Source organism: Meles meles, chromosome 16 (genome assembly GCF_922984935.1).
Source record: "Meles meles chromosome 16, mMelMel3.1 paternal haplotype, whole genome shotgun sequence".
Lineage (NCBI taxonomy): Eukaryota > Metazoa > Chordata > Mammalia > Carnivora > Mustelidae > Meles > Meles meles.
The window spans coordinates 51,703,481-51,847,659 of record NC_060081.1 but is presented as its reverse complement, the minus strand read 5'-3'; the positions used below and the strand labels follow the sequence as shown (position 1 = coordinate 51,847,659).

At 42.4% G+C, this 144,179-nt stretch overlaps 1 protein-coding gene across 3 annotated transcripts; it reads right to left on the bottom strand.

Annotated features, from left to right (window-relative positions):
- Nucleotides 1–69,546: 69,546 nt before the first annotated feature.
- GPCPD1 (glycerophosphocholine phosphodiesterase 1) lies at nt 69,547–135,327 on the bottom strand. Of its 3 annotated transcripts, none has more exons than XM_045980403.1 (20): nt 135,211–135,327; nt 119,713–119,789; nt 116,702–116,798; nt 111,780–111,864; nt 105,924–105,999; nt 103,979–104,020; nt 100,804–100,927; nt 96,238–96,469; nt 94,212–94,374; nt 93,759–93,891; nt 92,835–92,889; nt 89,700–89,792; nt 86,949–87,026; nt 86,212–86,251; nt 84,051–84,112; nt 82,115–82,180; nt 80,226–80,362; nt 79,585–79,720; nt 78,929–79,089; nt 69,547–72,968 (listed from the first exon to the last, which is right to left on the bottom strand). In XM_045980403.1, the coding sequence occupies exons 2-20, from the start codon at nt 119,759–119,761 to the stop codon at nt 72,779–72,781; spliced, it is 2,019 nt and encodes a 672-aa protein (XP_045836359.1). In that variant the 5' UTR covers nt 119,762–119,789; nt 135,211–135,327; the 3' UTR covers nt 69,547–72,778. The 3 variants fall into 3 exon arrangements, with proteins under 3 accessions (XP_045836359.1, XP_045836358.1, XP_045836360.1); XM_045980402.1 differs by lacking the exon at nt 135,211–135,327 and adding an exon at nt 125,503–125,694; XM_045980404.1 differs by lacking the exons at nt 69,547–72,968; nt 135,211–135,327 and adding exons at nt 72,978–74,256; nt 125,503–125,695.
- Between the last annotated feature and the right edge of the window lie 8,852 nt (nt 135,328–144,179).

Sequence of the window (144,179 nt, the reverse complement as noted above, 5' to 3'; positions counted from 1 at the left end):
ACAGAAGGGAAGACACAGCTGGTAAAAAGTAACACCAGACTCCACAGCCTTGGTGCTTCCCCAGATGGCCCCGCAGTGTCCCAGAGTTCCTGGGTGCCCTGGTCATACTTGGCAGCCCTCCCCCATCCTTCCACCCCCACCCACACACAGGGATTCTGGCTTTGGGCTATGAGAGGAAACACAATTTACCTGACTTATGAGTTCATTAAATTCTTGATCCATGGCTGCAAATCAACACTTTATAAATGAAACCCTTATTTCCTAGAGGCACGAAGTTATAAGCTGGAGTTCTGTTTCCAGAAATCCATTTATTTCATAAAAATATAAAAATCGATTATGAAAGCAAAACAAAATACACAACACACACACACACACACATGGCAAGAATTTATCAAGCAAAAAAAAAAAAAAAGTAAACAGTAGAACACTAATCTTAGAAAGGTTAAATTGGGTGGACTTTTCTCCAAGGGCTGGATTGGCCAAGTTTTCCTAAAGCATGAGTTATATGAGATTTAGATGGGAGATACCTTCTACGGTTTTGAGCGAAATTTCCCTGGAACAAAAACAGGCATTCTTCTCTGTTCTGAAGGCTTTTGAATTGAGCTCATAATCAGGGGCATCTTTCTTAACACTTCTCATGGCATGAAGGCATCTGAATCTTTGAATAGCATTGTTGCTATTCTGGTCAGCTTTTTTGCTTCGTTAAAAATTGTCAGATGGAGGTGGTTGGTTGGCTCAGGTAGTTAAGCATCTGCCTTCGGCTCAGGTCGTGATCCCAGGGTCCTGCAATCAAGCTCCACATCGGGCTCCCTGCTCAGCAGGATTCTGCTTCTCCCTCTCCCTCTGCGCCTCCCCCATTCATTCTTTCTCACTCTCAAACAAATAAATAAAATCTTAAAAAAGAAGTTGACAGATGATGGCAACGTGAGGTTTGGTCATTACAGTGGGGGTCTTAGGATGAGAAGGAATGTCACGATGGGGCGGGACAGTTCCTGTGGTGGAGAGTCAGGGGTTGATGCGATACTCACAAAGTCTGCAGAGCAGCCCCTCTGCCCTATGCCCTCAAAATCCCCTCTCTGCCTGTCTGCCGAGAATCCGAGAATGCCAAGGGCGCCGAGAATCTCGGGCAGTAAGGTTAGAGGTGACCTAGAGACACACAAGGCTAGGAGCAAAAGTCATGATGGAAAGAGGAAGGTGGTTTCCAGCCAATGGCTCACTTATGCCTATAGTCTGCCCAAAGCAGTCAGAGCTGAAAATCCAGCATCTCCAAAGACTGGCAGCAACCTGGTCCCTTTCTTAATGTGCATTGGAACTCCTTGCTAGAGGGCAGGTTCTGATTTGCCTCCACTGAGAGAGCCTGAGACTCTGCATTTCTAACAAGCTCTCAGGCAACGCAGACGCTGCGGGTCTTATGAAGCAAAGGTTCAGAGATCCGGTGGTCACAGAGCAGTTGCCTATGTCTATGTCTATGTTGCCTATGCAAAACATGTCTCAACCCTAGACAGTAGTTCCCTTAGATCCCTATGCAGACCCACTTAATCTTGGGTCATCAGTACTTTTACTCTTAGTAGTTTTCTATTTGGTCATATTAATGTATTTGGAGCCTTCCGTGAGTCCCAATAGAATACAGCTTTCTGAAGGGGCACTACTGAAATTCTCCGGCTTCTGCAGTAGGACCTTTGCCAGACTCTGCACCCCTCCCCTTTCCCTCCGGAAATCATGCTCTGATCATTTTCATTCTTTGTTCTTTGACTATAGGCTTCTTGTGACTGATAAATCCTTGCTTCCCTTTGCCTCTTCTGCATTGTTAATAAAAATGCAGTCCATGCTGGTGATTTTGTGTCATTGTGAATGCACAGGAAATTTGAAATAAATGAATGCAGTACACAGTGTAACTGAGATGCAGTTCTGGGGCTGGGAAAAAGGCTGATGAAATGTGAATGAGCAAACATGATTTGGGCTGGATAAAGCGTCGGCGGCTTCCTCACGAGCTGGCTGGTGTCTGCAGTGGGACCCCGGAATTAACAAGTCAGACCGGACATGCCTGCTGCTTTGGGAAATGCCCTTTGTGGAGTCTCATCCAGATGCCCACAGGGACAGCTACGAATACCCCTGCTCTCTCCATGTCCCTGGACCACAGGCGCACCTTAGACATCTTTGGGGCTTGGGAAAAGAATACAAGTAGAGATCCTTCAAGTTATAAAGCAAGCTCACAAAGTAAATAAAATGCTCTGTCCTCTGCCATGACACATGTATCCCTGTGACCACCTGGTCAGTGGCCAAATTCTGATTGTCCTTAGATTTCTGAGCTGGAACATAATGCGCCGAGATAACCAACCCCTTGCTTGTGGCTTACCTGACTCCCCTTGCCTTCTGCCCTCAGCTACATTCCACACCAAGAGGGATCTTGCCCCCTTGTGTTTGGGCCCTTCAGCCCGAGGGCCAAGCTCCTTCCACATCCCTCCCAGCAGCAGCCCTACTCAACTGCAGGGGACCACACCCCCACAATGCCACCTACCCCAGAAAGGAGGCCCATAGGACCCACGCAGTTCCCTGAAGGATCAGATTGTATGGAAGGTGAAAGAGAAAATGTCCACGTCTTCAGAATGGATCATTATGGAGTAAAATCTCCAAGGATTCTGGTTGTGAAATTGATTCTCCTGGGACATCCCACAGGCCCTGCTCTGTGTGTTGGGGTCTGCTCTGTGACCAACACCCGATCTCTTAGGCAAAGTCCATGCATGGATTTTCAAGTTTACTCTGTTAAAATTGGCAATTAGGTCTTCAGAGAAATCCGCCTCATTTCCCTGGCATGGATAATAGTGTGGCGGGGGGTGGGGGGGCTTGAAATCTTCCCTGTAATTTGATTCATTTTCTGTTGGAGAGAAAAGCAACCAGAGTGCAGCTTCTGCGGTGGCTGATGGCTTAATTGCCACATGCATCTCGGGGGGAGCACTTAGCTGGCATCCCTATGCTTGACTCCCTGGCACTGGGAGGCAGCTGACACCTGGAGGGAGCCGAAAGTGTTGGTGGCTGCCACCCAACAGTGAAGAAGGAGTTAGAAACATCCCTCCTTTGCTCCCATTTAAATCACCTCTTTGTTTTTAAGGACCATGTGATTTGGTGCCATTTTGACCAGTAGAGATTGTGCCTTCATTGTTCATGGACCCCCTGTACCCGGTGCGGAGCCTGGCACAGGCCAGGGGCTCAGCAGTGTCTGTTGGGTAAGGATACACTGGCACTGGGTTGGCTCTTTTTGAATGGCTTTATAATATTCAAGACACAGAAATGGGGGCCTTCAATCTGTACTCACAGTATCCCAAGTAGGAGGACAAAGATGGCCAATCTACCTGCCACCGCCAAGGAGTTGGAGAGGCTCTTTCAGATTCTAGGACCTGGCAGAGCTTGCTCGAAGGATTGTAGAGAAGAGGCATAGGATGGGTCATCCCATCTTCCGGAATGAGGAAAGAAGAGATTCAGTCCTGCCATTGGCTGGACAGTGCATCAGGTAACGTAGAGGAGACTTGATATCGGAAATATGCCAAGAGCATAGTTTCATTTATTGCTGGTGAGGATTTCTTGTCCATCTTAAAACATTTTTCGACCATACCAAGCCCATCGTATAAAGGTGCTGGCCTCATATGGTTTTTTAACCTACACGTTCAGAGAGGGAGGACAGTGGACCACTGTCCCAGTAGTCAAGAAATTTCCATATGTTAGTTGCCGAAACGCCTCAGACTTGTGCTTTGGAGACACTCAACAGAGGAGGTGTCACAAACTAAAATTCATGGAAACCCTTAGGAAGTCACCATGTTCCATAATTAGAGCTGCACCACATCCGCCAGCAAATAATGAAATGGCCAGTCCCAAACCAGTTATTGAATATTTGCTGAGCACCTTCTCAGTGCCACCAAGTCCGGGGGACGGGACAGTGAACCGGCTCCATTCCTGCTTCACACAGGTGACAGCGCTGCAGGTCCTCATTCTTGTCCCCGAACATCTTCTCCTGCAGCGAAATGCTCCGATGGCAGCTGGAAATAGGTTGTGTCCTAGATCTTCCTGGACTCTCAGCTTTGGGGTATTGGGGGTGGGTGGCTGGATTAACTAGCCCCCAGCCTCTTTCCCACTATTTGTCTACCAGAACATGAAGTCCAATCAGCTCAGTGAGTTAGATTCTGGTATAATGATATTTTTAAAAATGAAAGATAATTACCCAAAGTCATTGCTACCTCCTAAGGAAAACATGGTCATCAGCTGGAGAAAATATTTGAAATAAACATTAAAAGCTACATTTAATATATAAAATGCTAGCTTCTGAAACACTATGAACTCCATCATAGTAAGACCAAAAAAAAACCCCAAAACCAAAAAAACCTTTAAAACCCTGAATACTTTGGTGTCCTACAAGAGTTAATGGCTCTTTTCATGGTGACTCTTCAACTATGTAGACAGAAGAACTCATGGAAAATGTCTGGCCCAATAATGAGAGCACCACAAACTACTTATTTTTTGACTATTAGAAAATAACTCAGATTTGGGACGCCTGGGTGGCTCAGTTGGTTAATTGTCTGCCTTTGGCTCAGGTCATGATCCCAGAATCCTAGGATCAAATCCAGCATGGGGCTTCTTGCTCAGCAGGGAGTCTGCTTCTCCCTCTGTCTGCCGCTCCACCTACTTGTGCTCATTCTCTCTCTGAAAAATAAATAAAATCTTAAAAAAAAATACATAGCTCAGATTCATTTCTATAAACATTCCATCCTGCCCAGGTGGACTTGTCCTAGTATTGACCAAAATAGAACAATTTTGCAAAATGTTTGCAATCAAAGCTAAAAGCCATTTCCAAGAAACAACCACAGGATGCTCCTAAGCATATGTCCCTATCTCTGTTTAGCAAACTATACCTTTCCCCAACACAACACTTTTCATCTATTTAAATTGTGATACATGCAGGGCCTCCGGGTGGCTCAGTGGTTAAACATCTGACTCTTGGTTTCAACTCAGGTCATGATCTCATGGGTTGTGGAATTGAGCCCCGCATCAGGCTCTGAGTTCAGTGCCAGGTCTGCTTGAAGGATTCTCTCCCTCTGCCCCTCCTCCTGCTTTCTCTCTCTCTCAAATAAATAAATCTTTTAAAAAATTGTTTTAAATGTGATACATGCACTCCTATGTTTACAGCAGCATTATTTATAATAGCCAAGACATGGAAGCAGCCCAAGTGTTCATTGATCACAATTTAAATAGATGAAAAGTGGATCCAGTATATATATATATCACTCAGCCATAAAAAAGAATGAAATCTTGCCATTTGCAACAATATGGATGGATCTGGAGGGTAGAATGCTAAATGAAATAAGTCAGAGAAAGACAAATACCATATGATTCACTCAGATGTGGAATTTAAGAAACAAAACAAATGAACAAAGAGAAAAAGAGACAAATCAAAAACCAGACTCTTAACTCTAGAGAACAAACTGGCGGTTGCTAGAGGGGAGGTGGGTGGGAGGATGGGTGAACAGGTGAAGGGGATTAAGAGTACAGAATACAGTATAGGACTGTTGAATCACTTTTATTGCACACCTGAAACTCATATAACATTATATGTTAATTATACTGGGATTTAAAAAAATGAATAAATACAAATTTAAAAATAAAATATCATAGTCATCATTACTTGGTGTTTTATCTGTAGCTGCCTTTGTTTGAAGGTGATTTTTGAATTGAAGATTTAAGCAGATGGCCAAAAAAAAGAGGGGCACGATGAGCACCTATGTAAAAAAATAATAATAATAAAGGAAATTGGGAAATTAGCTTATTAGTTTGGAAAAGATTTCAATTGCTGTCCTAAAGAGCTCTTCAGCAGGATTTATACTGCACCATTTTGGTGAAGGTGAAGATCTGGACCCAATTCATATATCTTATTTCTTCTCTAGTCCTTGTCTAGGAGGGACAGACAGACACTTTGAAAGCTTCCATGCATTCATGATTTAAATATACTATTCTCTGTTTAGTAGTCCCTTTCTTGTGCCCCCCGTGGGAGTCCAGTTCAATAAGAAGGAAAACACGCTGTCTAGAAATTTCAGGAAAATACACCTCCATTACCAAACCCATTTTGTTGATTTCTGCTGATTCTCTTCCAGAACATTTCAGAATTGTTATAATGTGAGATGCTATTTTTAATTAACAATCTCAAAAACTGTTCCACTCTGATTTTTCATCTCCCATAAGGACATTAGCACAAAACCTGTTCCAAAGGCAAGTAATTTCATATTTAAAGTTAGAAATTCACCTTACCAAAATAGACACATTCCATCATGAAAGATGTATTAACTCTTAGGGATTTTTAGTTCCATCTTAACGTACATCTAGCAAAAATGTATTTCACTTAGAAGGCAGTGGTAAAAAAGACAATGTTGTGGTCTATAAATTTCCTGCCTTTATGGCCGAATAATTTTAAAGAGATAGTGGAAATAGCATCTATCTGCCATACACGACAAAGTGGAAAACATTATAAGAACAAAGCTTTGGAAATTGCCAGGCTGAGCCACTTGGCCCCAGTGCTGTCAAGGAGACAGGACAGTGTGTGGTGAGGTTTACTATTCCCACAAGTAGGGGGTGGATATCATGATCAACTTCACACAGAAGATGGAAAACAGATCATTAATCTCTACAAAGTACTTCATTTCAGTTTACCCAAGTATGGAAGAAGACACTCATGTTTCCAAATCTGGCCCATTTTTCACAACCCATTTGGGTTTCCACTAAATTCCTCCAGGTACATTTATTTCTCTCATCTTTAAATTCTTCATAGGTCATGGGTTCCTCAAGCTGGAAGGAACTGAGAAACCACCAACCTTGATAGACCTAGGGCTTCCGAAGGAACAAAGATTTCTCTTTGGTAAGGTAACATTTGCAGGTTCTAGAGATTAGGGCACGGGCATCTTTGGGCAGTACATTAGTCAGGATTCTCCAAAGAAAAAGAATCTATAAGAATTGTCTTACGCAAGTATGGAGTCTGAGAAGTCCCATGAAGTGTTGTCTGCAGGCTGGAGAACCAGGAAATCCAGTAGTGCAATTCAGTCCAAGTCTGAAGGACTGAAAATCACAGGAGTCAAAGGTGTAAGGCACAGTCTAAGTCCAAAGACGTAAGAATCAAGAGCCCAATGGTGTAAAGTCTGGTCCAAGTCTGAGGGCCCAAGATCCAGGAGCACGATCTGAGAGCAGGAGAAGATGGATGGTCCAGCTCAAGCAAAAAGAGAAAATGAGCCCTTCCTCCTCCTTTTTGTTCTATTTAGCCCTCACTGGATTGGGTGATGCCACAATGCAGCCCTACCTACATTGGTGAGGCCAATCTGCTCGGTTTACAGATTCAAATATATCTCTTCTGGAAAAACCTCACAGAAACAACCAGAAATAATGTTTTACCAACCTTCTGGGCATTCCTGAACCCAGTCAAGTTGACACATAAAATTAACCATCACAGAAAGTCATTATTCTCTCTACCATGGTGATGTAAACTCTGATCTTTGTGACTCTGAAGGCATGCTCATCCAAGAGCATGCCCCCTGCTCCTGAGGCCCACACTGGAGCTGAGCCCCTCCACCCCAGAAAATGTGTCTCTGGGAGTCTGCTGAGATACCAAGACCTCTCTGAGCTCCGCCATGCCCACTGGTGAGCACAGCAGCAGCAATGAGGTCAGGCCTTGGCATGGTGGCCCTGAACCCCGTGGGTGCTCTTCAGGGGGAGGATTTTTCTCTCAGGAGAAGGTGTGGTACAACTGGGTCCTGACATCTCCCTCAAAGGGACAATCGTAACCACTTAACTGAACCTGCTTCAAAAAGAAACGCTTTCACAGCACACCAAGGACTTCGCTGTGGGCAATATTTTAAAAGTCATGGTAATGGAAGTGGTGACTAGTAATTTAAAATAAAGCATAATATTAATTATATTTAAAATAAAACAAAATGTTAATATTAATAAAATATTAATTAAAATAAAATAGTAATACAATAGTAATTTAAAATAAAATATTAAAATAAAATACTTAACTAATATTAAAATAAAATAAAAAAGAGAAGAAGAGATTGGGGGCATTTATAGAACTAACTCCTCATCTAGCATTAACAGGAAGCAGATGATGATTAAAGTTAATAAATCATAAAATTATGGCCTAAGCATATTACTTGGAAAAATGCAGGAAGCAACCAGAAAAAAAGATGAAAAGAGCTAAATGTTCAGAAGTTTTTGGGGAGCAGAACTCGGGGATAGGAGATTGTTGTGGGTTTGGGGGGCTTTTTTGTTGTTTTTTTTTTTTTTTAATTACAACCTTTCTGGAGATATTCATTTAAAGCCAGACCTTAAAAAAAAAAAATCCAGATCTATTCTTAGTATAGAACTAGGGAAATGTAATTGTTGGAAATGGGACAGATCATTTAAGAGCTTCTCTAGTACAATTTCAACTCGTTTGTAAAAAGAAAAATACCTTTTGCTGTAATACGTAGAAACTAAAATCATATATAGATAAATACGTATGTCTTTATTTCCCTGGCAATCCGAACTTAGCACAAATAAGCAATTAGGTCAAATTTTAAAGGCAGACAAAATCATATCTACTATGTTTCCACCATCCTTCGAAGCACATTCATATAGACAAAATTAGAAAAAAATCAAGTTAGTCTTTCCATACAGAGAGAGAGAGAGAGAGAGAATGCAAACACAGGCAGATTTATCTTCACTCACTGGAAAAGAGAATGAGACTAACCCTGTTCAGTACCAGGTCTCGTCTCCCAGCAGGGCTGAGACCAGTGTCCTGCCTTTGGTGAAGACTCATTCTAAAGAACACGGCGTTCCTACCTTATGCAAGACAGCAGCCTCTCTATGACTATGTCACATGAGGGGCTACAAATGCTCAGTGCGCTTAGGAAGCCTTCCTTGGAATTAGGACTTGGACTGTAGCCCGCAATCCACGGCGATCTATGGGGGATAGGGCTCCGATCATGTATGTCTTAGCACTGTCTGCAGGAAATGGTGAATAACCCACATTTAACGCCCAACTTGGCTCCAAGTGGGTGGTTTCCACAACCCTCTCCCCAAGTTTGGTCATTTTCTATAATGATTCACAGAACTCAAGGAAAACTTCACCACTACTTCTGGCTTCTTACAAAAGATAATATAAAAGAGACAAACCCTCTCCGAATCCTGTCACTTAGGGTTTGTGGAGAGCTTCCATGAGTAGGCATGAGTAATGAAATCATTGGCCGTGGTGATTCACCCAGTCTCCAGCCCCTCCCCTCTCCTTGAAAATCAGGGGTGGGGCAGAAAGTTCCAGTCCTCTAACCACATCGTCGGTTCCTCAGGCAACTAGCTCCCATCCCCAAAACGGAATGAAATATGAATTCTGGAGTCCAGTTTTATCTGCAAAAGCCACCTGTTCTCAGTTATCTCATAATCCACCTGGCTCTCCCTCTGTTCCCCGAGAAACAGGACATTCACATTTATCTTAAAGTCATTTGGAAAAAACCATTCACGAACATATACCCAATACAAATCCTCTGGGGCTCACAGAATATTGGAAGCCATTTCAGCTGCATTCTACTGAGTGATCTTCTATTTATTTTAAAAAAATGATAATTTTTTAAAAGATTCTGTTTCCAGCATAATTGGAAAGTATTACATTGCTTTCTAAGACCTCCAGCTCGTTCTCAAAATGCCCCTCCTGTCTTTCTTGATTCTCATTTTCGTGACAGAGGAGACAAAGGGGTCATGCTGTTGCACAATCCCTCCGTTGTGAGTGGAAATCCCTCACTTACTGATAGAAAGGGGCCGCATCCTTGGTGGGCCAAGCTGCCTCGCTCAGGAAACCCCCTCTGGCTGCATCTCAGTCAGCCAGCCCACAGTGAAGCCCGCAACTCCCCATTTATTTCTGTCTTCATGGCTCGACCTTTGACACGGGCTTCTTTTAAAAGAATCTGGAGGAAGTATTAGCTATAACCTTATTCTAGAGCTGACTTCACATTTCTTTCACTTACCAAGGGAGAAAAAAAGAATCTTAGGGTATTTTGCACACTTAAATAAATAAATAGATAAGTAAATGAAATATTTTAAAAGCAAAATGATAAGAAATCTAAAAATCGGGCTTTAGAAGCAAGGCGCCGTGAATCTTAGCCATGGGGTGAGAAAAGGCTGTAGAGGAGAGATCAGCTCCGGGCCCAGCGGCTACTCGGGACACAGTGTTTTGCTGACAGAAATCTCCTGGAGATGCTTCACTGAAACAAAACCGTATTAGGAAATCCCGACTCTGCCAACTGCCAAGGCACACACAGAGTCAGTAGACCTCGGAGTTTTGTGTGTTTTTTTTTCTCTGAATCGTCCCCCTCTGCGGTTCAGTTACTGAATATATTATAAAAATTAAGCATTCTCTATCTCAGCTTCCACAGGGACATCTGAATTGAACCCAGAAGAGAGGCGATCTCTAGTTTGCTTGTAGACCTTTCAGGTTTATACGTTCTGAGGAGAGAAGGCTAGGTTGTTAGTAAATAAATAATCTGCCTTCCAGCATCCTGAAGAGAACCAGCCCCCAGTCCCCCACCCCCAGGGTGGGCAGGGGAGCTCCCCCATTTCAAACGGATATGCCCTGAACAAAGGGGCCCCCCACCTCCATCCTGGGACAACCTCAAGAGCATCCAGGTGCTCAAACGGCCAAAGGCCCAGGGCCCGAGAGGGGACTTACATCTGGTGGGGACCCAGCTCCAGGCCATGCCCGACCCCTGGTCCTAGCTGCCCGCCTGTCCCTCACAGCCCGGCCCTCTGTTACAGAGAAGAAAACAGGATGCTTGTTCCACTCCCCACCTGTCACAGCCCGTCGGGTGACACGCAGCCCCTCAGAGAGCACAATCTCCACACAGGGCCATTGGGCAACACATTTTCTTCTGGAAACATCCCAGCCTCCCCTCTAGACTCTGTCCCAGACCTCAGGACTCTCCTTTAATCCCCGTTTTCCTTCCCAAAAAAGAGCCTTCTCCTCATGAGTTCTGGCCTTCGTTTTTTTCTAGACAAATATGCATGCTCTCAGTTATTCAACTGTCCCCTTATCTGGTTGGGGACTAAGAGATGCTATTTTTCCCACTACATCTTGTTATTTCTCTTTTAACTAACATATAATGTATTATTTGTTTCAGGGGTACAGGTCTGTGAATCCTCAGTCTTACACGATTCACAGCACTCACCATAGCACATATCCTCCCCAATGTCCATAACCCAGCCACCCCCTCCCTCCCCCCCCACCCCCAGCAACCCTCAGTTTGTTTCCTGAAATTTAAGAGTCTCTTATGGTTTGTCTCCCTCTCTGGCTTCTTCCCCTTAAGAGATGTTCTTTTGTTTTCAGATTTTTATTTATTTGAAAGAGAGAGACATAGAGAGAGAAGGAACAGAAGCAGGGGGAGTGGGAGAGGGAGAATCAGGCTTCCCACTAAGCAGGGAGGCCAATGTGGGGCTCGATCCCAGGACCCTTGGATCATGACTTGAGCCAAAGGTGGGCACTTAAGGCCTGAGCCACCCAGGTGCCCCAAGAGATGCTATTTGTTAAGTACACAAATGGCCTCGCCTTGGGGCTGGTATTATCATTCTCATCTAATGGATGGAGAACCTGAGGCTGAGAGTCTGCAGGACAGCCCAAAGCACACCTGTCACCTGCCAAGCTGTTCCCAGATTGGCCTTCTGCCACAGCGCCTGCTGCCTGTCTCCTTCTTTTCAGGTGCTGACTTCTTAGACCCTGCGATATTTTAAACTGATTTTCTCTTGACTTGCAAAAGCTTGTTTTTGAGACTGTGGCTGGAGCTTTAACATCGGGACAAGCTCAAAATACGTTCGTGGACTTGGGTCTCAGAGCCAGTCTGTTCCAAAGTGTTCACCCTGCGGCGTGAGGAGAGGGGCTGGAGCTGGGGGTAGATGCGGAGACAATTGGGTTATGAGAGTGGAGCCCTCCATGAATGGGATCTGTGCTCCTCCAAGAGAAGGCCAGAAGAGCCGATTCACTCTTTCTACTGTGTGAGAATACAAGGAGTCTGCAACGTGCAAACTAGAGGAGGCTTCTCACAAGGAACCGACCATGTTGGCACCCTGATCTTGGACTTCCATCCTCCAGGATCTTGAGAAATAAATTTCTGTTGTTTGTAAGCCACCCAGTCTACGGCAGCCAGAATGGACTAAGATGGAGTTAAGTGTGACGTACAGAAGTATTGAGAACTTGGGCTCCAAGCACCATGTCAGGGAGACCCTTTCTTCAAGGCAGCCCAGGGCACTGGCATCATGCCCATCTTACAGATGGGGACAGAGGCTCAGGGAAGTTAAGTAACCAACCAAGACAGAGCCAGGATTTGGACCCACATTCCTAAGCCCAACTTCCACTCTACCACTTCCTCATCTTCCTTCAGGGACCCGAAGAAGACAAGAGCCCCCTGGTCAAGACCACCATCTCAGTTCTTGGGCTGGCCTTCAGTGCTGCCCACAGGTCAAAGGACCAAGCTCTTGGCTAGAATAGAAGGTCCAGAGCTTGGTCCCCGTTCTTGGATCCACACAAAAATGTGCTTGCTCTCCTGCCCAGAGCCTTTAATTCCTTTTGCCAGTGAGTTTGGGTATTCGAGGCTTTGAGAGGGCAGCAGAAAGATCTGCCTTAGATGGAACTGTACCAGGGATTTCTGCCATCCCACAATTATTCTATATCCATGGCACTGACTGAAGGCACAAGCAAAAGCTACTGTCTGTGGGTGCCCGGGTGGCTCAGTCAGTTGGGCATCTGACTCCTGATCTCATCTCAGGTTTTGATATCAGGGTCATAAGTACAGGCCCTGAGTTGGGATCCATGTTGTATAAGGAGCCAACATGAAAAGGAAGAAGGAGGAGAAAAAGAAAGAGAAGAAGAAGGAGGAGGAGGAGGAGGAGGAGGACAGGAAGGCAGCTAGTACATACAAAGTTGAACCATCTATTGGGTGGTTTGCCTGAGCTGTGTCCTGCTGTTGAGAGGAGGCTTTGCTGGAGGCCAGGGAAACACAGTAGGAATTAGACTCATGCCTTCTTTCCTGGGTTCCCAAGATGCCTTTATAACATCATCAAACTCCTGACATTTGCTGACAAAACAGACTTGCGTTTCCCACAATTGTATTTAAAAATATCAGATAAAGGTAGAGGAGGTTGGGGAACTTGGGCAAGGGTCCCTGACAGCTGTGTGGGGAAGAGGCCAGCCCACCCTGTGTGGCCTGTGATTCCCCAATCTCGTGAGCAAAGGCAGGAGAGGGCTGTTATTCCCACTTGTTGGGGCCAAGAGGTGACATGTCTTACTGCAGATGGGAAGAGCCAAGGCTTAGAATGAACTTCCATGAGCCTCTCATTTTCTTTTTTTGGCACTCTTAGTCGAGGATAGGTATAGCGATATACCAGCCTGGAACAAAATAGGTGTCAAGAGAATTACTTCTCTCACCTGGATTGTCATGGTATGCATTAAAATGTTGGGGGCCCAGGCTGTGGACACAGTCATCTCTTCGGCCTTGGTTGCAATGCTACTCCCATCAAGCCTCTCATCCCTACCAGCCTACCCACCACAGAACTACACAGAAAGGTGTGAGGAAAGCCCTCAGCACTCCTGGTGTGGGAAGATGTCATGTGGCCTTATCTTCCATGGTGGTTTCTCTCTTCTGCACCAGGGGTTTAGTGACCTACTATCAACCATGCCCCATTCCAGGTGTCTTCTCATCCTCACCACTGCTACCTACTGTCTGCCCAAAGAAATAAAAAATTTAAAAAATGAACTCCATAGCCTACATCTTCCACCATTCTTCCATAGTGGAAGAAGAAGACTCAAATGAGAGAGAAGAAAGATAATGTTGAGGTCTGATGACATGGTCAAGTTAGGCCCAAGGAAATCTAGCACCAGCCATGCAAAGCCCCCTCCTGTAACCAATGCTGAGGGATCAAAATATGGAGCTCAGAGCTGTAACACAGATTACGCTGGTACAGCTTCAGAAGTAGGGCTCCCGAGTCTTCTATAATTGTAGAATGTAAGGCTCAATTTATTGGGTGTTTTCATCTTCCTCTGGTCTTGCTATTAAGTTCAGAAATTGTTGATGACTTTAAGGAATACATGAGAATTTTAAAATTAAGTTTAAGGTTTTTTAAGACAAAACTTGTTGGTACCATCTTAGGGTGAAAATCACATTCATTTCATAGAAATTATCATTTGTGAGATGGAGTCTTCTGGGTCAAAGACTGTATCTTGGGAGTGTGTGTTAGGATAATCAGCTCTTTTGAAATGTTATTATATACTAATCTGAATTTCACTCATAACATGCTAATAGTAACCAAGGGTGAAAAGTCCATGTCCTCTTGGAAAAAATTACTTTTATCTAATTTTTTTAAATGAGAAGTTGGTGCCTTGAACATAATGTTTCTTCCTCTGAACAATATCTCGTGGTAAGTAAAAATAGTTTTCAGGCAGAAACCCGATGTTCTAAGTTCAATAAACTGTTTCAACACCATGTGAAATTGTAGTATGAAGATAATTTTTTCCTGAGACGGTTGGATTTTTTTGCAAGTTTTATGAGTTTTTTTAAATGCCCATGGGGTATCCAGTAGTTAACAGTCTCTAATATCAAACTTCTGTCAGAAAAATGTCTACAAATCAACTTGTCTAAAACAAAAGTCATATTTTCAGTGGTTAATGTTGGTATGTACACATAGGGTTAACTCTATTCGTACAGGATTCATACTTTCCAAGTTCAAATCTGTGTTTATTACTTACTAACTGTCCAAACTTGGGCAATTCATTAAACCTTAGTAAACCATAATTTCCTCATCTTTAAAATGAGACTATTAATAGCACTTTCCTCATGTGAGAATTACACAAGTTTATAGGTATATCAAGGTCAATGATATTCTTGCTGTGTACTTCTATAGCCTTGGACTTGCATTTGACCTATAGCCCATATCACTTTTTTGATTTTTTAAAAAATAAACTTTTCAATAAGTTCTAGACTTACAGGAAAATTGAGAAGATAGAAGAGAGCTCCCATATGCCTTATATTGCTTCCCCTTATGGCTAACATCTTAAACTACTGTGGTATGTTTGTTACAATTAATGGACACATACTGACACATTATTATTAGCGGAAGTCCATGCTTTATTCAGATTTCCTTATCTTTTACCTAATGTCCTTTTCTGTTTTAGTATCTTATCCAGATATCACATTGCATTTAGTTTTCATGTCCCCTTAAGCTCCTCTTGACTGTGACAGTTTCTCCAACTTTCCTTGTTTTTGATGACCATGACAGTTTCAAGAGTACTGGTCAGGTAATTTGTAGGAAGCATCTCTACTGGAATTCATCTAATGTTTTTCTCATGATTAGACTAGGGTTATGGGCTTAGGGAGGAAAAACGTGGTGGTAAAATGCAATTTTCATCACACTGTAGTGTAAAGGGAGCATACTATCAACATGACCTTTCACTGTTGATGTTGACCTTGATCCCCTGAGGTAGTGTTTGTCAGATTTCTTCACTATAAAGTTACTACTGCTCCCCTCCTACCCTTTTTCCATACTGTACTTTTTGGAAGGAAGTGTCTATGTGTGGCCTACACTTAAGGAGTGAGAATTTATGCTCCCCCCTTCTTGAGAGTAAAGTATCTACATATATTATTTGGAATTCTGCATTGTCTCTTCTCTCCTCTTCATTCACTCATTCATTCATTCAGTAATTTACTTACATGGTTATGAACCCATGGATATTTATGTCACATTTTGGGTTATAATCCAATACTACTTTATTTTCTTACTCACATTGTTCCAGCTTTGCATTGGGTGATCTTCAGTTGGCTCCTGTGTCCCTCTGACATCTTCTTATCAATGTTTTCTTATTGTTATTTTCTTTTGTTTTGTTTAGCACTTCCTTTCAGGCACTATAAGATGCTCCAGACTCATCTTGTATATTTCCTTCCCTAGTCCTAGAATCAGTCATCTCTCCAAGAAGCTCTATTTCCTTTAATGGAGAATGGTAGTTGAAACCAAGATCTGGGAGCTGAGTGTGCTAGTTGTTACTGGGTTTCATTTCTTTTAGGTAGGTTCACCTCATGGGAATACATGTGTATATACTAACCCATGTACATGCACATCTATAAATATTTCAATGTAGTCATCTGTACTAAGTAAATACAAATTCACCTGATGTCTCCTACTCTAATCCATTATGACATGGGTCATTCTATCCTCCTAATCCCCTTGCTTATCTATAATTTTCACTCCACAAATGAGAAATCTGGCTACCACCATTTGCTATCCATTTGCTTAACTATTTGATTCCAATATACGTACATGGCAGTTTCACAATTGCTCACCTGTACTCCCACAGAAAACAGTGTCATCAGCTAGAGTACAGTGTTTGTGTGCAATTTCTTTTACCTTTAGTGCTACAGACACCACTCATTTCCAGAGTTACTTAGGTCATCATCATTTCCCCTTGCCACATCAGTGACATTGGGAATTAGAATTTTTTAAATGTATTTTTAAGATTTTATTTATTTGTTAGAGAGAGATAGAGACAAGTAAGAGATAGAGAGCAAACAGAAAGAGAGAGAGAGACAAGTAAGAGATAGAGAGCAAACAGAGAGAGAGAGAGAGAGAGAGAGAGACAAGCAGACTCTGTACTGCGTATGGAGCCCAGTGCAGGGCTTAGTCTCAGGACCTGACATCATGACCTGAGCCAAAAATCAGGAGTCAGGTGTTTAACTGACTGAGCCACCCAGTCACCCTGGGAACTGTAATTTTTTAGCCACTAAGCAGACACTTAGATACTGTATCAATAATAAAGGAACTTCATATGATTAACTATAAAATATATTTTATTTTTCACTGGCTTGGGAAAAAAGTACAAAGAGATAAAAAGATTAATTTTTATATAAATAAAAGACCTAATACACATTGTCACCAACAAGCTTTCCATAACCCACATATTTTTTTTTTTTACCTATTTTTTTATCAAGCATGTCCAATATTGTTGATGCCCCCTAACACCTGTAGTTCACCTTGGCTCCTGCCATCCAGGAAGATTTTTCACCTTTCTGCTACTGCTTTTAAATCTATAGATTATTTTTAGCTAAGAAATAAACTTTATTACTTTAGTTCCCCTCCTACTCTTTTTCCATACTGTGCTTTTTGGAAGGAAGTCTCTATGTGTAGCCTACACCTAAGGAGTGAGGGGGTCAGCCTTGACCCCAGGCGGAACAAGCCATACTAATTTATTAGGCTGAATCCTTTATTCATATATATACATTGGGGATTCTTTTAATTTACAAATTAAACTGTGTCCCCCACCTTGCCACTTTTATGTCCATGGCTGTCCCTACCTCTATAACGCACACTTACTCCCATCTTACTGAACCCAAGTAGCAAGAGACTACAGTCTAAACCAAAACAAAATTATGTCGAAGGTTTTGGGCATAGATCAAGACAACAGGAAGGTCAAACTTCAGGAATTTTTAGCTCCTAACAGTGAAAGCAAAGAGATAAATATGTCGACTGTAAAATGTCATCCCTCTGGTTTCCTTGCCTCGCTGGCATTTTTCCTGAATCACACAGGAAATTTAAGGTTAAATAAAGGTATATTTGGAAATAACTCCGGCGTTTCTAAAATGCAAACGAGGCAGGACAGACAGGGACTGACAGCTACCTGCATCATTTAAAAGGGAATTTCTGAGCTGGTTTTAATGAAGTGGCAATTCTGCAGACAATGTAGAATTCAAAAACACTAAGGAGATGTTAGGCACCAACACACCACGCATATAAAACAGCATCTGGCCGTTTCCCTTTGGAAGATTCCTGTGCCAGCAGCATTTCACTTAGATAAGAAAAAAAAAAGCCTTTTTTCAGCAATCTTCCTAAATGCTTTAATTTGACACTATCTGAAAGTGATACTTAACTTGTGGTAAATCACATTTAATTGCAGCAGTCTGCTTGCTATTATTTCACTATTGCTTCTTTTCTCTCTAAGCTCTCAAAGACCCCATGGCAAATAAAATCTCCCTTAATTGAAATGCTTCCCTGCTTAATGACTTTTGCCCATCTAGGTCAATTATTTTGACATATGCTAAAGCAGGAGCAGTCCTACTAGAAGGTCAGGGAAAGCTAAAAATTACAACCCAGCTCAGATAACTTGGCATTTGCCCCCTTTTTATCTCCCTTCCTCGAATAGAACTTCCTTGAGAGTGTAGATCTGGTCTGACCCTGAGTCAACAGTACCATCTCTCTACCTTGGTAATGTCTGAGTAATGAGTCTGTGGAGCGTCTGTTAGTCCTGAGACTCTGGGCTGGAGCCCCGGGGATACTGACAGAGAAGACCCGGACCCTGCCCTCCAGGAGGCTAAAAGGAAGGAGGACATGTGAATCAGCGATCACAAGACAGGGTGGCCAGCCCATGGAAGATTCTGGGTACTGAAGGACTTTGTGTTGGAGAGTGGCTTATCCTTTATATTCATTATTGCTCTCTCCCACAGCAGTTCCAATGATGAAGGGAGAGAGGAAGAGACTAGGGTCCAGAGGAATTAGCGAATTTGCTCAGGTTTTCACAGCCAGTTGGCCGTCAAGTTGGGATTCAAACCTGGGTCTCTCCAGACCATGACAGGGGTTGCCATGGAGGTGTGGAGAAGAAGGGATTGAAAATCACTGTGAATGGAGATAGGAGGGGGCTGGGAGTTGGGGGTTGGTAAGGCAGAGTCGGCATCCCAGAAATGGTGAGAAATCAAAAGATCTTATTTATAATGAATAATCCTGGAAAGGAACCTTCAGTATGGGGACCAACTTCCTTAACTCGAGAGACTGGCAGACCATCACTGAGACCCTGCTCAAATATTCCCAGGGACAAGGAGTTTATCCCCTCACAGAGCTGGGAGCAAATTCTGACCACATCATCTGCTCCACTGGGGAATCACTAATCAAAATTACTTTATAAAGAGGAAGCAGGAAGCTTCTATTGGTCAGAGTATATAAATGTATAAAACTCTGAACAAAGGCACAGAGAAATAAGATAGGCTAGATGCCACCTAACCCAAAATGCTATGCTATGATGATGAGCTGGCAGGGTCAGAAGAAAGACCTCATATGGATGTCTGCCCAGGAAAAGCAGTGGATGTTGAAACTGAGTTCAAGAAAGAAAAACAGAGGATACCTGGAATGGTGTCAAATTGAACCTTTCGGGGCGCCTGGGTGGCTCAGTGGGTTAAAGCCTCTGCCTTTCACTCAGGTCATGATCCCAGGGTCCTGGGATCGAGGCCCGCATCGGGCTCTCTGCTTGGCAGAGAGCCTGCTTCCTCCTCTCTCTCTCTCTGCCTGCCTCTCTCCCTACTTGTGATCTCTATCTGTCAAATAAATAAATAAAATCTTTAAAAAAAAAAATTGAACCTTTCAGTTTGGGTGGGCCAAGTTTAGCTTGTTGAGAGAGAAGTGTCAGGTGGTCTATGAAATTCAGGGTATCGGTATCCTGAGAGCAAGACAGAAATCGGATGTGACCACGCCCACCAGGACAGAGCCGTACACAGCGTGGGTCAACAGGCTAGGACTCACTCTCTCAACCTTCTGGCTTTTATTTTCCTCATCTGTACCATGAGGGATTTGCCACAGATCCTGCTAATATCCTAGAGTGGGTTTTAATTTTATTTTACATTATTCCATGCAAAAAAAAAAAAATTACCTTTTTTGCCCCCTCTAGATCTGATATAGCTGTCCCAAGTCTTCACCTTCCGGGATGGAGAAACATTTTCCTTTAGTCATGTTTTCTAGGAATCTCTGGGTCTCGTGCAGTCTGGAACATTCAGCTATGTATCTTCCAGACACCTCTGTCCCTTTCATGGGTCCGTGGTTTGGGCCACGTCCAAGAAGCAACTTCACTGGGCACCTGGGTGGCTCAGTGGGTTAAAGCCTCTGCCTTCAGCTCAGGTCATGATCTCAGGGTCCTGGGATTGAGCCCCACATCGGGCTCTCTGCTCAGCGGGGAGCCCGCTTCACCCCCTTTCTCTGCCTGCCTCTCTGCCTACTTGTGATCTCTCTGCCAAATACATAAAGAAAACCTTTTTTAAAAAAGAAAAAGGAAAAAGAAACAATTTCACCACTCTCCAGCGAAGACATGGAATTTGTAGAGAAATGAAAATCTGTGCTGTAGGAGCCTCTGGATACTGAGGTCCTGCTACCCTCTGAAGAACACCGAGAAGAAGGGTTTGCTCTCTGTTATTTCCAGAGCTGGCTTCCAGAAGCAATGGGAGCCACTTTCCTCTTTCATTAGTCCCATTTGCACCCCTTCCAGCCTTTGTTTTCTCCCTCGCCACCACACACGAAACCCATTGCCATCCCATTGCTTAACTTTTCCATCTCCAAAACTTCCAGGGTAAAGAATGGCTTCTGGGTGCCTAAAAAATTCTGCGTTTGACCATCTCAGTTTGTCTTTGTTTTTGTGTCAGACATGGTATTTGTAAACTATTTTTTGAAATAATTTGAGGCCAAGGATAATGTTTCCTTCTTCTGAAGAGGATTTGATTTGCCTTTGCAAAGGACCTTGGGGAACTGGCTACCTAAGATCACATTAATTTGAGTCCAAGGCTCTTTACAAAGCAGCCTAGAAATAGTTCTATATTTTAACAATACAGCTGCACGGTTGTCTCCCAAACGAGTATCAGCCTGAACCTCCCCCACTACTTGGAAAGGTTAAGTTCTTGTTCCTATGGCTTTGTAACACCTTGCCCCCAGATTTAGAATTTTTAAAAATTTTATTTCTTTATTTGACAGACAGAGATCACAAGCAGGCAGAGAGGCAGGCAGAGAAAGAGGGGGAAGCAGGCTCCCCGCTGAGCAGAGAGCCCGATGCGGGACTTGATCCCAGGACCCTGAGATCATGACGTGAGCCGAAGGCAGAGGCTTTAACCCACTGAGCCACCCAGGTGCCCCCCAAGTTTAGAATTTAAAATAACAACCACCACCATTGATTATCTCTCAGGGTTTCGGTGAGTTAGGAGTTCAGACGCAGCTCAGCAGAGGGGCTCAAAGTCAAGGTCCCTCGAGACTCTGCAGTTCGATGTCAGCTGAGACTGAAAGTCCCACTTCCAAGAAGATTCACTTAAAAGGATCCCCCTAGAGAACGACGTGAGTGTCCTCACACAGTGATAGCTGGCTTCCCCAGAGAGACGGATCCAAGAGGTCAAGGCAGAAGCTATAATGCTTTTTGTGACCCAACTTCAACATTCATATGCTGCCACATCCCCCGTACTCTCTTGGTCACTCAGGTTCAGTCACCCTTGGTCACCCTGATTCAGTCTTGGGGTGGGAGGAACTGGCAAGGGCAGGGATACCAGGAGACAGATCACTGTGGGCTGTGGTGGAGAAGACTGCCGCACGTGGAGATTAGGACTCACATCCAGGTCTGTCCGATGGCAAAACCCTTGGCCTCGCTGTGCTTCTGTCGTCAAGCATTCTCTCTGAATGTGGTCCTTCCGAAAGGGATATCACCTTAGGCCTGCAAGAGCAGGGAGCAGATACATCAATTATATTAGGAATGTCGTGAGAGCATCAGAGAAGCCTGGATCCTTTGGTCTGACCTAAGAGGAGAGAAATGGGGGATGCTGAACACAAGACAGGCCCAGAAAGCAGAGTTAGGCAGGGCGCGTAATCGGCCACCCACGGTGCAATTTGCCTTTGCTGACCCCAACATCAGCCATCAGAAAGTCTCTGCAGGTGTATCTCCCAGCACTCTTTTACACCATTAACAATCTTCCTGCAAAGCTTCCATCTGATGGGCTTGGATTTCTTAGTGCCAGGTTTCTAGAAGACACACTGACTTGTTTCTGCCCCACCCCCCACCGCTGGAAGTCTGCAGCCTAAGGGGTTAACCTGGGCCTCAGGAAACTCCGCAGTCCGTGTCCCTCTCCCAGGGTCTGCAGAGCAGAATCTCAGCTGGAAACAAGGCAGCAAGCTTGATGTTTTTCTCTTTTCCTTCCAGTTTATTCTATATTGATACTTAATAAGTGCTGCTTTGGTGGTATCTGTAGGCCCATTATTTAAACTCTGGAAATTGAAGCCCTGTGGCTTTCGTAGGAAATAACCATTGACTCACTGTGGTGAGATATATAAACGTTGTTCTAAGTTCTAATCGCAATGACCACTGGGATCATTTTTCACAGAGTATAATTTTCATTATTTTCAGAGACCGGCCTCAAGTCAGGATCCAGAAAGAAGAGCTATTTCCTTGGAGGTTTCAGCTTTCATCACGAGGTTTTTCCTCTTCATATTTCCCTCCCCCCAAACCCCTTACAACCATAAAACCTGCCTTCATTTCTTCCTGTTGTTACTGCTAATGTTACTAATGAGACCTTGGGACTCATAGCTTGACAAGTAAATAAACACTATATACCTGCCTCTATTATTATTTTCAAGCAGGTCTTTTTTTTTTTTTTTTTTTTTACAAAGAGCTCATTTAATGCAAGTCCTAACTCAGTAGAGAAGATAAACATCATCCCATTTTACAGATGAGGAAAACAAAACCCCATAGATCTGAGTCACTAAAGGGCTACTTGGATCCAGAGCAGGGGCTGGTCCCTCCCCCACAGCGTGTCACCCTCCCTTAGAATTATCCTGCCCCACCTGGGCCTGGGAAACCCAAGACCCTTTATGAACACATGTTTTCAGCTATGGAAAGTTCTGTTACAGGGAAAAACAAACAAAAACCTGTTTTAGGTCAAGTTTCATTTTGAGGTGTTCTGAGGAGCTGGTGGGCTCTGTTCCCTTAAAAATTACTGTAAATCATGTTTTCTTTTCAGTCCAAAGAATGGATCAAACACAGAATTACATAAAACAATGTAAGAACCAACTACATTAAAAAAAAAAAAGAAGAAGAACCAACCAGATTTTGCTACAGATTCGTGAAGTCTGCCCTTCTGCCTGTTTAGTCTAAAATAAAAGGCTACAGAAACCGTCCCTTCCCTCCCTCCTCATCGTTGTCTCCCTTCCAATGTTCCCCCGCACCCTGCATTTACGTGTCTCTCTACTGTTACACACAAGAATGAGTCCTTTGTCATAGGCCGTCATCATCTCTGTGTTTTGGAAGAATTTGCATGAATAGTTTCCTTCTGCATACCCCCATTTGAGGCTCACTTCCGAAGGATGCCCTGGGAGGCTTCTGCTTCTCCAAATGTTTCACTCCTCGGGGTGTATATGGTCAGCTCAGGAAGAATATGGGGAATGTCCAGGACCTTATTGGTTCCTACCAATAACGGGGCTTCAGGCTTGCATGGTGGCCATGACTGTGAGTCCCCAAGAGGAGCAGAAAGCAGGGACTAAACTCGTGTGTGGACTAAACTGCATGCACGCCTACGGCCCAGGAGGGTTGTGGGAACTGACATCCCCGTACAGGCTGGAACTTGAGCCCGGCCATTCCACAGGCCCAGAGAAGAGAATGATTTTCTTAAGGTCACACTTCTAGAAGTCGGTAAAGCAGGAAGCAGACAGCTGGGGGCTCATGACCCCTTTGCGCGAACCGCCTTGCCTTTTTTTCCCAATCCCGCTCTTTATCCAGCAAACAGGCGATCGTCAATTTGGTGATTTTCTTGCCTCTGCAATTCCAGGGGAAATGCCAGCAAACTGCAAACGCCCATGCCTTGAGACGCTGGCCACCACCTGCATGGGACTCAGGAAATATCCTTCCTCTCTTCGCGTCTCTGAGAGACAGCAGTGATTTCCAGAGTTTGGGGACAGTTTGAGTTAAAGGGCTGAAGAATGGCCTCGGGAGCTTTTGGTCGGAGCGCCCTCTGGCGGCCGACTGGATAGCAACACTAATTCCCGATCTGAGCTGCAAAGTGCTTGTAGCTTCAACGTGCCGTTCAAGGCCCCTGAGTTATGAATGCTCTTGGGGGCACGCTCTGTACAGGACACATTCACTTCCTGCTGACTCCCAGCCAACAGCCTCTTGGTATGTCAGTCGCACTGTGACTGGAGCTGCTGGAACCCCAGAGAAGAACGCATGGCTCTGGCCCTAAAGGAATTTAAGTTAATTTATTGAGTGAGAGAGGCAGCAGAGCCAGACTGGCCAGTATGGACCCAGAAAGGCATGGGGGCTACAGAGAAAGCAGGAGGGCCATCAGCCACAGAGATCTGGGAGGCCCCTCAGGAGAAGCCAGTGTCTCGGTCCTTAAGGAAAAAAGAACTTCTCATGTGGGAGGGGACAGAGCCTGGCTTCCCTGCCAGTTTCCCCTTCTGCAGGACCTTGCTTTCCTTCCCTTCCTCCTTACTCATCCACTGCCCCATTTGCTCTCCCGATCACCACTAGGCAAAATGTCCGCTTTGCAGAGAGTGGGGCCTCTTCCAATGGACCGCCCCCTCTGCTCCCTTCCGTGCCTTCCTTGTTACATCACACCCTCCAGCCTAGACCCCTGACACCCACGTTGGCCTGTGTGCTTCAGGGGATTAGAAAATAAATCTAAGGCAGCTTGACCGATGAGTCCTGTTGGGGAGGGAGGGGGGCAGTGGACAAAAAAGGGCCTGTCCAGAGGTGGGTTCCATTCATCCAAAGTGTTGGGGGTGGTGATGGGGGTGGGGAGCTTGGGAGAAGGCTGAAGCAGAGTGTGTTTGGTAAGGAATACCTCTGTCTCTCCTTCAGGATTCATTTGCTTGAATCCGTCAGTTATCGGCAATTGGCCTCTAGTTTCTATGCAAAAGGGAGGCACAAGGTAGCAGAATTGTCTCTGAAGCCAACAGCCTTGAATCTCATCTTGGCTCTAGTCGTCCCTAGCTGGATCATCTTAGACAAATACGTTGCTTCTCGGAGGCTCAGTTTCCTCATCTGTTAAATGGGTTCGCCACTTCCTAGGGTGATTGTGAAGATCAGGAAGGTCCTTATTAAATACCTAACACAGAGGTCCCTCCTTTGCAGGAGAGCTTTTATTAGTAGATGCTCCCAGAGTATTTGAAACACTTTAAGTCTATTTGGATCCATTACTGAAATCCACAATATCTGATTAAAACTAATTGGTATCTCAACTAGAGCCGAATGCCACAGTGCATACGTGGGGGAAAATTCACATCCCTCATTTGTAGAATACACAGGCTGCTCTAAGAAAATACCATACACTGAATGGCTTAAACAATAGAAATTTATGTTTCACAGTTCTGGGGCTAGAAAGTCCCGGATCAAGGTCCAGGAGGGTTTGTTTCTGGTGTGGGATTTCTTCCTGGCTCGCAGAAGGCAGACTCTTCACTCTATCCTCACATGAGGGATACAGAGGGAGAGAGGAGCTCTCTGTTGTTTCTTCTTTTAAGGGAACTAATTGGGTCAAGAGAACTTCCCCTTCACACTTCACCTAAAATGAACTCCCAAAGGCTCCAGCTCCAAAAACTATCAAACTGGGATCTGGGGCTATAACACATGAATTGGGGGGAGGCAATTTATTGTCACCTCTGGCCCAAGCCTCGCTATCCCCTGAGGTACCCCATGCCACCTTGGGCTTCTGGGAACAGGGAAATGGAACTTGACGAGTGTTATTCTGATACTTTCCTGACCTTCCTGAGCCTCTCTGGGAGAGGTAGCCCCTAACACCTTTTAGGTCTAAGATGGTCTATCTCAACGCAAGGTGAACATATTTTCAGGGACACGGACTCATAAACCTCACAACAAGACTTCTTGAAGCGGCCCCAATCACAGCAGGGTCCCACAGAGGAGAGCCAGATAGGGCCCTGGCTCCAGAAAGTCAGCCCCTAGGCATTCCCAACCAGCCTCACCTCTCTCCTGTCCCACCGTCATCCGGCAGGAGCTGGTGACCAGTTGGACAGCTGGGCCATCCCGCTCAGCCAATCAGCATCGTCCAGCAGTTGGTTCCACGGAGATGGAATCAGTTAAACCGACAGAGCCTCCCTCAGACTCCTCTGCACGTTAGGACTGTTCGTTGGTCTAGGATCAGCCGGGAGGGCAGTTACTGGAATGTTCGGGGTCGGTGGGGAGCACCCACAGTCAGCAGGGTCAGGCCATGCAGGGACACAGTGTGTACAGCCGCCCTGGACCTGGGGAAACTCTGACACCTGCTGCTTGTGGTGGGCAGAGGAGGAGGTGAGGATGGGGGAGTCTCCATGTGGCCGTGAGAGGGGACAGTGCTCAGCAGGGCTGGGCAGAAGGAGAGCCCTCTGGGCTCAGAACAACTTCCAGGGGCTGGACTCCTGCCTGTAACCTGAGGTCAGGCCTCACTGAGAGCACACTGCGCACAGACTGGGACCTGGGAGGGGGCGGGAGTGGGAGCTTGGACACAGGGACTAGGGCAGGTCCTGGGATCTGACCTTTGGGGGTGAGAACAGCACCCACCATGCTTGGTGTGGGAGAGGATGGTGTGAACCCTGATTTTTACCTCTACTAAATTCATTCCCGTGGGTCCAGGGGAGGGTGGCATGGGAGCCATGGCCTGGATGGGGAGGACCCCCGTGCTGAGCTCAAGTTCAGCTTGCAGTACCCCACTGGTCTGTCTGCCAGAATGTGGCCATCGGAGGGTTGGCTGAGGGGCCTCGGTACCCCAGGCCACATGCCCATTGTGACGCAACGACACCTACCTGGGCAGCTGACAAGGACCCTTTTGGGGCCTCTGGCTCCCTGTGTTGATGCGAGGAGCAGGTCCTCCATCGGGGGTCAAGGACGTAAGGACCGCACCCTGCTGAGCCGCTGAGCCCCCTCTTCCTGGAGGGGCTGTCCCTGGGGGATGGCCCCCATCTCCCCGCTGGTCCGTTGGGGGGGTCCCAGGGCTGGCGTGGTGCCCAGCACAACGCTGCCTCTTCCCTGACAGCCCACGTCACAGGCCCGTGCAGGTGTCCAGTGAGGCCACGGGGCTCGGACAGCTTCCCCAGAGCTTCCTCCCCGTTCTCCTCCGGCCTCAGTCAGAGCCTGTTCCCTTTGGCCTTGGAGCTACCAGAGGAAGATGGGGGCTCAGAAAACACGCTCACTGTGATGGGTTCTTCCAGCTGCCAGAAACCGACCCAGCGGTGACTGTGGGTGGGGAAAGGCCTCCCTCCAGCTCTGGGAACTCCCATCATCAGACAGGCCCAACATGGAAGCTCTGGGCTGAGCATGGGGTCTGGGGGTGCACTGAGGCTTGTGCGGGTGGGAGGGCGATGAACAGGAGGACGCAGGCAGAGGTCTCCATTCTGGATGCTTCCATCAGGCCCTCGTCCCAGCTGCCAGGTTGATCTGAGGTGAAGACATGACCTGGACGAGCTCTCCCCACTCCTGCAGTGGCTCCGAGAGTCCACAAAGAAGGGAAGAGTTGGGGAGAGTCCACTCAGGGCCAGACTGCTGGGTTCCAACAGCAGCTCCTGCGTGGAGGCACCCTGTGGCCTTGAGCATTTTCTCTGCTTCTCTGTGCTTCCACGTCGTCCTTGGCAAAGCGGGCATGGTGAGAGCATCCCTGGGTGGGAGGAAGTCATGAGCCTGCAGTTACTGTCCTGGGCTCTGAGCAGGGACAGGCATCCAGGAAGCACCCACACAGGACAGCGGGTGGTGGGAAGGGGTTCAGAGCACAGAGGGTCCCGCGGGCAGGGCAGACACCTGCTGGTCACTGGTGACCTGGGAATCCTCCAGGCCACAGAGAATTGGGGCTCTGTCCCGTGGGCAGGGAGATCCCTTTGATATGTCTTTGGGCAGAGTGGGAGGGGGAAGGGGGCAAAAGCACCACCAGGATGGCCGGGGACCCTGTGTGCAGCGGGGCATGGTGGGCCCAGAGCCGGGGCCATAAACTTAGAGGACACAAAGAGTTTCCTGGGCTGAGCCGAAGAATCATCTGGGCACTCAGCTCAGGGGGTGTGTTTGCTAAACATGACCCCCCCCACACACACAAGTATACGAGCACACGGATAACAGACCCACTGGGATGTGCCCACATTCAGACACAACTCTGCTCTCCTCCCCGCAGCCCAACAGCACACTGAGGCCACTGGAGAGGCTGACAGGCTGACAGGCTCCTTGGGGACCAGGACAGGGAACCAGCCCCCTTCCCCAACACCCCTGTGCTCCAAATGGACAAGAACAGACAGACAGCTCCTTGAGGGCCCATGGCCACAAGAGCCAGCCACACCCACCCCTGAAGCTGGGGCAGAGAGGTTCAGAGGAGGTGAAGGGACTGAAGGACCCGCTCACCAGTCTCCGCACCCTCCCAGGGCCCCGCGGGTCCCCAGCACCTTCCTCCAGGGCCTCCTGCGCTGCCTGCTCCTCTGAAGGTCTTCAGTGACAGGTGAGGCCTGAAGCACGGCCCAGGGCTACTCTGAGGGCCAGATTGGCACCCGCTTGGGCTCTAGAGGCTGCTTCTCCTGCATCCAGTACCTGGTCTCCCCCCTCCCCCACCTCCCAGGCTTTGCCCTAGAACCCCCAGGCTCCCCACCAGCCCACCTGGGCCCTGGCCCTGCAGTTTCAACAGGCTTAAGCTCACCAGCTTTCCTGACCCCTAGGGAACCAGACTCATGGCAACTTCCATGTGCAAGTGATTGATACACTTGCCAAAACGGACTCGAAGCACACTGGGGGGGGAAGTGCACACACCCCGGGCAGCAGAGAGTCCTCAGAGCTGGGCCTGTGCTACTTGCTGACTCTGCCCAGCGGGTGCTTGCCTGTGCTGTGGGCAGCAAGTGGTCAGACTCGCAGAGGGACTGTCAGGTGTAGAAATCCCAGAGGCCAGACCCAGGGGACACTGCCCAAGTATCTGGCACTGGCCATTCTGCCTGGGGAGAAGAGGAAACACAGGGCTGGCCCTGAGATCTGCTCCCCACGCCCTACCCCCGCCGCTCCTCGCCCTCGCCCTGTCCATCTTAGCCTCCCATTTGGAGCAGGAAGTGGGGAGCACAGAGCAACACCCAGAGACCCCACAGAGAGGCAGTAGGGAGGATGGAAACGCTCAGGCCTTTCACTGTGTCCTTTTGCTAATCCACAGGTGTGGGTCCCGTTTGGATGCTGGTGGAGTGGAAGGAGGCGGCCCTATGGTGGCTTCCGCCCCCCACAAGATGCCCCGCCCCCTCCTGTGGGCTCAGCTTCAGTTTTCCAGGCTGAAGGAGGCCTCAAGGGCCCAGATGCCTCCTCCCTGTCCCACGGGGGGACAGGACAGGACTTGGCGGCCCCTGGAGAGAGTCTGACTTCTGGCTTCCCCTGGAAACGTGTGCCTGGCAGGCCTCCCTTGTGCTGCGCTCCTGGTCTCAGTCCTCCCTTCTGCCAGGAAAGGACTGGGGCTGGAAGGGGAAGCCTGGACCCTGCCTGCGGCCCCTGCTGACCCAGCTGGGGCCACTTCCTAAACTCCCGGGGCCTCGGCCTTCTCCTCCTCCTCCTCCCGCGGGAGACCCTGGGACAACCTGTGAGCAGGGCAGACAGCTGGGAGGGGGGCTTCCAAGGGTCCAGGGCTGACCAGGTGATGCCCCTCAGATGCCTGCGTTCAAGGCCTGTGGCGCCACCTGCTGGCCGTGTGCTGTGGGCACGGGTTCGTGCCTTTGCTGTCCTCCCAAGGTGGTGGTAATGAGAGAACCGCCTCAGCTCGCGTCTGCACAGAGACCTAGGGCGCAGGTGGGCTTCTGGGCGAGGGTCACCCCTCATTCCGGTTCGCTGCGAGGAGAGCCTCAGAGCAGCATGAGCTTTCCGAGCTCGGCCATCCGTGTCCACGTCAGGCCCGAGTCCGGAGGCTGGTGGGAGGTAAAGGTCAGAGCGTCCTTCAGCAGCCTCCCAGGGAGCCAGGTGTCCTTCCCTCTGCACTCTCCAAGGCTCTTGTACCCTACTTTTGTCATTGAGAGAATTGACTCATCAAGTTTTTCATTTGATTGGAACGTTCACATTTTTTTTTAATGTGCTTTGCGCATTCACTTTTCTTGTGAGTTTTCTTTCACATTTATTTGGTTTTTCTGTTCTTTTATTTGTAATGTTGATTAAATCTTGAGCTTCTTTTTAATAACTCATGTCTTCCACCTTTTTAGGAATTCGTGTTAGGGATGGTCCAAGGTTATGCCCCACAATCTTAAGACATTCTCTTATTTGTTTCCTGCATGTAGTTATTGTTCCCCCAATTTAAATAAAGTGAAAGATTATGAAAGGTTATATAAAGTGTATATGTACTGTATAGAGGGTGTCAGTGAATACCAGTACACCCATCTGTCAGCTTCAGGAATGCAAGACTACCTCACTTTTTGAAGTCTTCCATGTACTTCTCAATAATCCCATCTCCTCCTTCACCCTTAGGGCAAGCACTATCCTGGATTTTATTGACCACCTGCTTTTATATATATTTTATATATACACACACATATATAATATATATATTTTTTGAGAGCGCGTACAAGCAGGGGGAGAGGGAGGCAGAGGGAGAAGCACACTCCCCACTGAGCAAGGAGCCCGATGTGGGACAAGATCCCAGGACCCTGGGATCATGACCTGAGCCAAAGGCAGATGCTTAACTGACATTCAGTTTCATTCATTCATTCATTCATTCATCCATTGAAACCCTCTATATAGTACATATACACTTTATACAACCTCTCACAATCTTTCATTTAACACTCAGGCGTCCCACTTGTTTTTCTTTATAGTATTTTTTTACAAGCCCCTGTATGCTCAAAGAATTAAGTAGCTTTACATGTTCTTGAAGAAATATTTTTACACCATGTGTCTTTCTGAGTCCACGGCTGTCCAATAGTGTGTAACAATCGCAAAATTCAGTAGCACGCAATGACGTGCTATTTCTCAGACATGCGTCTAGGGGTTTGTTGGGTTTGACTGGGGTAGGTTCAGCTGGTTTGTGTTTCAGATCTAGGCCTGCTCCATGTAGATCTCCTTCTCCTGGGGCGCTTGTCTGTCCTAGGCATTCTCTTCACATGGCCAAAGGCAGGTGCCCAAGAAAGAAAAACCCAAGCAAGCAAAAGCACAATTTTAGCCTCCACTGTGTCATACTCCACAACATCCCCGGGGCCAACGTGAGTCCTATGGCTTAGCCTGAAATCCAGAGGTGATGAATTCTTTGCCCACCATGAGGCCTGGGGAGGAGTGTTGATCTGTCCTTTCACAGCAGGAAGTCACAACTGGTGTTTGTCACTCAGTCTACCAGAATGCACGATATGATTCCATCTAGGAACTATGTCGTTCTAGTTCTCGATTGCAACTGCTGGGTAGTACTAGGCTGTAAGGACTATTTTATGTTTCTATGATTCTGTGGACACTTGAGCTTTGCTAGTATAACACTGTTTGGAAAAACGCTTGTACCTGTCTCCAAGGCAGGTGTCTGGAGAATTGCTCAAGATTACATTACTGTAGACCAAAATAACCCAAAACTTGGAAATAAAGCAAAAAGATGATGGCACAACGTTCAAATAGAATTGTAAGAGCATTTTCATCAAGCTTCCTGAAGATCATCTAACTCAGGAATGTAACTTATTAATGGTTAGTTTCATAATGAGGTTTTATAGATGAGGTGATTTTGGGGGGGGGGGCGAGCACACGAGCAAGGGTGGGGAGAGCTGTGGCAGGAGAGGGAGAGAATCTCAGGCCGGTTCCGCACTCAGCTGGACGCAGGGCTCAGTCTGACAATGCCGAGATCATGACCTCAGCCAAGATCAAGGGTCAGACGCGGAACCGATAGATGAACTTTTACAACTCGGCACAGGCAGAGGCTTGTGGAAAACCGGTAAGTTGTGATTTTTGTATTTGGTGAAGACGATAAACCCTGAAACTTGCTTTGTTGTCCTTTGGCACAATAACGTTTTGTATTATGTTCAGCAATTTTTCCTCTGATTGCATAAATCCTCGTTTGTCATCTCATTAAATTAGTTTTGTCATTCTGCTGCTGCTTTCGGTAAGGAACTTTAAACACCACCTGTTTGTAGGAGAATCCTGTTTCTAACAACCTGAGAAGGCCCCTTTTCAGTGCCTGTGCCCGACACTGCCGCCTCGCGTACTCCATTGGAGAGAAAATCATTGCTTGTCATTAGGCTCTGGTAGAACCTAAAAGGCTACAAAGGTAATGTATCCAGGGATGAGTCAGAAAGAACACGGACCGAGTGGCTGTTGCCCAACCAGCCTCCTTTACTAGAGGAGATGGTACGTTCCGGAAAGGGAACCAGCATTCATGACGTCTTATCGCAGATGCAAATCGTCCATTCACCCGCCAAATACGGCTTCTCAGCTGCAGGGTCTGTGCCAGCACTCTGGGCTTCTCGGGGGCCTCAGCACACCGAGGTTCCTGAGGACATCTGACCCTGGCTCACCAATGGTCAGCTAAGTTACCGGCTGACAGGCTCCGCCCCAAAGAAAACTCAAAACTGCACGGAAAAGGACCCTCTGCTCGATGCAGGGTGATGCAGACGGTGATGCTTGCCCCAGAAACATCCCCCAAATTGCGCCTGGTTACATTTTCGCTGACCTGTGGGCAATTGCCACGTGGAGGACGAAAATAAAAGGCAGAAGGATGATGGAGGACTTGGCCCCTTCGGGCATGGAATTTGGGGGTCACTCCACTAAGACTAATTGAGAATATCTCCAGACACAAAAAGAAAGCTGTATTTTGTCTGGTGGAAATAGAGATGTTGCATTGTTTTATGTACGTTCTAATATGTTTTGAAGGGTGCATATGGAAACTTTGAAGTCAAAAGGTCTTTTTCCCTCCTCCTGGTAGGGGAATGTGCTTTGAAGGGGCAGAGGCTGTTTTAGACTCTCTTAATCCTATGAAGGATTGACAAATACGTTCACCGCTTTGAGTCATGAGGTATTCCTACCATCCACAAGCAAATGAAGGATTCAGAAATGCAAGTTTTCATCAATTGTCTCAGGGCCATAGGAGTTGGGCGGGTGGGAGGAACAGGAGGCTCAGAGGAGGCAGAGAAAGGGGGCTGAGTCAGAAGGGGCAGAGGCAGCAACCACGGTGTTTTCGGAAGTGGGATGTTTTGAGTGCCATGATTTGGGGTGTCACTGCGCTGAGCAAGGAGAAGAGGTTGAGAAGGGAATGACTGCTCACTGAGGGAACCATGAGCGCCTGAAGGAGCTCTTACCTTTGTCATCTTCAATATCTGGCACATAGAAAGCGACACACAGAAGACAGGTCAGTGTGTGTATGTTTCGCTCATGAGTGACTACAAGGTACAGAAAGGGCACAGGTGGCATCTGACTGCACCTGTGCAGAGCTCTTCTTGCGGACTCCCCCGGGGGGGAACCACTGATGGACATGAAGTTCTCCGGGTGGAAGCAGGCCATAAACCTGCCGGTCTGGAGGCCGGAGCGGGAGCCCTACCGCTGAAAGTCAACCACAGGAAGAATGGTCAGTTACCGGGCGCCTGGGTGGCTCAGTGGGTGAAGCCTCTGCCTTTGGCTCAGGTCATGATCTCAGGGTCCAGGGACCAAGCCTCACATCAAGCTCTCCGCTCAGTGGGGAGCCTGTTTCCCTCTCTCTGCCTGCCTCTCTGCCTACTTGTGATCTCTCTCTGTGTCAAATAAAATCTTCAAAAAAAAAAAAAAAAGAATGGTCAATTACAAACCCCAACAGAATGATCATCAAGAAAGAACCATCAATTACAGGGCCCAACGGGAAAAGATGCACGCAGAATGTTCTGTAAGAAGCCCCTGCAACTCAGCCAGCAAGAAACCGTCATCACCCTGAACTGCTTTTCTCCAAAGGACTTTCATTCAGAGCACCCCCTCCCAACTTCCTCCTTTTCTGTAAAATAATTTTTCTCTACTTTGTTTGTTGAACTTGCCTGTGGTTTTGCCATAGCTCACATGTCCTGAATCGCAATTCTCTGCTACACCTGAACAAACCTATTTTTGCTGGTGAAATAACTTTCAAAGATAACAGGGGCCATGCCTGTGTGAAAAGAACTAGGAACGGCTCAGGGATCTCAATTCCCTAAACTGTAGTTCAGGCAGAGCCCTGCGGGGAGTCTTTGAAACAAAATCAACGAAAGGCTGGGAGTCTCAGCAGGCATCGAGTCATTGGAGGGAAGCTGGCCTTGGTGGTGGACATGGAGCCCAGCAGCCAGGCAGTCAATTACGACCCGGTAGCAGGGTCTCAAATGTAGAGACTGGGGACCGCAGAAGGAAGCGTGACTGAGGGAGCCCAGAGGTTCCTCTGTCCTTGGTGTGCAAAGCTAGGGCCAGCCTAGGGAATACCCACCAGTGTTCTAGGAAGCACTAGGAGACTTTCTCGCTGGTGGGATCGACCTAGAAGCTGGGGCAGGCAGGTGGGGTCTGAGCCCCAGGGGCACGGGCATTTACAATAGGAAAGCAGCTTTTTTTTTTTTTTTTTAACTCAAAGGTACACATTCACATAGAACTAATGAATGAACCGTCAAATCACACTTAAAAGGCCTTATTTGAGGAAATCGCAACCCTGTCTGTGCCTCTTTCCCCATTGACTGCCTCCTCAGAAAGCCTTTTTCTCTTTGAGCTGGGACACAGAGATCTTTCGTGCTCCCTCTCACGGGGTGCTGGCGACCTCTTCTGTTCCGTGAGCACTTAGATCTGTGCATGATCCCTGCACTGGTAACTTGTTGCAAAAATTTCGCGGCCGCAATTTGACACTTAACCCAGTTTTACAGCTCATAGTAGGCTAAATGAGATTGCCAATTTTCTTGGGGATATTCCTTCTGTTAGAACCCTGGTGGATCTCAGCCTTTTGGAAAATCGCAATGGTTGACTGGCTTTACTTTATTGATGAAGTATGAAATTCTTCCTTTAGAACACACACAAAAGGATCAGATGGGAGCAGCATCGCAAGAGAAAAGAGCGTCTCTTGATGGCTCTGGTGGTGGCCAGACTGAGTCCCCTCTAAGAGCCCCGCCCTACAGAGTTCTCTTTACATCTTATCATTTTATCATAGCTTAACTATTCTTTATATTGGAATTCCTTATTTCAATCACTGTGTGGTTTGTTTCCTGATTGGAATCCAGACTGATATATTTATTACATGCTTAGCCCTTTTGTAAGCATGTTACATTTTTGTGTCCCTATAATCCTATGATGCGTAGGTGGTTCTGAGGGTCCCATGACAACGGATAATCTGGAAAGTGTGTGATGCTCATTAGACAACCAAGTGGAGATCTCAAGTAGGCAGGTGGCTGCATAAATCTAGGCCCAGGAGATTAATCGGGGCTGGAGATAGAAAGCTGAGAGTCATCTGTGCAGAGGCAAGAATCCTGGCCTACCATCATAGCATTAATCTGATCTTTTATGTTACTATTAAGCAGCCAAGATGGAAGAAGCCCCCACTTCAGATTCTTGATGTTTTAAAAAATATATCTTCCTAAAAATATTTGGGTAAGCTTAATATTACTGTGCAAACTGGAACACGATACCAGCTCTAAGAGAAGAATGGATGGATGGATGGATGGATGGATGGATGGATGGATGAATGGATGTTGGCTGAATGATCAAAATCCAAGTCCTACATTTTCAACCAGGAAAGGATGAGAATTACTTCTGAAGGATTCTCCTTAGCTCCTTCCTCCCAAAATGCCAGTTCCATTTTCGGCTCAGGTCCGTGTCAGAGCCTATTCAGTGCTCCGAGACCCAGTATGGCCATGTGAGTGAGAGGGGACTGTGAGCAGAAGGCTAGGTGAGCAGATGGGAGACTGGGAGTCATGATCATTTTTAACTCCTGATGTCAAGTCTTCTTTGCCACCAGCAAGAACTGTAGGGGTGGCTTATACTCTACAGGCAGATGAGACTTGCATGGGGTTTGAGCCCAGCTGGAGGGAAGGCTGGATATGGGAGTGCGTTGGAGACCCAGAATGGGGAAGGAGGGCTGCACCACCTCTGGGGACTGGGAGGTTGCCGAGCAAGGACAGGACTCAAAGCTCACTCATCTCTGGAATGCAGATGATGCCCTGCTGACATGTGTTGGATAGAATAGAATAGAATGAGAAAGAACGGGATGAGACAAAACGGGATAGCCGCGAACTAAGAATCTAAGGAAGAGGACAGGACACAGGAACGGAGAGGGGGCACAGCATGAGGTAAGTGGGTTTGGGGATTCGAGGCAGAAAGGACAGGAGTGAGTCCAAAGCCTCTTCCATCCCACCCACGGCCCCCCAACAACGGCCAGCCCATAGGTATGACTGTGCCTTTGTCCCTGAAGATAGCAGCCCAAGGCTCTGACCCGCTGACCCATCTATTTTCACACAGTCCACGAAACTGAATCCCAAACAAACAACAGACTAAGTGGAAGAAGGACTGAGCCTGTAGAGACTGAGAAGATGCTCAAGGATGCAGAATGCAGGAGGCTCGTGAAACGCGCCCCTCGAAGAGAGAGGCGTCCTGAGTTGCAAAACCAAACCCCTTCCTTGCAAGATGGGAAATGAGGAACACAGGTCCAGAAGGGAGAGGAGCCCAGTGAAGCTGCAGAGGCAGCCACATTCACAGGAAGGGTTTGATGAATGCAAAAGGGACAGCTTATTCTTAGAACCAGACCTATAGCTGCCACGGTGCAAGGTGGGTTATTCTTGAACTGGGAGCGGGGAGGTGGGATTTGGGGTCTGGATCCAGTCACCTTGGAAAATGGTTTGATCTTACTGAAATTAAACGTGATCTCTCCTATGAACCAGCAATTCTCCTCCTAGATATATAAACATATCCTTCTCAAATTGCTAAAAACAATCCTCATACAAATGGCAAGCATATGCCAAGATTTTCCTCAACTCATTAATAAAGAATGCAGCATAATGCAAAACTAATTCAGAGAGGACATGAGTATTTCTTATATAACCTATGGGGAAAATGCCGAGATATAAATTGCTAAGTTAGATATAAACTGACTGTTGCCTCACACTGTGAAACTACTCTAACTTTTGATGCCACCTCCTTTTCTGACTAATTTTGGGATCGACACACCTAACCAGTTTTCTCCGAGTTAACCTTTAACATTAGGGAGTTAGAAAACATTAGCCCCAATCAACTCCAAGAGCCATCAATGAAGTTTCATTCCAGGGGAATCAGGTGACCTTTAAATGGACTTAATAAAATGTGACATCTTCTTTTCACCTTACCTCAAAATTTTGGGTAACTTCGCTAACTAGTTACATAATCCATAGCCATTCTCACGTGTCGGCTGTCGGACACATTTGCAAGATTGTCCACAATAGAATTCTCTTCATTAGTGATATCTGGAAATCACTCAAATATTTATTATGAGAACAATGGAAAAATAGTCTTTATAATAAAATATGACACATCAATAAAAACACACTACAGCTGCATGTTCTACCAGGGAACAACTCCACAATATAATTTTGACACTTGACTTTGGACTAAGCCATAGGTCTGGCTTGGGTCAATGTGATTAGTGGATGTGACATGAACTAAAAGTTCAAACAAGCTTGCATGCTTGGTCTTGTTCCCTTGTGCTCCTGTCTTTTGCAGCCCAAAGAGCATACCTCAGGGAACCAGAAGGTCATACAGTTTGGAAACATGAGGACTAGATCTGGAAGAAGCCTAGACCCAGCGCCCAAGCCCAGCTGAGTTCCACTGCCCCCCCACCAGGCACACAGCAGTGAAATAGATGTTTATTGGGACATCTCACTGAGCTTTGGGGTGATTTGTTTTGTGGTATTGTTGACCAATAGCGACCTAAGGCAGACATCCAGACAAAAAATTATTTATATACAATGTTCTAGGGCATGTAGTTAATGACTTTTGTGAATATGCCAAAAATGTAAAATTATAAAGAAATGCAAGTGACTAATAAAACAAAATTCAGGACAATGGTTACCTTGGGTATGAGAGAGGGAGACGCAATATTTGGGGACACACAGAGGCCATCAGGTAATGGTGGCTTATTTCTTAAGCTGAGAGTGGACACATAGTTTATTAGTACTCACTATAGCTTACTATACATATTACAAGACCTCACATAGATACTACGTTTTTCGTTCTCCTTTGGATGAGTGAAAACAACCACACACAAAAGCTTGAGACACAATAAAGTATATTGGAGTATATTTGGGACACAGCCCACACGAAACTTTTACAAAAATTTAGTACAAGTAAATTCAACTCATTCACATATGTGTTATCTTAAAAAGATGAGCACAGATTGAATAAAAGATGAGAAGAAGGACAGGAAAAGCATCCCCCAAAAATGTTGCCACAGGTAAATGAAAAGTATGACCAAACATTTTCAATCACATTAATAAAGCAGTTTATAAGGTTAATAAAGCAGTCATCTTTAAAACCAAGAGGCAAATGTAGAGATACAAGAGACTAAAAGAAATATCGGGGGTAGAGGAGGAGATGAAGAGAGCTGAAGGAGGTTTTTTAAAAATATCAAATGACAACACTTCATTCTGAGATCAGATAGTAGGGAGAGGAAGACGTTCTTTGTGCCCCTTGAAGAGCTATCTGCCTCTTAAAATGGGAATTCGTCATCGGGATTTTTGAAAATGTATACAAATCACCCTTTCTTGCCCCTCCCCCATGTCAGAGTCCCCTTCACACTGTCCCTGCTGCAGTGTTTGGGCTTCCAGGGCCCGGGAGAGCCCACGTTGGTCCGCATGTCTGCCCTGTTCTCAGACAACCTTCTAGCACCCAGGCTTCGATCCAAGCAGTCCCAGCTCTGTGTGCTGGGACCACATAAACATCGTTCAAACTATGTCTATAATCTTGTTGCCCAGTATAAACTTGGTCCCCAATTCCCCGTTCCCCTGGGCACTACTACTCTTCCCCCAAGGTTAGAAGGCCCTGAACTCAGAGCTTCTGAGCCTCCATGCCTCCAGACTGCAATGCTGCCATTTCCGGGGTCTGGCCCCTCACCTTCAGGCTCCATTCCCCAATTATGTTGATAACATTTGGACATTTATCAAGGAATAGCATGAGAGGAGACATGGCAGCAATGGAAGAGGCAACAGGTAAAATTTATTTACCATCACCAAGGATACCCCAGGCCAGGTACACTGGGTGGGGCTTTGGAGGTGGCAGGCTCGGACAACCCACCTTGGGACCCTTGTCTGTCCTCTCTCATCAGGACTCTTGGACATCAGGAATCCCGTGGAGGCTGCCCAGTATTACCAAGCCCTGGAGTTGAGGTCTTACCTCACTGCCAACTCCATGTGAACTTGTGAAGACCACTCTTTCTGAGCCCAGTTGTTTTTTTTTTAACCTCTAGAGCATAGGACATTTTCTGATCTATAGGAAACAGTGGACAGGTAGGATGGAGTGGGAGACAGGCCAAGCTGGAGGAAGACACAGAATGTTGTCAGGATGGTTCCCTCGGCAGCAAAGGGACTCAGAGAGCAAGCGGGTCCAAGGAGATGTCCGTGGTTGAGTCCCAGAGGGAGGGAATGGGTGAATGTAAATGTCCCATTGAGATTCAGTTAGAATAGGAGCTGGCTGTTGGCTGGGTAATCACTTGTCCCCTGGGGACAAGGTGTAGAGAAGTCTGGGCACATAGAGGCTCTCCAGCCCCTGCACTTCTTCTGACACATTCCTTCCTAACACCCTACAAACTCAACTCTTATTGACGAGTCCATCTGGGACCACTGGGGCGCTGGGACAGAACCAGTGTGGCGGGATGGTTCCTTCAGGAAGATGAGATGCCATGGGGCTGAGGAAGGTGGGGGGGGTCATTGCCTCAAGTAAAGCCCAAGAAATCAGGTACAAACCCTCTTGAGGGGAGGGTCATATCTCAGAGGCCAATCCTTGGACCTTGGAGGACAGCTACTTAGTGACACTCCCTAATCAGCAAGACATAAGAAAGGAATTGAAACAATAGAGAGTGAAATAAACAAAGTCCATGACTCCTGGAGAAATAGGAAGGACATGAGAAAATGAGTGTTCTAATGGAAGTACCTAGGCCAGTTCTGACTTGTCTGATCCATTGGAGCCAAAACACTGAAGTAACCCCATAATCTTAGACGAACCCTTAATATCTAAAGCTACAGATGGGGAGGGCAAGATTGGGTTGGTGCTGGCTACCCCACCCAGGTTTACAGGCTTAGGTCAGGTTGTTCGGAAGTCTCGGGGTGAGCCCATAATGACCATATTTTTCTTCTGGTACACTTCATAGACCAATCAAGGGATCAACGATGGATTTAGCAAAAGCTCCAAAAAAGTCACCACAAAAAAGCAACAAGGGATTAAAAGATTATCAGCTTCTGAAAAAAAAAAAAGAAAAGAAAAAAAAAAAAGACAAGCCAGCAAGGAACCTTTTGAAAACACCAGCAGAGCTCCTCCAAGGAAGCAGATTCCAGAAAGAACTTGAGGAGGCCAGCATGAACTCTCTGGGGATGGGATTCACTGGAAGAGAGTTACTCTGTAAGATTCTGCGAACAACCAGCAAATGAGCCCCAAAGATAACAGAATGGAAAAGAGAATAAATGAGAAGAAAGTCCCAGCAAGAGATACATGTTGAAGCCCAAAGCCTGTGCTGCCATGTCCAGGATGATCTGGTCATGAAACCCTTCCAGAGAGAGGTCCTCAACCCAAATTCACAGCCTGGGCCACGCAGTGACACTGTGAAGTCCATGGTCCCTCAATCGTGTTCCACCTGCAATGACCTTCTTCCCTTTTCATGGGAGAGATGGACTTAGCATTGAACTTGGACTTTCACTTCCTCTTTGGGTGATTAAAACTTGGTTACAACTTGAGGGTGCATGAAAAACAATCACATACTCTTGTTTTCCGTCATGAGAAACAAAGCCAAAGAGAACACCAGTCACCTCACCTGCTGAGTCCTTCTTGGGAAATGGACTCACTGGCCAGGCCAACAGGACCCTGCCTTGGAGAGTGCAGAGGGAAGGACACCTGGCTCCCTGGGAGGATGCTGAAGGACGCTCTGACCTTTACCTACCACCGGCCTCCGGACTCGGGCCTGATGTGGACCCAAACGGGACCCACACCTGTGGATTAGCAAAAGGACACAGTGAAAGGCCTGAGAGTTTCCATCCTCCCTACTGCCTCTCTGTGGGGTCTCTGGGTGTTGCTCTGTGCTCCCCACTTCCTGCTCCAAATGGAAGGCTAAGATGCACAGGGCGAGGGCGAGGAGCGGCGGGGGTAGGGCGTGGGGAGCAGATCTCAGGGCCAGCCCTGTGTTTCCTCTTCTCCCCAGGCAGAATGGCCAGTGCCAGATACTTGGGCAGTGTCCCCTGGGTCTGGCCTCTGGGATTTCTACACCTGACAGTCCCTCTGCGAGTCTGACCACTTGCTGCCCACAGCACAGGCAAGCACCCGCTGGGCAGAGTCAGCAAGTAGCACAGGCCCAGCTCTGAGGACTCTCTGCTGCCCGGGGTGTGTGCACTTCCCCCCCCAGTGTGCTTCGAGTCCGTTTTGGCAAGTGTATCAATCACTTGCACATGGAAGTTGCCATGAGTCTGGTTCCCTAGGGGTCAGGAAAGCTGGTGAGCTTAAGCCTGTTGAAACTGCAGGGCCAGGGCCCAGGTGGGCTGGTGGGGAGCCTGGGGGTTCTAGGGCAAAGCCTGGGAGGTGGGGGAGGGGGGAGACCAGGTACTGGATGCAGGAGAAGCAGCCTCTAGAGCCCAAGCGGGTGCCAATCTGGCCCTCAGAGTAGCCCTGGGCCGTGCTTCAGGCCTCACCTGTCACTGAAGACCTTCAGAGGAGCAGGCAGCGCAGGAGGCCCTGGAGGAAGGTGCTGGGGACCCGCGGGGCCCTGGGAGGGTGCGGAGACTGGTGAGCGGGTCCTTCAGTCCCTTCACTTCCTCTGAGCCTCTCTGCCCCAGCTGCAGGGGCGGGTGTGGCTGGCTCTTGTGGCCATGGGCCCTCAAGGAGCTGTCTGTCTGTTCTTGTCCCTGCGGAGCACAGGGGTGTTGGGGAGGGGGCTGGTCCCCTGTCCTGGTCCCCAAGGAGCCTGTCAGCCTGTCAGCCTCTCCAGTGGCCTCAGTGTGCTGTTGGGCTGCGGGGAGGAGAGCAGAGTTGTGTCTGAATGTGGGCACGTCCCATTGGGTCTGTTATCCGTGTGCTCGTATACTTGTGTGTGTGTGGGGCGGGGGTCGTGCTTAGCAAACACACCCCCTGAGCTGAGTGCCCAGATGATTCTTCGGCTCAGCCCAGCAAACTGTCTTTGTGTGCCCCCTAAGTTTGTGGCCCTGATGCTGGGCCCACCATGCCCCTCTGCACACAGGGTCCCCGGCCATCCTGGTGGTGCTTTTGCCCCCTTCCCCCTCCCACTCTGCCCAAAGACATTTCAAAAGGATCTCCCTGCCCACGGGACAGAGCCCCAATTCTCTGTGGCCTGGAGGACTCCCAGGTCACCAGTGACCAGCAGGTATCTGCCCTGCCCGCGGGACCCTCTGTTCTCTGAACCCCTTCCCACCACCCGCTGTCCTGTGTGGGTGCTTCCTGGATGCCTGTCCCTGCTCGGAGCCCAGGACAGTAACTGCAGGCTCATGACTCCCTCCCACCCAGGGATGCTCTCACCATGCCTGCTTTGCCGAGGACGACGTGGAAGCAGAGAAAATGCTCAAGGCCACGGGGTGCCTCCACGCAGGAGCTGCTGTTGGAACCCAGCAGTCTGGCCCCGAGTGGATTCTCCCCAACCCTTCCCTTCTTTGTGGACTCTTGGAGCCACTGCAGGAGTGGGGAGAGCTCATGCAGGTCATGTCTTCACCTCAGATCAACCTGGCAGCTGGGACGAGGGCCTGATGGAAGCATCCAGAATGGAGACCTCTGCCTGCGTCCTCCTGTTCATCGCCCTCCCACCTGCACGAGCCTCAGTGCACCCCCAGACCCCATGCTCAGCCCAGAGCTTCCATGTTGGGCCTGTCTGATGACGGGAGTTCCCAGAGCTGGAGGGAGGCCTTTCCCCACCCACAGTCCCCGCTGGGTCGGTTTCTGGCAGCTGGAAGAACCCATCACAGTGAGCGTGTTTTCTGAGCCCCCATCTTCCTCTGGTAGCTCCAAGGCCAAAGGGAACAGGCTCTGACTGAGGCCGGAGGAGAACGGGGAGGAAGCTCTGGGGAAGCTGTCCGAGCCCCGTGGCCTCACTGGACACCTGCACGGGCCTGTGACGCGGGCTGTCAGGGAAGAGGCAGCGTTGTGCTGGGCACCATGCCAGCCCTGGGACCCTCCCCAACGGACCAGCGGGGAGATGGGGGCCATCCCCCAGGGACAGCCCCTCCAGGAAGAGGGGGCTCAGCGGCTCAGCAGGGTGCGGTCCTTACGTCCGTGACCCCCGATGGAGGACCTGCTCCTCGCATCAACACAGGGAGCCAGAGGCCCCGAGAGGGTCCTTGTCAGCTGCCCAGGCAGGTGTCGTTGCGTCACAATGGGCATGTGGCCTGGGGTACCGAGGCCCCTCAGCCAACCCTCCGATGGCCACATTCTGGCAGACAGACCAGTGGGGTACTGCAAGCTGAACTTGAGCTCAGCACGGGGGTCCTCCCCATCCAGGCCATGGCTCCCATGCCACCCGCCCCTGGACCCACAGGAATGAATTTAGTAGAGGTAAAATCAGGGTTCACACCATCCTCTCCCACACCAAGCATGGTGGGTGCTGTTCTCACCCCCAAAGGTCAGATCTCAGGACCTGCCCTAATCCCTGTGTCTGAGCTCCCGCTCCCGCCCCCTCCCAGGTCCCAGTCTGTGCGCAGTGTGCTCTCAGTGAGGCCTGACCTCAGGTCACAGGCAGGAGTCCAGCCCCTGGAAGTGGTTCTGAGCCCAGAGGGCTCTCCTCCTGCCCAGTCCTGCTGCGCACTGTCCCCTCTCACGGCCACATGGAGACTCCCCCATCCTCACCTCCTCCTCTGCCCACTACAAGCAGCAGGTGTCAGAGCTTCCCCAGGCCCAGGGCGGCTGTACACACTGTGTCCCTGCATGGCCTGACCCTGCTGACTGTGGATCACCGCTCCTGACCCCGAACATTTCAGTAACTGCCCTCCCGGCTGATCCTAGACCAACGAACAGTCCTGACCCACGGAGGAGTCTGAGGAAGGCTCTGTCGGTTTAACTGATTCCATCTCTGTGGAACCAACTGCCGGACGATGCTGATTGGCTGAGCAGCATGGCCCAGCTGGCCAGCTGGTCACCAACTCCTAGCGGAGGGACAGACCCTGGGAGCCTGGAGGGCCTGAGAGATGGCGGTGGGCAGGAGAGAGGGGAGGCTGGACGGGAATGCCTGGGGCTGACCACAGGCTCTTTGAGTCATTTTCTTACTGATTTCCCTTTTTTGTTTGTTCACAGACTTATCAAGATATATTTCACATACCATACCATTCACTCATTTTAAATGTACACTGGTTTTTAGTATATTCAGAGTCCTATATCTATCGCCACAAGTTAATCTTAGGACATTTTTATCATCCCAAAGAGAAACTGTACTCGTTAGCAGTCCCCTCTATTCACCACCATCCCCCAGTCCTAGACAACTACTAACCTACTTTTCTCTAGAGATTTGCCAGTTTGGACATTGCATGTAAACGGGATGATACAATATGTGTTTTTTTTGCAACTAACTTCTTTCACTTAGTATGTTTTCAAAGTCCGTCCGTATTAAATCATGTATCAAAACTGAATTCCAGGGGCACCTGAGAGGCTCCATCGATTAAGGGTCAGACTCAGGACCTGATCTCAGGGTCATGAGATGGAGCCTCGAATGGGGCTCGTGCTGGGCATGGAGCCTGCTTGAGAGTCTCTCCCTCCCTCTCCCTCTGCCCCGCCCCCCTGCTTGCAAGCACTGTCACACACTTTCAAAAACAAGAACAAATTCATTCCTTTATTGCTGAAACATAGTCTATTGTACATAGAAACCACAATGTCCTCACCCATTCATAAGCAGTTTCATGCATAAGAGGCAAAAAGTGGAAATAATTCAAATTCTCATTCATTTATGAATTTTAACTGGCTTTTGTCTTTTTATTGAGTTGTAAGTGTCCCTTGTGTATCCTAGATAAAAGTCTTTTATCAGAAAAAAGTCTCTTATCAGATATATAATTTGCAAATATTTGCCTCCTTCTGTGAGCTGTCTTTTCACTTTCTTGGTGGTGTCTCTGAAGTACAAAATTTTAAATTTTGATGAAATCCAATTTATTTTCTCCTTAGTCACTTGTGCTTTAGGCATCAAATCATTGCCTAACCCAACGTCACAAAGATTTCCTTCTATGTTTCCTTCTAGAAGTTTAACAGTGTAGCCCTTACATTTAAGTCTGTGATCCATTTTGAACTACTGCTTGTATATGGTGTGAGATAGGGATCCAGGTTTATTATTTTGCCTGTGGCTAGCCCGTTGTTCCAGCACCGTTTGCTGAAAAGAGTATCCTTTTCCCATTGAATTGCTTTGGCATCTTTCCCAAAAAGCAATTCACCATAAATATAAGGGTTTCTTTCTAAATTTTTGATTCTATTCCATTGATCTACACATCTATCCTTAATGCTAATGCTACGCTGTCTTCATTACTGTAGCTTCGTGATAAGTTTTGCAACCAGAAAGTGTGAATCCTCCAACTTGGCTCTTCTTTCACCAGATTGTTTTGGCAATTCCGGGTCCCCTGATTTTCTGCATGAATTTTAGGATCAGCTTGTCAACTTCTGTAAGGAGACCAGCTGCAGTTCTGGTAGGCATTGTGCTGAATCTGTAGGTCAACCTGGGAAGTTATGTTTGTCAGGGTTCACGAGACAAACAGAATAAGGTTTATATATATGTGTGTGTGTGCACAGGCAGGTGGGGGCACAGAGGCATCCATGCCACTCCGTGTCTCTGGATGTCCACATGCACGACATAGCCGACACCACTATGTGTCCCTGGGACATGAGTCCCAGTGACCTGTTCATCACTGAGAGCCGCACACTGAGGTGGAACCTTAGACCGTCACCAACCTCCTTGCTGAGAGCTCCACTGGGCTCTGTCTGGCACCCTGCGGTGATCAATAACGTGCCAGGAAAGGCAGGTGCCAGGCACCATAAGGAGCAGGTCCTCTGAAACCACAGCCCCCCCCCGAAGATCCTCACAAGGCCATAAGATGGGGACCCCACATGAGTATCCTCCCCCACTGGCTGCTGGTACTGCTGGAGGGGCGTCTCCTAGGGTCTCTTGCCTGGAACATAAGGTTAGGGCCCTGCTATAACCATGCTGTCATCCTCGTCGCCCATGAACCCCACCTGGGAGCCTTCCCCCCATTCTCGCCCCTAGAATCTCACCTCCCTAGCCCCCAAGACAAGTGTTGGGTGGTGCTGAGTGAATGTCAGGGGTTGCAAACCTCCTCCAGACTAATGCAATGAGCAGCCAAGGTTGAAACCCTCTGCTCCAACCCTTCATCCTTCTAGCAAGTACCCCTCATTTTCACGTGGGACCTTCTTCATCAAAACACCTATTGCCTGGTTGCCTGGGTGGCTCAGTGGGTTAAGCCTCTGCCTTTGGCTCAGGTCATGATCCCAGGGTCCTGGGATCAAGCCCCACATCGGGATCTCTGCTCATTGGGGAGCGTGCTTTCTCTTTTCTCTCTGCCTGCCTCTCTGCCTACTTGTGATCTCTCTCTCTCTCTCTCTGTCAAGTAAATAAACAAAAATCTTTTTTAAAAGGCAAAAAAAAAAAAAAACCATTGCCACCATAGTGACCAACTGTCCTGGTGTGCCCAGATACAGAAGCCCCAGGTCCCAGGGACTATGGGGGCATGGCCTAGTGACTCACCCCACCCACCTGCTCTGTAGGGTCACCCTTGAACCTCCTTGCTGCCTGGTGGCAGGAATGCCAGTCACCTCCCTAGAGGCTGGCAGCAAAGGCTTGCCCCCGGTGAGAGGGACAAAAGTGCCAGTCCCTGGTTGAAAGAACAGATAGCACAGTGCAATTCACACTCTACCACATGCAGGATTAGATGGAGGTTCAGTTTCACTGCACCCAACAGTGCAATAGCCCTGGTCCCTCCCTCAGTTCCTCCTGGGACCAGACTCCAAGAAGTCACGTGCTCATAAGTCCTGTACACAGGCTCTGCTTATAGGATCCCACATAGGACACTGGGGGGTGGGGGGAGACAATGAAGGAAAGCTACTATGTTAAGCCAGAGCTATGGGAAGGTGGTGGTGTCATCAAGGCTCAGGGAAAGAAGGGTCAAGGAGAACAGAGAGGTCCACCCAGGGCACCCTGTCCAGGGGTGGGGGTCAAATGAGGATGGGAGACACAGTAACTGGGGAGAAGGGTTGGGACGGAGTGGTAGGTTCTGAGATCAGGTGGGATTGGGCTGAAACTGTTCAGAATTTGTGTCTGTTGTCTCAAGAAATTTGCCTGTGAACAGAAGAGGGACTGGGAAGTGGGTAGAGAAGGATAACGGCCAGAAATAAGTTCCTATACAGAGAACAAAACCAGAGAGAGAGAGAGAGAGAGAGGGAAATCCAACACTTCCCAGGCAATTCTGCAGATTCCTTTTGGACTCTGGGTCTCTTCCTAAGTGTTTATGTGATTTTAAGGTTGTGTGTGTTTGAATGTTTTTACTGCAATAATTCTGATTTAGTTTGTGTTTTTATTCAATCACTTAGCAGGTGTTTGTTGAGAACCTACTGTGTGCCTTACACATTTCTGAACCCCAAACAACGGCTTTGAAGAGGCAGATGAAATCCCTGCCCCCTGGAACTTACATATGGAGAAGGCAAGTGTGGGGGGAGGAGGAGCAGCAACAAATAAACACAGAGAGTGATATGGGGGGGGCATTGCTGAGATTGAAAACACTTTGATGGAGGAGGAAGGGGAGACTCCTCGTTAGCAGCCTTAAAACCACCTGCCACTGTCAGCTGGCTGAAAAGGGAGGGGTCAATGGGAACGCAAAAATGAATATTTGCAGGGAAGGAGAATGCGAGGAACTCATTGACACTGGGTTTGGTACAACCACTTTGGAAGAGAGTTTGGCCTCATCCAGTGACGTTGAGCGTGTAACTTTGACTTGCAATCCCACCACTAGATAAAACTTTGCACCTCTGTCCCAGAGGACAGGTAACTCTTGTACAAAGGAATGAAACGAAGAACAATAACTAAGAACAATCCAACTGTACACAAACGGAAGAATGGAGAACGGTGAAATAAATCGTGGTAGAGCCACCGCCATGGAACCCTTCACAGAGGTAAACACGCGCAAACAAGCTCTCTACACTTCACTATGCATACAATAAGGAAGCCAAGGAATCCAGAAAACAACACTAGGGAAAGAGACACACAAAATACTCCAGGGCATTCTTTGCAAATGTAGCTCAGTGGGTTAAGCCTCTGCCTTCAGCTCAGGTCATAGTCTCAGGGTCCTGGGATCCAGCCCCGCACTGGGCTCTCCGCTCAGTGGGGAGCCTGCTTCCCCCTCTCTCTCTGCCTTTCTCTCTGCCTACTTGTGATCTCTCTTTCTTGGTTAAATAAATAAATAAAATATATTTTTAAAAATGTACAAAGAACTGTCATTCATCTACAAAGAAAGGCAATCGATTGAGAACCATGATTCTGGGTACTGATTTCCAAGGACGTGGCTGGTGGCGAGCGCCCAGGGGCCAGTTTCCAGAGCCGAGGGACAGTCACACCGAGGGACAGTCACACAAAGGAGATTCTGTGATTTGTTCTCCTTCTGCCTCATGTATGCAATTTGTGTTCTTTCCAGTTTGGCGACTGCATTTCATTTTTAAACATGGAGTAAAAGACCTACACACAGAAACCTTCATTTCAATAAAATTTATGAGTCTGGGCCACAGTGTTCAATCCTCCTCTGGACAGACTCCCTGCTAACAACTGATTTGGGAAAAGCTTCCTCTACTCAAGAACACGTAAGAGAAGAGCTGGACGGAAGGGCGACAGTAATAACAACAACGACAACGACAAACTGTGAAAGAATTGGGAAGGAAAGAAAAGCCAAACAAGGCCTACTGAGAACATGCCCCAGAATGTTAGCGCAAAGACAACTATGACCCAGATTGTTGCCACCAATTACCATGCAGCCCTGGTGAGATCTAACAGCTCCCGGAACAGAAGGGGAGACAGCAGGGCGCCGCGAACCGGAGCTGGCAGAGCTGGGGGCATGGGGAGAGGGAGGGAATAGGACAGAAGATCTTTGCAGCTCAGCTCAAAGAGGAGAAAATGGCTTTCTGGAGGGGGGCAGGCAATGGGGACAGGTCAGGGGAGGAGGTTTCCTGAAATAAAACCTCTTTGAAGTTTTTCATTCGATCTACGTGAATAAATAAGTTTGATTTTTTAAAAAAAGGAAATAATAGAAAGCCCCTTTCTTGGCCCTCAGCCAGTGCTGACCCAGAGACCCTGTGCCCTGCGGGAGTCTCAGGCCTCTGCTGGCAAAGTGCCAGGTCCCTTCCTTGACAATCGCACCAGCATCAAGTTCTTCCATAAACAGAGCCTCTCCTACATGCCGTAGTATGTCCTTCTCAGACTGATCCTACTGCTGGCCGCCAAGGACCTGGAAACATCTGGGTGCCCTCAGCCAAACCTCTACCCATATTCCCCAAATTAAGCTGTGGAGACACTGTTTCCTGTGCTCCCTGTTGCTGTCATCCTGATCCCCAGGTCTGGACCCTCAGGCCGTAGCGCCTCCCCTGTCTTTTTTTGAGTCTCTTTGCAAAGCCTGATCACTCACCTGGGGGTTCTGTTCCTCTGTGTTCCTGTTCATGGCATCTGAACACCTGGGCTAGCAACCTGTAGCTGCTCTCCTGGAACCTCAGGATTTTTTTTTTTCTCACGCAAACCTGGGGTGTATCATTGACTTTACTGTGGACAGATGGGGGTGAAGTGAGGAGAGAGAGAACCAGGAGCTAGAAGTGGGGAAGAGCCGTCACTGGGGGGCCCCTCTGAGACTGGGTGTTGGGCTGGGGCAAGCAGAGAGGCAATTCCCAGAGTCAGCTACCTCCAAGGGGGGCAGGGAGGTCATGAGGGTCCCTTGGTGGCCCCTATCTTCCTACCAGGAGGGGAGGGAGGATTGGTACAGGAAGGCACAGAAAGTTACAGAAGGGAATAAAAGGCTAGTTGCCCAACAACCAAACTAGAAATTCATAACGGAAAGATAATGAGAGACTCTCCAAAACACTTGAGAACTAAACCACACATTCTGAATAATCTAGGCATCAAAAAGGAACTCTCAGGGGAAATTTCAAAAATAGAGGAAAATGACTAAAAATGTCTTGCCATCTCTTCTCCTACAGTAGAATAACTTTGAATAACTTCATGAGCAAAGTGACCCACTTCGTGAAAGCCATTTCTTGTGTACGCAGTTGATGTAACACATGTACTTAGGAGTGTATGTAATCCTCATAATGGATAAAATTCACCAAGTAACCAAAATGCAGCAGAGACATGTTCCCCTAACTACCACAAGATGGCAGCACATGCACACAGCATTTAAAGAGCTTTCCCCTGCGCCTTACTTTGCAATTAAACGGTCCAGCAACACCCCCGCCCTCTGGAAAACCCTACACTTAAAAGTTTACAACGGAGCCTATTTTAATGATAATGTGCTGAAAATGCATGAAGAATTCTTTTAGGTAGATAAGGATGACCATAGATCCTGTAGTTAGACTTCTTCACCTTTTGGTAAAGAATATGTATCTTGCACCTGAAGCCAGAAATGAACAATATTTGATAAAAGGATTTCTTAAGCACAGGTTTCCTCTTTGGGTTCATGGCTTGAGACTGGCTGTGCTGGACAACTTCCCGGCATCTCATCTGTTGAGAATTTAGTCAGATGCTGGGCAAATTGCCAATACTCTACATGCATTATGCTTTAAACTGTACCGCAGCTGTTTCAAGTGGCGGTTGCTGATGGCCTAGTTTTACAGGTGGGCAAAAGAAGGACTGGACCGGTTAGGAACTTTGGTAACAATGCAGAGCTATAGCAAAGCTCGAGTTGGCTCTAAACCCAGCCAGACTGACTCCAGGGGCTCCCAGTACACGAGAGCTCCTCTAGGTGGCGCTCATATCTGAGCTTTTACTGATTGATGATTCCCTGAAGCCTAAGCCCAGCACTCTAACAAAAGGGGTCTTTCTCCTTTCAACAAGAATATTTTGTATTGATACCGATTGGGGATAACTCTTAGTTTGGAAAAGCAAGAATAGGAACCAGTCATTTATTGTAAAAAAAAAGTTTCATGGGACACCTGGGTGGTTCAGTGGGTTAAGCGTCTGTCTCGATCTCAGCTCAGGTCTTGGTTTCAAGGGTCCTGAGCTCATGTCGCACGTTGAGCATGAAGCCTATTTAAAAAAAAAAAAAAAAGCTTCATAACATTACATGGGCACCTGATGGGTTATTTTCCACTTCCGTAATTGTAGGACTAAAATTACATCAAGACCCAAAGCGCCATCGGTTGGCAAAAAAAACTCACAGGAGTGGCAGATCTCAGGTAAGCATAGACAGCTGATTTCACATAGCCCACATCCAGACTCATGGCTCCTTTGGTCTTGGGCAGGGACCAGTGAGGGGGCTGGACATCAATGCTTAGACCTTTTCTGGAAACTCTGGCAAGTTGGCCTTTCTCAATTCCCATTTATGACCATGGGTGGAGGGGATCAAGATCATCAACAATGGGTAGTACTTACGTCATCGGATGGTGAATGCATGAAAAGACAGGCAGGCAGGCATTTGGGATTCAGTCAACGGGAAATCACAAGTCCCTGTCTTTTTACTATTATTATTGAAAATGCCAAATCCATCTAATGCTCAGCACTGTGATTATGGCTAACAAACCATGTTATATACTTGAATGTTGCTAAGAAACTAGATCTTTATTGTTCTTACCATAAGAAAGAAATATAATTATGGGACATGACAGAAGTGATAATTAGCACTATGCTGGTAATCATTTGGGGATATATAAGTATATCCCATCAGCATGTGGTCTACCTAAAACTCACACAGTGCTGGATGTCAATTATATCTCAATTTTTTTAAAAAAAGAAAAATGCCAGATCCTATCAGAACATATTTGGCCTAGGGGTTTCCTAGAACTAATGTCTCTGGTTTTTGATATGCATGCTTTTGGAATATGTGACTTACACAAGTTATGTAAAGCCTTCATGTTAACCCCATAGTTTGGGCATTATGTCTTTCTTCAAATCAGGAAAATGTGGCAGCGGGTAACTTTCCTCAGTAGTCTATCTGGGGGAGAAAATTAATTTAGCTAAGTGGAAGTCTTTTGTACCTTTTGAAGGAGAGCAAACTACCGTCTGGGAGAATCAGGGATGAAGTGCAGAGAGAGCTGTTGGATTTGGGTCCAGCCCTGCACACCCATTGAGGGTGGCCGGGGTGACTATGGTGGCAGCCAGGCAGACGTGCCCTGCTCCAGCACGTGCAGTTGTGTGGGTGCAGGTGTAGACTTGGAGGTGAGGGGGACAGAATCAGAGGGGTGTGCTGAAGCAAGCCAGTGCAGGGCCTTGAAGGCACAGTTGAGGAAAGGACTCCAACTATGGACCATCTCTATAAAGCTGGGCAAGACAGGAGGGGGGCTGCAGTTGAAGACGAATCAATGCACAGGTGGTCTGGTTGTGCAGAAGGCACACATAGGCGTGAGCCATGATAGGAGAGGAGGATGCCTGATATCTCGAGTTCTGAGGGCGTGTCGACAGTGGACAGACCAGGTCTAGGGTCTGACCTTGGGAACGAATGGCTAAGCAGACAAGACCATTGGTGGGGAACTGAAAGCCCTTCTGTTGGAAATAGTATTTAGAGATATTTCCAAGGATCATGACTGGAGAGTGTTAAAGAAAGTGACAGTGAGCTAGGAAGTGAGGTCTTTGAGGAAAAGAGGCATCTACCCAGGCTTTGTGGTATTTCCAGGGAGAATGTCCCAGCAAAGCAGTGTTGAGTGTCGAGGAAGACACCCATCCACCTTCGGGCTCACAGATACACAAAAAGTCTAGAAAAGACCCAGCTCTTGAGAGCAGCAGGAAAAGTGAGGTTTCCCTTAGATGGACAAAGTCCAATATGGCAGCCGCCAGCCACTCCTGGCTAGAGAGCACTTTGAAATGAGGAACTGAATATTTAATTGCACTTCATTCCAATTAGGCTAAAGATTGAAACGCTGTAAATTTTTCTGTTAAACATAGCATTCATGTTTTGGTAGGACTACATGACACTTTAACCATCAAAAAAACCAAAGCAAAATATACCCTAAGTGTAAAATGCACACCGGATTTCAGATACAAAGTACCTCATTAATATTTTTATGCTTTTTGCTTATTGGAATATATTGGGCTACATAAAATATGTTTTTGTATATCTGTTGTGTTTAATGAAATATATCATAAAAAATAATTTTACCTGCCTTTTTTATGATAAAAGTATACTCGACATACAATGTTATATTAGTTTTTTTAAATTTCTGGGTTTTTTTCTGTTTATTTTAATGTGACAACTGGAAAATTGAGAATTACATATGTGGCTCACATTACAATTCTCTTGGGCAGTGCTGGCTTAGAGAACCATGATGAAGGGGACAGCTAGAGAAGAGGTAGAAGACGCAGTGCACTTAGCTGACCCCTGACCAAACGTTCCAGAAGACATGGTGGGTCCGGGTTGGAAAGGCTGCCAGAAAGAGTCAGAAAGGCCAATGCGTAGGTCACATGAGGACGAATGTCTCAGGACTCTCCAGGGAGTCCTGAGATGCTTGTGGTGCCAGAAGAAAGTAGACACCAAAGTCAAAAGAGGTAAGTCCTAATTTTCTCAATGTCAATATGGATGGTGAAGTCATGACCTTGGAGGTGAAGGGGGTGATCCAGTTCTAGTCAGGGACTCCCATTCACTCTGTCAAAGGAGGCAGGGAGAACAGAAATATTTTGAAGGAAGCATCCAACAGGATTTGCTGATGGATTGGATATGGGGCACAGAATTGGAAGAGATATCAAGGGTGACTCTAAGATTTGACCTGAGCAACTGAAAGAATAGAGTTGCCTTCAATTGAAAAGAGGAGACTGCAGGTCGGTTATTAGGGGTGGTCGTGGACATCATGACTTCACATGGGGGTATGGGAGGTTCAAGGACCCTGTTGGACCCTCAAGTAGAAATCTTGAAGGAGAAATTTGTTATAGAGGTCTGCAGTTCACAGGAGAGATAACGCTAGAGATATCCTGAGATCAAAGAATTCTAGAGCAATCCAGTCATCTTCCCATAGCTTGCTGAATAACCACAATATAAATAACTCCCAGTTCATTTTGTAAGGTGACTTTTTTTTTTACAGATGTTACTTTCTTTGACATTTGGCCCAATCCAGTATTACCTCGAACACAGTTCAGCTGATAGAAAGTACAAGGTCCAGAAGCTAGATTTGTATTTCTACATTTTATAACATATAGAATCTAGAGCTTCTCATCAAGAACTTTCTACCCTCTGCTTGCTCTGCTCACAAGTTGCTCCCATCTCCTTGCAAACTCTCCCTACACACTTGGAATTTTGCTACAAAAAAAATAAAATATTGGGTAAGAATTTGGGGGTTTGAACCAGCCACATCACCTGAGCTGAAGAAAGCCATTCCCTCTGGGTTAGGCCAACTGGTAAACAAGAAGTCCTCTTGTCCCAACCCTCAGCATCAAGGTTCCCATAGAGAAATTAACCAACAGCATACACTGAAAAACAAAAACACAGTTTAGAAACAAGAAAGTTGCGTCAGACAAATCTGTCTTCCCTTTTGCAGTTCCTTGTCTACCTAAAACAAACAACGATCAACCCTTGTTTATCACCATTTAACCACGAGTTGGTTCCGCATTCCCCTTCCTTCTCTCAGAGCCCCCCAGCCCCCACTTCCCATGCAACCAATACTACAGATGACTCTTCACATGGACATAACCAGAAAGGCATTTAAAATTGGCTCCCCGGGCGCTTGGGTGGCTCAGTCATTAAGTGTCTGCCCTCGGCTCAGGTCATGATCCCAGCCTCTTGGGATCAAGCCTGCATCAGGCTCCCTGCTCAGCTGGAAGCCTGCTTCTCTCTTTCCCACTCCCCCTGCTATTATTGTTCCCTCTCTCGCTGTGTCTCTCTCTGTCAAATAAATAAATAAATAAAAATCTTGGTGGGGGGGAAGCTGTGCCCAAACCAAAGAGAGGGTAAAGAACCCCAGAAGTCAGGAGCTAGAAGCTGGTTATTTCAATGAACTGATCTCACCTGTAAGGAAACCAAAGCCCAGAAAGGTGAACTGACTTGCTCAAGTTGAGAACTGGTCAGTTTCTCAAAATAGAGGATCATAGGGGAAGGGAGGGAAAAATAAACCAAGATGAAATCAGCGAGGGAGACAAACCATAAGAGACTCTTAATCAAAGGAAACAAACTGAGGGTTGCTGAAGAGGAGGGGTGTGGGGGGATGGGGTAATTGGGTGATGGACGTTAAGGAGGGCATGTGATGTAATGAGTTCTGTAGGACTGATGAATCACTGCACTCTACCTCTGAAACTAATAAGACACTACACGTTAATTAATTTAAATTAAAAAAAACTGGTCAGTTTCTGCATTCTCTTAACTTTTTGTTACAGAAAATTTCAAGTGTATACAAAAGTAGACAGAATAGTATAATGAAGGACGTGTGGGTGGCTCAGTGGGTTAAGCATCTGCCTTCAGCTCAGGTCATGATCCCAAGGTCCTGGGATTGAGCCCCACATCTGGCTCCCCACTCAGCAGGGAGCCTGCTTCTCCCTTTGCCCCTCCCCCTGACTCGTGCTCTCCCTCTCTCTGACAAATAAAAAAATAATAATATTATAATGAACTCACAGATACTCATCACTCAGCTACAGTTATCAGCATTTTGTCAGTGTTATCTATCCCCCTTCTGTTTGTACTGTATTGTCTCAAAGCAATTGCAAGAAACATCATTTTTCTTGTGCACTTTAGCTTGCTTCTCCAACTCATGTAAGAATATTAAAAAAATAAAAATAAAACCTGGGCACCTGGGTAGCTCAGTTGGTTGAGCGACTGATTCTTAATTTCAGGTTGGATCATGATCTCTGGGTTGTGGGATTGAGCCACACATTGGGCTCTGCCCTTAGTGCAGTCTCATTGAGAATCTCTCTCCCTGCCCCTCTGCCCCTCCCCTGTCTCATGCTCTTTCTCAGATAAATAAATAAATAAAATCTTAAAAAAAAACCTAAAAACCCCATGCCATTAAACTTTCATAAAATTAATGATGATTCCTTTAATATTACCTAACATCTGTCCATATTCATTTCCCCATTTATCTCAAAGGTGTCTTAAAAGTTGGGTTGTTTGAATCAGGATTAAAAGGGTTCACACGGGGCTCCTGGGTGGCTCAGTGGTTTAAGTCGCTGCCTTCGGCTCAGGTCATGATCTCAGGGTCCTGGGATCGAGTCCCGCATCGGGCTCTCTGCTCCGCGGGGAGCCTGCTTCCCTCTCCCTCTCTCTGCCTGCCTCTCTGCCTACTTGTGATCTCTCTCTGTCAGATAAATAAATAAAATCTTAAAAAAAAAAGGGGGTTCACCCATTGCATCTGGTTGTATGCCTCTTAAGTACCTTTTGGTCTACAGCAGTCTTCTCTCTCTTTTGGCTTTAATCCCACTGATTTCTTAGAGTGGCGCATTCTAGAATGTTCTGTGTTCTGGGTTTGATTTTTTTTTTTTTTAATTTCCTGGGGTGTCCTCCACATCCCATGGTGCTCTCCATTACCTGTATGTCCTGTGCACTGGACGTGGGTTATCAGTGAGGCCTGCCATGGGGATGTGTGTGTTGCCATCAGACCGTCTAGAAAACATCTGGCCCCAGACTGGTAACTTCCTTTCTCCCTCCCTCCGACTGCCTTCCTATAGCCCTCACCCACCTTCAGAGGGAAGCCCAGAACTTGTTGTGACACCATGGCTGAGGCTGGCTAGATGATGGGGTCAGAACAAGCCAATGAGTGTTTGCAACAAACGTGCATTAAATTTTAATATTAGTAGTAACAGTCATCTCATTGAGGAGGGTCCTTGGTGACCATCCCATCTTACGATGAGCCAGGGAGCCCTCACCACCCCTAACGCAGCTCAACTTTAAACGTATTTGATGGTGAAGGCCTCTTAAAATACAAATGAAATGTAGGGGCGCCTGGGTGGCTCAGTTAGTTGAGAGTCTGCTTTTGGCTCAGGTCATGATCCTGGTCCTGGGATCGAGTTCCGCACTGGGCTCCCTGCTCAGCAGAGCCTGCTTCTTCTCCCTTTGCTGCTCCCCCTGCTTGTGCACGCGCGCTCTCTCTCTCTGTCAAATAAATAAATAAATACATAAAATCTTTTAAAAATATACAGATGACATGTGTTTACTCTGTGATGCCTGTTGTTGTAGGAAATCAGTGAAGGTTTATACAATAACTGGATGAGCAATGTCTCCTCTTGGGAGAAGCAGTTACTGGCAACAGTCCTCCTGATACCAGGACGGTGTCCCTGGACCCACCTCCCCATCTCCCCTTCTGTGTTTTAGGAAAGCCCAAACAGCACTGCTCCCCCCACCCACATGGCTTCCAAGTGCCTGCAACCTAGTCTCAGGGGTTCAGACACAAGGGACACAGAGAAATGGGCTGTCCCCTCCCTTCCCTTGTTGCCCTCCCCAGAGCTTGCTCCTGGCTTTCACACCATGGGGTGATATCACCACTCCAGTGGAGATCTGTCCTGATGCCCAGAGCCATCCTCCCTGCTCCCAGGAGGGGAAGCCACTCCTTCCAGTTTTCAGAGCCCGGAGTGGCCTAGAGGGTCCCAGGCTGATGCTGACTCTATTCTCTCTCAGGGATTCTTGTGGCCTTTATTTTATTTTTTTAGTCTGTTAAACGAATTGAAAAGAAACTTCTCTTTGACGGACTTTCACACCCTCCTCTATTCTGTGTTTCCCTGGGCTCTTGTTCCCCACACCGTCTTGCACACCTGTATTCTGGAAGGCAGGACAAGGCCCAGATATCCTGTGCCCCAAAAGACTCCGCCTGCCCTCCTTGCTGATGAGAACATTCCCCAGCACCTGCAGCTGGAAACTGACCCACACTCAGGTATAGGACTGATTGGAGGCAAACCTTTCTATAGCTGTGTTTCCAAAAAGACTGTACAGAGAAGTGGTTTTTTAAGTTAACTATGTTTCTGTATTCCTGATTCCTTTATTCCTTTATTATTTATTCCTTGATTGCTGATTTCTAGATTACTCAGTCCCCAGAATTTCTGATAGGCCATTGGTCAGAATTTCTGCAGGAGGAGAGTAGGAATGTCTCCCTAAGCTTTCACCTGCAGAACCCTGTGTAACGCATCCAACATCCTACCATTGGCTTCAGAATGCCATCGTACACACTATGGAAACGTTGTCCTGAAGTTTTTGCATTTTTGAAACAGGCCTATGACTCTAATAAACTGCTAAGTGTTGGAATTTCTGACTGTAACAAAATGCAAAGGAACTTTCCCGGCTCACACGAGTGTGTGTGTGTGTGCGCGCGAGAGAGAGACATCGTGGCAGGCAGATCTCCATGGTAATGACTCTGATCTTTTCCTGGTCAGCCTGCTCAGTTCCAGACCAATATACCCGGCAGCCAATGTGACCGTCCCCTTGGGCGTTCCGAGACACTGCAGACCAGCCAGACCCACGGGGAAGTCACTACATGCCATCCAGCAGCACATGGCCATGGCATCCGGCCACTCGGAGTTGGTGTCACCACCCCTTCCCTCCCACAGTGCCCCCACACCAAGTCCTGCAGCTCCCGCAGCTCCGTGGCTTCCCCCCACCCCACACCCCTCCTGCCATGCTGGTGTCAACTTCAAGGACTGCGTGACTTCCCTCCGGACTGACCAGCCATTTCATCTTCTCTGGGCAATGTCAGTAATAACAGTACCCGCCTCGCTGGGTGGTTATGAAGAGTAAAAACTTATAAACGTAAAGCAATGCTCTCCTCTCTCCTCGATGAAATAGCCGCCCATTTGAAAGTATTTGTTTTGTGCGTGCGTCATCATTTCTGGGCACTGCTTGGTCCTCAAGCCGCAGATGGAGTAGATAGTTCCTGGGCACTCAAAGGGTCGATGGTCTAACAAAAGCTAATGGAGGTGAGTGTCCTGGGCACAGAGGCAGAGGCCCAACCCACTGAGCCTTATTCTTTTAAATAAGTGTTTGTTTTGTGGTGAGAAGCTGTTTCAGTGTATCTAATTTGCCACATTGCTGGAAATGGATGATCCCCCTGAGAAATCAATCAATCAATCAATCAATCAACAAAACCAAACCAAACCTTGATCTTGGTCTTTCAGCCTCCAGAACAGCAAAATTAAATCTGTTGTTTAAGGCCCCTGCTCTGTGGGGCTTTGCTGGGATAGTGTTAGCAGATGGATACAGCACCCACCGATCGACTTCAGCAATGAGGAACATTCTGCCGTTCTTGTCTCATATTCCCGGGATCCCAAATCCACGTTTTATTTTTGGCCAGATTATTATTTTAAAGCACATCCATGGCAAAGTATCATTTTTGCCTACAATAACATCATTATCTGTTTCGAACAGGCAAGGAGTTCTTAGACACAGCCCTGGTGTTCAAGTGGCTTTTGATTTAGGATTCCACTCCTAGGAACTGGCCCTAGTACGCTTGCACGTGTGCTCTGCGGGGCCGCTGGGGAGGGAATGGCTTCTGAGTGGTAGGTAGCTTGCTGACAACGTCCCCCCACCACTAAAGCCCCCGACCCCATTTCTGTGCAGCAGGGGGTCTCTGGTGTTCTACAATCTCCCTACTTCTCTGGGGGCTTGTTCAGTAACAGCCTCAAGGGGAGGAAATGGGACACAGGATCCTGGCTTCTCACCTACTCCTGCTCCCTTCCCCAACCCTTCCCTCTGCTTTCTCCCGCCCTTGCCTAAGATGATTCGTGAGGCAAAGAAAAAATACCCACCCTTATAATTGCAAACTCTTTTCCTAGTACCAATTTTGTACACTTGAGTTTTCTGTAGTATGTGAATATTGCTTTTGTCCCCAAAAAATATTCAGAAAAAAAATTTGGATAAAACACAAACCTTAGAATTCACTCTAATTTCATGTTCTATAGAAAAATTCTATACTACCTATATACTTCTAGCAAATTAATACACACTTCTTTTGGCCTGGAGTGATTTGTTTTTATTATTAGTTATTATTCTGTGTGGGTGAACCTGGTTTGCCGAAACACGATTATTTTTCAAGACTGCGGAAAGGGACATTTGTGGCATCAGGCATTTCTGACATCAGACCAGACCACTTCTTCCCAAGGCCGGGGCTCAGAGCAGTCCACACCTGGCTGTGTAAGGACCCTGTGCTGTGCACAACCCAGTGTGTGTCCTGAGCAGGGGCTGGCTTATCCTCAGCCTGACACGGGCTCTGATGAGCCACCCTGCAGGGTAAATGTTTCCGGAGCTCTGGTGAAACACAGTCAGTTCTTCCCTTCCCCGCAGAAGACAGTGGTAGCTGCTAAGCCAGACAGAATCCCCTTTCTCTGGAATCAGCTTTCGAACAGAGCGCCAAGGGCAGCAGGCTGTTTGGGGGGTGGCAACGGCATTGCCATTCTGGGCGAGACACAGTGGCTACTCTGCAAAGGCAGCAGAGGGCACCTCAGCTCAGAGATCTGGGTCCCCCCAGAAGAAGCAGGTTTGACTCAGTGACAGCTGACCAGCTACGACATATGCCATTAACTCAATGAATGAGGAGGTGGTCAAGGACTAAGAGATAGGAGAGGGACAGAAGACGGACATTTCCCTCCTTATCTTAGAATTACTAGTGTTTTGTAACTGACATCAGCAAAGACGGAAATAGAATGCATTCCAGGGTGGAAGGAGGCCATCGGAATTTTTGTCCTTTCCTGATCATTCACCATTTTCAAGAACAGGACCCCATGAACAGTGTGGCATCGACTCGGAAGAGAAATAAGTGACTTCAGTTACTGTTCTTTTTTTCAGACAGTATCTGTCTGTGGAGCTGGCCACATGCCCTTTAAAATTCATGTGTGCACATTTATAATCACTTTCATTTTTTAGGTCCCCAGTGCTTATAGTTTCAATTTATTCATTCGATTAACTTGGGCATGGTTTATCGTTCAACCTGCGTGTATCATTATATATCATCATATATATATTTCCCCATGGAGTGCTCCCCTGTGACAAAGCAGCCTCATTACCGCTGGGCACTACTGAGAACCCTGATTCTCCTGGCTCTCTTCTGCCTCCATCCCAGAAGGGAAGGAGAGAGGGGTCTCATTATTGTAAGTGGAGGTGGAGGACAGGTTCCCACTAGGCCTTCTCTGACACCATCTTGGCAGGAGGTTGGGGTGTCAGTTTCAGCCTTGCAGGGGTGAAGTCTAGGCTCTCCACTCGGTCTTTACTGGCTGGGGGTGGGAGGAATATAGGACTGCAGGCTTTCCCATGGCATTTGATCGGAATAGAGCAGTTAATGCTTGAAAGATTTGTCTTGCTAGCCTGCCCTTTTCCCTGGTTCTTGGGTTGGAGAGTAGGCTTTGTTGTTTTCTCTTTTTTCTATATTTGTTGGTGTTTCCTGGTTGCCAGCTTCTCCGGTATTATCTGGGACAGATGAGGCAAAAAGAAAACCTGAGGACCTCGCCACCATGGAGTTCCTTGAGTCCTTAGGTCCCCAATTAATCTGTCTTCTCTCTGGCTTTGGGTCTTCTTATGTTTTACAGAATGTTCAGGATTTTCGACAAGCAGCAAGAATATGGAAGGCTGTCTATTCCATCTTTGTGGAAGGAGTCCAATTTCTCACTATATATTAAGTCAAAAAATGAGAAAAAAGATCCACAATTTTACTAAAAATAAAATTTACTATTATACCAAATTATACTAATGGTAACATTCAGGTAGTAGGCTTGTGGATATTTGTGTCTTTTGTTTACATCTATTTTCCATTTTTAAATAAATCGCTTTGGAAATTTAAAAAAAATTGTTTTCCTACAAGTCAGTTTCAACTGGTATCCTCCCTTAATGTGAAACCACCAGGTTACGTTCACTTTTGCTACGTGAGTATGGGTTCCAAACACCTGAAGCCCAAGTATTTGGGTCCTTATTTTAGTATGCTTTTTAAAACTCCCAAGCAAGCTGGCGCTTTGCAGAATCACATCCCCATCACTACTTTCCAGGAAAAGGTCCTCTGGGTTCTTTTCTGCCCAAGGGAATCACCGAAGCCAGAGGGGAGAAAAAAGCTGGTTATCTTGGGCAAAGGCCCTCTGTGATTGCCGCCCCTTGTAAGCCAGCGGGCCGACCCAGACAAACCTGAGCAACACCACCTCCTGCGTGAACGTGATGGATGCTCTTGAGAGTCAAGGTATACTTTGCCACCTTATAGCAACACCGTGATCTAGAATCCGTTCTAACAACCTTTCTTGGGAGATCCAGCTTATCTTCCAAACACCACCAGTTTTATTTAGATGGAGCTAGGATACAAAGAATAATTTTTTTTTAAGACAAGCACTTTCAATCAATATACTGAACATATCACCCAAATTTCCCCAAGTCTTTGGATAACCCATTCCTCCCTCCCCACTTCACCCACTTCACCATTCCTTTGCCATCACTGATTTGCTGTTTTCATATTCTAGAATTTTATGTAAGTGGATTTATATGGTATGGACTTTTTGCCTTGCTTCTTCTACTCAGTAAAATTGTTTTTGCAATTCATCTATGTTGTATTAATAGTTTGTTCTTTTGTATTGGTGGAGAGTGTTCTATTGAGTGGATATACCACAATTTTTATATCCATTCGCTTATTAACGGACACATAGGTTGTTTCCATTTTGGGACTCTCACAGCTATGCTATGATACACATTCAAGGCTTTATGTGGATGCAGGCTTTCATTTCTTGTGATAAACAGTTAGGAGGGAATGGCTGGCTGTATGCTAAGTACATATTAAAGAAACCATGAAAATGGCTCAAATATGAGGTCACAGGAAAATCCAGTCATTGCTTTTTTTTTTTTAAAAATTCGACAGAGAGAAATCACAACTAGGCAGAGAGGCAGGTAGAGAGAGAGAGAGGAGGAAGCAGGCTCCCTGCGGAGCAGAGAGCCTGATGTGGGGCTCAATCCCAGGACCCTGGGATCATGACCTGAGCTGAAGGCAGAGGCTTTAACCCACTGAGCCACCCAGGTGCCCCATTGCTCATTCTCTTGTTTTACAGGTCGTACAAGATTTTAATGTTCCAGCTCCCTAGCCCACTAATTAACAAAGTGCCACCTGTTCATGTTTAATAACTCTCAGTAGGAAACCCTTCCTTACTGACAATATAAACCCTGTCCCAATGCTTTACATCTTTTCTTCTTGGTTGTCTTTGGCAGGAAGCAGCCATTTACCATTCTCATCTTCAGAATATTAGTAATTTTTTGCAGACACAATATATTCAGCTCAGTTCACTTCCTATGGATATTAACTAGCATTAGTACAAAATGATTTCACCTGCTAGAAAAATATTAAATATTTAAATATTACTGTATTACTGGGCCCCTGGCCATTTGAGATTTTCAAGAGACCGTTATGACCTCTGATTGATGTTAAGCTGATTTTGGCTTTTCTTAGTTCTCAGAAATTAAAAGTATCTGAGTCTGCCTGCTACCAAAACAAGAATTTCATTAATGAAGTTCTTCATGTATGCTATAAACAAGGCGGCTAAATCTGTCATCAGAATCCCAGGCTCCTGTCCTTGAGGACATGCAGGACCTTGGTCTCTCCAATTCACAACTCATAAGAAAGTTTCTGACAGCTTCTTAAGAACTAGAACGAGCTAGGGAAAAAAGGGACTTCAGAAGGTTTTTTTGAGGGAAAAATGGAGTCAAATCTTTTTTGGGGAGTGGGGGGAAGGTGGTTTCTTCTTTACCTTTGGTGTTGGGTAATGAAATATATCTCCTGCATGAGTATGGGATCTGCTCACTTAATGGATGAAATGGTGTGAACATAATGCTGTGATGGGCACTCACAGGACGGAAGGCAAGTGTGCGTGTATCAGGCACAGCGATAAGCCTCTCTGACATGCCATCAAACAGCGCCGAGGTGTTCTTTATATCCTGGACTCAGACCCACAAGTGACAAGACAAGCAACTGTTAAGTGAGCAGCTGTTGGCTGTTCTGGGAATTTAGGGCAGGGGGTGGGGGAAGGCACTGCACTGTAGCTCGGGAGTTCAGAAAAGGCTTCAGGCCATTGAGCTGGTCTTGCAAGAAGAAGCAAAATAATAATAATAATAATAACAACAACAACAACAACAGTAAAAGCAGATACCACAAAGAGCGTTTAAGTGCCTTCTGAGTCACCAAGTAGAGAGGTGTGACAGGAGATGAGCACTGGATGGCCAGAGACAAGGCTGGGAGGTGACAGGGGAAGCAGGGCACCCATGGGGATAGAGAAGTTCACTCTGGCCACAACAGCACAGGCAGCAACAGCACAGGCTGGGGTGCTGATCCACCAAGACTAACTGGCTAACTGAGATGAGGCCTACCCCATTGTTCATCTATCCACATGCCAAGTACACGGAGTGTCTGCCCTGCCTGAAGAAAACGCGAACTGCCATCCTGAAAAGCAGACTACGTAAAAATTATATCTGAGCACTTACACACACATCTGTAAGGCTACATGGTCCACTGGTCAAGCTTCCCTGGGTGTTAAAGAACAAAATTTGCCTCTAATATTAGAAGAAAGGAATTTACCAGAGGGAGGTACGTGATCTCACAGAATTGAAGGGGAAGGCTAGAGCACAGGTCCAAAGGAGCAAGAAGGAAGATCCTATGGGCTTCACTGCAGAAACTAAAGTTGTCTAGAAGGGAAACAGTCTAAGTACTTATTCTATCCTTCGGCTGTTCTGATTAATATACAGTGATCCAGGACAGTCCAGGGTCCAGTTGGCCTGGCTCTGTTCATGCACCTAGTCCTTGGCTGGGGGAAAGGACGATGTTTTATTTTACAGGTCCCCAAAGACTGTACCCAACAGGGGAGAGAGAACATTCACCACCCTCACCAAAATACTGTTCCCCAAGTAGGAGTTGGGCACTGGGCAGCTAGACAATCCTAATCCTCCACCACACACATTAACTCTGGCACCCTCTGGGGAGGAGGAACCTATACCACAATGCTCTGGGATGGTGGAAATTTTTAACACTGTATGATGATCTGGTGAGTTTGTGCCAAAACAAAACAAAACAAAACACCAAACAAATCTTTGCTCCAAATACACAGGGGAAATGGGCAAACCACAAAAAGAGGAAACAAAAATAAATTAAATACCAAAAGCTCCTTGCACCAGAAATCAAAATGATGCTACCAGGTGGCTCTGGGATGGGGTACAAAGGTTCCCACTCTTCTTTGGGTATTAATTACCAGGTATGATCATATACCTGGATTTAGACCGAGATCCTGGAGCTCCTAAGGGAGGGAACCACCAGACCACCAGAGACGATGGAAGAAGGAAACAAACAAACCCCATGAGTTTGCACACCAAAACTCCAAACACACAACTGAATGCTAAGAAAGACAGCCAACAAAATTAGAGCAAGCATTCCAGAAAAGCCTGAAAAGTGTAAGGAAAAATGAAATAGCTTGAGAACATTTAAAGGGATAAATGGATGTTACACTTCTATTAAAGAAAAAAGAACCACAAAGTATTTAATATTTAAAATTCAATAAAAAGAGTAAGCTAGATGCAGTGAAAGTGAACAAGTGACCTGGAAGACAACATTGAGGAAATCAACATGTCCTCCTCACCACCTCCAACACCGTCCCCAACCCCCTACAGGTCTGACAGGCATTTCAAATGTTTGTTGTTTTTTTTTTTTTTTAATATTTTATTTGACAGAGAGAAATCACAAGTAGGCAGAGAGGCAGGCAGAGAGAGAGGAGGAAGCAGGCTCCCTGCGGAGCAGAGAGCCCGATGTGGGGCTCAATCCCAGGACCCTGGGATCATGACCTGAGCCGAAGGCAGAGGCTTTAACCCACTGAGCCACCCAGGTGCCCCTACCTTCAAATCACATCTCAATTAGGAGAACCAAAACAAGTCAAAGCAGAGCCATTTGGCTTAAGTGGAAGTGGTAGGACTTATCTGTCATTAAATGAGCTAATATCAGGCTAAAGCTTAGTTACTTTCCTTCTGTTGCTCTTTTGGACAACCATTATACAACCTTGCCTTTTTTTTTTTTTAAATAAAGATTTTATTTATTTGTCTAAGAGAGAGAGCACAAGCAGTGGGGAGCGGCAGGCAGAGGGAGAGGGAGAAGCAGTTTCCCCGCTAAGCAAGGAGCCCCATGTGGGGCTCAATTCCCAGGTCCCTGGGATCATGATCTGAACTGAAGGCAGCCACGTAACTGAGTGAGCCACCCAGGTGCCCCCAATCTTGCATTTTTTAAAACATGTAATACCTGAACTAAAATAAGCACGTTGAAGACAGAAGCTGCTTTATTCTCCTAACCAAGCCCTTGGCAAATATTTGGTCATGGTTCTCCCTTAAAGAACTACAACATAAGGGAATTCTGTTCAATCAGACTAGCTAAAAACTAAAAAATAAGGTTCATATTTTACATGGTGCATACTTCCATTATTATAGAAAAATAGCTCCTTCTACAGACTTTTTTTCTTTTTTCAAAAAGTAGTTCTTGTTCCCCTTCTACTAAAACAGTATTTTTCCAAGGTCAAGTCTATTATTCTGTTGTTAAAGAACCAGAACTGTTTTTTAGTATTGCGATAGATTCAACTCAAGGAGCAAGAAAAGGTAAAAAATAAATCCAAATTAGGTAGAATTTTACACACTAAATTTAAGAGCAGTAATTAATGAAATAGAGAAAACATTGCTCAATACTACTAAGCCTAGTTTAAAAAAAAAAAGATCTTTGGCAATCTAATCAAGGGTAACTTCCTACTTCATGTAAAGGAAAATATTAAAAACAAACAAGTGATTGTATCTCAGAAGATTTCAGATCTATATGATATACAGTATTTGTATGCGTGTATATGTATTACATGTTATATAACATATATGCCACACTAATACAAACTACATACAGCACACAGTTGTATGTAGACAAGTAATTTTTTTAAAATCTAGGAAAACTGCCTGCTTTCCCCCCCAAATATAAATTTAATAAAAAAGTAAAGAACACAAACAGGCTATGACTAAAGAAGAAACTGTGAGGGCAGAAAAGAAACACTGAAAATTTATAGCAGTGCTTATCAAACTGTCAACAGAGGATACTGACATTGCTCCACATGACAGAAAAACCTGAAAGGCTAACTCAAGTGACTTTATAAAGCAATCCTGATGGTCTCTAAAACTAGACATAAATAGCAGAAGAAAACTAAGTCAATCTCATTTGTGAATATAGATAACAAATCCTAAATGAATCAGCCAATCACTGTCAAAAGAACAATAGGTTTTATACCAATTATTGAAGGGTAATGCAACATTAGAAAACATATCAGCATCATTCACTTCATGAAAAATTAACAGATTAAGTGAAAAACTATGATTGTTTTCTAACTCCTCAAACCTCACTGAATAAATGCCACACCTACCCCTTGCGGGTGGAGAGGGGTTTGGGGGGCAAAGAAGAGATTCTTTAGCAAATCAAGAAGAAATTTCCTTAATTTGATAGAAACCCCAGAAGTCATCATACTATTTCCCATTACAATCAGTAAAGAAACAAGGATGCCTACAATTGTTTTTAGTTACTGAAATAAGACAAGATAAAGAAAAAGCTGTCATTTTAAAAATTAGAAAAATGTACTTGCAGGTATGATTAACTAGAAAATCCCAGGTACTTAAATAACAAAATATTTTGACTGAATGCAGCAGAGTAGCTACAGATGAAATCAATAAACAAAAATTAACTGCTTATTGAAGAAGATATGTAAGGAAAATGGGAATTAAAAAAAACTCACCAGTTCTTTTAAAGAAGAAAAAGTATACAACACGTAAATGAAAAAAAAACTCGTTTTATTAGAAGATGTAAAAATTCTGAAAAAAATGGAGGCTCACTCTGTGTTCTGGAAAGACCCTATTTTTAAAACATTAATTCATCCCACACATTAATCTAGAAAATCAATCCAACACTGTTCAAAAATCCCAAGGGCACTTTTCTGGCACGAAAGATGATTCTATGCTATTAAGCTGAAGAATACATGGAAGATTTCCTTTTTAATTGAAAAGAAACAAACAGGCAACTGACCTATCTCATGTCATAATAAAAAGCTCCATGAGTTCTCTCTTATTGGTAACTTGTGATTAGTGTAATACTCCTGAGTATCACTGACTGTGACATAGATCACTGGAGGAGGTGGGATGGGAACAGTTTTACAGGAAGGAAGAAGAGCATTTTGGCGGTACGTACATGTGAGGTGCCCATTACACCTCCAAAGGAAGATATGGACACAGAGCTAGATGTGTGAATCTGAGCTTAACAGGAGAAATCTAGGCTGCAGAGAGACACACTTGAAACCATGGGACGGACTTTTGCTATACACTTTTAAGTTTTCTTCCTGTGACATTACATTAGTTTAGCTTTGCACATATGCAAGTTAAGTTTCAGAAACTCACTTCTCCCATCTGCATTTCTGTTTTTGGTCTGAGCAGGTAAGATGAAAGCTTGGACCAATTTAGTAGATTAGACAAATTAATCTTTGTATTTCTTTTATTATTCCTGTACTAATACTACTTTCCTCATTATTTTAAAGTACATTTCTCTGGGTGTGGTGCAGAAACGATGAATTTGGAACACTGAAAAATATTTTTAAAAATTAAAAAAAATAAAGTACATTTCCCTCATTTTCCTTTAAAATCCATTAAAAAAAATCCTCTCCATTATCGGGATGGTTCCTTCATTCTCTCAACACACAACTACTACCCTGGCCTCTGAGTTTACAAAGGCCGTACCCCAGAGGCTTCACAACTACCCTGACTTCTATCCACCCCATTCTGCAAGGATTCAAGAGCCTTGCTTTAATCTATTATCTCTTCCTCTTATCTCCAACACACAGAAAATATAAAATGCTCTTAATCACATGCTGTCTTGCATTTTAAACATTTCAAATCCATTTCTCAAACTATACAGACTCACAGATTATATTTGAATAGACTTCCACTCAGGAACAACAAAATAATCAATGTTCTTCATATGTACGTTTTGCTTCCTACTCCCAAAATACACAATCCAAACCTAACATGCAAAGGAGTGAGTTATATCCAAATCTAAATTAACAGGCCTCCACGGCCAACCTAGAGTACCAAATGTGAAACAGAATGTGGGCAGCTGTGAAGAGGAAGCACCGAGGCACAAAGGGCAGTGACGCCCCACCAGGGCTAATGAGACAGCTGGCCCACAGGTCACCCGAGTCCTACCCGAGGCAGCACATCCCGCACTCCCAGACCACCAGCTGTGGGATTTCGGTTTATCAGCCCAGGGAGGGCCAGCCAGGCCTGTGGGAGAAACTAGACCTCACCTTCCACTGGGTCCCACAGTTGTTCTCATTCAGCACGGAGCAGAAACCTGGTTTACGGTAACCCGTCTGTGACCTTGAACAACTGGGGCAGAGTAAGAACTCCACGAGTGTACATGCAGACACACATGCACACGCATGCACACGAGCGCACACACTCCAGACGACAGAGCCAAGCAGGCCATACAAAACTGGATGTGGACTGTGAAACAATCTGAGTGAGGAAACTAGGATCGTTGCCACCGCCATTTATTTGTCTAGTTCACACCTACGGAGAACATGATAGCAGTGCTAGAAATGCAAAGAAGTCCCTGCCCTTAAGGGGCTTACAATCTTAGGGAAATAGAACAGGCACATAAAAAGACCGTAAGAAAGCACATGCTAACAAATGCCACAAGAATTCAGAAGGCAGCGTAGTTTAAGAACACGGGGTTAGGAATCACAAAACCCAGTTCTAGTCCCAACCTGGTAAGTCAGTTAACTTCCCTGGGTTTAGTGGCCCAGCTGCAAAATGAAGTCGTGAGATTGAGAGGCTGTAAGCATTGGTTTGCATCATGATTCTGATCAAAAGCTGAGCCAAGTTTTATGGAGGAGGTGGCACCTGAGCTGGACACAGAGGGAAGACAGAGAAGGCATTTCGGACAAGGAAAGCGGTACTGAGGTAGGCGTAAGCGTGGGGTTTGGAGGGGCAAAAACACAAGGTCGATGGGAGTGAGGTAATGGGTGGCTGTGGTAGCCCTTAGGCACTACCGACACAGGAATGAACTGTATTCTCACATTTACATCCAGTCAGTTACAGTACATAATTCCAGAGAGTAGAAAACACCAGAGAACAACGGTGGCATTTTATCAAACATTGCACTCGATTTCCAGAAAATATAAAATGATTTTAACATTATACCTCTACATTTAAAATTGACATCAACAAACTGTTCCAACTGTCAAAATGTAAACCAAAGTTTACATTCTTAGTAAACATAATTAAATCTCTTAATTCAAGAGGACATTTGATACAAATTATATTATCTCAACAATTCCAACATTTATTTTCTACCATGTTACATGCACTGTGGAAATAGAGAGTAAGACGAGTTCCCTGCCCTTGAAAGAGCCCGCAGCCTGGTAGGTGAGACAAACAACTACGCCTACTTAGAATGTGCTAGGACGCAAGGCATGATCAAGGTATGAGCATACGGCTATGGAGTAAGAGATGGATTCATACCCTTCTGCAGAAGTTGCAGCAAGAACTCGAGAGAGGCTGATGGCTCAGGAGAAAGGAGTGTGGCAGGAAGAGAGTGTCTATGGGGAGGAGAGGGCTTCCAGGCAGAGGGCATATGGCTACAGACAGGGTATAGTGTAGAAGCATGGCATGGCCAGGGTCTACCATGGGTATAATGTGACCGGAGCAGAGTGTACAGGGCAACAGTTAGTGATAAGGAAGCCTAGACTCAGTCCTATAGCAATGGGGAGCTACTGCTATGCTTTAAATGTCTGCTAACCCTGGTTTGCAAGGTTGGGAAGGGATAGGAAAGAAAGGGAGCAGTGAAGTTCTGTCTGGGGCGTAAGCAGTCCTTGTAAGCTCTTTGCAGCAAATTACACTGTTCGGGAAACTACCCCCTCTCCCCATCACCTCTCCTTTCCTTTAATGATCTGTGAGTCTTCAACATGGAGCTGCATTGCCACTGGATGGAAAGGCAGAGGGGAGGAGAGCAAATGAACAAGATCAGATATGCACACCTATGGCTAATCAAGTTACCATAAGGCAATGGTCACTGTATTGTACAAAGATCTATAGACGAAGAAAATGAATTCCTTTTTAGGAGTTTTCTAAAACTGCCTAAATCACACCAAAGCATGGGAAAATCTCATTCAATGTGGGAAAAGTATACAGAACGCTTGCAGAAGACTGCATTTCCTGAACTCTTTTCCATTAAATATTTGGTGTTGCAGTCCAACACCACAGGAGTTCAAAGCCTGTCTTCACACAATTAAGACTAAACCACAATTGCATTGTTTGGCTTAAAAAAATAAAAAGATACAACGTGTAATTCCAAGTCTTAGGTTCTCAGCTAGTACTAAAATAGGTCAATGCATGAATAAGTTGCCTAGTGAAGAACATGCAGTAAAAAGTAGATGCAAATAAACCATCACTTTAGGGTAGGACTCCAATTCTTAAATTCCAATTTCTCATAATAATATTATAGAACCAATTCTATAAAAGTAATACTTTCTTGAAATTTTGTCTTATAAGGAAGAAAATAAATCTGTATATTTTATTTAACATTCATTCTTAAGTTACAGTTATGCCAAAACAATCAGCATCTAATGAAAGAAACCTTAGTATAATCCTAAAAACACGCATATACATTTAGAAGGCTCTTCTACATTTCTAAATAAATTACATGCCTCATACACATTAACCAATAAAGAATACCAATATGAGAATTCAGGACATTTATTTTTCTGCATGGAGATTTAACTACTGTACAACACACACACAACAAACCCACAAAGCAACGGTGTGTAATAGGTAGTGAGAGACACTTAAAATAAGCATACTGAAAATGCCTACAAACAGGCTTTTTTTTTTTTTTTTAAGCAACAAAATATTTTCAGTCCTTGACACCTTCTCACACTCACCTAGCACCACAGATGCAAGGACTTAAGAGTAAACGTGTACAATCTCATGCTTAAAACCTAAAGCATGCACTGAATAGGATTTATACATTATGATCTACTCTATTAACTATGTAGACATACTTCTAGTATTTTATACATTAAATTACCCTGCAACATTTTAACATTTATGCAAAACAATTTTTGAAAGATTTATGAAACAAGTTTTCAAGGATCACCTCCAGGCTGTTTACACAGGCATTGGTTTGGTTAAGTGGTAGAATGGCAGCAGCCTCAAGGTTCATACTGAATGGAAATGTTGTCTGTGCATGTCAGTCCATGTAAAAAATACATATATACATAGATGGCACAAAGATTTGTGCAGTTGGAATCACCAGTGCAAATGCATGCATTTGAGGTACTTATTTTTTCCATGGTCAGGTATAATTATGCATAGTCATGTTCCCCAAGTGCTAGATGTTTCAGACCTGATCAAAAGAAAGCTGTAAGAACTGTAAATATAAGATATTTATATAGTTAATTTCAAAGCACTATGCTTTTGATGAACATCTGTTTAACATTCTATGTTTATATATTTCATTTAGTATGTTTGCTAACCAATAAATTTTCTCATTGGAAAGAGACTGACTGGTAATTATACCTGGCCAAGTGATTTAAATAGCATACTTGAAATTTGAGCAAGAATTGTAGTGAAAGAGTAAAATACTTCATTATTGCTTCATTGGACTGAGAAACCTAGAAGGCAGAGATAAGACGATGCTCGACGATGAAAAGGGAATACCCAGAACAGTGGTGCACGCCCGCAAATGGACTCTGCCCAATAAGAACTAAGCACTCTCAACGTTATCGATGCCGTTGGCATCCACATGGATATCAGGCTCCCCACACAGAGATGAGGGAACAAAGCGGCTAACAGTGGGACACAAACAGCTCTTAAGCTCTGGCAATTCTTGCTTCAGGCGTTCCAACTGCTCCACTTGGAATATATTTGGCTGTTCAGGCATCCAATCATATATCCTATGATGAAACAAACACAAAACACAGAAAATAGTGTAATTTTATGGTTTACTTAAGACCTGTCTGCCTTAACCTTTTCAGGGCAATCTGATCATAGAATGCCTGGAAATACACAGTACAAGAGCCCCCTTCCCTTTTAAAAGATGTAAGTTCTAAAAATACTTCTCTTCCATCTTTCCAACAACACAGAATAGCAGCATTTCCTTTTGTGCCCATAATGAAAAAGAACGGATTACAAAGCAACTGAATCAGAAAATGAAATAAACCTGTAGTTTACTAGTGATTGATTCGTCAGGTATCTTCTCTCCAAGCCAAGCAACTGGCAATGTCGCATTTTACCGATGGGAAGCTATTATGAGGCAGAGTTGGAATTCATACCCAATGTGCGACTTCAAAGCACTGAAGATCTGCGCTGTGAGAACTGTCCTAAAGTTGTGCAGCCTAGGCCAAGGTACCTCTAGTTGAAAGGCCAGAAAAAGTCCCATGTGACAATGGCAGCACTGCAGTGCCCATCAGCAGAGAGAGGATGGCCTTTCAGGCCTAAATGTGAGGGCCAGGCAACTCATGCTACAACAGAGGTCGTTGTGACATCATAGTAGGAAAGTATTTCTAAGAGAGTGAGAAGTGACCTCTGGATCAAGATATCAGACCAAAATCAGAAACAACTATAAGTTCTCTGTATATCCCATTAAAAAGAAAATAAAGGAATTAAAAAAGAATCCATGCGTATGGGGAAAAAAAAAAAGAAAGAGACACAGCAACAAAATTTTGGAAGCTGGAAAACAGATGCATAAGTAATAACAAAGTGTTTCAGTTAGCAGAACAGAAAAGGCCAAATCACAAGCCAGTAGTGGAAAACATGAAAAGGCTGAGTTAAAAGCAGCACCAGATTCCCCTAGAACTGGGGAAGGAGGGGGGCGGCAGCTAAAACAGGGAGGATGAGTAAAGGCTCTGAGCAGCATTAGGCATCTCCCTTCCTTCTAACTTCCTGCCATGAAGGCTGCCCGGCACCCCACTCCCGCACTTAGGTTCATTTGATTTCTTAACTTAACAGAACTTAACAGAAAACCTCTTGGAAGGGAGGACTAGAAGACCAGGTGACGGTTTGGGCGTTTTACAAAAGCCACCAGCACCAGGGGAATTAGAGACAGTCCATACATATAACACATGCAAAATTCAGAGACATGCCCTCCCTTCCCCAGCTCTCTTCCCTTACCTGAATCCCAAGAACCCTGGGAGCCAGATCTGGGTCCTCTAGGTAGTTTATATAGACTCTTCTGTGAGGAATCTGGTCAGCCAAAAAGTAAAGTTCTAAATCTACTGACATCAGAACTATGACCAAACAGGCCACCCAGATCACCCCGCAGTGAAATCCAAGTTAACAAGCCCCATTCACACATTCAGGAGCCTCCAACAAGCATTTAGATCCTAGTTTCTTACCATGAGAAGCAGCCAAGGATTTCCCAACAACTGAGGAAAGCTTCTAACATCTAAGATAGTGAGTAAAAGAAAAAAATTCCAAAGACATAAAAAAAGTCCTTGGGGCCTTCACAGAAATAGTTCACTGAACCAAAACAGGATGTTATACGTAGAATAGAAAAGAGCATTCAGAGAAAAAAGACAGTTCTTAAAATTAAAGACAGATAAAACTCAATAGAATGGTGGATGATAAGGTTGGCGAAATCTTTCTGAGTAGAGTAAAAAGACAAAGACAGGAAATAGGAGAAAACATAAGAATTAGAAGTCTGGTCTAAGAGTGAATAGTATGTAAACTAAAGGATTTCTATAATGGCAGGAGGGGGGAGAACCCAGAAAAACAGAAGAGACAAAAATCAAAGGATAATTCACAAAATCTCTGCGTCTTCAAGGACACCTATCAACAGAATAAATGGGCTGCTGTGTGCTCAGCACAAGGGATGGAACGAGACCCACACCAAGATCCATCTCTATGAAATTTTATAACACCAGTGACAAAAAGAAGACTCTGTAAGCTTCCAGACAGGAAACAAAGAAATCACACGTGCAGGAACAAGAATCAACATGGCTTCACACTCCTCAAATTAACACCGAAACTGTGAATGTGACAGAGAAATGCTTTTAAAATTCTAAAAGAAAATTATTCCTAACATGAAATTTTATGCCCAGCCACAATACTTCCAGGCATGCAAGACCAAACATTTACTTCCATGTCTTCCTTTCTCAAGAAGATACCAAAGAATGTTATCCATAAAAATGACAGGAAAGGGGAAAGATCCGGACTACAGGAGATGGGAGCTCCGACACAGGAACAGTCAGGGAGCAGTCTTCACTCAGGATGACAGCAGTACCCAAAGAAGTCAGTGAGTCTAGGAGCAGTCTGAGTAAAAAGGAAGGCGTGTGGGGAATTACCATCACTCCAAGAGGGCCAGTGCCACTGGACCCGCATTGTACCCTAAGGACAGAGTGCCCCAGCAGGCCTGATTCAGAATCCTACTTATACGCGGCTTAACCATGTGTTGATGATAATAAACTGTCAGGTAGACAGTTTGTTATGCACTGGCCTCCTCCTGAGAACTGGCAGCAGGCTACAATGGGTACAGAACCAAGGAATATAGAACCATCCACTCCACAGGACCATAATCCTTACATACTCTTCCAATACATGACCCACAGATGCCTTACAATGGGTTGCAAAACAAATTTGGAAAGTTAAGACTAGCATTTAAAAATGTGAAGGCCAGTGGCAAAATGGACTAGCATTTCAAAAGTACACATACAAACAGAAAATGTCCGAGGGCCATTATTTTTAAAATTCTGTTTTAGGTACTTACTTGTAGATATACGTATCAATGTGTGCACCTGGTAATAATGTAGAATGCATTTCTAACTGGGTTGGGTCAAGAAGGTTTGAAAGTCATTGGCCTAGAGAAACTTTACACATGTATTCTAGAAGGCCTGGTTCAACAATGTTTACAGCAAACACTGCAAAAGCAAAAACCTGGTAACTACCTAAATGTTCTCATACAGAATAAACTGTAATAGAGACATAGCCATGAGTATTATATAGTCACAAAGATGAACAAATTATAGGTATATACAACAAATAGATTAATTTTAAGAACATTATCACAAGTGAGAAAAAAGTACAAATAAAGTTTAAAGATATTATATTATTTAGTGATAGAAACAGAATTTAAAATTTTTACAAAGAGAATAATAATTTGATAAGCAGTTATATCTGAGGGAGGAGATAAGGGAATTGGATTAGGGAGAGGTGTATGGGAGACCTCAAATCTTTTTTTTTTTTTTAAAGATTTTATTTATTTATTTGACAGACAGATCACAAGTAGGCAGAGAGGCAGGCAGAGAGAGAGGAGGAAGCAGGCTCCCCGCTGAGCAGAGAGCCCGATTCGAGGCTCGATTCCAGGACCCTGGGATCATGACCAGAGCTGAAGGCAGAGGCTTTAACCCACTGAGCCACCCAGGCACCCCGGGGAGAACTCAAATCTAATGGTAACATTCTTTACTTTAAACCTGGGTGTTTGTTACTGGATTTATTTTTTAATCATTTGAGCACAGTAATTTTTTAAATAAAAAGAGGAAACTGCCTAATTATTGAGGCAGTATTTTCCCCCTACCAAAATGAGACAACAACCAGTTGAGAAAGGTAAATTTAAAGGTCATCTTACTCTTTATCACAAATGCAAAAATTCCAAATATCAGCAAATCAAACCTAGCTCTTTATATGAGATAATGTACCATAAAACCATGATTAAATGTAAAATCTATAATACGTTACTGCCTTTGGAAAGAAGAGAAAAAAATCAGTTTTGATCAACTAAAACTCCCATTTTCATCAACAATTCCAACGTAAAAGAGATCAAAGGCTCCAAAATCATGAACTGTTCAAAACCTTCCCTCTTATGTCTAGATTTGACAGTAAGAAAAATAATAGCATAACCACATTATGTGCCAAAAGAAACAGCTAAAAACCTTAGGGTGGGGCACCTGGGTGGCTCAATTGGTTCAGCGTGATTTTGGCTTAGGTCATAACCTCAGGTCATGAGACAGGTTCCACACACTGGGCAGGAGTTTGCTTAAGACTTCCTCTCCCTATGCCCCCCACTCTGTGCCTGCATGTGCCAAGCTGTCACGCTCGCGCACGCTCTCTCAATAAAAAACATTCAGGCACAAGAACTCAGCTAAAAACAATGAAAGAGATAGGCACAGGGAACTGCTGGTTTTTATTGTAAACCTCGCATACACACACACTTCTTTGATTAAAACATTTTAAAAATCCCCCAACTTTTGCAGGTAAACACAACCCTAGCAGAAGCCCCATCCTAGGCTATCTCCTCAACATCTTCCACACCTTCAACACAGTCATGCCCTGAGTCACACTATTGCTTCTGCCTAAAACTCAAATCCTGTCAAAGCAAACAGCCACTCTCAAAATCCAAATCCAGGCTTCCTCTTTAAAATTATTCTTATTGAGCCAGGCCAGAAAGAGCTTACTTTCTTCAGGGCCTCTAATATCACAAAGTATCTTCCTGTTCTCCATTACATGTCACAATTTGGCTCCAACCAACCCTTCAAAGGATCTGCCTAAAATCTGTACATCCTACAAAGTCATACATAGTAATAAGTCTCACAAACCGTTTTCTTGCCTGAATATACTTGCAATCATTCCTTCCTTTCCCTCCAAGAAAAATCTTCAAAAATTTTGCTAAAGCCAGCACTTCTTTCAAATGGTCACTGTAAAAATTTTATCTTCTTTTAATTAATTGGAAGGGTCTATCATAATTGATATTAACTATACAGGACAAACAGTAAAATGAACTAAATTCAGGGAAAGTATTTTTTAAAGCAGGCCTGTAAGAATTTCATCACTTACTCTTTATATGATGTTGCTTAAGTATTATGAAGCCTGCTACTCCCTTAGCAGACTAAATGACATCCCTCCTAACCCAAACTTTCTTTATATTAAGAAATCTTTTAATCTCTCAGATCAGTGGCTCTCCAACTTCTATCATAAACACCTAGGGAGCTTATGAAAAAAGGAAAAAACTTTTGTTCAACAAATATTTGAGCCCCTACTGCGTGTCACACATTGTTCTAACTTTTGGAGATACAGAAGTGAACAAAACAGGCAAACAGCCTGTCCTCATGGAGCTTATGTTTGTGTGGGTGTGTTGGGGTTGGAGATGGAGGAAGAAACATGTCAGTCAGCTCATGTGGGGCCTTGGAAGGACCTTGGATTTTACTCTAGGTGGCAAAGAGAACTGTGGGAGAGTTTTAAGCAGTAATGAGATCTGACTTCAGTTAGAAGAGGCTCCCCTCTGGCTGCCGCGCCGGGATAAAGAGAGCAAGGAGGCGTAGATAAAGGAGTGGATGGTAAGCGACGGACTTCAATAAGCCACATGAGAAATGAGCTAGTCTTAGCAGACAGTGACAGTAGTAAATACGGTGAGTGGATACATTCAGGTTATATTCTGAATAATATTTGTGAAGCCACAAAAGACTCCAAGGATTTGGAATGAGAAACTGGAAAGACAGAGTTGCCATTTATATTGAAATCAGGAAGTCTATAGAAAGGTTAAGTATTGATAGCTGGATATAAAAGCTTAGGCAGTCAGGGGAAAGACACAAAGGTTGGAGATTAAAAAAAAAAATTGAAGAATAAAGGTATGAAAAGATACAGAACTGGATGAGATCCCCAAGAAAGTTGGTGCAGAGAGGTCTGGGGGAGATAGCCCCCCAACCCTCAAGATGACAGTACCAGTTATCCAAATGTTTAATAAGCTTCCCACATGGTTGTGCTATACTCCAGAGTTTGAAAAATTCCACTGACAAAAGTTAAGATAAATCTCAGGCTGACCTACAGAATTTTAACTTAACTAAGTTTAATATTATTTTTAATTTTATAAAACAACTATTTTTTTTCTAACAATCCATGGAAACTTTTCATGAAAAACAAATACCTATCATAAATTAGACCATTAACTCCAAGTTCCTTCAGTTTCTTTCTGTTTTCGGGATCATTGGTATCATCACCCCAGCAGAATATGACCAGTCCCTTAGCTTTTGCCTCCTGAATATAGGACGGGTTTCTGAGCAGGTCTTCAGTATGTGCATTGATCCCCTAAAAGAAGAAAAATTACTCATGAAAAAGTAACTTATTAAATGCAAATGCTAAATGGTCATAATCTACATCAGTGTTCCCCAAAGTAGAGTGAGTAGAGAAAAAAAAGTTAGAACTTTATATTTGATAAAATAAATTGGAAGAAAAAGTTCTAACATTTTTTTTCAGTCCAGCCATTTTAGATGATTCATAAAATACACTCAGAAAACTAAGAAAACTCACCAAAACCCAATATTAAATGTCAACTGAACGTTAAAAAAAAAAAACAAAAACCCTACAAAAATTTACTTAACCTAGGCCTGCAAGAAAGTATTTTGTTGCTCACTTAACTGCTTTTCAGTCTACGATCCAATATCTTTATTGAAGTAGAGCTGTCAGCTTGTTACAAATGTGTCAAAACTAACCAATTAGATGTGTAAAATAACATGAAAACATATTTACTACTGCTCTCAGACATTTCTTTAAAAAAAAGAAAAAAAAGCAAGCATGACTTACTAGGAGGTTTTCAAACTGTGCAAAGCTCATTGCAATGGGGGTTGTCCGAGATCTGAGGTCCATGAGTTCAGGGTAAATATCAGATTTTCCTTGAGTCAGAAATAATATAGGGTATTTGTTCTGCTTCTGCCGAACCCTAAAAAAGACAAGTTAAAAATACTTTTCTCATCAGAGAGATAATTCTAATATATTGTTTTAGAATTTTAGGAAACTCTAAAAATATAAAGAAACCACCTCCCCCAAAAGAGCATAATCCCATTATTGAGATATAATCACCATTAACATGTATTACACCTTTCAATCAGAACGAAAGATTTTAAATCATTCTATACAAGAGTTAAAAGATTCTCAGAATGGGCAATAAGAAAGCCTTCAAAGGCTTACAAGTTGGTAAGGAGGATGTTACATGCCTATAAAATGAAACTCAGGGTGTGAGGTACTAGGTAGGATCCAGTGGGTGTAGAGTTCATTGGAGGAGTTGGGAGGGCATCCTGCACCTAAACGGATGTGAAAACATATGCAACCTGATCAAGAGGTCAAGTCAAGGGTGAAGTCTGGGCAACCTTCCTACCTTCAACCACAATCTTTGTACCCTAAGTCCCAGCTGCTATCTACGGGTGCCAAAACTGAATATTACTCACATTGTGCAAATATCTGCGTCAAATGAAGAAAACACTATTCTCCTCTTCCCAGAATTTTCTAAGACAGTTTTTAAAATTATATCCAAAAACAGATTCATGTCAAAATACGTTGATAAGTTACCATCCCACATTCCATCCTATGTAGAAATAAACAGGAAAACAAAAGTCATTAGATACCCTAGAATCATAGTGCCAGAAAAAAATCTTGAGAACATCTAATCCAACTCTTATTTTACCTGTGGAAATCAAAGGCCTAAGAAGATTAAGTAACTTGCCCAAGACCACACAGCTACTAAGTGATTGTGCAGCTGTCGTAATTCAGGTAAAGACTCATATACAAAGTGATTATGCCATCAATAAAATTTTGCTTTAATGAAGTTAACAAAAGCTGAAACTCTGGAACTCTGTACCCTAAAATGTTAAAATAAATTAATATTAATTTATTTTAATTAATATTTAATATTTAATTAATATTAAAAATATTAAAATATTTTTATAGGGGGTGGCTCAGTCGGTTAAACGTCTGACTTTGGCTCAGGTCATGATCTCAGGGTTCTAGGATGGAGCCCTGCATCAGGCTCCTCACTCAGCAGGGAGTCTGCTTCTCTCTCACCATCCCCACCCCATGTTCATACTCTATCTCAAATAAATAACATCTTTTTAAAAAATAAAATGTTTATATAATCTTCATGAACTGTAAGACAAAAGGACTTCATTTGCTAATTCATTACCAAAAAACTCAGGTAACTTTTTCTTTTTTAAAGTGGGCTTTATGCCCAGTGTGGAGCCCAGAAAGGGCTTATAGTCATGGCCCAGAGATCAAGGCCTGAGTTGAGATCAAGAGTTGGATGCTCAACCAACTGACCCACCCAGGCTCCCCCGTCAACAGAAAACCCCAGGTAATTACCAATCACTAATTAAAAGCTTCATTCTTTGGCTCTTAAAGTTGTATCAAGTACCCTTAACAAATAATACAAATATTCTCTAAATATAGCTAAGGTACTAAGAGCCCTGCTGATATTCAAATATTAGATGTTTTATATACCAGTCATTAAAATAATCCTAAAAGCACAGAAAACTAAAAATCACTTATTAAGAAAAATCACTTACAACGTTAACTGGGACCAGCTTATCATAAACAGCTACTTAGAAGGCAAGATTTGAGGGCAGTTACAGAGTATTCTGACAAAAGAAATCCAGGATATTGCTCTGATTGCCCAATCATACCTGAATTAAACCCTTTCAGCAACTCCCAGTCCAAGAACCCTCTTCCCATGCATCCCAACCATTTATACATATCTCCATCAATATATTCAATAGTTGTTTTCCTCAACTAGACTGTAAGTTTCAAGAAGGCAAGGTTTATTGTTTGTTCACAACTCGAACCCAGTACCCACAAAACTGCCTCATTTTCAGTATAAAATTTGAACAAAAAAAATGACTAATCTGGGAATGATTTACAATACACCTATGGAAATTTCTTTTCTTGGTTAACTATTACTAGCTACTACTGCCACCTAACAGGACACTGCTTAGGGAATTATTTAAAATATATATTTAGATGGAGAGTAAGACAACAAAAACTAATCAGTTATAAAGTTAACTGTCCAGTTTTCACATTCATTTTATAAGTATATTCAGAATATTCCATATTAATGTTCACACAAGACACATGTAAACTGAAATTTATACTATGATACATTCATCATTACTTTTAAGTACTCATATATAAGGATAAAGATGCTTTACTGAAAAGGTCCAATAATGTTGGAAGAAGCCACAGTAAGATTTCAGCTTCACTTTTCCATTAAAACAAGGAGATGGGAATAAATGCATTTACATAAATGAGGGGAAGAGAGGAAGAAGGCATTACATCAAGGATTACTTACCCTCTGTTGGCAGATCCATTTTATTTCTATGTTAAACCCTACATCTTCTGGCAAAGACTCTAAAACCTAGAGTTTTGTTTGTTGGAGGTGAATTTTGTTTTGTTTTTGGTGAGATGAAGAGCAGAATAAGAGAAGAAAAAAAAGGAAAAGAGAATTATTACAAAAAGCAACCTATAATAAAACATATCACTAAGTACGGATAAAATGTTTTGTGCCTTCGGCAGAAACCACTATCTTTTCTCATACCCAAAGTGACAACCTGGTTGGTGATTAAGTCAAGTAAGAAAGTCGACAGAAATTCAACAGCAAAAGGAGCAGTCTCAGGCAGCATCAGTGATGGCAGCTGCACTACCATCTCAAAGATGCATCTTTCACCTCAAATCCTTCCACCAGCATAGCTCTGGGGTCTACACCAACCGCTGCATGGAAAGTACAGCACCTAAAACTGTGTACTCAATTTCATGTGGAGCTTTTGACTTTCTTCTCTGATACCTTTAGCCTTATTTTATTTAATGTAACTATCACGTTTTTACTGGACTAATGCAACATTAGAAAACTAAGGACAATAGTGTATATTAGTGTTGAGAGTGCTAAACATCAAATTTACTAAGATTCTCCTTTAAATCGAGACTTTTAGGGCACCCAGGTGGCTCAGTCTGTTAAGCATCTGACTCCTGATTTCAGCTCGGATCAAGACATTAGGGTCATGAAATCAAGCCCTGAGTAGGGCTCTACGCTGAGCCTGAGCCTGCTTAAGATTCTCTTCCTCCCTCTGCCCTTTCTCCCCCCACCCACCTTGAGCGCTCTCTTTACCTCTCTTAAAAATAAACAGATTTTATTTGGTCTTTTTGGTTTTAAAATTTCTGCGATGAAATTATAGTGACAGTGCCAAAGTACATGAATAAAAGTGTGTTTAAGGTATTTGGCTAAGTAAATGTTAAACTGTTAATACACAATTTTTTAAAAGTTTTTAAAAGTTGTTTTTAATCACAAGTCTAGGAATCATGAGATTTCTCAGAACCAAATGATTTCAGCTTTTTGAACCAGAAGGAATGATGTTACTTGGCTGGGCATCATAAAAATCTGGAAAATTATTCCAATCATGTTCTACAAGCTCTCTTATAAGCTTCTTTTCTGCTGTGTAAATAATCATGATGAACTGTTGCCTAAGACATCTTGTGTACCTGACATCACCAAAAAAAAGGCAATGGAGAAGAACAGAAGTTAGAAATGGAGCCAGTAGGAAAGAAAGCAGACCCAGCATGAGCAAGGAGTGCCTGGCATCCACAGGGAATTGCCTGATACTGGTAAAGGGATTCCTGTATCAATTGTGTCTAGTTTTAAAATCTTTGTACTAGTATTTATTATACTTTTTCAAGTGAATTCTTGAAATTTGTGTCTCATTTTGAGTAACGAGGGTAGTTATTTTCTTTGGCTGGAGAATCTCATTTCTCTCTACAAGCTAAGGAACAGTTTGTTTTCCAAGTTTTTATTTAATTAAGTAAGCTCTACACCACCCAAATGGGGCTAGAACTCACAATCCCAAAATCAAGAATCACATGTTCCTCTGACTGACCCAGCCAGGCGCCCAGGAACAGTTTTAAATATTGTAAAAATGCTCCCTTACCATCACCAGTCCCTCCCACCCTTTCTTCTGTGCCCTCTATTTCTTGTTTATATACAGAAATACATTCTTATCAAATTAACCCGACTGAGATGAGGATTTTTATTCATTTGGGCAGAGAAGTTACTCTTAAAAAAAATAGCATACATACACCATACAAAAATATATCTTCTCTAAAAAGAATCAATGACAAGCTTATATAAATGCTATCTTTGACAGTCTTTTTAGTGCCCATCTGAGAGACGAAAATAACTAATTCAGTTACAACAGAATTAATGAGACAGCCTTTGCTAGTTTCCCTAAGGAACTTACCATCTTAAGAGAAGGAAACGGCTGATTTTCAGAAAAAGAATTTTCTTCCTCAACCACAGATTCTGAAAATTAAAATTATAAAAACTCAGTATACAGGATACTGTTTTATCACTAAGATCTTATCCTAAACTCTCAGGACAAAAAAAAAAAAAAAAAAAAAAAAGAGAGAGAGAGAGAGAGATGTAAAGGTAATTATGAGATCCCTTCATATGCAGTATTTTTAGAGGAAATAAGCATCCTTTATGAAAACTAGTTTACCACATTTCATAGAAACACCAAGTTTGATGCCCCAACAGTTGAGTACTTTCTTATAGACACTGTAATACTACTTTTTACAAAGTAGTCACTAGCATCAACTCGTTTTTTCTCAATGGAATTAAAAGATGTGTCCTCATGCTAAGGCTTCTTTTTGAAACATTAAAATCAGCTCAGAAGCTAGAAATTAAGAGAATATAAAGTTAAAATTGTGCTTTTGTTACCACTACCATTTAATTAAAAATAGATTATATCTCAAGACACCTAAGAATTTTTTTCCAAGAGGGAAAAAAAATTTGATATCAAACTAATTATCAAACTTTTGTTAAAAAAACCCTGTGTATTATGAAGACTAAAGTCATATAAAAATTTCCAACTAAATAAATAATAAAAATAATAAATAACATTCATTTTATTATTAACAGTCGTGAAATAGCTACAAAGCCTACAAAGTCCTATCAGTGCTCTGGGGATAACCTCTGGATAAACACTTTACAATAGCTTCATAAAGTCATTCCAACCGCCCTGTTACCACAACTGCAGATAAATATCTAATGAGCACCTGCTATATACAGAGCATTAAATGTGTCTTAGGGAATACAAAAACATGTTTTCCACCCTAGAGAGATTGATATTTTAGTTGAAGAGACAGGACATATAGAGAATAAAAGGTTAAAAAAAAGGAGCCATTCACAGTCGCCAAACTGTGGAATGAACCAAGATGCCCTTCAACAGATGAACAGATGAAGAAGATAACGGTCCATATACACAATGGAATATTATGCCTCCATCAGAAAGGATGAATACCCAACTTTTATATCAATGTGGATGGGACTGGAAGAGATTATTGAGTGAAATAAGTCAAGCACAGGGTCAATTATCGTATGGTTTCGCTTATTTGTGGAGCATAAGGAATAACATGGAGGACATGGGGAGATGGAGAAGAGAAGTGAGTTGGGGGAAATTGGAGGGGGAGATGAACCATGACAGACTGTGGACTCTGAGAATCAAACTGAGAGTTTTGGAAGGGAGGGGGGTGGAAGTTGGGTGAGCCTGGTGGTGGGTATTATGGAGGGCATGTATTGCATGGAGCACTGGGTGTGGTGCATAAACAATGAATTCTGGAACACTGAAATTTTTTTAAAAATTAAAATTAAAAAAAAAAGAAAAAAAAAGGAGCCATTAAACCTCAAATGAATGGCACAAACTATAAAGTTCTAGGAGAGTGCCAAGTAAAGTACATCACAAAGGGATTTTGTAGGCAGGACAAGTTTCAGGGAAACTAAGGGACAAAGTGGTTAAAGTAAAGTAACCTGCCCAAGGTCACAGTTGGTAATGTCAGAGTTGGATTCAAACTGCTGGCTCTAGAGCCAGCTTTCATACTTTATATATCCTCCACTTTGTTCTTTGGTTAAGAATGTTTGGAAAAGCGGGGCCTGGGTGGCTCAGATGGTTAAGCCTCTGCCTTTGGCTCAGGTCATGATCCCAGGGTCCTGGGATGGAGTACGGCATTGGGCTCCCTGCTCAGCGGGGAGCCTGCTTCTTCCTCTCCCTCTATTGCTCCCCCTGCTCATGCTTTCTCTCTCTCTGTCAAATAAATAAAATCTTAAAAAACATATATTGGAAAAAAAAGAATGTTTAGAAAAAATGATAGGCACAAAATTACAAAGAACTTTGATCATCAAGCTAAGAAAACTCATGAAAGTAAAAACTCGTAATTACTATACACATGACATAAATGCATTTGAAAATGACTATATGTAAAGACTTCATGTCTTAAAATGATTTAGACAGCCCAATGTTACATTCATTAAAATGACCAAGGGTATGTTAAAAGAAAAAAAAAGGAAATACCATATACATGTTAACTACTAAATGAAAATGGTGCCTCCATATTGGTACATACCTTTCAGATCTTTAGATTTTAGAGCAGTCACATGAGCGAGCTAGAAAACACACACACAAACACAAAATGCAAGAAAAAAAGCCTTAGTTTATGAAGATATGATTAACAGAACTGTAACTTGAAAAGCTAGCAAGTTAAAGGAAACCAGAAGATGTAGACTTAGTCAGTTTAGTAAGAATAATCACTAATCACTGTATATATTTTACATGTGCACACATACATCTAAGATCATGATCAAACACCCAAGTAGGGAAGAAGAATATAAAAATTCTTAAACTCTTTATACTCAATCAACCATCTATATAGGTATCTAGTGAAAACAGGAAGAGTAATCATATAAAATTGCATGGTATAAAAAAAACATACAAAGATCCTAGGAATGGAAGTATAAAAACCAAGGAGAGCATAAAAGGCCAGCTGTAAAACAGTTCTATAAAGAAGGGCTAATGCAGACCAGAGGCAACGTAAGACTATGGATGAGAAGGGTCAGGCCCGCGGTCTACACACAGACTTACAGCCTAGCCTCTTCACATATGCAAAATCAGTGGGGTCTGTGGAAACTGTTAGAGAAGACAGATGGATTAGCACAAACCCATTCTTCCTAATAGAACAGAGAACAAGAATACAGTCTACTGATGCTGAATATATAGTCATCTCCATGCACAAAGAGAACATAAACAAGGTATAAATCGTTCTAAAACTAAAAGATCATTTACATTTTATGTTATCATTACTACCTTTAACAACTGGAGTTGGTCAAATGTTAATTCCTTTACTGGAATTTCAAATAATTCAACTGGATCAGCATCAAATTTCTAAAAAGAAAATAAAGAGAAAAATAGGCCTCAAATTATTACTGAATGTTTAACCCTAGACAGGCCTAACATCACAACTTAGTGAATGATGAGAACAAATGTTCAGAGCCCACAGAAAGCCCATGCAGGGCAGCCCCCCCACCTTAAAAACACACACACACACACACACACACACAAAAACACCTTCCAGCTCTTAAATTCTAGTTTTTGTTTTTGATGTAGGTGGGAGTGCCTGGAAGAAAAAAGCAGCTGGGAGGAAGCTAGGGCCCTGCAGACAAATAGAGCCAGGAATCAGTCATTTTCCCTACTTCCTGTGATGCTGCTGACATTCTGACATATGTATATCCGTGCTACATGACAAGGCAATCAACATGTACAAGTACTACACAAAGATTAATTTCTGTCAATAAGTTTCTAAACTTTTCTAAACCTTTTAAACTTAAGTTTGATAAAATTTTTTTCAGTGGTCATGAAAAAAAAATGATTAGACTGAAGCAGTAATACTTAACAGGAACTCTAATCTATTACAAATGTTTTCCCCATGAAAAAACCTGTTTTATTAGAGTTTACTACCATATCGAACATCACACTATTTAGGCACCCTTATCTTAAGGAAGTGAATAACGGACCACCAATAAATCATCAATCCAACAAATATGCTAAAATCTACTACATTTATATTCATTCACATACATATGGTATAAACTTGTGCATATGGCTCTTCTAGAGGACATACAAGAAACTGTTAAGAGTAAGGGAGTGTGACCAAAGACAAAGGGGAAAGGAAGATTTATTTTCCATTTCATAATCTTCTTCAGTTTTATAATGAACATGAATTGATTTTGTTAAGGAAAATACCAGCTTGAAAACTAAAACTAAAAATACATATAATTTTTTACTTTCATTCTCTAACTCATCCAGATTCAATTTAAAAATAAGACAAAGTCTGGTGAAAATGGGATCAGTAATACTTTTCCATTAACTCTCATAGATTTTTTTAAATTACGGCTTGATTCATTAACCTCAATCTTGGCTACAAAGATCTTTCCCTCCATTCCTTCCTGTTCCACTTTCTCACTGATTTTTTTCCCCAGGGCAAAACAATCCCCTCTTTTTCTACTAAATTATTTTACCTCTATTATCTAAATAGGTGTATCTTCTTCCCTCTCTCTCCTAAGACTATGGACAAGAAGGGTCAGATCCTATGGTGTACCAAGAAAGACTTATAGCCTAGCCCCTTCATATATGCAAAAACAGTGGGGTCCACTTCTAGAAATGGAAGCATGCTTTTTCATACATCATAGCAATCCAAACCCCCATGACTGATTCAAATCCATGAGCAGGCAGACACCTTGCCATATACACTACAACAATCATGTCTGGTAAAGTGTCCTATGTTAGCAAACTAGCCTTAACTTTAAATCACCTCAACAGAAAATGATACCCAACAGTTTTATAGAAAACGCCAAATGAACCTAGTAAGTTTTTTTTTTTTTTAAAGATTTTTTTAAATGTATTTATTTGACAGATAGAGATCATAAGTAGGCAGAGAGGCAGGCAGAGAGAGTGAGAGGGAAGCAGGCTCCCTGCCGAGCATAGAGCCCAATGTGGGACTCGATCCCAGGACCCTGAGATCATGACCTGAGCCGAAGGCAGCGGCTTAAACCACTGAGCCACCCAGGCGCCCTGAACCTAGTAAGTTCTTAAGAAATCACTTGGTTAATTTATACACTAAAATTTAAGCACTATGCAATTATCACAATTATGTTTGAATAATAATTACAATTTTTAGGAAATACCCATTTTTAAATCTCCTTCTGGACTTTCTCCTCCATCGTGCCATTCTCCATTCTATCTCTACTCTGGGCCAGGCTTACTGTACCTCTGGCCACATTACCACTCCCCCTGCCTCTGGTCTCTGTTTTCTTCAATTCCCCTGACATCAGGTACTTACAACTAGAGGTTTAGTTCTGAACATTTCCCTTCTTGACTCAAAAGTCTGTCACATTCCCCTATCTCCTAAATCTACACCCCTTTCCTAAGGCCCTCCACTATTTGCTTGAAAGTGCTTTTCTACTGTGGCTCTTCTCTTTTGGCCAAATCATACTAACCTATTAATCTGAGGAAAAGCTTGAGGTAAAATTAGAAGGAAGCTTAGAAAACAGACACTGTGACAGCTTCCTCTCTTGCTTTAATACAGGCAGAGTGGCAGACTGATACAGAAGCCACCTGGAAGGTTCCTTTGTTAGACAGTAGAAGAAAACAAATCAGCAATACAGAGACACTGCTCCAGGCAATTATTATTCCTGTCTCCTTACTCAATGTTACAGAACTTGACAGAGGAAAGAACTGGCATTAATTGCCCACAAAAATGAACTGGTCAACTCTAATAAATAACTATACACATACATGTAAAACAAACTTCCTAGCCTTTAAACCTATCTAACTGTAAGAGTTTAAAATGAAGGAATTTTGGGGCAACAGGGTGGCTCAGTCAGTTGAGCGACCAACTCTTGATTTCAGATCAGGTCATGACCTCAGGGTTGTGAGATCAAACCCTGTGTCAGACTCTGCACTGGGCATGGAGCTTGCTTAAGATTCTCTCTCCCCGCCCTCCCTCTCTGAAAAAATAAGTAAGATAAAATAAATTAAAATGAAGGAATTTCAACATACCTTTTTCATTGTCAAACAACAGGTGAGATCATGATACACCACAGGCACAAAATCTTTTGAAAGATGTACATCAAATTCTACAAAGGCTGCACCCTAAAAGAAATAAAGGAAACGGTACTTGAAAAACATTATCTAACCCATAATACATCTAAAACTACAAGGACATAGAAATTTACTATTCACTATAAACTCACAGACCTGTACACAAAACAAAAAACTTCCTCATGAATTATGTTATGCTTCAAGCTTTTCTAAAAAGTAGTTTCTTCTCTTACAATGTTTTTACCGTTCTTCATTGTAATAGCACAGCAATTTTTTTTCCTGGCAAAAACATGGGCACACTGATCCACCTGAACACACTCCAGGGCCACTCTGTGGCAGTGGCCAGCCTGTCACCTCTGCTACTACTGTAAGCATAAATGGAGCCTGCTGGAACAGGGAGCGGGATCACCTTGTGCCTTGTTGCCCCTAAGTACGATAGGCAGCAGACCCTCAAAGATGAGGAGGTTAAAGGAAGAAGCCACTGTCTCAGCTCTGCACCCTGGTGCACTTGGGCGGCACACCTTCCAGCCTTTCCTGGCAAAACCCCAGAAGCAGAGTAAAGAGGAAATGACAGGTGCTGCTGAAAAGATAGAAAGAATGCAAGAGGGTCAAGAACAGTGCCGCACAAGCCCAATCTCCTGACAAGAGTGTCAAAAGGAAGGAGGATGATGACAATGAGTTAAGGATGCATTTTTCCAAGTCAGAGCCATTCTGACACAGGAATTAATCCAAATAAAGCTGAGAACATAAACTGACCCACAAAGGTGTGCATTCACGGAAAGAAAGCTGGCTGGGATCAAAGGAAACAAGGTCTGAGCATTCTGTACGTAACTGCAGCCTAGAAAAGTGCTTGTGTAAGGATGGATGACACGCTTTCACCTGTCCCCGAGCTTTAGGTCAAGGGAGGGGTGTCCAACTTGTGAAGGCACATGGATCACAGACTAGAATCAAAGGAGCCTATTTCCTTGATGACTTCTGAAGCAGGAAATAAGTTTAGCTCCTTCTAGTGCTATAAACAAGACAGTAACACAAAGCATTTCTACCAGAGAACAACACCTGCAATCCTTAGTTACAATAATTAAATTATAGCTCTGTAGTTTAAATGTTTAACTTTACAGGATCACTACCCTTTAGGAAGATAATTTTACGAAGAGATAAAATCTGATCCCTAGATCCATGTGTAAGCTTTAAGAAATAAGCTAATAACATACCAGAACCCCTTCAAGGATATGTTCTTAGTATTAAAATAAACAAGCCATTTATAACTAGCATATGGCATTCTAAAATGCAATCTGTATGACTTACGAAGGATCTCAACAGAACATGGAAGAAAAAAAGCTTAATGAAATTTTCTGTCAAAAAGCACAGAGTGGGGGGCACCTGGGTGGCTCAGTGGGTTAAGCCTCTGCCTTAGGCTCAGGTCATGATCTCAGGGTCCTGGGATTGAGCCCCGCATTGTGCTCTCTGCCCGGCGGGGAGCCTGCTTCCCTCTCTCTCTGCCTACTTATGACCTCTCTCTCTGTCAAATAAATAAATAAAAATCTTAAAAAAAAAAAAAAAAAAAAGCACAGAGGGATACCTGGATGGCTCAGTCAATTAAGTAACTGATTCTTGATTTTGGCTCAGGTCATGATCTCAGGGTTGTGAGACTAAGCCCTGTGGCCCTGTGTCAGACTCTGCACTAGGCGTGGAGCCTGCTTAAGATTCTCTCCTCCCTCTCCCAACCTTCCTCTTTAAAAAAAAAAAAAAAAAAAAAAAAAAAGAAGAAGCATGGAGACACTGTAAGTTCATTAACATGATCTTCATGTGTTTACAGAATAAACCAATGTATAGAATAGTTATTAGCTACCATGAACACCGGTTCCAAAAAATGAAGTAGAGCCCAACACACATAGATTTAATATCCTTTCAACAAAAAGGCAAAGAAATCCACTATTCATATTTTTGAGCACTAAAATAATTAATGTAAAATGTCATGAATTATAAAATGCTTCATATACCACTAAAAGAGGAAAAAAAGCTGCCCATGATACCAGGATGCAAGGCTAAGAAAGGAGTAAAACCCTTACCAATTGTAGAGATGCTCAAATAGGAAAAAAGTATGTCTCGGAATAGATGTTTGCTCATATAAGTGATAAAATTAAACATCACACTAATCAAGTTTACTTGCTGAACTATTTTTTAAAAAGACAAAAGCTTAAGGCATGCGGAGAACACTGTGGAAAAAATGAAAATAAAAGAATGAGTTGTTCCTCCATTTCCTTCCTAGTTTAATTTCAGAGCATGAAGCTTTTCAGTCAGGTACAAGGCAGTGGGGGAGACCTGGGAATCTCAGGTTCTTGATTAAAATGTCAAGTTGTAGTTGCTGAAAAAAAACTAAAAGGTAAAAAATGGACTCTAACCTTCACTAAATGGATAAAAGGAATTAAGAAATTTAACATAATCAAGTTGGTATGCAGGAGATAAACTGACAGACTTAAGTGTTATATAAAACCACTATCAAATCCTTCTATAATTATTATTTCCAAAGTATCTGAATGAGACAATACTCAGTTAATGAAAACCAATGCTTAATGGGGAATGTTTTTCTTGTTCCAATCACTCAAAATTTGTAAACTCAGGGGCTCCTGGGTGGCTCAGTCGGTTGAACATCTGCCTTCACCAGGGGTCATGATCTCAGGGTCCTGGGATTGAGCCCCACGTTGGGCTTCCTGCTGAGTGGGGAGCCTGCTTTTCTCTCTCCCTCTGTCCCTCCCCCTGCTTATGCTCTCTTCCTCTCTCAATAAATAAAACCTTTTAAAACAAACAACAAAAAAACCCCTGTAATCTCAAACAAAGATGCTAATGATTCTATAGTTTTCATCACAATCCTGATCAAGAATCTAAAAACAAATGCTCAAAGATACTTTACCTTCGCTTAGAATTATATTCAGAAGCATGCATTTTTAACCTACTTAACCTTTTTTTTTTTTTTTTTTCCTACTTAACCTTTTTAAGCTTTTAATGGAACAGACTCCCCAGGCCCACATTTCTCTACTTTGCTACCTTTGGACCAATAGTACCAAGTTTTCAAAAAAAGAAAGGGTCACTTACATGACTAGCAGCATTTCTTAAAGAAGCAATAGTATTTTCTTGAACTTTAGCAAGCCTGGAAGAGAAGAAATATATAGATATATAGTTATCACCGACTATAGAAAGGATAAAGAAAACAAATGTAATAAAGAAGCCAACTGGAGCCCCTGGAGGGCTGAGTCATTAAGCATCTGACTTAGGTTCAGGTCAGGATCTCAGGGTTCTGGGATGGAGCCCTGCTGACATCAGGCTCTGTGCTTGGAGTTGGGGGGATAAGTCTGCTTGTCCCTCCCCGTGCTCTTGCTGTCTCCCTCTAATAAATAAGTAAAATCTTAAAAAAAAAAAAAAAAAAGCCAACTATGTCTTTAACAACGGAACCAGTTCAAAATTCTCTATTCTGAAGCTACTTCTGTATCCTCAAATTAAGACTGTGACCATCACTTGGTGATGCATTTATTCCATAAAAACAAGCTCTAATGACTACAGGTACATATAAGCAGAATATAAACATATCTCACAGCCACACATACCTCCCCCAGTAAGGTAGCCAGTCAAGGAAAACTACCTTTTGCAGTGGCATAAAGACTTAGAATCCCTGACAGACCGGGATAATGCGAAAAGGCTGAAACCCAGCAGGACGGCAGTATGGATGATACCAAGTACAGGTGAGGAAACCAAGACCCTGAGAGCACAACACACACGCTGAGAATCAGGTTGCTTCCTGCATCAAGCTTTTCCTCCTGGCTTTCTGTTTTAATGTCCCTCTTTGCATCAGTTCAGTAGATTTTAGACAGACTGTCCAGAGTCTTATGAGAGTTCTACTTAATTTGAATTACACTAAATCCCAGGTAATGTAGGATCCCTGACCTTCAGTGGGCCAACCCAACGGAGCCTTATCATGCACAAGCTACCACGCACTAGATGCTGCTCAAATATTCAACCTACTGAGCAGTCGTTGTCGAATTCCCTGCACCTCGGTGTCCGACGTCCAATGGTGTTCTCGGCTTCCAATACTTGGAAAATGAAGATTTCATGTCACAACTGTATCCTGGTAATGGCTTAATAATTATATAGTCAACTTCCATAAAAAAAAGGGGAGAAATAAAGATAAAGCCGATTAAAAAGGCCACAATGAGCATCTAAATAGTATTTACATTTAAGTACTTAAACCAACTTTATCAATCTCTATCAAATAGAAAACAAGTAACAAGCCAAAACTGATTCAAAGTAAAGCTTCCAGAAAATTTCAGATGCCCCTTATTGCTACTGTAGTAGATAATATTCTAAAAACAAATAATTTAACACCATTCCCAAAAGCTCAATTTGAAACTAACTAACCAAAATTCGAATCTAACCTTTACTCATTTATAAAGGGCCCCTCTGTTTCTCCCAGCTTACCTCTCACTTTGCCTATTGTTTTTCTGGAATTTCTGCTCATTATGGGAAGAGTGAGAATTCCAGCGCTCTTCCCACTCTCAGCAATGGTAGATGATAAGAGGCATGCTGTTCCTACATGTCCAGGAAGGGCATCACCTTGAACTACATGTTCACTGAGATCTTCCTGAAATAAAAAATGAGGTTTAAAATAATCCATATTCTTACACTTCAGTATTTCCCATTTAAAGGTCAAAAAACTCCCTTAAAATTAATTCAAAATCTATTGAAGAAGATCAGTAATAAATAGGAATCAAATTTATGTTCAGGTAATTTAGATAAATTCTTTGTAAAATACATGATACATTTTAGTATATAATATTTTAAGATTTTATATGGTAGTTTATTAGTCATAACTCTGATGATTGGCACTTCTGATTCTCTAACATGTATCAGATGAATTTCAAACACTGACAAAGTTTCTAAGTATCTTTATATTCAAAGACTAACAAACACCTGTAGTGAGCCGTTAATGTGTATTATATTCTCTAAAAATGTTTTCCAACAGAGCATAAAGGGATAGTTAACTTTCTAGGAAACTAAATACTCATTTGGACATTACATTGGATATTTTATCAGCCCAGTCGACGAATACAGTAGTATTTCCAAAACTACTAAACAAATGAAAAGCAAGTTAGGACATTTAAGAGTATTAAAAGCTACGTCCTTTAGAAATAAGGAAATGTTCAACAAAAACCTCACATTTTAACAATAAAGTCCCACAGATCTTCTTACTTAGGTAAGATCAAATTATAGGTTTTTTTAAAAATAAAATTCTTTATTATAGTTTTTTGAAAGGAAACACTTTAAATTTCGTACAATGCAAAGTAGCCAAAAAGCCAGTTGCAAAGGCGATGCATGAAGGCATCATCAAATTAAATAATTCAAGAGTATGATGATTTTAATTGACAAGTGTAACAAATGTTACTTGTGGGTTTAAATCCATTCTGTTTTTTGCTGTTTTCACAAAACTGTGGTTGGGTGCCCTCATCTAATGGAAATGGGAGTGGAAGTACCAAAGAGCAAGAGTCTAAGGAAAGCAATACACATAACCACAAGCAAGGACCTTAGCCAAGGACCCAGGAAGACTTGTAAAGATGAGAGCACTTGTACAGCCACCAAGTCAGAGGGCTCTAGTGTTAAGAGTCATGAGTAACTCTGGAAGGCTAGCAGCAGATTCTGAACAACCTGGCACAATTTTCATAGCAACTCTTTTTTGCTACATATTTACAATATCAAGTAAAGTTGCAAAAATGAGTCCACTGTTATGAATTCTTTTTTTTTTTTTTAATTTTATTTGACAGACAGAGATCACAAGTAGGCAGAGAGGCAGACAGAGAGAAAGGAAGGGAAGAAAGCTCTCTGCTGAGCAGAGAGCCTGATGTGGAGCTCGATCCCAGGACCCTGGGATCATGACCTGAGCCGAGGGCAGAGGCCTTAACGCACTGAGCCACCCAGGCGCCCCCACTGTTATGAATTCTTATAATAAAATGCCTCAGTAAACCACACACTTTAGTCATGAGGAGGACTCAATCATGTTGAGTCCTGGGTTGCCCACCAAGAGTTACACAGTCTGCTCGTCCCTCTGTTTATCCTTGGAGGCTCCTTTGGATATTATTCACTTATACTTAGAATAGGCACAGGGGCGCCTGGTTGGCTAAGTCAGCAGAGCACGCAACTCTTGATCTCAGGGCTGTGAGTTCAAGCCCCATGTTGGTTTAAAAAAAAGAAAGAAAGAAAAAAGAACAGGCCTAAACATTAAGACATCTGGTCTTGATGTAAAACATCAATTCAACTGAGGTTTTTTTTATAGTACTTGAGTCTATCAACTCCAAGTTTTTTAAGCCTGCTAAAATGTATAGAAAAGTAAACATCTAAAAGGATGTATGAATCATGGGTTTACACTCAGACTAAAATAAAAATCAAAATATTTAAAAATAAGCCCATGCCTGCATTCTTTCTCAACTCTCTCCGTGAAATAATTACTCACCTCAAAAAAGTCAAATATTAGCTCCAGGTTATCTGGTTCCATCGTCTGTATGCTGTACTCTGTCCAACGATCGGGCTGTAAGCCATATCCACACTCTGGCTGTGAATGCCTGCACTTGAACTCATTGTCGCTTATTAAGGATATCTCTAGGCTGTTGGACATTTTGTGAAGAACGGTGGGAGACACCCTATCATCATCATCTTCTTCCAGGCCCTCTAATGTCAGCTTTACCCTACACAAATGCAAAAAATAATGAAATGCAAAAAAAAAAAGAAAGGTATACTCATACAAATGTTACCTGAACGCCAACTTTAAAAGTGCACCCTGAATATGCTAATCCTTCAAGTAACAAAAATATGGTATTATATGAGACTACACATTATTACTGGTTAAGGCATTAGTTATGTTTTATAAGATATTGATGTTTTTATCTACATGTATTTCTGCAAAGAATTAAAACAAGATAAATGCTCATTATATCTAAGGTTATCAGTAATTCTTTTTCTATAGAGGCATTTACTATTATCTCATTTATATATGGCTATCTCAATTTCTTTTGAAAAGTCTCACAAAAGAATATATGTATAAAAACAAACACAATACTGAAACCATATTCTGTTAGTGTACATTACAAGACTAGAGTTGGAGGCTGTAAATTAAAAAGTTTCTCCTTTTCGGGTGCCTGGGTGGCTCAGTGGTAAAGCATCTGCCTTCAGCTCAGGTCTTCATCTCATCAGACCCTGCATAGGGCTCCCTACTCAGTGGGGAGCCTGCTTCTCCCTCTCCCACTCCCTTGCTTGTGTTCCCTCTCTCTTTGTAGTGTTCTCTGTCAAATAAATAAATAAAATCTTTTAAAAATAGGGAGAGGGTGGTTGGGTTATGGACACTGGGGAGGGTATGTGCTATGGTGAGTGCTGTAAAATGTGTAAGCCTGACGATTCACAGACCTGTACCCCTGGGGCAAATAATACATTATATGTTAATAAAAATAATTTTTAAAAAAAATTTTTTAAAAATTTCCCCTTTCTTCTACCTTACTACAGTGTGTCCAGGTATTCTGTGAAAAGTACATTATTTTTAAAAAAAATAGTGCATTAAATGTTTATTTGTATGCATGCACACATTTTTTACATGTGTGTATATACTTCCATGTAACTACTTTTTAAATGAAACAAATAAACAGGGCACCTGGGTGTCTTAGTCGGTTAAGCATCTGCCTTCAGTTCAGGTCATCATCTCAGGATCCTAGGTTTGAGCCCCGCATGGGGCTCCCTGCCTCTCCACCCCACTTGTGCTGTCTCACTCTCTCTTACTCTCTCAAAAAATAAAAAAATTTAAAAAATTACATAAAGAATAGTTCTGGATAACTGATTCTATTAGTGAACCTCAAGGAACATTCTCCACCAGGATATATGAAGAGAAACTACATTTGGACAGTAATAAATATGCAAGAAAGGCACAAAAATAAAAAATAACTATTCTAATACAGCAATGTTATCAGAAAAATTTTGTAAAATAAAATTTTGTAAAATTCATTTTACAAATAAATAAACAAATTCAAGTTTAAAGGGATTTATGAAAAAATTTCAGTCATTTATATTAAATGTTTTCTTCAAATAGCTCTGTAATGGTTATAATCTCTACTTACGGAGAGAGTAAACTGAATGAGAAGCTTGTTTAAAACTTGCTGGTAATGAAAAAATTTTTTTTAAAACTTGCTGATAATGAGAAAGAACAGCATGTCTAGCATCTTATTTAAAATGCATAAGCTATTGCCAAGTTTTTAAAGTCCAGATATTCTTGCAGACCAATTTATCTCCTACCCCATGAAGGTTTAGTTTATCATTAAATACAGATTTGGGAGGAAGAGGTGGTCAGAACACAAATTTCTAGTTATACACAAATTTTAATAAAGTTTATCACCTTTTTTTTTTTTTTAAGTAATCTGTCCATCCAACATGGGGCTCATATTCACGGCCCTGAGATCAAGAGTCACATACTCTTCAGACTGAGCCAGTCAGGTGCTCCATACACAATTACTTCAATAGCAATCAGTTACTTAATTTGTAGAGCCCACCAAAGTTTGGTTATACAAAAATATTCCAATTTAAGCCTGATTAACACAATAATATATACTAACACTCAAAAAATAACTTCTATATAAACAAAAATGGTATAGGACTCAGTATGCATTTGCAATCAGAAATCTGCAAGCAGAACCCCAACCATCAATTATCTATTAATTTCTTAACTAAAGTCAAGGAAAGGAAAACAAATCCTCTAAGCCCAACCAACCATCTTGTTTATCTTCTACAGTTATTTCAAGGTCTTACTCCTTTTTTTTTTTTCTTCTTAAAGATTTTATTTATCTATTTGACACAGCAAGAGAGCACAAGCAGGGGAAACAGCAGAGGGAGAGGGAGAAGCAGGCTCCCCACTGAACAGGGCTCATCCCAGGACCCTGGGATCACAACCTAAGCTAAAGACAGATACCCAACCATCTGAGCCACCCAGGCACCCCTCAAGATTTTATTCCTATTTTAAGAAGATCCTTTATAGTTGTAACACGATTTGTTTCTTCTCACATGTAAATAAAAGATTCAACTATGTTAAACACTCCACCCCAAGCACAGAGCCAAATCTCACCACCAAGTGAGATCAATACAGGAGCCAAACTCAAGAGGCTTAACTGACTGAGCCACCCAGTCTGCCCCTCTCCCCTAGGTGGGGGTGGGAGTGGGTCTCATGAGGGTGCATTCGAGCTCTCCTGCAAAAAAAAAACTAAATAAATAAAGTTTAAAAGAAAAAATGATTCAATTATGTATGAAAAAAGCCTAGAAACACTGTGAACAAAGATAAGATACACCCAAAACCTTTCGCTTCTCAGAATAGCTAATGCAAAGGGCTGTGAAATGCTACCCACTCTGCCCCTTTTTAATTTTATGACTGGGATAAGTATGACAGTATTTAAGCAGTTACTACAAAACATTTATGGGTTATTACCTACAGTATCTTTTAAGTCTTATTATAAAGACACAAAGTATTGTATTATTAATTACTTCAGTTGCTGAAAATGGCCCTTTCAACCCAACCCTGTTATTTTGTCAGAAAAGGATGCATTACATACCAAAACTTACAACTCTCAGTCCCTAAGTTATAAAAACTCAAATTGTAAGAGCCTATTTAGCCAGAGCGATTACATCCAGTTAAACAATGACTTTGAGTGACTTTGTTGTTTATACAGTAAAACTTACTGTCCCTGTCCCCCACTCCCCCCAGGGGACTTACTTAAAAACAAGTCCCGGAAACCAGGTAACAAAGCCCAAATACAAGGGTGGGTCAGGCTAGGTAGAGGCATCCAATCAGTGGGGGCGCATACTGTCTCCCTAGCTACCAAGGAGTATAGGCCCCGCCTTTTGGGCGCCAATTCTGACCAAGGTGATAGGCTAGTTCAAATATCTACTATAGGGTAAACTGTAATTCAATTGATTCAATTGGTCACTTATGTGTGACCTAGTATGACTGTGCAGCTTTCCCTATGTATTACAATCTCATTGGTCACCTGTGCGTGGCCAGGCCCAACCACATGGCCTTTGCCCTTAAAAGATAGTCTGTAAGGCAGAGAGAGGTCGCCTCTTTGCAGGAGACAGCCCTGGACGGTCAGTTTGATTCTTGATGCTTGGCACGATATAAAGCTTTGCTTGACCTTCGCTTTATATCAGTCTCGCTCCTTTGACCATGGGCCCAACAAAATGATAGGGCTGCCTGGGTCACTGAGAAGCCAGCTCACTTAAAGGTATATACGATGGACATTACAGAAAAATCAAGTTACCCAATATGTAGCTATTTACACAAAGCTTGAAATCTATTCCTAATACAGAATTAGGAAGAAACTAATCTGGAATTGCCATGATCACTGTTACCTTTCTTCATGAAAAAAATTTTCATTTTCAACACAGAAACACTTTAGACCACTGAAGGATATTCCCAATAGTCATTTTTCTCTGTTTATCCCCTCATTTAGCACAAATTCACTTCTGTCATATCAATTTTAAAACAAAATAATGCTACACTAAGAAATTTTAAATGGGGGCACCTAGGTGGCTCAGTTGGTTAAGTGTCCAACTCCTGGTTTCAGCTAAGGTCATTATCTCAAGATCATGGGATCTCTGCACAGAGGCGGCATGCTCCTCTCCCTCTGCTCCCCCAGCTCGCATTCATGCTTTCTTTCTCTAATAAATAAACACACAAAATCCTTAAAAAAAAAAAAATTCTGAATGGTAGAAACCACAAAGATATATACATTTGGAAATCACTTACCTAGACAGAAAAATTTTCTGCTTTCAAATTTAGCAATTAATATTAAGAGAAGTATGTTTAACTGGAACAATCTGAGTCAGGGAAGCAGTTCACTCTCACAAGACCCTTCAATAAGAAAACGTAACCTAATCTATATGTGTGCTATGTTCTTAGTTTATACACTTAAAGGCTAAAAAAAAAATGGGTCAGAAATCTACAGCATTAGTAAAAACAAACAGGTTAAGTAACAAATACACATGGTCATACCTAAATCTAGATTTTTTTAATTTTTTCTTTGTTATTGAGACAGGAGGTTTTTCAGAATAATGCAAACGTAATCGTATTTCAGTCTGACATGTCAGCCATCCAGAATCCAGAGTTTCAACACCATCTGGCAGAGTAAATATGAAGAACACTAATTATTATACACACTTTTTTGAAACAATCTAAAATTCTTTCTAAATTCTAATTCATGTTCACATGTGCATACACTCAGTTTATATATCACTGGAACTTCTCTCCAAAGCAAACACATACGTAGTTTTAAATTTATCCCTCAAAAACTTTTATATGAAGTTATATGAACTTTTATATGAAGTTAAATGATAACAATTAGCAATATTTAACAACTTAAGTAAATTAAAATTTCTTACTGAATCCATTATCGAGGTAACAGCATCTATTTCTGAGAGAATACCACATTCCTCACTGGCTTTAACCTAGCAGTGTTTCACTGAGGACCACTATCACACTTCCAGTCACATGAGCTCCTCAGCTGGAACCAGTTCTACCACTAAAGCTGGAGCTTGAGACAGGAGAAGGTTAAAACCAAAACTGTGAGTCAATTCTGTATTCTTGCATTTAGAAATTCTGACATAAAGAAATGGCAGGATTGTGATAACACTGTATTAGCATTATTTAACTTGAAGTTTCCTGCTAACATATGTCATAAAATTTTTATAAATATCAGAGAGCTGTCAGCCATTTTGAACCTAAGTTTTTTATCAACAAGGCTTAAAAAAAAAAAAAAAAGAAGTTTTTCTCTTTAGGTATAACTTAGGTACAATAATTACTAAATTTTATAAGTAAAGAGAAACCACTATCCTCTCTTAATTTTAAACTGTTCTCAGAAATGGACAAACTTGGAAAGACAGTTTTCCATCCTGACAGCTAACTTAAGCTGAGTTTAAGAGAACAACTACAAAAGAGCAAAGAAATGCCTGCATTTGTAACTATGCAGAGATATTAACATACAGTAAAGGGACATGTGCTGCCTTACAGTTAGGAACATGAGAAAGCTACTTCTCCATCCAGCAAGCTCTCTAAAACATGTGCAATAAATATCTTTTGTAAATAAAGAGAACAAGACTCTAAAACACTAAAACTAAAGCTATGCAAGTATTTTATACTACCTTACAATGTACTATATATAAGTCATCCCAAATAAAATTAAGGAAAAGAAGTAAAATTCCTATCCAAACACTGCCAAAGCATGTGTACATTTCTCAAGTGTATAAACATAGGCACCTAGTATCAGCAATTTATCTCTGGTTCACGGTCAGTGCAAGCACACCTTTTGCTCACCCTCCCTGTATCTTTGACCAGTTTAAGATCTAAAACAAAGGGGCGCCTGGGTGGCTCAGTGGGTTAAAGCCTCTGCCTTCGGCTCAGGTCATGATCTCAGGGTCCTGGGATCGAGCCCCACATCGGGCTCTCTGCTCCGCGGGGAGCCTGCTTCCTCCTCTCTCTCTGCCTGCCTCTCTGCCTAGTTGTGATTTCTCTCTGTCAAATAAATAAAAAAAAAAAAAAAAAAAAGATCTAAAACAAAAATGCAGTTTAGCATCGTAACACTATTTTACTGTGAGAATCCCAGTCACCAAAGACAACTTGAACCCTCAGGATAAAGTACTTAGTGAAGCACAAAAGTATATGAATGCATGACATTTTCAACATATTCAGAAGTAAAAGGATTATCTACTCCACCAAAAATTAATTGTTAAAGTCTCAGGAGAATTACTGGAACATTTTGTTTAATCTGGATTTTACTCTAAGTGCATATACACACAAACTGCACAAACCTCGCTTAAGGTCTAGAATGTTTGAAAACATTAATACCAAACACTGGGGTTAAAAAGGGATGATATATTAGCAAAGGAAACAGTCAACAAAACAAAGAGGCAACCCACAGAATGGGAGAAGATATTTGCAAATGACAATACAGACAAAAGGTTGATATCCAGGATCTATAAAGAACTTCTCAAACTCAACACACACAAAACAGATAATCATATCAAAAAATGGGCAGAAGATATGAACAGACACTTCTCCAATGAAGACATACAAATGGCTATCAGACACATGAAAAAATGTTCATTATCACTAGCCATCAGGGAGATTCAAATTAAAACAACATTGAGATACCACCTAACACCAGTTAGAATGGCCAAAATTAGCAAGACAGGAAACATGTGTTGGAGAGGATGTGGAGAAAGGGGAACCCTCTTACACTGTTGGTGGGAATGCAAGTTAGTGCAGCCACTTTGGAGAACAGTGTGGAGATTCCTGAAGAAATTAAAAATAGAGCTTCCCTATGACCCTGCAATTGCACTGCTGGGTATTTACCCCAAAGATACAGATGTAGTGAAAAGAAGGGCCATCTGTACCCCAATGTTTATTGCAGCAATGGCTACGGTCGCCAAACTGTGGAAAGAACCAAGATGCCCTTCAACGGATGAATGGATAAGGAAGATGTGGTCCATATACACAATGGAGTATTATGCCTCCATCAGAAAGGACGAATACCCAACTTTTGTAGCAACATGGACGGGACTGGAAGAAATTATGCGGAGCGAAATAAGTCAAGCAGAGAGAGTCAAGTATCATATGGTCTCACTTATTTGTGGAGCATAACAAATAACATGGAGGACATGGGGAGATGGAGAGGAGAGGGAGTTGAGGGAAACTGGAAGCGGAGATGAACCATGAGAGACTATGGACTCTGAAAAACAACCAGAGGGTTATGAAGGGGCGGCAGGGGGGTGGGGGGGGGTGGGAGGTTGAGGAACCAGGTGGTGGGTAATAGGGAGGGCACGTACTGCATGGAGCACTGGGTGTGATGCCAAAACAATGAACACTGTTATGCTGTAAATAAACAAATAAAAATAAAAAAAAAAGGGATGATATATTAACAGTTAAGTATAATACTCTTAAGTTAAGTATAGTAATTCATACATCTAAGTCACCAGTCAAAAACCAAAAGGATAAAATTTTAAAGCTTAAGAATTATACTGGAAACTATTATTTAACACAACATGGTTGTTTCTTAGATCTAGTCTCTATTTTCAGTATCATACTGTCACATTTCCCTGTGCTGTTTCTAATGAAAAGTAAGGTAACATCTCAGTGGTATCAGTAAAGACTATCAAAACTCAGTCTCACTTACTGTGGATTCCAAATTGTCCATCGTCAATAATAATTTCAGTTTCTAGAATTGAAGGAAAATAAAAAAAAAACCTAGTTAAAATTCATGATGTATACAGAATGCACAAACTGAGAAATTACCCACCTTAAGGATTTTTAAAATATGAAATCTAAAATTTAAAAGCAGCCCAAAATGAATAAGCATATTTATTGTAGCCCTCAATAAAGAATTCCCTTTTAAGGAGGTAATCAAACAGTAGAAGTTCATACAAACTTGGTGATGATTCGTGGTGTTACAAGGAAGGGAAAGAAAACTCCTCAGAGAGGCCCTCTAGAGGCACTGGGACAAACCTCTACACCCACCAATTTATGAGACAGGCTGCTGGACAACAATATCTCCTGGGTGATTTTTTTAAACCAAAGGTCTTGGCACAATTAAAATGCTTATTCTTATGTAGTGCATATTCTGAACTTATCTAAAACATAACTCTCCTCGAATCCCAACTATTCTCTATAGCCAGCTACAAGCTTCACAAACAGCACAAACTTACCTGCATATACAGAGCTGTGAGGAACTACCAAAAGAATAAGTGCTAGCACATTCCCTTCTAACAGAAATTTCAGCTAAATAAGAAAAGCTGGTAAGCCCCCCCCTCTTCAGTAAAACACTAATGATCTTTCCTGCTACCTCCTTTCCCAGTTTAACTTTAAACGTTAAGTCTGAAATATTTGTCAAAATAGGTGTGATAGTTCCCAATAAAGATTCTTAGTAGATTTCACGCAGCTCTTAAGTTTAGAGATTATGCTTTCCAAAAGTATAAAATTAATTTATTTTAAAAGACCAGAAACAAACATTGTATTTCTTACAATAAGAAAATATATTTAACTGCAAAATGCTTCCAAACGCAAATTATTTTTTAAATGTTTAATACCTAATAATTTCCAACCTCAGTATGGGACTATTGTAATTCTAAAGTACATTCATGAAAACTTTAAATATACTATCAAAAATGTATTAAAACATAAAAGAAAATCCAATAAAGAGGATGGAATGAAATATGTTTAAAACAAGACATGTCCTTGCCACAGGGTAAAGCAGGATCTCTCACTACTTTCTAATCTAAGATAGCTACTAGCAAGCCATTATTATCTTTAAATTCTAATTTTCTCTAGAAAATAAAAGATACAGTTCTCAGCACAAGTGAATTTACAGATGAATCCAAGTGGGTAATTTATGCATATGATATGAACTTCAAATTTTAATCTCAGTAAGGAAAAGGAAATTCAAAAATACTTGTATGAAGAGAAATGCCATTTTTTTGGCACAAGAAAATGGAATGATGCTTTGGGGGGGGAAAAAACAAGAACAAAATAAAATCAACTATCTGAGTCTCAATTTTAACATAGCCAGCAGGTATTTAAGTAAATCAGGAGGAAAATATGTCTGCTACAACCAAGAAATCTGAATGCATTCATATAAGTTTATTCAAGTATTTACTAGTTAAAAAAAAAAAAAACAGAATAAATAGGATAACTTATTCTATTGCTCCTACTATTCAAAATTAAAAATTTAAGAATTTTTGTTTTGGATTAACTCTTTCCTCAAATGTTCTCTAAGCTCTCTGAGCAAGTAATCAAATAAAGCTGTGGATGCTCAGTCAAGGAGAATGTCATTTTACAAACTTTGTTAAATACTCCAAATGAAAATAAATATTCCACAATAAATTAATCAAATCCCCCCAAATAAAAATAACTTGGCAAGCATTTCTAACAAAGTTTATAAAGAAAGGCAATTAAGAATTGTTTAGTTTTAAAAGATCCATGATATGCTAAGTGAAATTTGCAGTACTGATAATGCATTGACCTTAAACTTTAGAATAAAAATTTATTAAATCCCACTAAGCCATTGTGCAGCATATTAGTAACTTTATGCATATGCCTCAAACAGATGCAGTTAATGCCCATACCTAAAGGGGTTATTGATCGTGGTTGTAGATGAGTCTCCCACTTGTGAACTATGACTTGGCATGGACCACCGATAGTCTGCAATTTAAAAGTTAAACGTCTGCAATAATTTCTTATATCTTATTTTCTACCCATGACTCCATTAGATGTTTGTGGCCTAAGTCTTATACTAAATATGAAACCAAAAGATTCATCTTGTTATTTATCAATATTATATGGCAAAAATCAGGATGTACCAGGTCACAAAACATGAGTGCTGGAAGAAAAGGATGGTGAGGCAGTAAACAAGAAAAAGGAGATGAAACTGGCACATAAAACCATCTTAAACCCTTTCTTAAATCTGCCTACAGTACTCCTAATTAGCTGGTAAATTCCCATAAATTAAAGTTAACACCAAATATTCACTAATATTCACTAACAACACTTTATGCCTGGTTGTCAGTGGTCAATGAGGTATTACTGAATAAAGTTATCTCAAGTAACTCTCCAAGTGTTTGGGAAAAGCCTATACTCTATGATAGTAGGAATAGTAGGTACAAGTACTTCAAGATCAGTGATCACAAGGAACTAGAGAGCATAACAAGGTTCTTTATTATAGTAAACAGGAAGAACATGAGATTTCTTGTAGTATAGTAACCATTGTTTCTAAAAAGTACAGGAAAACCCTAAAAGAAAGTACATGAGTAAATTCAAAGAATAAGTCTGACAAAGAGGGAGCTACCATCTAGTTTTCCTCTTTATGCCCTACAGTTCATAAACTCTTAACAGGGTGAAAACTAATACTGTCTTCTGTTATTAAATTCTCGTACTAAAAGGGAAAATAAAGCTTTTTGTGTTAACATCTACAGCAATTTAAAAATAAAAATGAACTATCAACTAAGATTCCCTATGTATACCTAAAGGACTGAACTACTAACTAAATGCTTCCTAATTTTAATTATTTTAAAAAAAATCAAGTGAACTTATGTGCCAAAATAAACCATTAAATACATATTTTAGAAGCAAAATTTCAAACTGTAACATTACAAGGTATTTTATATATTCTCTTTAAATCTTCAGAAGACATTTAATAAAATATAAAGAAGCAAAAAGAAAACACAAAAGTCATTATCACACCACTTAGGAATAATCACTACTGATATTTTCATACATAAATCTTCAACCCCTTTTCTAGGCATATATTACATACTCTTAAAAAGCACAGAACATATAAGCTTCTCTCTATACACTGTGTACACCTTTAGATGGTATTAAATACTCTTCTCTATCATTTTATAGCTTTCAGTATTAATAATAATGTGCTAAATGATAATCGAGTATGAGACAAATTAAGCACATTAAGTAATTAAATGCAAGAGATACTCTACTTAAAAATAACCAGAGGTTGAAATCCTTTTTAAAACTTGCTAACTTCTGAACTTTGAAAACTAAAATAGCATTTGCTATTCATTCAAATCATAAAGCAAATGAGATAATCATCAAATCCTCATTTTCTCTTGCTGAATACCTCCTTGTTTTAAGGGTTCAACTTATAAGTTGGTAAACTGGGCTGATGTTTTTAAATTTTTTTTTTACTGTGAAACTGCTCATCTTAAATATAGTGAATTTCATTTCCTTTACACTAAAACATGGAGATAATTTTATTCCTACATCTGTTAGATGTTTTTTATCACGACTTTCCTGTCACATTTTTTTAAATTTCTTAAACATCAAACTTTCTGATCCTCAAAAGATACAAGTATATACATTTAAAAAGGAACAATGTTTCTTAGCAATAGAGAGTATCCAGAAAGATCTAACCTATAGTCTTCCCCCATTCCTCTCATGTCCCCTGCACATACCCCTTCCCCAAAAAATAATCCTCTTTGCTACAAAGATGGAATAGCTAGCTCTACATTCTTACAGAAGTTACTAAACAAAGGTGACTTTAAAAGGTGCCAGGAACAGAGTATTAAATACCAGCAAGGATAAGAAGTGGACAGAACAAAGGAGAGTTTGTTTTTGTTTTTGTATCAATTCAATGTCAGGGGAACTTTACAAAGTGTTGACTACAATATCTACATCTAATGTCAGAATATGGATAATAATAACGTGGATAAAATATTTGGTAGAAAATATATTTTAATAGTATTTTAATAACTCCACCCTCATCTGCTTTAGTAGCAAACCCACTCAAGCATAAAACCACCTAGGCTTGAACTGAATGGGGCATTCGAGAGCAATAGAAGGAGCTGATCAACAGATGACTTCTAATTGGGTATATAAGTGTTCACACTACAAATCATGTTTGTTGGTACAACAAAGTGTTAAAATAAAAAAAAAATTAACCAAGTTTTAAAATACAGTGATTTTTCAAAATGGTACTACTTTGTTAAACTTTAGAAGGTAATATTAAATTTTAGCTTACCAAATTTCTTAAAAAATATTTAAGCCCTGAGCACTGGGAAATTAAAAATCTCAGTAATGAGTCCAAAACCTGCAATCCTTTTTAACAAGCTAAATGTAATAAACTCATTCTTCAAGATCTTAGAAAAGAGAACAGTTTCATTCCGTAAAAGGCTGCCATAATTTTAAGCACTTTGGAGTCAAGTGCAAGGTGGATCTTTGAAGAAAAAAGGAACATCATCAGTCCAAGACATTATTCCATTAATAGTATTGATAGAGTTGTTTCACAATTTAACATATATTAAATCAGTTGATTGCTAAAATGTATGTTAAATTGTGAAACAACTCTATCAATACTATTAAGCATATTAAGAAAAATACAGAATAATCTATTTCTGCAAAGAAAGAAAAGCATAATGACTGCTTTCTTAAGCAGTGATCAACATCACTGAGCTACACCAAGCCCTGAGAGAAACAACATGTAGACTGAGGTTTTTGGTCTGTTTTGTTTTGAACAAACCATGTAGCAAAATCATCAACTAGTCAAGTCGTATCACTGCTTTCAAATATCATAAAAAATAAAACTTCTAAAATTTTGTGTTGTCTTTGCACATTTTGAAAAAAAGGGGGGGCATGTAAAAGGGGCTCTGAGGAATTTTCATCTATGATGGCAAGGCCAGACCAACAGTCATTTAAAAATAACGATTTTGAATAAGACTAGTAAGAAAAATAGTCACTTATGGGTAACTAAAGTATGAGGTGAAGAAAGCTAGGCAGACAGATACCTGTGAGATGGTTCAAGTCTGAGGTTAACAGCTGAGGTTATTTAGCATCCAGAAAAATTTTATTAAGAAAACCACTCAACAAAATAAGATACCTGGGCTACTCTATAAATAAACAATGATCTGCCTATCACAGATGACTGATTCTTTTGTTAAAGGATTTAAACAAAAACCAAGGGAGATTAAGAACAAAATAAGGGTTTATAACAAATCTAATTATGAGTGAATGTGAACACCTATAAAAATTAGAAACAGAAGTTACTGAAAAATAAAGAGCTATTTCCATTGAAATGAAGGGAAAATCACAGACAACATATTACAAATTGGCTAACATTTCATCAGGTTACATCACTAATTCTGCCCACGAGTATAGAAGGATGGACATGGACTAAAAAAAAATGTTTTAATTGATGTTCACACTGAAAAATTATCTCTGGTGAAGATGTGAAATTAATGGACCATCTGCAGACTCCCACCTGTGTTTTCATTCCAAGAATATCTACAACCTTTGTTTGCTACGTTCAAGACAGTATTTGTCACCTGTAAAATTATTTTTAAATCAACATATTAACACCTCACTCTAATTCTACAGAGTAGAAGACAACAGTTAGTTATAAAAAGTTGAGAGAAAAGGGACTCTTATAAACTAAAAAGAATATGCCAGAAAGAGCAAAAAAGAGGAGAAAATATGAATGGTAAAATTTTATTTGCAATAAAATTTCACAATGGAAGGGACCTAAGAAATCTATGGTCCAAGCCCTTCATTTTATAGGTAAAAAAACTGAAATATGAAGGTCAACTGACAAGACCACAAGATTTTTAGCTTAGGCTCTACAAATGCTTGGGTAGACTACCTCAGCAAAATTAATCTTATTACTCATTTCAGCTTTTCACTGTTTCATAATTACTTTGCTTTCCTATCATTCTTTATATTTGTAAAATATATATTCCAATAATTTCATTTTACAATTTAAGATTCTTTGCACATTAGTTTTATCATCTGACAATGCACAACTGACACAAAGTTTCATAATTATTTCTATTTAAAATTAAGTGTCATTTAAAGAGCGCCACCAACTTTTAAAAGAAAGGAAGTGTCACTTTAAGCTGGCATGTGGAAAAAAAAACCTCTAGCTATATGCATGGGATTTTATGTAGCTATTTACTCTAGTCCATGAAAAACATACTTACCACGGCAGCCCCTGCATCACACGGTACATGTGTACACGATACAGAGCACCTACTTAAAGAAACACACTCACCAACACATACTGTAAACTTTTGCAAGTATTACAAGGGGAAAAACTTGTTTTTTACTGTAAGCAGACTTCTTGCCAATTTTTTCAGAAGGCAGTTTGGACTGATTTGCTGCTTTTGGTTACACTTTCAAGAGGGAAAATACTGCAGGTTGGCTTAATTTGATCTATGTTGACAATAGTCTTACTTTAGAAAACTATGCCCAAAGGAGTCATTATGATTTTTCTTGTCCAAATGCCCCTTTAAGTAAAATTTAGCTGACTTCACATATTACAAATTTCACATACCAGGATCCTCAAGTTAACTTTCAAGGTCATGAGTGCTATCACCTACTTATCACTGCACAACTGTTCGATTTAAACTGAAAAACTCTGCCCCAATGCACAACCCTTAAGCCAAATAAATATTAAGTCATTAAAATGAGACTATTGTCAAGATAAGCCAACACAACGATCAACCATAATGTAATTTTAATTACTGAGTATTTACAATATATTGTTGGAATAAGAAACGTAATAGGTGCAAAAGACAGCTGAAGTGGCTTTGTCAGTTTTTTCTTTTCTATAATGGTGGCTAAGAGAATGAGGTAACAGTGGCTGCTTGCACTTTTCACATGTAACAAGTATTCAATGATCCCAAAGGGAAATAAAAATTTTAAAATGGTTTAATCCACGTTTTGCTTCCTAGGCGCCTGCCTAAACCCCTGCTCATATGCAGCCTAAGTGTACTCAAAGACAAAAATCTGAAGGAAAAGAATCCTTTCAGGAAATAAGCATCTTTAAAATAAGAGGGAAAGAATCAACTTTTTTCTTTTCTAAATATGAAAACAATCCCAAAATAATAAATCATTGTGAGCAAGCAGATTAGATTTAACAGATACTCCAAAGGCCTTCCGAAAAGATCCTACTCTATCAACACCACGGTTGAAAAAAAAATCTAAGAGGAATTACTTCAGTTCTGATAGGAGTTAAAACAAATGCAGCCACTAAGAGATGGCTTTTATGAAATAATTTTTTTAAATAATTACTCACTTAAAGCTGGCTATATACTCCTTCAAATGTATTTATACCACATAAGAATTAAAAAATGAAACAAAAAGAAAACGCTTTTAACTGGTTACTTTACAAAAGTTAGAGAAAAAGCACAGCTACTGAGAACACTTGTTTATCATTTAAACCGATTTCATAACAAGAATACTGCAGAATATACTTACTATTTATTAGTCTTTTAAAAATTCCACTGCAGACATCATCTGCCTCGTAAGTGGCTACTTGCTTGCTTTTTAGCACTAAAATATCATTAATCTAGAGTTCTGTTTCCCTTATTTGATCAAAACAAACTCCCAATACTTTCAATGTTTCCAAACTTAAATTAGTTGCTTTTGAAAGAAGTAAGTTTGTCAAAGAAACTGGAAACGAGATAAAGAAAACATACCTTTGGTTCTAGAAAGCACCCTTTGAAGTAGCGATACTGAACTGATACTCCTCTAGTGAGTACTATGGTTGCTTTCCATAACATGCTGTGAGGAAAAGGAGCAAAGCATTAATATCAAACTACAATGCACAGACTTCATAATGCATAAAACCCCTCCAGCAAGGTCTGTGATCAATACCACTTGTTTATTCCTACACAGAATTATACTCCAGGCCGACCCTGCATCAGGCACTGGGAACACAGTGAAGAATAAAGCAGAAAGAGTCCTATCTTCAAGCAGATTGTTTCTGGTGAAGGCAGACAAATAACCAAACATACAGAGAAAGGGCTATTTGACCTTTCTGATGCGACAGGAAGTTTTGGAGGAGAGGCCTCAATGAGGAAGAAGAGTCTGAGTGGAGTCCAATGTAATGAGAAGGAACGAGCCATACAAAGACAAGGAAAAGTATTCTAAACAGAAAAAGTAACATAAAGGTGGAAGCGAAGGTCAGAATCTTTTCTGACTTTCCACTTAGAGATGTTACAGGGCTGCTAAGAGGCTTTGGGGCTGAGGCAAGTGAGTTATACTCACGTTCCCAAGTGTCCCTTGTCCTGATTTCTTCCCCAGCCTCTGGCTAATCCCCTGGCCAAACAATTGGGATCTGTATCTTACTTGTTTCAATTCAATGTCTTCCTCTGAACTATGCTATGCTAACATAGTCTACTGCTATTCTAGAGCTTCGACTCAGCTGTGAAAGCAGACACTACAACTCGTGATTTTAACTGATTTTTATTACCTTCCAATCACACACAGCAGTGGCATCCAAAGTGTGATCCAAGGACCATGAATATCACCCTGGAGACTGTTAGAAATCCGAATTTTCAGGCCACACCTAGACCTACTATAGAAACTCTGGGGGGAGAGTCCAGCAATCCGTAATTTAACAAGCCTCCAGGTGACTCTGATGATGAACACTTAAGTTTGAGAGTCGCTGTCATAGACCATTACCCAAACATTAATTCAGCATGAATAGTTTAGTGAATAAACAGCAGCTCCAAATGTTCTTCCACGATACCAGATGGCTAGCACTGTTTCCCACCTGGCTCTGCCAAGGCAGGCTTTAGGGCATTATCCTCACTCGGACTCAATCCTGGGTTTCCAACAAAATAACCACAACCACCTGTCACCCCTGGTCAACAATTAGATTAATCTAGTAGTAATAAAATACATATGCCCTGGTTCCACCCTGGGAAACTCTGATTCCAGAGGTCTGGGTGGAGCCCGGTCATGTGGAGTTTGCACAGGATAGGTGAAGACAGAAGGCTGGTTGAGGGCCACTGCTGTAAAGCAAGACCAACAAATGCTCAGCACAGGCTCCCGTACTACTTTTCTCTGATAAACCTCAGAGTCCTTTTCAACACAGCATTCCAGGCACACTCTACCAACTCTGAGGTGAAATTATTTCCCATCTCTGCTACAAAAAAAAAAAAAACAAAAACAAAAAACCAGCAAATTTCTAGTACTATTTCATTCATAAATCGGTCAGCCAGATAATGTGAAGCCAGTCCCAGATGTGAACAGCAGAATTAGCAGGAAGCTCTGAAAATGAATGGGGTCCCTCTCTCATGCACTATTCCTCATTCCCCAGGGGTAGGATCTAGACATGTGTATTTTTTAAATCCCTCACAAGTGAGTCTAAGTGAGCCCCTGGTTAAGAATCACTAAATGAAAAGAGATGCAGAGAGCAAAGCAATGAGTTTTTTTTTATTCTACTTCCTAAGTAAATGTTACAAAGTTTAAAATGTAAAAAAGTAAAAACTGTTCAGTGACATCGAAAATGAATATAATCTGATGAAATTCAAGAAAAGTCAGGAAAGAGAGGCAATAAGGCTTAGTGCACCTGCTTGATTTTGAATGCCCTCATATCCTCCCCCAAAATACCATAAAATCTACAAGAAAAGCAAATAAAACCACAAGTGACCCCCATTTTCTGCATTACTAGGAGACAATACCACGACTTTCAAATTATCTGTAAGTTGAAAAAAAATACATCCTGACAGAGCTCTTGTCACTATAAGCCTACAAGTATGGAGAAGCTTGAGAGACTCTGAAAAAGAGCTCTGTACAAAGGGCTTAGATGCACAAGACACTAAAATCCAAATAGACACAATTCTAAAACACAAGAATTGTGTCCAAGGCAAATGTTTTTTGTATCCTCTTGTATCATCTGCTTCCTTTCTCCACGTGAAACATTGTGTACCTGCCATATGTGAATCAATTACATTTCAGTGCAAGTCAGCAAGGTAAAGTGGCTGGTTCCTTTAAGTTATATAGTTAAGTGTTATCTCATCTGTTCATATAACTTTGACCAGGCCAGTGGAAATGGACTTAAGACAGGTGACAGGGCAGCTCAAACGTTCAGAGCAAGGTGTATTTTAGGAACAAGTTCAGAAATGCATAAACTTTTACTTCAGACAGCAGTGGCTGATCTGAAAATGGAGGAAAAAATAAGCCACCTGAAGGGAATAAACATTTCATTCCTCTGTGATTCCAGTATTATCAACTTCACTTATAAAAACAGCTGCGAACTGGCTGAGAAAATGTGTCACAATAATGACAAGTAGGAAAAGGATGTTCTATAGTCTTTTTTTTTTTTTTTAAGATTTTATTTATTTATTTGACAGAGAGAGATCACAAGTAGGCAGAGAGGTAGGCAGAGAGAGTGAGAGGGAAGCAGGCTCCCTGCCGAGCAAAGAGCCCAACGCGGGACTCAATCCCAGGACCCTGAGATCATGACCTGAGCCGAAGGCAGCGGCTTAAACCACTGAGCCACCCAGGCGCCCCAGTCTTTTTTTTTTTTTAAGATTTTATTTATATTGTGTGAGAGAGAGAAAGAGCACAAGCAGGGAGAGCAGAAGGCAGAGGAAGAAGCAGGCTCCCTGCTAAGCAGGGAGCCCAATGAGGTAGTTGAGCCAAAGGCAGATGCTTAACTAACTGAGCCACCCAGGTGTCCCTGTTTTCCTTTTCCTTAATTTGCGTTATGGTACTGTATTTGTTATTTTCTTTTGCTCTGTCATCAGTGCTCCTCAAGCTATCTCCTGCAAAGGACCAGTTTTTGTTTGCTTGTCTGTCCTGTAACCAACACTTCTGATCTTTGTATCCAGCACAACAAGAGATGAGTCCACGGTGACATATTTGAATGCCCTAACAATCTCAAAGTGCTATAAACATTTCTAAATGCTTGCTCTTGGGGCACTTGGGTGGCTCAGTGGGTTAAAGCCTCTGCTTTCGGCTCAGGTCATGATCCCAGGGTCCTGGGATCGAGCCCTGCATCGGGCTCTCTGCTCAGCAGGGAGCCTGCTTCCTCCTCTCTCTCTCTGCCTGCTTCTCTGCCTACTTGTTTGCTGTCTGTCAAATAAATTAATTAATTAAAAAAATCTTTAAATGCTTGCTCTTAATTTATGTATTTCTCTTATAATGTACTGATTATTAGAAAAAACTAAAGGTTTTTGTGGTTTTTTTTTAAGATTTTATTTATTTGACAGAGATCACAAGCAGGCAGAGAGAGAGAGAGAGAGAGGAGGAAACAGGCTTCCTGCTGAGCAGAGAGCCCGATGCGGGGCTCGATCCCAGGACCCTGGGATCATGACCTGAGCCGAAGGCAGCGGCTTAACCCACTGAGCCACCCAGGCGCCCCTAAAGGTTTTTTTTTCTTTTTTCTCTAGCACTGGCCCACAGGGCACATTTTCAGTAGCCATGCTCTACATGGAAAACAATTTGAACTTAATAATATGTAATCTGGTGTTTCTCCCTAGGGGCACTGTGTGTATTTGTATACTGTTTAAGATCTCCTCTCTCCTTACCTCCCATATATATATATCCTGACAACCCATAATGCCCTAAATATCCCTAATATTCACTGATTTTTTGACCTAACCCCTTTATCATGCAGATGAGGTAACCCAGGCCTAGAGAAATCAGATCTGCCAAAGACTGCAGTTAACTGTGGAACTGAAACCTGCACCCAGGCCCTTCTTTCAACAGTGCAATGCCCCAATACACCCACACTAACTTTAGCATTCTATTTAATGTCAGTTGCAAACTCATTTCCGTATATTAGCTAAAATACCTGTTTCACACTCTGCTCTAGAAAAATATTTTATAGGCTAAAGAAAAAATCAGATCTTTTATCAAGAATATTATGGAGAGGGGCTCAGTCAGTTAAGCAACTGCTTTCAGCTCAGGTCATGATCCCTGGGATAGAGCACCACATCAGGCTCCCTGATGGGAGGGAGCCTGCTTCTCTCTCTCCCTCTGCCCCTCCCCCTGCTTTCTCAAATAAGTAAAATCTTAAAAAAAAAACAAACAAACAGAATATGTGCCGAGAGGCACCTGGGTGGCTCAGCTGGTAAAATGTCTGCCTTCAGCACAGTTCATGATCTCATAACCCTGGGATCCAGCCCTGTGTCAGGGTCCCTGCTCAGCAGGGAGTCTGCTCCTCCTTCTTCCTTTGCCTCTCCCCTACCACTGCTGGTGTACTCGCTCTCTCTTGATCTCTCTCTCAAATAAAATTTTAAAAATAAATATATAGATAGATAGATATATCCATATATAAAAATATATATTAAAAGCTAAAAGATACCTTAAAAAAGCTTAAAAAATAAAAAAAAAATAGCAATATAAACCTGTTACTTAGAAATATAGTGGTAACTACCAAAAGAACCAGCCAAAAGTTGAAAATGGTTGAAGTGGGAAATTGAGAAACAGAAACTTTTTTTTTTTTTTAAACCAACTGACTTTGTACAACTACCTCACTCTATGCACACGTAAGAACTATCATAAAAATTAAAAGAGAAAAACTACATGAAGGTATCTTAGAAACCCTCCAAGTTTCTAATCTGGGTGTCACAATCATTCTGTAACCTGTTATTACCCTTCTTACCTTTCACCTGTCTCATTTTCTGGAAGAAGAGCCACAGCATTCTGAGGACTCCAGTTTCCCAAAGCATCACAGCTCCCACATATGGCATAAACTTCTCCTAAAGAAACAGAACAACCAGTTATAGTGGGCTAAGTCAGGAAGTTTCAGATTATAGTTTTAGGAAGCCAGAAAAGAGCAGTCAGTTGCACCAGTTCACCTAGATGCAGAGCCCCCACTAGCAGAGATGGAGGAGCCTCACTGAGACATGTGTCAGACCTAGGTACCACACCAACACCGGCCTTCTTAACTTGACCTACCTCTACAGAACCAAAACCAAAGAAAAGGAGGGATGGATAGGGATGAACTTACTTCATTTGTTCAACCACTTAAGCAAGCTAATAACAAGCACCAAGAAGACAAAGTGATCATGCCACAGCTCCTGCCTTCAAGGCAGCTTTTGATTTAAAAAGGCACACACTAGGGGGGCCTGGGTGGCTAAGTGGGTTAAAGCCTCTGCCGTTGGCTCGGGTTGTGATTCCGGGGTCCTGGGATCAAGCCCCGAATTGGGCTCTCTGCTTGGCAGGGAGCCTGCTTCCTCCTCTCTCTCTGCCTGCCTCTCTGCCTACTTGCGATCTCTGTCAAATAAATAAATAAGATCTTTAAAAAAAAAAAAAAAAAGCACACACTAAATGCAAAGAAGTAGTCTAGAGAAATAGTAACCAATATTTTCCAGGAACTCAAACAGTGGCTATTAAAACAAACTAAAGATTAAGAAAATTATCAATGGGACAACAACAACAAAACTTCTTCCAAAGACTGAGTGAAAAATCTAGTTCTCCTTACTAAAATAATGACTATTGTTTTACCTGAACACGTCTCGTCAATAGACAAACCAAAATACAACTGTCACCTGTATTTGTTGAATTATATGCATTCAGCAAAAGTCTACAAGGTGCCTGGGTGGTTTAGTCAGTTGAGCGTCTGACTCTTGGTTTTGGCTTGGCTCATGTTTGGGTCATGGGACTGAGCCCCGTGTTGGGTTCCACACTGAGCAGGGAGTCTCCTTGAGGTTCTCTCTCACCCTGTCCCCCGCCCCCCACCCCAGCTTGCACATGCTCTAAAATGAGTAAATCTTAAAAAAAAAAAAAAAAAAAAAAAAAATTGTTGGATAGAAGTATGGAGAAATCTTTGACTTACACAGCAATACATTCTGAATTACTATAATTAAAATTCGTGGAGAAAAAGATAATTAACTGATGCCAAGTGAACAAAGTTCAAGACAAACTCTTCCACATGCTGAGTGGCTTTTAGGCACTACTCTAGTAAAGCCAGAAATTGTAGTTGGCTTTAACCACCCTCATGAGCATTTTTTAAGGTTGGACTATCTAAAATTTAACTGAAATTTCAAAGGCAATAATCACACAGGAGTTTTGGGGGTTCTAAATACATGTTTGTCAAGAATGGAGTGGTTATATATAGAGATTTCATGTTAAAATATTCACCAATCCTTTAGAGCAACCAGATTTTGTTTTGTAATTAGGTTATCACTACCTTCTCTGATTAAAAAGATAAAAGCTGTTGCTATATACAAATATTCATTCCCAGAGTCAAACACGCTGCTGTGCACACAGTCCTCTCTTATATTTACGTCCACCACTATCTTCCCTCTAGTCCTTGAGAGTAAGACCTCGCCAAGCTCACCCTTCTAGGGCTAATTTTGTGGTTGGTCCATATGCCTGACAGGGCCAGCTCCTTCTACCTTAAGTTGTCTATGTACAATTCCCTGAAAGGGTATGGTACAGCTCTGTAGTCTTCTCTCCACAGAGAATGCTACACACTGGACTAGAGGTGAGCTCTTGACCCCAGTGAGCCAACCTATCAGCTGACTAGCAATTTTCAATCTGCAGAATCCAGCCCAGAAATGGGAGCTCGCTACCAGATCATCTTGGCTAAGAATTTGAATTTGGACAAATATACACTCTGTCAGCCGCTCTGATGGCTGCTAGACCAAAGATGCTTGACATACAGAGTTGATCATTTATTTATTTCTTGAACACGTATTTACTCCTGCTCTGAGTCAGGCACTGTATTAGGTACATGCACTCAGCATGACAAAATAGTCACATTTTCACAGAGCTGACAATCTATCCATAAACAAAATTACTCAAATAATTCCATAAAATCTGTAGATACTACAAAAAGTCCTGGAACCCTTAATTTCACTGGAATCCTAACCTAGCTAAATGCGGGGCTGGAGTTAAGCAGAATTAAAGGGAAGAAGGGAGGCCACAGAGGAAACAATTTTAAGAAAGGCCCAAAAGAGAGAAAGAATGTAACAGATTTGAGGAATTGGCCAGTTGGTGAGTATATAAAATAAAGAGATACATACCGCAGGCTTGATACTATTTTGATATGCTATTTACCTAAAATTACTTCACACTGTGTTAGCAGACAGCAAAAAATACAATAAGCCAAAAAGTTTACAAATAGGGAACAAAGTTATCTTAACCAAATATTTCACCAACTTCTTGCACTACCAAAATTTCCCTCATTTTCATGGTACTTAAAAATCATAGTCCATGGGGTGCCTGGGTGGCTCAATGGGTTAAGCCTCTGCCTTCAGCTCAGGTCATGATCCTAGGGTCCTGGGATCGAGCCCCACATCGGGCTCTCTGTTCAGCAGGGAGCCTGCTTCCTCCTCTCTCTCCCCGCCTCTCTGCCTACTTATGATCTCTGCCTGTCAAATAAATAAATAAGATCTTTAAAAAAAAATCATAGTCCATAGTCTTCATCCTGTGCAAAATTAAATAAATTCATAGCCTTCTTGGAAAATATGAGACTAAGACATTTACTGTTTGGAGAAGTATGTTTTTCTTATTATATTCCAAGCACATTTCTGAAATCAGGTAAGTCCTAAAGATAGTTTCATCTAAAAATGAGGCCTACTGTAATAACAAACAGCATAATTTAGACAATCAAGATGGGAAAAATACTTATTTAAAATTTTGTTTTAAAGTAAAACTTTACAATACCTGGTAAGAGAGTTCCTCTTATTTCAAAGGTAACCTGAGAAGGTGTCATTCTGATCGATTTATTTTACAATGTTGAGCTAGGAAGAAAAAGAGAAGATGTCATTTAAAGTATATAAAAAAATCTTAGCTCTAGATAGCTGCCACCAAGAAACAAATTAAAAAAACGAAACAAACAAACAAAAAACACAACGAAATAAATCAAAACTATGAACAAAAGATTTCAGAAAACTTACATATAAAGGTTGAATTATTTAGGAAATACCTAGAAATTTTTAAGACCTAATATTAAAACCTATTCTGGGTGTACGGACCAGAAAAAATGCAAAACAAATGTGTCCAAACACTTCTTTTAAGGATTTAAGATTTTCTTGTTACAAACTTTCTCTTCTGATAAGCAGCTGTTCCAAACTCGACCTATCTTTCCCAACCAGGTTCATGTTATGATGGAGGGAAAAAAAGCCAAACAAAAACAAAAAACAACTACAGATAGAAAAAAACTTGGCTCAAGAGAGGATTTCTACTTCAGTAAGGTTACAAATTTAATAACAAGGAAACAACTGAAGAACTTAAGTACCATTCACTGAAACAAACTAGTTATGTTCTGCAATAAGATGCAGGTTCTGGGGGCGCCTGGGTGGCTCAGTGGGTTAAGCCTCTGCCTTCGGCTCAGGTCATGATCTCAGGGTCCTGGGATCAAGCCCCACATGGGGAGGGGGGCGTCCTCTGCTCGGCAGGGAGCCTGCTTCCTCCTCTCTCTCTGCCTGCCTCTCTGCCTACTTGTGATCTCTGTCAAATAAATAAATAAAATCCTAAAAAAAAAAAAGATGCAGGTTCTGCTTCTAAGTAATGTAACTAATAACTTTAAAAATAAGAAACAAAAACCCTCCCCCATAAACCACTCTTTTCAGATTTTCTCTGTATTAACCATAGGACTTTCATTACTCTAGTTCTGTAGACTCAAAATTTAAAGTCTCAACTCTGCGATCTATTACCAAACCCTGTTGATTATAATTGATCCTACATACATGCCTTCCTTTCTATGGTCTGAATTTCATTCAAAATCCTAAGTATTCTAAGCTATGTTTTGGATTCTGTCTTCCTAATAATACATTTTATGTCAGTTAGAATATTCTTCCTCAGGGGCACCTGGGTGGCTCCGTCGGTTAAGCACCTGCCTGCTCAGGTCCTGATCCCAGGGTCCAGGGATCGAGCACTGCACTCAGCAAGGAGCCTGCTTCCCCCTCTACCTGCTGCTCCCCCGACTAGTGCACTCTCCCTCTCTGTCAAATAAATAAAATCTTAAAAAAAAAAATAATTTCTTCCTCAGGTCCCTGACTTGGAATTACTTCCATTACTTATAGAAATCTAAACCCCTAATCCTTGATTTCTTATTCACATTGTCTCCACAGCTGATTTTTCATTTCTTGGTTGTTTTCCCAGCCAAAACAATCTGTTTACCACTCCCTAATTTAAGTACCTGAGGGAAGATAACAGATTTTCTTAAAAATATATAAAGTATCAATTCTAAAGAATGCTATATAACTTATATATAGAAAGAACACATACTCTACACAAAGAGCAGATTCTACATAACTTCTCCAAACCCTCCCAAATTTTGTGCCCTAACTCACCAATATTCCTAAAACAATTCCAATGTCTTTACCCTGCATCATTTCATTAAGTTACCAGCTTAAAGGTTATTTGTATTTCTACATTATTTTAAAAACCATAAAGTAATTTTTATAGCTATTCATTCTTCTATTTCCCCTTTGTTCCCTTTCCCTCCCAATGAACACATACCCAACTCCACAATGACCATTCAACCAACACTGCTGCTCAGGTAACTACACTTCCAAGTCAAGGTAATCTACAGCAGCAGTTCTCACTGGGGACAATTCTGCCCTCCAAGGGATATTTGGCAATGTCAGGAGACATTTTTGGTTGTTGCAACTGGGAGCGATACTGCTGGTATCTAGTGGGTAGAGGCCAACAGAGCTGTTAAACACCATGCAATGCACAGAACAGCTCTTCACAAATACTTGTCCAGCTCCAAGTATCAATGGGGCTGAGACTGAGAAACCTGATCTACAGGGGCTGCTATGAGGGCCAAGAATCCAGACTCAATGTTTGCTATGAACTATTTATCATCCCACTCACATCAGTGATAAATGTAAATGTCAAATATTCATATTAAACAAGACTACCAGTCAATGTGGTTTCCTATCACCTGAATACAGAATTCCCTATTTGATAACTCTACCATTTTGGTTAGAAAACCTAAGACTGTGCACTAGAGAAAATCCTGTCCTTGATCAAAATAATTTGTGTCTAAGAATAAACATGATCTATTTAAAGCATATACATCTAGTTCTAGCACTGCCGAAAAATGTTCTAAATCTAAAAATAGCTATAGACAGTCAACCCCCTCATTAAGCAATCATTATCCAAGTATCTTATTAGCTCTCCTTTAATATGACATCTGATAGGAATCAGAGTACTAATTCTAAGAAAAGGAATTATTTCCCTTCTAATAATTAAATAGTTCACTTAAACACCACACTCTAACATTTATTTTATGGTATATGAAGAAACCTCAAGACTAGCAAAAGAGCTTGGCTTTTATATAACTGAATTAATTTTGAGACACAGTAAAAAGCCCCATCATCTAGCAAAACTGCTGAATAACCAAGCTTCATCTCAACCTACAACTTCTACTCTCACCCAGTATTTACTGTCAGTTTTCAACAAAGGACTACATAATCTCATCTGCATAATTACACAGTTGCTACTCAACTATTTTATGATCAATTTTAAATATCTATTTTAGCCGATTTTAGGGAAATCAAATGTAATTATTCCTATGTATTAAAATCAACAACTGGCACAAAATTACCTCTAAATTTCTACTGCGCTAAATAGGAAATTCATACAAATTCAATTGATTATTAAAATTGACTTTCATTCTTAAGGCTGCTTGTAAAAGTGGCTATTGTAACTTGGTAACAGCTATAGTAACAACTGCAGTAAATGTACTGTACAAAACTATATACACAAGCACAAAAATACGCCCCCCCCCAAAAAAAACCTTCCTGGATGTCAACAAAGCATCATTTTCCACTTGAATTGCCAAAAGTCCTATAGTCTGGTTTAATTTCCTGCCGTCCTCCTCCCACAATTTAATACCACACCAAATAAAAGCCTGGGGAGCTGCTCCTACACCAGTTTACTTGATCGTGGACAGAAGCCAAAATTCTGGTGCAGGATTGGCATGCACAATTTTGGCACCCAGCTACCACCAAAACAGTAGTGACAAAGTAAAATACTGTCCTGTTGCGGAATGCGAAATTTACACACCCACAAACACTTCCTCTTCTTTCAAACAAGCCAAAAAAAATCATCATCATCATCATCATCATCATCATCACCAACATCATCATCATCATCCCAACTTGGACTGGGGAGGTCTTCCAGGTATAAATAAGAATCAGATGAAAAAATCTAGCCATTTTCATGTACATGAGCTGACAGTAAATGTAATTTAACCAACTCAATTTGTTTTATATATAACTGTCATTTTGTGCCTTTTTTTTTTTTAAGATTTTATTTATTTATTTGTCAGAAAGAGAGAGACAGAGAGAGAGATCACAAGCAGGCAGAAAGGCAGGCAGAGACATAGGGAGAAGCAGGCTCCCTGGCTGAGCAAGGAGCCCAATATGGGACTCAATCCCAGGACACTGGGATCATGACCTGAGCCGAAGGCAGCCGCTTAACCAACTGAGCCACCCAGGCGTCCCCATTTTGTGCTTTTTGAAGATAAATATCAAACAGGATTCTCATCTGAGATTTTGAGTAGCATCTAACTGTATTTTAACACTTTTTAAAGACTTAAGCAATCAGTAAAGTATGACATTGTAATTTACATTCAAGAAACATTTCAGAGTTTACATTACCTGCCGAAATAAATTCTACTTTATTTTTGTGGTCAGAGAAAATATCTCAACACATGACCTTACGGGTTTACCAGCTTGAGGAACAAAAGGGGTATTTAAGCAAACCAAGGTACAGGAACATTTAGTTTAGAGCTAAATTGAGAGCACAGATATTTTTAGCTAAAATGTGTTTTTCTGGCCAAAAAGAACATCTCTGTCTTCCTTCAAATTTTTTCAAAGAAAAAAGTCATTTCCACGTCTTGCTTTTTCCTAGACTCCAGCAGCTTTGGTCCTCATAACTGGCTATAAGGAATATATGAAATGCCTACGTTTTCCTGAGTTAATTTCTGGTCATCCTTTTGGAGGATCACTATGATCCTCCCACTATTCTGACCCCAGTATACTTGAGCGAGTATTTTAAACAAATGTGTGCAAAAATGAATGGATTTTAATGAATAAAGCATTTCTGGAGATTTCACTAAGCCAGCTTTATTCCTGGTTCAACTTTCTAAGCAATGCAGTAAAAGTTTTCCATTTCACTTTGTCTTGATATTATTTCATGTATAGTTCATATACTTTCCCTGATTAGGTTACATACAAGGATTTGATTCATCAACCTAGTTTTTTGTAGGTATCAAATTTTACTCTGTCACTATGAGATTTCTTTTGTGGTCATTATTTTTCTGAACAGAACTTTCCTAAGTCTTATTTTGTCTAGAATACTGGTTCTCTCTAGTTCTTAAGTCCAGAACAGATTAGGCCATGTGCAGTTTTACCTGTTTGCTTTATCCTGAACTATTTGTATCCAGACCATCAGGAGTTGAAAAAAGGACTAACAGCTTGTATTTACTTCTTAACTAAGTCACAACTGTCAAAAATGTAGCAAGAGGGAGAAACATGAAGAGGCAGAGGAGAGGGTAGTTAGGAGGCAAGAACAGGGAGGGTCAGAGAACACCATGAAGAAAACATCAAGTCTAAACATCCTGCGTGGTTCCTATCTTTTTCTATGTCGGCACTACACGGACTCCACAGCTGCCCCCAAATCAAAGAATTCTCTACAATTCATGACTGAATTAATGAATGATTTCCTTTATAACCGGGCAGTGGGGTGAGAAGGGGCTGATGAAGCCCCTAACTGCTCGAGGCTTTCCCCCAGAAGTCACCAAGGCAATCTGCAGAGCCTTGGGCCAAGTGCAGTTTTGGAGAGAAGATGCTCATTTCCCAAAATTGCATGGAGAACAAGGATGTCTATTGCTGGGACCTCTCCTTCGGATAAGAAGGGACTTGGGGTTTTTCTTTTTGTTGTTTTTGCTTTTTTTTTTTTTTCCCGAATAACTGAATTATACAAGCATGCCTGCAACTATGTGGTTAGGCAATTTCAGAAAATAAGCAGTTGCCAAAACACTATGCATTACGCACGGTCGGAGCTAGTAGGGGTAGGCGAGGGGCATGCTGCGGGCTAGGGGTGCACGAACGACTTCAGTGGCAATTTTTGTTTTTTTCGTTCCCGAAGTTCGCGTACTCGTGGCGGTCGTACGCTCTCTGCATTCTGGTACAGGGAGAATCCCGCACTTGACAAATTTTTCAGAGGGGAGCTAAGCACCAGGCAGCCCAACGGAATCGTGGCAGCAAACAATAAAAGTGGAAATAGATAGAGGCTGCCCACCGGCGGACCTGCGCGAACGTCCAGGCCGCTGTTTCCCGGAGGGGGGAGGGCAGTGCCCGCGGGGGCTGGGGCACGCTGCCCACCCCTCGCCCGGCTGCGTCCCCCGCCGGGCCGCCCTGACAGCTCGGCCGCCACGTGAGCTGCCGCCGCGGCCTCCGCACCCAGCGCCGGACCAGGCCTGGCGGCCCGCCTCACCTGCCGGGTCCGCGGGTCCGCACCGTCGTCGTCGTCGTCGCCGCCGCGCTCGAGAGCTAGGGCCGCGGGCCGAGAAGCCGGGCACCCGCCGTCAGTGCCTCGCCAGCGCTCCCCCAGGCAGCCCGCGGCGGCGCCGAGCGGCAGGAAGCGGCTCCGCTCAAACCGGTTTCAGCTGCTCCAGACCAAACCGCCAGGCCACCCCGTGGGGCGGGGCCGGAGGGGAGAGGGGGCGGGGCCTGACGTCACGCCGGCGCCGTCCTAGCCAATCGGCGACCGCGTGCAGGGGGCGGGCCCGCGCGTTCCTGGAAAGGGCTAGCGTCGGCGACCGGAGGCGGTAGGGCATCCCCGGGGTCTCCCCGGCCCGTGCGTGTTTTGCGCAGACCCGGAGGCCAGCTAGGTGCAGCGCCAAAACCCGGACTGGGCTATTAGACGCATTCTTTGGTCCCCAAAGCCGCCTTATGACGACCAAACGTGGAGGCCGGAGCTGCAGTTCTAAATGGCATTTTTTTTGCCGTTCAAAAGTGAGGGAAAATAGCAGGCTTAGTGTTTTCTGGGAACTTTCTTTCGTTACAAAACAGCAAGCACATTTGGACCAAATCTTTTAAGTTGAAAACGAGAATTGAGTGACCTGAGGTGTTGGAGCGTTTATACTTTTGCTACACAAAATCTTACAAGGCCGGCAGCATCACCTGGGAGCTGTCAAAATTGCACTCCCAGGACCTTTTCAGACCTGCCTAATCTAATTTGCAATTAACAGGACGCTCAGGTTGTTTGTATGCAAACTGAAGTTTGAAGGAACTTTTCCGAAAGCAAGACAGACCCTCACAGACCCTCTCTGCAAATGTACTTAATGTTTTTGTGAAAAATCAACCATACAAAAAAAAAAAGTTTTTTCTCTCTTTTGAAGGTCTCAGAAAATTAATCAGCATTTGCCACTTACCTAACTTCAAGTGTTACCTTCCCAGCGTCAAAGTTAACGTCCGGTTAACCTCTAATACAAAATTACATTATCAATATTTCATTCAAGTGAGATCCTGAAAGTTAAAGAACCACCTTTTTAGTGGGTGTTGAACTCTTGCAGTAAGAGATAGCTCCATATTGCAAATTGGTTGAAATGGGCCTACTAAAAAAAAGCATTTGTATTAGATAAACATTAGATTTAAAAAGAGTTTCTAGTTTTATAAATCAAAGCACTCACAACTCAACAACTTGATATTTCAGCTTGGATGAGATCCCACAGCATTTCTGACAATGTTGCCCATTCAGTTACTAAATAATTATTAAGTGCATGCTTTGTGCCAGGCACAGGATGAAATGGTTTTTTGATGGCACTCCTTTTAATCCCAAATTTCTTAAAGAATTAAAATTTCCTCCCAATTATGTACCATTATCTGCTCAAGTCTGCTGTTGTACATTTCCTAATAGCTTGGAGTTTCATTTCTCCGTTGTTAGTCATACTTCAGTGATGGATTTCTTCCCTTCGAGTTTGCTTCCCTTAAATATTTATAATAGATCTTTATTTTCCTGTGATCACCACTTAGTCAAGCCATTGTCTCATGTTCATAGTTCAAGTTGATGGACCCAATCCATGTTCTTTCCTTAAATCCTATTGAAATTATAGAAGAATTATACATATTTGAAAGATGTCATCAGTGGGTTGGAAGCTGAAGAACTTCTTCAAGATTTAAAACAAACCAGTAGCATTAGATGATAGGAAGAATAATGAGAACAGAGAAACATGGACCCATACAGGGGAAGAAGATACTCCCGGAAATGCCATTTTACAAAACTTTGCTTAGAAACTCTTTAATAGTGCAACATACAGATAAGTAACTGCCTTCAGCTCAGGTCATGATTCTGGAGTCCCAGGATCCAGTCCCACATCAGGCTCCCCACTCAGCAGGGAGTCTGCTTCTCCCTCTGATCCTCCCCCTTCTCATGCTCTCTCTCTCTGTCTCTTAAATAAGTAAAATCTTCAAAAAAATTAGTGCAACATATTTAGATTACAACTTATATGAGATATTGAGGTACTGCAATAGAATATAGAGAATATATTCTTTCCTCCTATCACTTCTGTGGAATGTTACAATTTTTCAAAAACATGGTTAATGTGGTTAATTAACTCATATTTTCCAGAGGGGCTCCATATGTATTGAATTTTACAAAAGATTAACATCTTATTTGATTACATAGTGAAATAGGTTATCTCATTTGCCTAAAATCAACACGGCATGATCTCACTTTATACCTTAATTTTTTTGAAGGTGGTAATGTCCCCAGCTAGACTCCAAGATCTGATCTTTACAGCCTACCTGCTTGTACTCGCTGTCGTCTTATATTTTCCCTTAAGTTCTTCCTTCCAGGTTGCCTCTTAACTCAGGCAAACGAAAACCTGAAACCATGCCTTAGGTGATAGCAACCGCCTTAACAAGATTTCCCTGGCCCAGAACACCCAGACCCTTTGAGCTAAACCCCAACTTTAGCCTGTGCAGAGGGACCATGGAGTGATCCCTGGAATGACCTACCATTACTTTTACCTCATTATAATATTAAAATCTCTGGCCAAGGAGGAGCCTCAGCCCCATTTACAGGACATAACAATGTACCTATAGGCATGTTTCTTTAAGGCCCATATTCTACCTTATGCCTGACACTATACATGCTGACAAGGCTTCCCTATCTAAATATTCATCCTAACCCTAAACATAAGGTACCCATTCATCCATTCTTAGGGAGTCATGACTTTGGAAGCTGTCCTATGTCATCTCCTTATTTGCTGCAAATAAAGTTTTTTTGTTTTGTTTTGTGCAACAACTCACTTGGTGTAGTTTCTGTGAGTCACCAAGAAACAAACTAACACTAGCTTGGTTACAGTAATGATATCGATGGAAAAGCTCCATATTTCGAGGCCAGACCTAGACTTGAATCCTGCCCCTCCCCATCTCTGACATTTTGAGTATAAATAATCGTTTTTCATAATGGGGACATCTTCAATTTGATTGACTAAAGTAACTTTTCATCTATAAATAAGGCATCTGTGGGTCCCATTGTGGGTCACTAACCAACCCCACAGAGGTGTTAGCTCAAATTTTCATATTTAGAGTAATAGGATACTACTTGTAAATGACCAATATATTGGTAAAACCAGATATGATGAAACAGTCTCTGAAGAAAAATGACCGCGTGTAACATAAACATAATTACAACTCCGGAAGTCATCTGTCTTATGGTCTCTAGGAATGAAGATGTTGTAAAACTAAGAAGTACAGGGGTGCCTGGGTGGCTCAGTGGGTTAAAGCCTCTGCCTTCAGCTCAGGTCATGATCCCAGGGTCCTGATTTCAAGCCCCACATCAGGCTCTCTGCTCAGTTCCCCCCCCCCCCCACCGCCTGCCTCTCCGCCTACTTGTGATCTCTCTCTGTCAAATAAATAAATAAAATCTTTAAAAAAAAAAAAACTAAGAAGTACAAGTTACTTCAAAAATGCTGAACTGAGCCATTTTGTTTTTAGCCTTTTTCACTTATTATTTTTTGTCTTTCCAAATGCCTCTCAGTCTCGTGCATTCTGCATTAAAATGGACTCCCCAAGGGAATTCCCATTAGGCTCAAATTGTTCAACAGTCGACTGGCTACCATTTTATCATTTTAGTGAAACTATTGATGACTGTCCACAGAATGAGCTGTTGTCCTCTGGGCATATCCTTACTCTGAACAAAAGGACTCTAAGAGCACCACTACCACACAGCGGCCTCAAAATCCCAGCTGCTCCGTCCAGGCTGGCAGAGCGCCAGGGAGCTGGGAGTGAAGTCAGGAAGGCAGAGATTCTTGGCAATAGTAGTGCATTTATTATGTGAATGGTTTAGATGGGGGAGATTAGAGGCAATGATTCTGCTCTCTGTTGTACTCCCAACTTGTTGGCTTACGCCGTACCATTGTTATTTTTCCTATAAAACAAAAATGAGAGTGAGAACTAACACTTGATTGCTTTTATCTGTTATGTCTCTACTTTGCCCTCCTATCATTAGGCTCTCAATGGCAAGGACTCTGTATTATTGATCTGTACATCCCAGCACAGTGCTTGGCACAGAGCAGGTATAAACATGCTTATAGAAATCACTGAAAATTTCAGGAAAAAGCATGAAGCAAGTGTGTCATTTCTAGATGTGAACATTTAATACTAATGTTGTGTCTACCCACTGGGGAAGCAGGGATTCATGCTATGGTTTCCGTGGTATGGCTTCCCCTTGCACTCACATCACTTCGTCTTAGGAGAGTACTGCTCTGGCTATCAACACTAACACTGAGTTAGATGACATTCTGACCCGCAGCCATGGACGTGTGGCTCACATATCAGTGTTGCTTTAAATTTAGTTGTGAATACACACCCTCATCCAGCATAGACCTTGCACTCCCTGTTACTCCTCCATTGTCCTAATCATACATGTCACATGTCCTTCCTGGCCCAGATAGGCCTCTGAGTTTGGATTCCAAGGCAACAGAACAAAGTGATTATCCTAGTCCAGCTAGGCTAAAGAGAACCTTGTCTTCCTTTCATGAAAATAAGTGTATGCTGTGGCTACGCTCCTTATTGCATTTCCTCCTAAATAAGCAACTGTAAGTCCCAACCCAAGGGGCATGGAGAAAGGGTGAGAATCGTCCAAACCAGTTGGGATTCATCCACTTTCTGCAATCAATTAATGTGACTATACATAAAAATGCTAAGCCCTCAAAAATTAAAATAATCAAAATATTTTCCTAAAGAAGAGGAAAAAGACACCAAGGACCTATGAAAGTGATGGTAGTTAGAATTAGGGGGGCATATTGTTTTCTGAAGATCTAACTACTAAGCCGGGTTTTAAAAATCTGATTAAGAGGCTCAGCAGGTTAAGCCTCTGCCTTTGGCTCAGGTCATGATCTCAGAGTCCTGGAATGGAGCCCCGCATCAGGCTCTCTGTTCAGGAGGGAGCCCGCTTCCCCCTCTCTCTGCCTGCCTCTCTGCCTACTTGTGATCTCTCTATCTCCATCAAATAAATAAATAAAATCTTACAAAAAATTTTAAAAATCTGATTAAGTGGCCTTCCTTTATTTAATACAGACATCATATCTATGATTCATGGTTAGAGGACTAAATTCTAGCGTGTGTAGTCAACCAAAGTCCATCAGAAATGGAAATCATCTCCCTGATGATTTTCTTACCCAGCTAACAGCAGAAATGAGCATTGATAAATTCAGCAATTTGGCTTTAGAGATGTTTACTGAGTCTGGGGAAAGAAGACAGATATTATAGTTTATTATAGAAAAATTCTACAAGAAAATGGCCTCTGAGCCTGAGAAAGCTTGTCATTAAAATCAGTGGTTATTTCCTTAGGTATCAGATCAGGGCCCAGAGAAGCTACTGCTAAGTCACCAAGTCACCATTCAAATCATAGAATTATGGCCAAAGCAGCACCCATTGTGTAAGGCAAACAATCCAAATTGTTCTATAGATAAAAACTCATTTTGGAAATTTTAAGGAATTCAAAGACCTAAGAATCCTGCAATAACCAAAAATCTCTTTCTGTCCTCAAAATAGTGCTGATTTCACTGTGTGCTAAACTCAGCCTAACCAAGATTCCCTCCAGGATATCTATTATCTATTTAAATATTGTTGGCGTATGTTGTCTGGGTTGTATAAACCAAGTTGTCTCAGAAACTGTATTATTATGAATCTACGGTTTTAGAAGTCTTCCCCTTTGCTTGCATCAAGTAATTCTCCAGTTACATGGCCTAAATGCAAGATGGTGATGGAGATGATGATGGTGATGATGGTGATAAGGAGGAGGTGGAAGGAAAGGAGGAGAAAGAGGACAAGGAGAGGAAGAAGAATTCTTAGAAGAAAATGGCTAAGAGGGGCACCTGGGTGGCTCAGTGGGTTAAGGCCTCTGCCTTCGGCTCCAGTCATGATCCCACGGTCCTGGGATTGAGCCCCACATCAGGCTCTCTGCTCAGCAGAGAGCCTGTTTCCTCTCTCTCTTTCTCTGCCTGTCTCTCTGCCTGCCTCTCTGCCTACTTGTGATCTCTATCTGTCAAATAAATAAATAACTAAATCTTAAGAAAATGGCTAAGAAGGAGAAAAGAAGGTCAGGAGATTTATTCTCCATAGTCTGCTTCTCTGAATTAGATTCCACCACCTCCCCCAATTTACCCCTTCTCTTTTTAGTACCCCAATGGCTCTCCACCATTAGATAATTTTTCTTTAGCTAGTTCCCTCTACCTCTCCAGTTTTATTTCTGACCCAAGCCACTTCTTTCATTACCAGTCATTCTAAAGGATTCAGGGTCTCCTCAATCTAGATCTTTGGCATTCAAGGTTCAATGTGTGGTTTTTGAGTCAGCAGCACTGACATTCCTTGGGAGCCTATTACAAATGCTGACTCTCAGGCCTTACCCCAGACCTGCCAATTCAAAATTTCCATTTTAACAAGAACTCTGGGGATTCGTATGAACAGAAAATTTGAGAAGATCCCTTAAAAAACACTTGTTCACTGGCCATCCACAACCCACCCACTTGAACCAAGGTAAAATTATCTCTGAGAAGCAATCAAGTGATCTGGTGCTCATCCTGGAAGCATTTCCTTGTAAACACCCTCCTCCCTTCTTCTTAGTTCTTCCATTATGGATGTGACAAAACTTTCTGTGGGTAAATCTGCCTAAGTAAATGTCCCTCACAACCCGACTGAACTCTATGGAAGGTATTAGTTTCTGGTTTTCAATCCCTTCTGCCCTCCCCAACAGAGACTGTAACCTCCTTGAAGTCAAAAACCTTATCTTCTTTCTATTTTGAAGTCTCAGTGCCAAGAACAATGCCTAGAAGATGGCCTTGATGAATTCTGTTGCCTGAAGAAGTAAAAGACTGACTTTTAGAGCCCATCCTATCTTATAATTAGACTCAGCCACTTAAAGGATCATCTAATCTTTAGTAGAGTTTTAAGGGATTTCAGAATCACAAATCTTGAATCTCACATGACTTTAAATTTGGCACAGGGTTGAGCACTAAACTCCTCTCCATCCTGTTTCCCCCGTACAAATTAGCTCCCGATCCTGTTTCCAGTACAAGAGATGCCCTGAGCCAAAATGAAGCAATCTGTCACCTTGCTATGCCACTCTATTGCCACAACAGGTTACACTGTGTGCGGTGCTTGGGTCTTTGAGGTTTGAGGCCAAACACAACTCTCTTCCTCCCAGGCCCCAGGAGAGTCCCATTTGACTCTGATCCAAAGACTTCTCCTAGCAGCCCATGGAGCAGTTACACCCAATCTCTAGTTCTGTGGCCTTCCACCACTTCAGTTTCCCAGAATCCTTAATAAGGAGGCAATCACGGAAATCATCTGTTTCTGTGATAAGTGTTTATAGTACACATTGTTGGAAGGATATGAGGAAATGAGAGCTCTGGCATGTTAATCCTTATTGAATTCATTGATAACACTTTTTTTTTTTGGAGACTATTTGGATCACAGCTATGAAAAATTTGAGTGTACATCGTTTTCAACCCAAAAATTGTACTTCTAGAAATGTATATTTACAGAAATACTAATACAGGCACATAAAGATATACCAAGAATATTCATGTAGCATAGTTTGAAATTGCCTAAAACAGCCCCCCCCCAAAAAAACCAGAAACAAAAACCAAAAGTAAAAAGTCAAGCAAGGTAAACATCTGGCAATGGGAAGGGTGACAGTAGATACTTAAGTGATGCTTATTTATTTGCACATGAAAGACACAGCCACTGCAAGGATGTGATTACTCCTCCTGTACCCACTTGGAAAGATATTCACAGTCTATTTTTAAGTTAAAAAAAATGGTAGAGTGCTTATGACCCGCTTTTTAAAAAAGTATATGTTGATAGATAGGTAGACACACTTATAGCAATGGATGTTGCTATCATACTTTTTAAAAGGCTGAAGAAGTGCACAAAAAGGCAGTGGGGCTATATGATATTTTGACTTTTTTTGCATTTTTCTCAGGTTTTCAAAGATTCGATGTGAATAAATGTTAATTTTTTAAAAAATATTTTATTTATTTATTTGACAGAGATCACAAGTAGGCAGAGAGGCAGGCAGAGAGAGAGGAGGAAGCAGGCTCCCCGCAGAGCAGAGAGCCTGATGTGGGGTTCGATCCCAGGACCCCGGGATCACAACCTGAGCAGAAGGCAGAGGCTTTAACCCATTGAGCCACCCAGGCACCCCTTTAAGTGTTAATTTTTTTATTGTGCCTGAGAACGATAGGAAAGATTTTTCATATACAAGCACTCTAAACTACAAGCCCATCTTCTAAATACTGAATTATGGTAACAAAGGAAACAAAAGTAAAATGAGAATGTAAAATTTGGGGAACAAAAGAAAAGTATCACTTCTTGTTTCCACTGAAAATCTCAGTCAAATCAGGCAGAGAAATGCCATCTACCAAAAATAGCATATCCTTGGCATGCAAACCACAAGCGCCCCTGTATGTCCACGGTAAGTATTATGCACACATAGCTCTGCTGTAGCCCTCGGAGGAGAGGCCCTGCTGTCCTTTGCAACATAGCGTACAACATAGGGAACACTTACCAAAGACTGGGCTTGGAAGAAACACATTAGCTTTCCCTAATAATAATTTGTCTGACTTTGTTCTTTCCCCATCTCTCTTGCAACATTCATGGGAGTATAATTTTTAGCCACTATGGGTGTCCTGACTCTGAGCCTTGGCTGCATCTCCTTTCTTAGGATTCCCACTCCAGAAAAAAAAAAAAATCATAGTACACTCGAGTGACAATGACATTATTATTCCTCTAATTTATTTTAAAAAGTCATTTGTATACATCGGTATGCAACCTAAGCTCCCATCATGATTCAAACAAAATTGCACTCAACCATTGCTCAAATACTTCATCACTGGTAAAGTATTTCATATGATCAGCCTGCCCTATCCAAATCATGGTTCTGCAGAACCAGAATTTTGCACCAATGTTGTTCGCAGTTAATATTTTTATTTATTTTTTTTTAAGATTTTATTTATTTATTTGACAGACAGAGATCACAAGTAGGCAGAGAGGCAGGCAGAGAGAGAGGAAGGGAAGCAGGCTCCCCACTGAGCAGAGAGCCCGATGTAAGCCTCGATCCCAGGACCCTGGGATCATGACCTGAGCCAAAGGCAGAGACTTTAACCCACTGAGCCACCCAGGCGCCCCGCAGTTAATATTTTAAATTAAATTTTAAAATTTTCTTCTTTTTTGCCAATTGGTACTATCTAATGTTCTACAATGAATATTTATTGCATTTGAAACAGGGAAGAACTGCATACCAGACTATGTGCTAAGAATTTTACATGCATTATTTTATTAAGCCCTCCCAACCATCTTGGGATACTCATATTAGCCCACTTTGCAGCAAAGGAAACAAAGGCCCTTGAGTTGAAATAACTTGCTGAGTTCAGGTCCCTTACCTGGCTTTGTATGAACGCCTCATTCTTTTAGGCACTCAATTTTATGGCCTATAAACCTAAGATGTCTTCAACCTCATCAAGTGCAAAGATTAAAAAAGAATGTCAAATGTGAAGGAGTTCTTATGTGAAACACTCAGTCCAAAGAACACATCGTTTTTAAGTTTCTCTATAGATGTCAAGTGTAACTATTAAAATAAATTCCTAAGCAATAGCAGACAGGAGCTAGCTCGTGAGTCGGTTGTGCATACCTCTTTCCAACTTCAAGTTCACTGTCTTTAAGGTTGGTGACTTGAAATGAACCACGGTGGGTGTCGGAAACCAGCACGCACTGCACATCAGAGCTTTTCCCTCCCAAGAGTTGGTTGTTGGATATTTACCAGCACACCACAACGCCTAGATTGAAAGATAATGGATTTACTGGTTTGGCTCAAATTCAGGTTTTATTTATGTATTTAGGGAGAATGATTCATCACTTGGCTCTGCATGTCATGAGGTCTATTTTCCCAGTGCAATGTGAAGGAATTTCAAGAATGGCTAAAAAGCCCCAGAAAAAGATTTTTCCTATTTCAGCTGTTTCAATCTGATTAGAGAAACAATTCACCACATACACTATCTTTGGATGTTGATGTGGGCTTTTTTTTTTTCTTCTGAATCTCTATCCTGCTTGTTGCTGCCATAAAGGGCCCAGATTAATATTTTTATGAATAGCCTTTTTTTTGTGTGTGGCATACTTGTGCCTTGGAATAAGCAAGCTCATTAATCAGACCATATTTCTTCTCCCATGGACCCATATCTTGCAAGAATGCCTGGCATGGAGAAATTAAGATAGTTTATCAAAATAAGACAGTATTGGTCAACATTATATTAACGGTTGGTATTCAAACCCAGAAAGCTTCCCTCTCCTCCATGATAAAAGTTCGAGAGCTTCTCAGTATGGCTGCAGAAGTGGGAAATTTTGGGGTTCATTGCCCCCTCCTGAAAGCAGAGTTGCAAGCCAACAAAGACAGAGAGTTAGAGTCCTACTTCCTTGTCTGTGTCTTTAAGCCACTGGCCACACTCCCTGGCCTTTCTCCAAGTGGGTCCTAGACTACCAGCCTTCCTATATTAGACATGTAGGTCAGACAGCCCCACTCACAGTTACTCAGGCTGGGAAGCAAAGCTGACCTCTAACTCGACCAGGGTTAGACAGCCAAGCAGCTTCGCTCCGCAACTTCAGCTGGGACACTGTGATAGTTTCCTAGGACTCCTGTAACCAAGGACCACAACATCAGTGGCTAAAAATATCCGAGACTTACTGTCACAGTTCTAAACACCAGAAGAGCAAAATCAAGGTTCCAAGAACCATGCTGTCTCTGAAGGCCCTAGGAGAATCTCGTCTATATTTTCCTCTTCTGGTGTTGTAGCAATCCTCTACATTCCTCGACTTGTAGATGGATCGCTCACTCCATTCTCTGCCTCCATCCTCACATAGCATTCTCCGTGTCTGTCTTTGAGTCATCTCCCCTCTGTGTGTGTCTGTCTCTGTGTTTCTTCTCTTTCTCTAAGAACACCAGTTATATTGGATTCATGCCAACCTTAATGACCTCATCCTAACCTGATTATGTATGCAAAGACCCTTATTTCCAAGTAAGGTCACATTCACAGGGATGGGGGTTGGACTTGAACTTATCTTCTGGTGGGTCACAGTTCCTCCCATAACAGACACTGAGAAGGAAGTCCTCTGTAAGGGCTATGTATTTAGGCCAGTAGGTTGTAAATAATCAGGGCAAGTCCGAGATGAGTCAACAGGGGAAGGCAATAGGAAGAGGAAATGACAAGCAGAATAGATGTACAGAGGGAAGCAGAAAGAAGAGTCTATGAAAGATGGATGGTGTGATCTCCACGCTTCCTTGCCATGAAAACATTCATTTCTTTACTTTTGTTCACTTCAGAGGCTCTTTGGATACTGTAAAACCATTAGAACTCTGCCCAGAATCGTGATTTCCCCAAAGTCAGTGTGGACAAGTAATGATTCCTTGGAGACATGTTCACTAGCCAGAAGAGAAATGAGAAATACAAAGGAAATGCCATAAATTCCCCCACGAAGCCAAATCTATCACATAAAAAGAGATCCTGTAATAAATACTATCTATGTTACTTGTTAAAGGTTAAAATAGCCATTAAAACTGAAATGAGGAGAGCCTGGGTGGCTTAGTGGGTTAAGCCTCTGCCTTCGGCTCAAGTCATGATCTCAGGGTCCTGGGATGGAACCCCACAACCGGGCTCTCTTCTCAGCAGGGGGTCTGCTTCTCCCCCACCCCCCGCCCACTTGTGATCTCTCTCTCTCTCTCTCTGTCAAATAAGTAAAATCTAAAAACAATAATAATAATAAAATTTAAAAAGTGAAACTGAAATGACAGTAGTATGTTTTGTTTTATAATGTTTTTTTGTTTTTCTTATGCCACTGGTAGGTCGTTACTACCATTTAGCACTATGGAAGCTGAGGCATAGCAAGGTCAAGTTCACCTGGCTAGTAAATGGCAGATATTTTTTATATGTTTATTTATATATGTTTTACATGTTCTATTGGCAATATTAAAAGTTGGCAATCCTCTTTCTAGATCCAGAAAATTTTAAAACTTGACTTTGTTGGATTAAAATTTCTAGAAGTCTGATAACCGCTGACCCCATGCTGGAACCCACGAATTTCACACATATAATACCAACTAGCTCCTCTGTGTAGGAGATTCCATTCCTTTCTCTAACGAATTCCACAACAGCTTCTTTTCCCACAATGTCTCCTTAGAAATAAATTTTCACCAGTCTGAGAGTTCTGTCAGGCCTCCCTTGCAGCGTCTATGGGGCTCACAACAATTCCTCATTGCTTGGAAACTACACTTCCTAAGGGCAGATACGTGGTGACAGCTTTGCGCTAAGAGGCCCAGCCTCCTTGACTGTCGCTAATTGATCCAGAAGTGAGCAACGGTATCAGCTCAGAGAAATCGGAATTTTCTTTCCTGTCATTTTAGTTTGCATTTCTCTAAAAGCGAACTCGAAGACGGAAGTATGTATGCAAGTATCTTATTTGCATGGTGATCTCAGAAAGTATTTTGAAGGAGTGAGGAAGGGAACAAGGAACAGAAAAGAGCCACGAAAGAATGTGTAAGTCCCTGGTGTGATGGTAAATGTTTAATAATTCACTCTCCAGGAAAAAAAAAATCTAATTTGCAGCATTTGCCAATTTCCATGGTACCTATATTCCCACCATGGCCATTTTTCAGCTGCTAACATAACATCACTGATGGTGATGGTGAACGGTGGTGAGATGCACGATTGTGGTACGCCACTATACAACATTTCTACCATGTAAATATAGCAGATGTAACTAGCCTTAAGAACAATTAGGAAGTGAGTTTGAGTATGTATTATCTTTGTGGTTTTTTAAATTTTTTTAAATTATTTTTATTTTTGAGATTTTATTTATTCACTTGAGAGAGACAGAGAGCACAAATATGTGGAGCAGTAGAGGGAGAGGGAGAAGCAGTCTCCCCGCTGAGCTGGGAGCCTGATGTGGGACTCGATCCCAGGACCCTGAGATCATGACCTGAGCTAAGGTCAGACTCTAGACTGACTAAGCCACGCAGGTGCCCCTTACCTTTGTTTTTAATATAATTTATTTTAATAACTTCTCTGAGCTTGAACAATTTCTGAAAATTTAACAAATGCCTCTCGGGAGCCAGTATAGCATGACTCCAGTGCGTTACACAAGAGGGAGTGACCGCTGTGGGCAACTGGGGCTCATTCCTCCTAGGGCACATGAGAGGCTGTGTAGAACACCATGCTGTCCTGCTGAAGGGTGAGAAGTCTGAGGCACGTATCTGCCAAGTCCATCTCTTATTCTATGAGGACCACTTCTGGGGGCATGAACTTTGCATCCCTGCTGGCTTGCCTCACTTGAGACAGTGGCCAGAGAACAGCTCTGGACAAAGAGAAGATGTGGGAGGCCATAAATATATAAGAGAATTGTGGACAGGTGATCTTCAGGGCACACTGAGGGCCACGGTTGGGGCACCAACAGAAACTACTTCACTGGGAACCGGGCATTTTGGATTCAGAGACTAGAGTTGGGGAGTACTTGCGCTGAATCTTCTTTCATTTTTTATAATTAAAAAAATTATTGGGGTGCTGGGTGGCTCAGTCGGTTAAGCATCTGCTTTCAGCTCAGGTCATGATCCTGGGGTCCTAGGATCGAGCCCCGCATCAGGCACCCTGCTCAGCTTGGAGTCTGCTTCTTCCTCTCCCTCTGACCCTCCCCACTGCTCCTGCTCTCTCTCTCTCCAATGAATTTTTTTTTAAAGATTTTATTTATTTATTTATTTGACACAGAGAGAGAGATCACAAATAGATAAGAAAGGCAGGCAGAGAGAGAAGGGGAAGCAGGCTCCCCGCTGAGAAGAGAGCCCGATGCAGGACTCGATCTCAGGACCCCAAGATCATGACCTGAGCCGAAGGCAAAGGCTCAACCCACTGAGCCACCCCGGTGCCCCTCTCCAATGAATTTTTAAAAATCTTTTAAAAAATTATTATTGAAGTATAGTTGACCTAGAGTGTTATTTTAGTTTCAGGTGTACAACATAATGATTTGACAGTTCTAGATATTACTGCTCACCATAGTAAGTGTAGTTCCCATCTTTCACCGTACGTTATTATGGTAGTATATTCCTTATGCTGTACTTTTCATCTCTGTGACTTTGTGTTAAGTCTTCTTAACAGTGGACTCTAACAGGAAGTGTCTTCTGCTCCCATAGCTCCAGAGTTACCCTGGTTCTTGCATCTTAAGGCTTGCTTTGCACCTCTTGCCAGCTCCTTGAGTTTCCTGCCCCACCCCACATCAGTTCTCACTTAACCATGCAGGTGAATCACCTGCATATCTTGTTAAACTGCAGACTGCCATTTAGCAGTTCCAAGGTGGGGCTTGAGGTTCTGCAGTTCTCTGTTTTTTTTTTTTTTCCAAAAAAAAATTTTTAAGTAGGTTCCACACTCAACATGGGTCTCGAACTCACAACTCTGAGATCAAGAGTCACATGCTCCACCGACTGAGCGAGCCAGGTGCCCGAAGATTCTGCAGTTTCTGACAAGCTCTCAGGTGATACTGATGCTGTTGGTCCAGGGACGACACTTTTGAGTACTGAGGCTCTAGTATATTCCAATATATTCACCTTCTTATAAGGTAAGGAGAACAGTTTTTTGTTATTAGTAGCCCAAAGAATATTACCTATTACCAGGGCCTATGCTTTCTTTCTTCCATTTTTTAAATAAGATTTTACTTATTTATTTGACAGACAGAAATCACAAGTAAGCAGAGAGGCAGGCAGGGCAGGGGGAACCAGGCTCCCCGCTAAGCAGAGAGCCTGATGTGGGACTCAATTCCAGGACCCTGGGATCATGACCTGAGCCGAAAGCAGAGGCTTTAACCCACTGAGTCACCCAGGTGCCCCTGGGGCCTATGCTTTCTGATGAGTTTACATATTTCCTTCCCCAAGACACCACCTAAAGGGCCAGTGCCGGGCCATGACCCCTACTGAGTCATGTCTGTTGAGATGTGGCCCCCCACGTTTCCCGCATTTCCCGAGTCCACACCCTTACCTGAAAGGCAGACTATTTCCACTACTGGCACGGAACTTCTTGGCTCTTTCAACCAGGGTATGGAAAATATTTTAGCCTACAGCAGAAGGAGTATTGGGATGGAGAATCTGACATTCTTACACTGAGTCCTTGGTCTTGATCCTGTGAAAACATTTCTGGCATGAACTTGCTAAAAACTCACCGATTGTAGTTTAGGAAAAAAAAAAAAAAAACACAGGCAGAAGGGCATATTAGCCTGAGAGTGTTCAAGCCTGAAATAGATCATCTGAACCTAATTATTAAAAAGTCATGATTGGTCTCTACTGTTGCAGAATATCACCTCATCTTTCTTTGTCTTTGGCAGACAAAAAAAGCTGAGGAGATGTTCCAAATTAAAGGAAATTACCAAGACACAACCATCAGATAGAACATGTGTTCTTGGGGGTGCCTGGGTGGCTCAGTGGGTTAAGCCTCCGCCTTCTGCTCGGGTCATGATCTCAGGGTCCTGGGATGGAGCCCCACATCGGGCTCTCTGCTCTGCAGGGAGTCTGCTTCCCCCTCTCTCTGCCTACCTGTGATCTCTGTATGTCAGATGGGTGAATAAAATCTTTAGAGAAAAGAAAAAAGAAAAAAAGAACATGTGTTCTTGGGCTGGACCCAATAGAAAAAAAGTTCCTATACAAGACATTTGGGGGCAATTGATGAAACTGGAATATGGACTAGATTAGGGAATAGTATTCTACCAACGTTAAATTTCTGTGATTTCATAAGAGAATATTGTTTTTAAGAAATATACACTGAAGTATTACGAGTAGAGAAATAGGACTGAGTGGCGGTTCCCAGGGACTAGGGGATGTGGGAAACACGGAAGTGTTAGTCAAAGGGAGCAAACTTCCAGTTATAAGATCTAATGCACATGGGGATCTAATGTACAGCAGGATGATTAAAGGGAACAACACTGTATCATGTACTTGAAAGTGGCTAAGAGAGTAGATCTTACCACAGAAATGATACTTATGCATGGGATAGAGGTGTGAGAGCCAATGCTATTTTGAGGATCATTTTGCGGTATAGAAATGTATCAAATCGACAAGTTGTACACCTTGAATGTACACAAGGTTGTATGTCAGTTATCTCAATAAAGCTAGGGGAAAAAAAACCAACTCCACACATACTCAAACCCAAAAGGTGGTTAGCCCTTGTCAGTTCTCCCTATATGTAAAAAAAAAAATATATATATATATATATATATACAAAAATAAAATTATTGGAAAGATAGCTTAAAATCTGGCTATTTGTTCTCAAGGATGATGGAATATCTAAGCAGGCATAGGGGAAAAACCAAACAAAATCCTAATTAACTCTAAGAGTGGAAATCACGGACAAGACAAGATTTTAATACCACAAACTTTGAATTTCTTTTTTCTTTTTAAGCAATCAGTATTAAATAATCTCCAAAATCATAAAACTCAAATCATGAGCTTAAGAAAATGTGCTATGATCCTTACTGACCCTACATTAAAAAAAGGGAGGGGTGGGGTTAAGGGGTAAAATAGATACAGTCTTCTGAGGTAATAATTCATGAGTGTGTGCATATATGTACAAAGAGACAGAGAGAGAGAGCTAGCAATCATTGTCAAATGTTAAAAATGGTGAATCTGGGGGCACCTGGCTGGCTCAGACAGTAGAGCATCTGGCTCTTAATCCTGGGGTTGTAAGTTCAAGCGCCATGCTGGGGGTGAGGGTAGAGCTTACTTAAAAAAAAAAGGTGAATCTGGATAAAGGATTTACAGAATTTCCTTGCATTATTTTTGCAATTTTCTTTAAGTATGAAATTCTTTCCAAATAAAACAGTAACAAAAGAAAAGGGGCAGAATCCTGATGCTTTGCCTCCTGTTCAGTAACTTCAGTAAGTGCTGAGATCTCAGTGACTGACCGCAGGCTAGCAGAGGAGGGAGGCAAAACTCACACCTTCCCACATCCACCTGTGTCTCCCCTCCTGGCTCTGCTCCAACTGGGTGGAGAGACCCATCACCACCACCTTTCCATAACCCCCTTTCAGCTCCTTTATAGATTCATGCTCCTTGTGGTTGGAATTATTTGGCTTTGCGAATACACATAGAAACGCATGAGTTGAAGGTCTCTATTTCCCTGGCATAAGTTCTAGAGGGGGAAAGAGGAGAAAAAGCAGAGAGGGAAGCAGGGAGGAAGAGAGAGAAAGAGACTAAGAAGGAGAAGGAGAAGGAAGAGAGAACAGAGGAGAAATGGATGGAAGGAAGTAGGAGAGAAGTGTCCTGGGTCTTTTGGATAATTCAATACAATAGCGGGATACCCTAAAATCTAAGACCTAAATCATGGCCTCTCAAACTCCAACTTAACCCTTGAATCACCAAGGATGTTGTTAAAGTGCAGATTCTAATTCAGCGGGTCTGGGGCCTGAAATTCTGAATTTCTAACAAACGAGGAGGGTGGGGAGGGGGTGGCTGACGCTATCAATCTCTTTGAGCAAGAAAGTACTCAGTTGCAAGACTTTGAGTAGAGAGTCTTACCGCAGTCTAGCCACAGCGGAGTAATTCTCAGGGAATACGTCATACTGTAGGCCTTTTGTGTCTGCGATTCGTCTCTCCCTGATGTTCTTGGGTTACATCATGTATTTTCAGGAGCTCCAGATGGCGGGGCACCATCTAGACCTCAAGGTGATGCCAATATGAGTCATCAAAACATGACACGGACACCTACAATCATAGGGTTGCCTCTTTTTTTTTAAGATTTTATTAATTTTTTGACAGAGAGAGATCACAAGAAGGCAGAGAGAGAGAGAGAGAGAGGAGGAAGCAGGCTCCCCACTGAGCAGAGAGCCCGATATGGGACTCAACCCCAGAACTCTGAGATCATGACCTGAGCCAAAGGCAGAGGCTTAACCCACTGAGCCACCCAGGCGCCCATAGGGTTGCCTCTTAAACGAAAGCGCTCATCATTCACTACACGTGACCTGGTGCTGTGATCCTGAGTTTCAATCGCCTCCCCTGTAAAGGCCCCTTTTAGACAACAGGCTTGAGCAATGGAGACCTGAGTGAAGTAGAAGTTCCATTGGGACCAGCAGACCGAATACAATAGGCCCATTAGATGGCCCACCTCAAAACATCCATATGCCCTGGCTGATCAATGGGGTACTTACAATTGAGCACAGGTACCCAAAAAGGAAACTTCCATACGTTCCCATACCTCCTCACGTTCCCCCTAACAACAGCTCCCCTCCTCCCACCCCTTATTGCTTTCTGGGCTCTTCTTGGATGTCCTGCCCCACCCCCCTCCCTTGCAGTATATTCAATAAACTTATATCTTACCTCCTTTGTTGTGCTTTGGGTGAATCCTTTCACTGCTGCACCACAGGCCTCCTCCACCAGACTGGCTCAGTCCCACACCCACCGCTGGCAGAGACCAGCTAATAATTTATACCCTGCCCTTGTGTGGTTGCTTTTACATAATGACTCATGAAAGCAAATCAAAAGCGGGGAAAAGATTTGCATAGAAGGTAAATAACGAACATCAAGACTGTACCCAATATCCTTGGTTCCAATTTCACTTACCTTTCCCCACAACACATTTGCCA

Excerpts from the sequence above, each read along its gene's own strand:
- GPCPD1 (XM_045980403.1), bottom strand. The coding sequence starts at position 119,761 with ATGACACCTTCTCAGGTTACCTTTGAAATAAGAGGAACTCTCTTACCA. Across the intron at positions 111,865-116,701 it reads GAAAATGAGACAGGTGAAAG|CATGTTATGGAAAGCAACCA; the intron begins GTAAGAAGGGTA and ends TTTTCCTCACAG. Across the intron at positions 96,470-100,803 it reads TTAAAAAAATCTAGATTTAG|GGTAAAGCTGACATTAGAGG; the intron begins GTATGACCATGT and ends GCATTTGTGTAG.